This window comes from Schistocerca cancellata, chromosome 2, assembly GCF_023864275.1.
Source record: "Schistocerca cancellata isolate TAMUIC-IGC-003103 chromosome 2, iqSchCanc2.1, whole genome shotgun sequence".
NCBI classification, from domain to species: domain Eukaryota; kingdom Metazoa; phylum Arthropoda; class Insecta; order Orthoptera; family Acrididae; genus Schistocerca; species Schistocerca cancellata.
This window is the reverse complement of record NC_064627.1, coordinates 1,152,283,413-1,152,427,591: the sequence shown is the minus strand read 5'-3', so window position 1 is coordinate 1,152,427,591 and position 144,179 is coordinate 1,152,283,413. Positions and strand designations below refer to the sequence as shown.

General features: G+C 42.0%; 1 protein-coding gene across 1 annotated transcript; it reads right to left on the bottom strand.

The window, feature by feature from the left end:
* Window positions 1–55,954: 55,954 nt before the first annotated feature.
* On the bottom strand, window positions 55,955–122,634 carry LOC126163192 (cytochrome P450 9e2-like). The gene is made up of 8 exons (XM_049920144.1): window positions 122,593–122,634; window positions 104,619–105,006; window positions 94,910–95,047; window positions 72,412–72,620; window positions 72,121–72,313; window positions 71,174–71,395; window positions 60,047–60,310; window positions 55,955–56,732 (listed from the first exon to the last, which is right to left on the bottom strand). Exons 2-8 carry the CDS (start codon window positions 105,001–105,003, stop codon window positions 56,563–56,565), a joined length of 1,581 nt encoding a protein of 526 aa, XP_049776101.1. The 5' UTR covers window positions 105,004–105,006; window positions 122,593–122,634; the 3' UTR covers window positions 55,955–56,562.
* Window positions 122,635–144,179: the final 21,545 nt, after the last annotated feature.

The following is a 144,179-nucleotide window of genomic DNA, read 5'->3' as shown; positions in this document are numbered from 1 at the left end:
ACTGAAATTTGCAATTGTTAAATCGTTGACTGAACGTACTACTTTGGAGGACTGTTTAGTATTGCTGAATGGAGCTATGTCATATATTGTAACTAGCTGTGCACCATGATCAGAAAGACCATCCTCAACAGGCTGAGCATTTATCAGGTTAAACTTATCTTGGTCTATAAAGAAGTTATCTATCAGTGAGCTGCTATCCTTTACCACCCGAGTAGGAAAATCAATAACGGGTGTCAAATTGAAAGAACCGAGTAATACTTCAAGGTCATTTTTCCTATTACCCTCTTTCAGAGGATCTACATTGAAGTCCCCACAAATAATAATTTGCTTCCCCCTGTCTGACAGATAGCGCAACAAGGAGTCCAAATTTTTCAGAAATAGATGAAAATTTCCTGATGGGGACCTATATACAGTTACAATTATAAATTTGCCTTTATTTAATTTAAGCTCACAGGCACATGCTTCTATATGTTTCTCTACACAAAACTTTTTTGTGCCAGATGTCAGGGCACTTCTCATGACAACCACCACCTGCGCTCTTGGAAGGGTTGCCTTGTGTATCGAAAGGTGCTAAAGTCTTCCCACCCACCCAGGAAGAAACCTCGGTCGAATCGGCCGCCTTGATCCCTGCGAGGCCTCACCCGTTTCCCCATCGTCCAGGGTCGATCTGAGGTTCCTCCGATGGTGGATATTCTGACTCCAGCTGCAATAGCAATGCAGGAGCCCCCTTCAGTTCTGTCCCATAGGCCCACCTTTGCCTATGTGGCTCGGTCTCCTGCTCCTCGTCCGTCTCCTGTGGCGGCCGCTTGTAACCTCCCCCTCACTTATCGACCTTAATGACAGTGAAAAATTAAACCGCGTGTACCTAATGGAAATTTGGGAAAAGCAATCGTCACCGAAGTTAACCTGTCGGTAAAGAGGGAGGAAAGGGTTACATCTAAATGAAAGGAAAAATGCTAATGAAACAGATAGAAATTAATTTTGAAAAGGGGTAAAGTTAATAAAGAAAGTAAATGTGTGGCCGTTACGTTAACAATCAACTAGCGGTAATTAGATATTTGAGACTTGGGGGAAATTACGGTCGCCAGTCCTAAGGACAATTATTATAGTAACTGAAAAAGAAATGTTATTACACACATAATTAGCACTAGAAGTGTGGCAACTGAAGGTTGACACGTGCAGTGTGAAAACTGAAAGTTTGTCAGAAGTAATAAATTTCGCTACACCCTGACTTAATTTAGCAAAAGAATTAATAAAACCGGAAAATCGAAAGTTAATTTAGTGACTGAAGTTAATAGTGAGCTTTCTTTCTGAAGCACATCGAAATTCAGTAAAATACGGTTAGTCTTGGACTACCACAACAATCATTTCAAAAGCTACTTGAATCTACGCAATTTAGAAAGAAGAGATTTAACTTTGAACTTGAATTAAATGATTCTGAACAATTAACAATAGTAAAATTTAGTACGTACCAAGCTGAGCTGCAGTCACAGGTATGCTAAAATACGGTAACAAAACTCGCACTCTTAATTCATGCTTGTGTAATCTAAATATTGTAGCCAGCTATGAAAACTTTAACTGAACTTTGAAATTAAAGCAGTGAAATGATATATTATTATTTTAATGCTGGCGTTTGAATTTCAACGACACTCGGGTTCATTCCGGAAAAGGAAGGGACCCTGCTTGGTAATGCAATTGGGACAATGAGCAACAAATGTTCATGCTAAGTTGCTGTAATTATAGTTACGAAAATGGTATAGTTTGAAAAGCTGAGGTCTGCCATACAGTTCTAAAACTTTACATGCTTCCAGTCTTCCTTGTTGGTTGATTGGAGGTTTGAAGCCGTCGATCGAGGAGGTGGCGACAGTCACTCATTGCCGGCCGTCGCTGTTGCAGAAGCTGGATGTTGGCACGCCTTCTTCTTGACACGGTCAGCAGGCGAAACGGGCTCTTGATGTGCGCCAGCTAATGCTTCCCGTCCGTGACACCATGTCAGAAACTATCATCGCGAGTCGAGCGCAATTACATGCTGGCAAACCCCGAAAGCGCGGCAACTCCGGGAGCTTCACACAACACACCTGCTCCATTCGCTACTCCAGCCAGACTCTCCCTGCCCGCGCTCCACGCGGCAGAGTTAACACTACCAAAGATCCTACACACTTTGATTCTTCATACGACCTATCGATTTAATCGTTCGATAGCAGTTTTCCCTAGGCAAGACCCAGTGTAAAAATACAAATAATATTTACGAAACAAACCAATTATACATCGACATAAATGCATAAATATATATATACAAACAGTAAAACAATTGCAATATATAAAGAGACAGAAATGTCATATCTTGAGGTAACAAAGCGAGGAAAACAAATTTAAAGTACAATAGATGGAATTAGGAGGATATGCATTTCTGGCGTTACACGTGCCCCACATTGTCTGAGGATGTTCGTGTAACCTAAACAGACTCAGAAAATGTCCCAAAAAAGAAACAGCGGAAATACATATGCTCAAAACATCAACAAAATTTAGCATTCGCCTAATTAACCATAAACCAATATTTAGACAATAATAATTGAGTGGAGACACTCCTAATCTTATTCCACTCTGTCATCTTGATCAAAATAAAACAGGTTGACAACATATTAAAATTCATAGAAAACATTGAAAATGGTTTAGCTATTCTAAAAATCTAAATTCCTAGCAGTATCAAGAAATGGAATACTATTTACAAAATTAATCAGATTACATGGTCATAGAAAACAGGTATATCAAAATACGCAAATTAATAATTAATTACATAGAATACACATTTTATATAACCTTTTCATAATTAATACTCTCGCCAGGAGAATCCACAAGAGCTAAACAAGAAAATAATATACAGCAGATCGACTACAGGTCAGGTGACTACAGGGTTATAAACACAAAGTCAAATAGGGGTAATGCAGGAGTAGGTTTAATAATGAATAGGAAAATAGGAATGCGGGTAAGCTACTACAAACAGCATAGTGAACGCATTATTGTGGCCAAGATAGATACGAAGCCCACACCTACTACAGTAGTACAAGTTTATATGCCAACTAGCTCTGCAGATGACGAAGAAATTGAAGAAATGTATGATGAAATAAAAGAAATTATTCAGATAGTGAAGGGAGACGAAAATTTAATAGTCATGGGTGACTGGAATTCGAGTGTAGGAAAAGGGAGAGAAGGAAACGTAGTAGGTGAATATGGATTGGGGTTAAGAAATGAAAGAGGAAGCCGCCTGGTAGAATTTTGCACAGAGCACAACTTAATCATAGCTAACACTTGGTTTAAGAATCATGATAGAAGGTTGTATACATGGAAGAACCCTGGAGATACTACAAGGTATCAGATAGATTATATAATGGTAAGACAGAGATTTAGGAACCAGGTTTTAAATTGTAAGACATTTCCAGGGGCAGATGTGGACTCTGACCACAATCTATTGGTTATGACCTGTATATTAAAACTGAAGAAACTGCAAAAAGGTGGGAATTTAAGGAGATGGGACCTGGATAAACTGAAAGAAACAGAGGTTGTACAGGGTTTCAGGGAGAGTATGAGGGAACAATTGACAGGAATGGGGGAAAGAAATACAGTAGAAGAAGAATGGGTAGCTTTGAGGGCTGAAGTAGTGAAGGCAGCAGAGGATCAAGTAGGTAAAAAGAAGAGGGCTAGTAGAAATCCTTGGGTAACAGAAGAAATATTGAATTTAATTGATGAAAGGAGAAAATATAAAAATGCAGTAAGTGAAGCAGGCAAAAAGGAATACAAACGTCTCAAAAATGAGATCAACAGCAAGTGCAAAATGGCTAAGCAGGCATGGCTAGAGGACAAATGTAAGGATGTAGAGGCTTATCTCACTAGGGGTAAGATAGATACTGCATACAGGAAAATTAAAGAGACCTTTGGAGAAAAGAGAACCACTTGTATGAACATCAAGAGCTCAGATGGAAACCCAGTTCTAAGCAAAGAAGGGAAAGCAGAAAGGTGGAAGGAGTATATAGAGGGTCTATACAAGGGCGATGCACTTGAGGAGAATATTATGGAAATGGAAGAGGATGTAGATGAAGATGAAATGGGAGATACGATACTGCGTGAAGAGTTTGACAGAGCACTGAAAGACCTGAGTCGAAACAAGGCCCCCGGAGTAGACAACATTCCATTGGAACTACTGACGGCCTTGGGAGAGCCAGTCCTGACAAAACTCTACCATCTGGTGAGCAAGATGTATGAAACAGGCGAAATACCCTCAGACTTCAAGAAGAATATAATAATTCAAATCCCAAAGAAAGCAGGCGTGGACAAATGTGAAAATTACCGAACAATCAGTTTAATAAGCCACAGCTGCAAAATACTAACACGAATTCTTTACAGACGAATGGAAAAACTAGTAGAAGCCGACCTCGGGGAAGATCAGTTTGGATTCCGTAGAAATATTGGAACACGTGAGGCAATACTGACCTTACGACTTATCTTAGAAGAAAGATTAAGAAAAGGCAAACCTACGTTCCTAGCATTTGTAGACTTAGAGAAAGCTTTTGACAATGTTGACAGGAATACTCTCTTTCAAATTCTAAAGGTGGCAGGGGTAAAATACAGGGAGCGAAAGGCTATTTACAATTTGTACAGAAACCAGATGGCAGTTATAAGAGTCGAGGGGCATGAAAGAGAAGCAGTGGTTGGGAAGGGAGTAAGACAGGGTTGTAGCCTCTCCCCGATGTTATTCAATCTGTATATTGAGCAAGCAGTAAAGGAAACAAAAGAAAAATTCGGAGTAGGTATTAAAATCCATGGAGAAGAAATAAAAACGTTGAGGTTCGCCGATGACATTGTAATTCTGTCAGAGACAGCAAAGGACTTGGAAGAGCAGTTGAACGGAATGGATAGTGTCTTGAAGGGAGGATATAAGATGAACATCAACAAAAGCAAAACGAGGATAATGGAATGTAGTCGAAATAAGTCGGGTGATGTTGAGGGTATTAGATTAGGAAATGAGACACTTAAAGTAGTAAAGGACTTTTGCTATTTGGGGAGCAAAATAACTGATGATGGCCGAAGTAGAGAGGATATAAAATGTAGACTGGCAATGGCAAGGAAAGCGTTCCTGAAGAAGAGAAATTTGTTAACATCGAGTATAGATTTAAGTGTCAGGAAGTCATTTCTGAAAGTATTTGTATGGAGTGTAGCCATGTATGGAAGCGAAACATGGACGGTAAATAGTTTGGACAAGAAGAGAATAGAAGCTTTCGAAATGTGGTGCTACAGAAGAATGCTGAAGATTAGATGGGTAGATCACATAACTAATGAGGAAGTATTGAATAGGATTGGGGAGAAGAGAAGTTTGTGGCACAACTTGATCAGAAGAAGGGATCGGTTGGTAGGACATGTTCTGAGGCATCAAGGGATCACCAATTTAGTATTGGAGGGCAGCGTGAAGGGTAAAAATCGTAGGGGGAGACCAAGAGATGAATACACTAAGCAGATTCAGAAAGATGTAGGTTGCAGTAGGTACTGGGAGATGAAGAAGCTTGCACAGGATAGAGTAGCATGGAGAGCTGCATCAAACCAGTCTGAGGACTGAAGACCACAACAACAACAACAACAACAACATCGACAAAAACATAAATATTGACAGGAGAATTCTTTCACATCAGCTGTCTAGGAAGAAAAACAATTCCGCCTTCCGTACCCGCAAGTACAAAGAATGCCGACAGCGGCACAAGAGCCGACAGCGGCTTCGCCTCGCAAGTATTGTTGCGCCCGCCTGTGCGGCACGCTTGATCTCACTCGCCTGTGTAACGGCATTTCCAGAACGTCTGTTTCACTGAATTCTTTAGGAAAAACTCACTCCCGAGTAATCTCAAGGAGTCCCTCAATACTATTACAGTGGATAACTCAACACTGTCCATCATCACACGCATGTACTAGCCTGAAACTTAAAACAGCGTCTAAGTACATCGGCAATGACTAATAATACACACATTCATGAAATCTGACAGCTAGTTACAAAAGCATATTTACATTCCTTAATCTACTGTGACTCAGCTGAAAACTTAAACTTGCAGCTTGGATTTTCAGATGATTACTAATCAGTTACTCATAAATCATTTAGTCAAAATTAATTTTTCATTAATTACAACTTCTTTAATGTCCTCTTGGTCAGGCAAAGCATGGAAATCTAGCAAATCGTGAAATATTACAATCTATATTTACATACTGTACAAATTACCCTTTCGGTGGTATTAATCAATCCTTGGTTGGTACAATTTCAGGTCTACAATGTTCCGTATACCTAATAGTTTTCCAGAGCTTGGATACTCTAAGCAATAAGCATTTGTGTGAGGTATACCAATGACTTTATATGGTCCATTATAAACAAACTTAAATTTAGAGATTTCATGGTCTATCTCGCTCGATTTCTCATGAGCTTTTACAAGTACTAAGTCTCCGATTGCAAAATTAGCAAAACGCGCTTTAGCGTCATGACGACGTATGCGAGCATCGGCTTTTTGCTTCATTACTTCTCGCAAACGATCTTTTTTCACACCAATACTAATGTCAATCCGTGGAGGGAATTTGATTATCTTTTCCACTTCATTTTCTACACTTTTGTCAATGCCGAAATTCCTCACGTTACGGCAGTTCAAATTCATTCCTACGTCAATGTCATCCGGCCAGTTAATAATGTGTATAGGCTGGTATTGCCTATGCACACCGTCTCCTGCCTCGTCAAAACCAACTACCATTGTTTTATCTAGTGACATACGTGTCAAAGTTTTGCTTTCACAGTTAATCACTGCACGGTACTTTAATAGCCAATCTAACCCGATAATTACTTCCGTAGTTAAGTCTGGCACGACGACAAACTCTTGTTCAAATCGTGCCCCACATATCTCGAAGTGGACAAAAATCTGTTTTGTGACCGGTTTACTGGCCTTCCCAGTAGCACCGATAATTTTCACTCCTCTTACTGGCATAACTACGATGCCAGGTCTGTCTTTCAGTAACTGAAATATTTTTCCAGATACAGCACTCAATTCTGCACCGGTGTCAATCAACACGTTTAGTTGTAGGCCGTGCATATTAACAGACACTACTATCTGTCTACACTTGTCCTCGACTGTTTCTTTATTTTCCCACAGTAAATCCTCGTCTATATCCAGGTCATTCCAGAAAAAACCATCCGGCTTTGATCCTAAATCCGGCTTATCTGGCGGCCTTTTCAGCCTCTGTTCACATACAGTTTTAATTTCAACACGTTTGTCCTGAGGCTTAGTCTGTAGCTTCGCCTCCAATACCGAAACCTTTTCCTGTAACTCGTCACCTAGTGAGTGTTGCCCTGCTATTATTTCACTAATTGTCACCTTCGTTGATTCCTCTTTGGCCAGATTGATCTCATCCGCCAATCTACCTGGAGGAATGTGCCCAGTAGTTTCTGCAATTACTTCCGCTAGATCTGCGCAACCCACACTGCTATCGTCTGACCGTATAATGTCAGCTCTAACCTCATACACGCTGTAATCTATGTGCTTTTCTACCAATCGTGTCCGGCTATCACTAAAATTTTCGCAATCTTTCTCCTTAATACTCTCGCAATGTTTAAACTGGAGGTTTGCGTCGGATGGGTCGGCTACTTCTACCACTGAAACTTTCGGTAAGGTCTGCCGGTTAGGGCCAGAACTTTCCGTTACTACTTCAACATCCAACTCTTGCGGGTCGAAACACGACGAATCTTGCTCGTGCTCCCCATTAACATCAACTATTTCTAGTAAAGTCTGCCGGTTAGGGCCAGAACTTTCTATCACTTCACAAACACTATCTTCCTGCGGGACGAGACGCGGCAAATCCTGCACGCGCTCCCCATAAACACTTCTCCCATACAGGCCCCTATAATCTCTTAGTTCGTCGTATAAGCGACCGAACTGCCTTAACCAGACCTCATCCCTCTCTGCATCCCCTCGCTCGATGACGGACGTTTTATCCGACATCTGATCTTCTCTGAACACTTGTGAATCATTATTAAACTCAATCTCCAGTTCCGCTGTGGGTATTACAGCTGCCACTTTATAATCGATTTCCGGAACACTACTTAAATTGTTCTCACTGACAGTGAATGTATTTTCTACTGCCGTGTATACAGCTGATCTACTTCTTGTGGGCTCACTCCTTTCTCCTAACACTGGCACACTCTCCCGCCGTTGATTATTCCACACGGAATTTTCATAACGACGACACCTGGGTTTTCTCCTGTTATTGGGCCGCCAAAATTTCTCCACGCCCGGTCGGCCCCTCACCGGCGCGGCTAATGGTTTCCCTGTCTCGTCCCAGCAGATACGCTCCCCGGATGCTGCTGAGGCGGCTGATCACACTCTCTGGCGTTATTACTATTCTGTGAAGCCCGTATCACGTTAGTATGATACTGGTTTCCGTCATTCCTGTTATTATTTGCATTGTACCGATTGTTATTACGGCCCGAACCACTATTGTTATTGCTGCCAAGATTGCGGTATGCATTATTCCCATAGTTATCGTTGTTGTGGTACCTGTTGTTGTTACCACGGCCTCTACCAGTGTCGCGATTATTGCGCCAATTGTCCTCGTCCTCCACTCTTTCCAGGAAATCATTTATTGTCCTGTAATTGCTTCCTACGTAGCGTTTTGTATCATCTGGAAGCTTTTTGTAGAGTTCCCAGACTATTTCGGATTCCGTGCGGCGATCACGCAAATATTCCAACTTGCGGATCCAGCCCTCACAAAACTCCTTCATCGAACCGCACGAATTCGCATCGAAAGGCCTCGATACGAGAAATTCGCGCCAGACACTTTGCTGTTTTTGCTCTGACCAGTATTCAGCCAGAAACAAATTTTTAAACTCGTCAAAAGTTAGGTTCGTAATGTTGAGGTTTAAGCCCCAACGCTTGGCATCACCAGCCAGCACATCAATAACCGCATTAATTTTTCTCTCATTAGTCCATGATCTGGGTAAAACTCTTTCACAATTCTTAATGAAATCCGTCGCGTGTATACCGCCTTTTTTCAAGGGGTCGAACCGCTCCTCTTTCGTCAACAATTCCGAACTATGTGCACAGATTGGCACATAGCTCTGTTTTTCGTCAATTTTCTTTTCTAATTCCGACACTCTCGTAATTACTTGGCAAGTGGTTGTCGCAAGCGTTTCTACTTCCCTTTTTTTTTCTTCGCAGGTATTAGCCTGCTTCGTCACTTTGGTATCTACTTCGGATACTAAAGCCTTTAAAGTTTCCACCTTCTTTTGATCCTCTTTTTTCACTAATTGAATTTGTTCCGTCACCTTATTCTCGATGATCGGAACAACTGATTCTCCTACACTTTTCTCGATTCTGCTAATTTCGGAATAAAAACGAGTATTTATGCTCGCAATTTCCGTCTGAACGCCTATCATTTTCTGTTTAAGATTACGGATTTCGGTATTAATCACAACAATATCTTCTTTGATTTTATCAACGTTTGTGTTAACAACTCCAACATTGTTGTTAACAATGTTAATAGCTTTGTTCTGACTGTCTAGCTTTCGTTCAGTTTTTTCAGACTGAGCTTCTTGCTTGGCCGATTGACTCTTGATTTCGTTAATCAAAACATTCAATAAATCAGTTAAATTCCCGGAAACTACCGGTTTTACTTCCATAGCGGCTTCCTCTTTAATTGTCCCCCCGTATTCGTCATCGAGGGATTCACATTTGATTTTCACTTCCGATTCCGAAACATTTTCTAAAGTGTGGAATTCCATTTCTGCTCTTTGTTGCGTTTTGGCGGTCGCGTCTTTCATGCTAGCCGCCTGCCCCTGAATAATGGGTACCGCGGTGCGCGTTTCCCACTGTTGGACCGATGGTTCCTTATTCAAGCCTACCAAATTTTGGTAATTGTTGCCTTCACTCATTTTAATAATTTTCAATATAAATGCCGAATCTCAAATCTAATTAGGATTCCTCACACTAATATTCTGGCTTACGTATCGAACATTTCGTAACCAGTACTTTGTTACGAGATTTGCTCAATGCAAAATTCGTGTCCAGAACAACCTCAAATCCGAAGATTGTCCTGTCACGAGGTCGCCACGTGTAACCTCCCCCTCACTTATCGACCTTAATGACAGTGAAAAATTAAACCGCGTGTACCTAATGGAAATTTGGGAAAAGCAATCGTCACCGAAGTTAATCTGTCGGTAAAGAGGGAGGAAAGGGTTACATCTAAATGAAAGGAAAAATGCTAATGAAACAGATGGAAATTAATTTTGAAAAGGGGTTAAAGTTAATAAAGAAAGTAAATGTGCGGCCGTTACGTTAACAATTAGCTAGCGGTAATTAGATATTTGAGATTTGGGGAAATTACGGTCGCCAGTCCTAAGGACAGTTACTATAGTAACTGAAAAAGAAAGGTTATTACACATATAATTAGCACTATAAACGTGGCAACTGAAGGTTGACACGTGTAGTGTGAAAATTGAAAGTTTGTCAGAAGTAATAAATCTCGCTACACTCTGACTTAATTTAGCAACTGAATTAATAAAACAGGAAAATCGAAAGTTAATTTAGTGACTGAAGTTAATAGTGAGCTTTCTTTCTGAAGCACATCGAAATTCAGTAAAACACGGTTAGTCTTGGACTACCTCAACAATCATTTCAAAAGCTACTTGAATCTATGCAATTTAGAAAGAAGAGATTTAACTTTGAACTTGAATTAAATGATTCTGAACAATTAACAATAGTAAAATTTAGTACGTACCAAGCTGAGCTGCAGTCACAGGTATGCTAAAATACGGTAACAAAACTCGCACTCTTAATTCATGCTTGTGTAATCTAAATATTGTAGCCAGCTATGAAAACTTTAACTGAACTTTGAAATTAAAGCAGTGAAATGATATATTATTATTTTAATGCTGGCGTTTGAATTTCAACGACACTCGGGTTCATTCCGGAAAAGGAAGGGACCCTGCTTGGTAATGCAATTGGGACAATGAGCAACAAATGTTCATGCTAAGTTGCTGTAATTATAGTTACGAAAATGGTACAGTTTGAAAAGCTGAGGTCTGCCATACAGTTCTAAAACTTTACGTGCTTCCAGTCTTCCTTGTTGGTTGATTGAAGGTTTGAAGCCGTCGATCGAGGAGGTGGCGACAGTCACTCATTGCCGGCCGTCGCTGTTGCAGAAGCTGGATGTTGGCGCGCCTTCTTCTCGACACGGTCACCAGGCGAAACGGGCTCTTGATGTGCACCAGCTAATGCTTCCCGTCCGCGACACCATGTCAGAAACTATCATCGCGAGTCGAGCGCAATTACATGCTGCCAAAACCCGAAAGAGTGGCAACTCGCGGGAGCGTCACACAACACACCTGCTCCACTCGCTACTCCAGCCAGACTCTCTCCGCCCGCGCTCCACGCACCAGAGTTAACACTACCACAGATCCTACACACTTTGATTCTTCATACGACCTATCGATGTAATCGTTCAATAGCAGTTTTCCCTAGGCAAGTCCCAGCGCAAAAATACAAATAATATTTACGAAACAAATCAATTATACATCGACATAAATGCATATATATATATATATATATATATATATATATATATATATATACAAATAGTAAAACAATTACAGTATACAAAGACACAGAATTGTTATATATTCAGGTAACAAAAATAAGGAAAACAAATTTAAAGTACAATAGATGGAAATAAGAGGATATGCATTTCGGGCGTTACACACTGTTTAAGAAGGGAGATAAAGAAATAGCATCAAATTTCCGTCCTGTTTCACTTTTGCCAGCATTCTCAAAAATTTTAGAAAAAGTAATGTACAATCGGCTTTATAACAATCTTATCTCAAATAACATATTGTCAAAGTCACAGTTTCTAAAAGGTTCTGATATTGAAAAGGCTATCTACACTTACAGTGAATATGTGCTTAATTTATTAAATAAAAAATGGCAACTGGTATATTTTGTGATCTGTCAAAGATATTTGACTGTGTAAATCACAATATCCTTTTAAGTAAATTAGAATATTATAGTGTAACAGGAACTGCTGCAAAATGGTTCAAATCTTATATCTCTGGAAGGAAACAAAGGGTGTTATTAGGAAAGAGACATGTATCAAGCTATCAGGCATCATCCAACTGGGAACTAATTACATGTGGGGTCCTACAGGGTTCCATTTTAGGGCCCTCACTTTTCTTGTGTATATCAATGACCTTTCATCAGTAACATTACCAGATGCCAAGTTCGTTTTGTTTGCCAATGATACAAAACATTGCAATAAATAGCAAATCAAGTGAAGTCTTAGAAAGATCAGCTAATAAAATATTTCTGGACATTAATCAGTGGTTCCTAGCCAATTCCTTGTCACTAAACTTTGAAAAAACACACTACATGAAGTTCAGAACTTGTAAGGGGTGTCCCACAAGTATATGCCTAACATATGATGACAAGCAGATAGAAGAAGTGGACAGTGTTAAATTCTTGGGATTACAGCTTGATAATAAATTCAACTGGGAAAAGCACAGCACAGAACTGCTGAAGCATCTTAACAAATCTCTATTTGCAATGCGAATTGTGTCAGACGTAGGGGAAACAAAAATGAAAAAGCTGGAATACTACGCTTACTTTCATTCCATAATGTCATATGGGATTATTTTTTGGGGTAATTCATTAAGCCAAGCTAAAGTTTTCTGGACACAAAAACGTGCAGTAAGAGTTATATGTGGTGTGAACTCAAGAACATCCTGCAGGAGCCGGTTTAGGGAACTAGGGATACTAACTACTGCTTCCAAATATATTTATTCTTTAATGAAATTTGTCATTAAAATTATATCACTTTTTCAAACCAACAGCTCAGTTCATGGAATCAATACTAGACATAAGAATAATCTTCACAAGGATTTAAAGTCACTTAGTCTTGTACAAAAAGGTGTACCTTATTCAGGAACACACATTTTCAGTAACTTGCCAGCAACCATAAAAAGCTTAACAATCAATGAAATTCAGTTGAAGAGAAGTCTAAAGGATTTATTGGTGGCCAACTCCTTTTACTCTGCTGATGAATTTCTCAGTAGAACCATTTGTATATATATATATATATATATATATATATATATATATATATATATATATATACATATATATATATATATATATATGTATACACTATAACTTCTGCACAATTTCATTGTAAATAAGTATTGTAGTAGTTGTATTACACGTTTATTACCTTATAAATAAATAAAAACTTTATTTATTTTAAATTCAGTGCATTAGTATTTGTAAAATGATTCTTTCATATAGTGTTCATAAAAATGACGATCATTCCACTTGGGACCTGTTGAATGGTACATTAGCTTATTTGTTTGTTTTGTAAATATTTGTCATGTATTGTTGTTTTTCTGACATGTTCTACATCCTGGATGACCTCCTCACTTTGGATCAATTGGAAAGAAAGTAAATGTAACCTACTTGTTTCTTCATGAATGTGTTGTAGCTTGCCACTCGATTCATGGTTTTTGTCCACACTTGAGCTTATTTTAGAATCATTTTTAAAAACATATATACCTTCTAATACTACACAAACCCTTGGAGACAAGAAATTAAATCAAATATTTCGTAAATTACGTAGGGAATGGATGCAAAACAAACATTATGCTTATGACACATCTGATGTTCACCTCACTCGCCACTTGGAGGGCTAGTGTCGCTCCCTCTGTCAAACGGTAACAACTTTTATAGCCGTGAGTGTCGCGACTGTTATGCTAGACTGTGGCTGACAGTGCGATCGCGTAAAGTTACCGCAGATAGCAACTTCGGTGGAGGCCTGATAGCTTACTATTAACGTGATTAATTTTACTGGTAACGAGAAAGAGAGAGGTGTCGTAGTGACAACAGAGAAGACGACAGAAGGTGCGGGGAAATATTGACTGTTGTAATAAAATAATTCAATGTTGTGCAAATTGCTGAAGGAAGGATGGGATGTCGAGTGGGGGAAGGTTCAAGTATCTGACCTCAAGGCATAATAAGTAAAACGCACACAATAGTTCATTTATGATATGGATAATGTATTAATTACACAGACGTTTCTGCATTATCATGAACAATGCAAGGAAATATCATCTTTGCAAAAACTTAACAGGTTATGGCCCACAGAAATGGAACTTAAGAGTTAAATGAAAAAAGGACTGTTCCAACTGTGGGATTTTATTTCAAAAGGTACCAGAACGAAGAAGTAATTACAAAAGAATGAGAGAACATTCTAGCAAACAGAGCATATTACATCGGAATTTTTAATGAAAAAATGAAGCATTAGAATTGAATTAAAGCTGCCATTCCTTTATATAGGCGAACTGCGGATTAATACATTAATACACATTACGTTATGACAATATATTGCAAAGTGACGGTATGTGAAGGACATTGTCATCAGCAGTGCCAGGCAATGATTCACTGTTATGAAAACCATAGTTTCGTTTCATGTTTCCTTCCCCTCTATGATTACAATAGGAAAACAATGAACTGTACTGTAGAACCGGTCGAAATAAATTAAAAGTACCATCTGTAGAGACGGGAAAAACCAGAGTTTTCGCGTTTATTAAGGAGCCGTAGCCTTCTACCAGAACCTGCTCTAATGGCGGGCACCTTGACAATTGCCCGGGACGCCAGAATTTAGGAGCACCAATTTGGCCGTAAGTATGAGAAAAATACTGATGTGTTAAATACTGGTATTCAATAATAGAAAAATAGTAATGCACGCAAACATAAAATGCAATGTGTGGTTTCCGTCACGTCAATCGTCTACATTTGATGACGCCTCTCACTGTTGCTGCGCAGTCAAGGACGCCTGCCACCGCCTCTGCTCTGTGACCTGTTGTTATGTGGCTCGCGGTATAGTGAGCGGCAGCTGTACGCCATTTGCGGTAGGGAACCCTCAAAGTGTGAGGCCTACTCGCATCTGCCGGTTTGTTTAAAAGTAAGTATATCTATAATTAAGTTGTTGTTTAGTATGATAGATACTAGTTTATTGTCAATCGATTATAAATCGAAACAGTGAAAGCGTTTCGAAATGAAATAAACATTTAATTTAACTAAATGGCAGTTTATTGGATAAATGAAATATTGTACCAGATTTCAATGTGTTCTGTAGGTATAATTATATATAGCACTGTTTTATGAAAATAATTTCTGGATCAACAATAACGTAGCAAAAATGTGATTCATTCGAATAGCCAAGCATTTCAACTGATCGACGGTCGAATTCCGATGGTCTCGTGCCCACTGCAATTGTAATTGATGATGTCGTTACTCGTTGGATCAACATGTCAACACTTAGTGATGGTTTGCTGCAGAGCTCCACGTTCAACAATGTACAATGAACGGTATGCTCCGGAATACATGTGGGTGAACCAGCCTTGTACTCTTTCGGCAGAGATGCCACAGGTCACCATGTATCCTACTTTACAGAGCAGACAAGCCTCCGAACCCCACTTTATGTGAAGAGTCGTGGACGTCCAACCATTTAGCGCCCAGTGGTAATTTCACTGCCTTTCCACCTCTTTCCATAGATGTTCACGACAGTAGCATGTGATATTCGACCTGCTTGGCCGTTTTCGAGAAACCAGTCCATAGATTCTGCATGATAATAATCTGTCTTTTGACAAAGTCGCTTATGTCAATGGATTTCCTCATACGCAACGCTTGTCCTCGCTTGGGTGATCCCCTGTCCATGTTTGCTGTGCTTACGTACTTTTGTTATCACGTCACGTACCCGCAACGCCACCAGATGGCATCCAATTCCGCGGTGGGCAGTGGTCATAATGTTTTCGCTTGTCAGTGTTACCAGTGTATGGCAACTGGCAGTATGTGCACAAAATACATAAGAATGTAGTTTCACTAGCAACGTTTGTAACAACAACTATTATACTCGAGTAGGAAATGAATGGGCACTCTTACTGTCGAGTGAAGTGTTTATAACAGGGTGTTAGATTATATTTACAGGAAACAAAGCATCAGAAATGTTCTCTTAACGTATCTTTGAGTCGCAATTACTCATCTAAGAAAAGCCAAGTAACATGCTATTGTCAAAAATAGAGACACGTGATTAATAATTCAGATAAAACATGTGGCGAAATTATCCGTAATGTGACTTTCAAATGGGATAAGAGATACTTTAGAAAGGACTAGCAAACCAGACAATGTATTGAATCATATTATATTTCTTTCCTTTCTTATATATAAACTATATGTTAACTGAATGAGCTATAAATCAAAGGCAAATTAACGAGTTCTTTTGTGACAAGGATAATGTTCTGATACACCGTTAAATATCTGTATGAAACAGAGTAAGAAATACGCTCTTCAATTTATTATTTCACATATCTTCATCCATTTGTTTTGGGACATGGTAGCGTATGGACCTATGCTTAGATCCATCATACCAGCGTTGTTAAAAATGTGTATTTTAACCGTTCATTAAAAGTATTATAAAGTGTTATTAGAAAAGGAAAATGTATTCGCATGGTTACAAGTTCAAATGCTATCATTTCATTACTTCACTTGCCGCCAAGATCCTGCATCAAGAGGTTCGGTGCAGAAGAGTAATTCACACGGTATCTGGAGGAGCATTCCTGCATCAATGCTGTCACACTCAAGACTAAACACAATGGAATTAATGTGAAGGTAATGACTCAGACTTGATAGGCACCTATTGACCTTGGTTTACATATACTAAAAATATTGTGCTTTGTGTAACATATCGACAATTTCAATGGTTGCCATAATTATTTGGTATCACACACTACTGGAAGCAGCAGTATGTAATGAAAATTATGTTTATTGAGCTTTAATGTAATTATATTAAAGGTCTGTTGATGATTGTATCAGATAAAGTTCACCCAAGATAATGCACAGATTCATAAATTTCCATCATATTTCTTTTCAACTATTCTATCCAATCAATTTTTCCAATTATTCAAGCAATTATTAATTCATTTCCATTTCCACAACTCTGTTCAATGGCGACCGTTTAAAGGATTGCGCCGAGCGAAATATGAGCAGGCCTTTCAATTGTTGAGATAAAAATTTTTGAGATAAATGGTTCTTATTATTGATACAAGGAACTAATGAAACTTTCATTGTATTTGTTACATATCCACGAGATTGGGAACGATAAATCCACTAAAGGAGCAAATTAAAATTAAACTCTGTCTACAAACGAGATGAGCTGGGAATGCTGACTTCAGTAGTAAAGGTAGGATGCTACTATGCTGTATGCTTATATGGCCACATTGGCGCCGTCTCTCTGGCAGTAGATAATCTCTTTTCCCTCCAATTAATATCCTTTAAAAAAGTACATTTCTACATAAAAGACGAAAATTTGTTCAAAGTCATCATTAAGGTGCAAGATAGGTCATCTAAATTCTGCAAGACAGTGTTAGATAATAATCAGGTTCATTAATGAGTATGGAGCTAAAGTTACCTTTATTGAAAAGTACCGATACAGACAAAATTTCGTTTTTGAAAAATTTTATTCATAATTTTATTAAAAACTATTCACAATGGAGTCAAAGGAAATGGCCACTGTTGAAAATTCATTGCAAAATGCAGTATGCCAAGATGACGCAAATCCGAGCTTGGCAACAGTTGAAGGTAACGTGCCAACTTGTGAACTGGCGTCTGACTATCAATAAATGATGACAGTGGTAATACAACTAATCATGTCACTTTTATGATGCTCGGTGAGACAGTTTCCCAGTTCTCACCAGGAAACAATTTTTCAAATAGTTAAACTGAAGCGCACGACAGCGAAAATTCCTTTGATTAGTTGCTCACAGCATCGCGTATGCAAGAACAAGTAATTGTAAAAACAATTTAAATACTAGTGAAACACACAGTTGGACACAACTCATGCAACAAATAACACAACAGTTTACAAAACAACAGGAATTTCAGGAAAGTGTAACACAACAACTTAAGGGTATGACACAAAAGTTCACAAAACATCAGGAAAATATAGGACAACAGTTTACACAACAAAATCAGCCATTTAACGATTTCAAGAATGCCATTAGTTAACAGTTCAGTGAGGTGAGCAAAACTATATGCACTGAATTATCTGACAAACTATCTGAGAAGTTGACAGAGCTAGATAAACAACTAAAACAGGAAATAATTACCGATATATCCTACAATATAAATATGTTAATGGAAAGAATCATTTGTAGACGATAAACAGGAACAACTTGCAGGTGAGCTACAATAGCTTAGTAAAGCATATTCCCAAATTCAGGAGACTCAATCCCAAGTGGATCATCATCATCATCATCATCATCATTTAAGACTGATTATGCCTTTCAGTGTTCAGTCTGGAGCATAGACCCCCTTATACAGTTCCTCCATGATCCCCTATTCAGTGCTAACATTGGTGCCTCTTCTGATCTTAAACCTATTACTTCAAAATCATTCTTAACCGAATCCAGGGACCTTCTCCTTGGTCTGCCCCGGCTCCTCCTACCCTCTACTGCTGAACCCATGAGTCTCTTGGGTAACCATGCTTCTCCCATGCGTGTTACATGACCCCACCATCTAAGCCTGTTTGCCCTGACTGCTACATCTATAGAGTTCATTCCCAGCTTTTCTTTGATTTCCTCATTGTGGACACCCTCCTGCCATTGTTCCCATCTACTAGTACCTGCAATCACCTACTTTCATTTCCGTAACCTCAACCTTGTTGATAAGGTAACCTGAATCCACCCAGCTTTTGCTCCCATACAACAAAGTTGGTCGAAAGATTGAACGGTGCACAGATAATTTGGTCTTGGTACTGACTTCCTTCTTGCAGAAGAGAGTAGATCGTAGCTGAGCGCTCACTGCATTAGCTTTGCTACACCTCGCTTCCAGTTCTTTCACTATGTTGCCATCCTGTGAGAATATGCATCCTAACTACTTGAAACCGTCCACCTGTTCTAACTTTGTTCCTCCTATTTGGCACTCAATCAGTTTATATCTCTTTCCCACTGACATTACTTTTGTTTTGGAGATGCTAATCTTCATATCATAATCCTTACATTTCTGATCTAGCTCTGAAATATTACTTTGCAAACTTTCAATCGAATCTGCATCACAACTAAGTCATCCGCATATGCAAGACTGCTTATTTTGTGTTCACATATCTTAATCTCACCCAGCCAGTTTATTGTTTTCAACATATGATCCATAAATAATATGAACAACAGTGGAGACAGGTTTCAGCCTTGTCTTACCCCTGAAACTACTCTGAACCATGAACTCAATTTACCGTCATCTCTAACTGCTGCCTGACTATCCATGTAAAGACCTTTAATTGCTTGCAAAAGTTTGCCTCCTATTCCATAATCTCGTAGAACAGACAATAACTTCCTCCTAGGAACCCGGTCATATGCCTTTTCTAGATCTATAAAGCATAGATACAATTCCCTGTTCCACTCATAACACTTCTCCATTATTTGCCATAAGCTAAAGATCTGGTCCTGACAATCTCTAAGAGGCCTAAACCCGCACTGATTCTCATCCAATTGGTCCTCAACTAATACTCGCACTTTCCTTTCAACAATACCTGCGAAGATTTTACCCACAACGCTGATTAAAGAGATACCTCTGTAGTTGTTACAATCTTTTCTGTTTCCATGTTTAAAGATTGGTGTGATTACTGCTTTTGTCCAGTCTGATGGAACCTGTTCCGACTCCCAGGCCATTTCAATTATCCTGTGTAGCCATTTAAGACATGACATTCCACTGTATTTGATGAGTTCCGACTTAATTTCATCCACCCCAGCCGCTTTATTGCACTGCAATTTATTGACCATTTTTTCCACTTCCTCAAATGTGATCCTATTTCCATCATCATTCCTATCCCATTCTACCTCGAAATCTGAAACATTACTGATCGCATTTTCACCTACATTGAGCAACTCTTCAAAATATTCCCTCCATCTGCCCAAGGCATCCACAGGATTCACCAGCAGTTTTCCTGACCTGTCCAAAATACTTGTCATTTCCTTCTTACCTCCCTTTCGAAGACTGCTAATTACACTCCAGAATGGTTTTCCAGCAGCTTGACCCATAGTCTGCAACCTGTTTCCAAAGTCTTCCCACGATTTCTTCTTGGATGCTGCAATTATCTGTTTGGCTTTGTTTCTTTCTTCAACATAACTTTCTCTGTCTACCTGGGTTCTGGTATGTAGCCATTTTTGATACGCCTTCTTTTTCCTTTTACAGGCTGCCTTGACTGTCATTCCACCAAGCTGTTTGCTTCATCCTACTTTTACACACTATTGTTCCAAGACATTCTTTAGCCACTTCTAGTACTGTGTCCCTGTACCTTGTCCATTCCTTTTCCAATGACTGTAATTGACTGCATTCAACTAAGTGGTACCTTTCTGAGATCGCTGTTATGTACTTGTGCCTGATTTCCTTATCCTGCAGTTTCTCCACTCTTATCCTCCTACATATGGACCTGACCTCCTGGACTTTCGGCCTCACAATCCCAATTTCACTGCAGATTAAATAATGCTCAGTGTCATCAAAGAATCCCCTGAATACACGTGTGTCCCTCACAGCCTTCCTGAATTCCTGATCTGTTATTATATAGTCAGTAGTAGTAGTAGTAGTAGTGTTCGTAAACCACTTCTCTTGTGGATGAATTGTAGCTTCTTAAGATTCTTGCCATGAGTCTCAGACCAGCATTTTTTTCCCTACATACTGTTTTACGTAGTAACTCCACTTTTGGCCTCCTAGGATGCTTAGGCCTCGGTATTTTACAGTATTTCTGTGTCTAGCAATAAGGCAATAGAACGGTACTGTACTTTTTCTCATATGTATGCACAATATATTACGTTTATTTACAACTCGTCTCTGTACCAGTCTTATAGACTACCGCATCATTTATGACCAGAAGTTGCGTATTGTGATAAGCAAACCGCATCTGTTTTGTATGCATACAGTTACTCTGACCCAAAACACCTATTTCAGCAGTAAATTTAGCGGTATATGTGTGTTGAAATCGTACTTGTATTGTAGTTTGAGAGCCGTATTGCATCACTGTGCAGTAAAGTGATACATACTGCAAATTCTCACTCTATTTGCAACATTTTCGATGATTGTGATCCTGCACAGGTATCATTGATTGACTGTCGATGTGTACTGATGGCTTCTGGGAGAAGTATACCCCTACCCAATCCACATCTGCACTCCATATATTACACACGTCAAAACAAGTTTCGCATCTTCCCTGGTTCTCAGAACTCCTGAAGATAGACGTTGACTGTGGACTGTCCAGAGATGTCACTAAATCCGCACAAATATGTAAACAACCATGCATGAGCAGCGCCTATTAGATTGAGGGGATCCGACAGCTGATCAGTTCCAGTCATTCCACCAGGAAGGAGGTACATGGCTTGTGTTGTCTGTAATTCAACCATGCCTAGATGGTCAATACCGCGGTTCGATCACGTCCACATTGTTACTTTGTGCAAGGAAGGGCTCTCAACAAGGGAAGTGTCCAGACTTCTTGGAAAGAACCAAAGCGATGTTGTTCGGACATGTCGACTACATGCCTCCTCAGGCTACCCGAGGGCTACTACTGCAGTGGATATCCGCTACCTACCGTTTATGGCCCGGAGGAACCCTGACAGCAACGCCACCATGTTGAATAATGCATTTCGTGTAGCCACAGGACTAGTGTTACGACTCAAACTGTGCGCAATAGGCTGCATGATGCGCAACTTCACTCCCGACGTCCATGGCGAGGTCCATCTTTGCAACCACGACACCATGCAGTGCGGGACGGATGGGCCCAACATGCCGAATGGACCACTCAGGATTGGCATCACGTTCTCTTTACCAATGAGTGTCGCATATGCCTTCAACCAGACAATCGTCAGAGACGGGGTCGGAAGCAACTCGGTCAGGCTGATCACCTTAGACGCACTGTCCAGCGAGTGCAGCAGGCTGTAGGTTCCCTGCTGTTTTGGGTTGGCATAATGTGAGGCCGTGGTACGCCGCTGGTGGTCATGGAAGGCGCTGTAATGACTGTATGATACGTGAATGCCATCCTCCGACCTAAAGTGCAACCATATCGGCAGCATTTTGACGAGGCATTCGTCTTCATGGACGACAATTCACATCTTGTGAATGACTTACTTCATGATAGCAACGTCGCTCGACTAGAGTGGCAAGCATGTTCTCTAGACATGAACCGTATCAAACATGCGTGGGATAGTTTGAAAAGGGCTGTTTATATATGCCGCGCGGGATTAGCCGAGCTGTCTAGGGCGCTGCAGTCCTGGACTGAGCGGCTGGTCACGGCGGAGGTTCGAGTCCTCCCTCGGGCACGGGTGTGTGTGTTTGTCCTTAGGATAGTTTAGGTTGAGTAGTGTGTAAGCTTAGGGACTGATGACCTTAGCAGTTAAGTCCCATAAGATTTCACACACATTTGAACATTTTTTTTTGTTTACGTATGATGTGATCCACCAACCACTCTGAGGGATCTACGCCGAATTGCCAATGAGGAGTGGGACAGTCAGGACCAACAGTGCGTTGATGAAGTTATGGATAGTATGCCACGAGGAATACAGGCATGCATCAATGCAAAAGGATGTGCTACTGGGTATTAGAGCTACCGGCATGTACAGCAATCTGGACCACCACCTCAGAAGGTCTCTCTGTATTGTGGTACAACATGCAATGTGTGGTTTTCATGAGCAATAAGAAGGGCGGAAATGATTTTTATGTTGTTCTCTATTTCAATTTTCTGTACAGGTTCTGGGGGTGTTGGAGCCGAGGTGACGCAAAACTTTTTTTTGATTTGTGTATTTACAGTAGATAACATAGTGCGTGTGCTCCATAAAGCTCTTCGCAGGTGGTGCTAGTGTGAACTGTACCGAGAATGAGGTGCCACTGCACGGTGTGTGCTGGAGAGTACCCCCATCATACTTGCATATTACAATAAGCAACTTGCGTCTGCTCAGCTCCCCATCTTTCACGTGTGTGTAGCAACGTTTTCGTAACACCCATCGATGTGCACATATGAGGCTGTCACCACAATGCAAATCGAGAGCGAGTGCTGCTGAAGGCTGCGAGTATACCTCTACCACTAGCCCGACAGCTGCTTCTGCACCACATACCAGCTGATAAGCGCAATGTATTCGCATTGCAATGTGACCATTATCCTGCGAAGCTGTAAGACAGTTCTACATTAGTTCTGTGATGGCAGCATACAGATCAGATTGATTTGTAGCTATTAATAGCTTCCAGCTATAGTAGCTAGGAAGCGCTAGATAAGGATCAGAAGGACAAGTTTTTGATCCCACTTCAGTCGTAGGATTTGTATCTGTCACTTAAACGTTGCTTTGTGTGGGGCTAAACACTGTCATTATTAACTGTAGATTAACAATCTCTTCTCTTTCAGTCAGGGCAGTTGATAAATTTGGTATGTTGGCTAACGAACCGTAAATAGCGTTGGAGTCTGTGTAATCGGTTTCAATATAGTTGATATGTAAGTTAACCACTTTAACAAAACAAATGGTCGTTAAACATAACCATCACACACATTTTCAAAAAGCTCTATTGTTGAAATACAACAATCTTTTTTTTTCTACATCAAGCACACTTAGATCAACATTTAATATGAATACATTGTGATCTTACTACTCTCTTCGAAAAAACTGATGAACGTTAAGAAACCCTAATGTAGTTTGGTGCCGGCCAATGTGACCGAACGGATCTGTGCGCTTCAGTCTGGAACCGCGCGACCGCTACGGTCGCAGGTTCGAATCCTGCCTCGGGCATGGATGTGTGTGATGTCCTTATATTAGTTAGGTTTAAGTAGTTCTAAGTTCTAGGGGACTGATGACCTCAGATGTGTAAGTCCATAGTGCTCAGAGCCATTTGAACCATTTTTTTTGTAGTTTCGTGACTTCGAACTGTTGGACAAGAGTCTGCATAATACTACCGTTTGTCGATATAGAAATTCTTCTACAGGATTAGAAAACGCGATTTCATCCCTCCGGGATACTGTTGTTAACGCTGTGTCACAGAGTATCATCCATTAACAAGTGCTTTACAATGTTCTACAATATCAGAATCCAATTAAAGCATGCCAGAAAAGGCTGACCCACACATACAAAACGCAGTGTTCAGAGGACATGATAGAAATTTGCGACAGTATCTGTGAGGATTTAATGTAAGCACTAAATATAAGAGAGAGATGACACCACATATGTGAGCATTAATAGAGGAAAGGTGATACATCTTAGAGGCGCAGTGTCGAGATGAAACTACCGTATCTCCTACACATACTAGTCTACCTGTATTGCAAGACCTTTTTTTGTAATAGCAGGGTGGCTTTATTTAGGAATCCAACAATCATATTGTTCCTCACTCTTTGGCTACGAAAGCTCATTTTTGGACATAATCTCCGTTAAACGTGACAGCCTTCTAGGAGGGCTTGTGTGCCCGCACAGCACCGCTCTGCTGGCCGACGTCACAGCCAACGCCTCGCTGCGTCAGTAACCTCCCCGGCGTCCACATACCTACTGCTTCCTGTGGAGTGCGTCCCTCACTGGGGCAAATAGACGGAAGTCGGAAGGTCAGTTTCTTGAGGGTTTGCACAATCCACTAGAGAGTTGTCGTTGCACCACGAGGGAACACATCAAATCGAATTCCCCCCCCCCCCACTCCCCCCTCCCAGAAGACCCTCGCCATGGGTTTACCAGCTGAGGGCGCGGCTGTGAACTTTTTCGTCAGTGCCACCACTCCATCGAATGCTGTTTTGTTTGCAGTTCGAAGTGGTGAACCCATGTTTCATCACCTGCGACAATATTGAACAAAAGTTGCCACGATCAGCCTCTTAACATGCAAGCACCTCCACACAGATAGTCCTTCGTTGCTATTTATGGTCTTCTATGGCAGTAAGGAACACAGTGGGCTTACACCTTTGAATACCCCAACTGGTGGGCGAGGGTATCAGCATTACGAACAGAGACGTCCAGTGGTGCAGTGAGGTGTTTGACTGTGGTCTGTCGGTCACTTCAAATGAGACTGTCGGCACATTCCAACACTGCAGGAGAGACAGCTGTATGCGGCGGGCCGGCACACGGCAGATCGGACAGGTTCTGCACGACCTTGTCACGGTGATGATGACACACGCCTTGCCCAACGACTCGTCGTGCTTTTTTTTTGTCTCCCAGGTCTTCATAGACATCCCACAAGCGCTTCTGAATATTTACGTTGCTCTGGTTTTTCGCCAGAAGAAACTCAGCAACAGCTTTCTGCTTGAAATGCACGTCCATTACAGACGACTTTTTGGAGGTTACATATAATGCCGCCACGTATTGGAACTTCATGAAACTGTGGGGGCTGAAACGAGAATTTTCCACGTTATCTCTCAACAAATTTCGCATTTTTTCAACTGAAATTGGGCGAGAAAAAATGTGTTGCATTACTTATTGAACACTCCTCGTACAAGTAATACTCTGAGAGTAAGAGGCATACTGAAAAAAGTGTCATGGAAGCGCTGGAAACCATTTCGAGCAAATGCAAAAATTATATGGCTATACGGTCTAAACTGGACCTGGCGGATGTTAAAATGGATGTTCTAACTGTCCAAGTGCATGGACTATTGCAACAGCTTCGTGTAGACGACTGATACGTTGTGGGTGTGTCCGACATGTCTGAAAGAACAAACGCCATCCATCCACGTAATTTATTGGTGTCAGTGTGCAGTGAATCAACACCTTCAGTGTGGATGCTCGACTGCATCTGACCTCCTGTGGGAATCTCAGAGCAGCGAGCACGGAGGACGCGGGCGGGGACTGTGGGCAGGCGGCACTAGGTGGGAATGCGTGAGGCCGAGACGTCTGCGCAGCTGTCATAAACACTGCGTCCAGATGGAGCAGTGGTTAATGGAACTGCCTAGTAAGCAGGAGGTCCCGGTTTAAAATCCCGGGCCAGCACATATTTTCACATATCGCGGCTAATTCCGCATCAAGTCCTTTGATTTCCTTTCTCTTCCCTCCACCTTCAATTAACATAATATGTATCACAACTGTGGATTCCATGTGGTGTCTGTTCCTTCAGACGTGTCCGGAAGAACAGGCACCATGCACTCGATGGGCAATGAATCCGCCATTTTAAGTGCAGATGTACAGTTATGTGAAAGTAGCGAGCAAAGAGGACATGGACGGCAACTACGGACAGGCGGCGCTAGGCGGGCTGGCCGAGAGCCTTCCAGAAACAGTCCGCGCACCCACTGCGTCCGCGTGGCAACACTGCGTCCGGGTGACTTCCCTGCTTCGCGCGTAGGCCGAGTAGGTTCTGCCAACCGTTTACAAAGCAATATGTGATAAGAGATCTGCACCGTGAGATGCTGTGCTTAATTTGTGTGGATTTACCTTTATAAGCAACTCGAAATTCTGTGTTTATGTTGGCTAACGTACCCGGGAAACAAAACTTGTGTCCCATTTACTTTCAAAGTATAGTGATTGATTCGTCGAAATTACATCTCCGTTTAACTCTGAGATTTGATTTAATCGTTCGAAATGGTGTATAAGTGTTGTATTCCACGTTGCAGAGGAAATTACGAAAATGGGCCACGAGTAGCGGTGTTTTCTTTTCCAAAAAGCACTGAACTACAGCAGAAATGGATATCTGCAATACATCGTGAAAATTTCCAGGTTTCACAGAATTCGAAGGTAAGCTCAGGTTCTTTACAATTCAGTTACGTTGTCTCAGGGTGTGTGTTCTTTAATTTAGAGAGCGGGAGCAAGTAATCACATATTTAAGTAGCACGCTCTTTAGATGTTCATTAACAACGTGGATTCGATTGATTTGATGCCCTTCTATAGAAGATCAACTACATTACATACATTACTGAGTCACTGGAAAAGTGTGATTTACTTATGCAAGAATAGCTTTAGCCTTTTAACCTGAAATACCGAGTGAACAGTAATCGATTTGATCTGTAGATAACTGACACTAACCCCATGTGTTAGCATTAGCTCCCGTCGGGATTATTACATGTAGCTGATAAAAGATTTTCTCATTATTTCAAGGTCTGCGAGCTCCACTTCACTGAAGACCTCATTCTGAAACATAGAGAATATTTCGACAGTTCCACAGGGATGAAATATTCTGTGCCACTTCCAAAACCTCGCCTTAAAACAGGAGCCATACCATCCATTCTGCCTAACTGTCCGAAGTATCTTTCGTCAGCTTCTTGTTCGATGGAAAGTGGAGATGAGAGACGAAAGCGTCTAGAAAATAGAGACTTAGAAATAGCTATTGCAGCGAGTGCAGCAACTCATTCTCAGTATGAACAGGAAAGACATTTTGTGGACTTTAATGGTTTTGTTAAGTGTTTAGTGGGTATCAAATTGCCTAATGACTGGCATCTGATAAAGTCAGAAAGTTCCATAACTTTTGTTCTAATAGACGTCAAAGATATTCCTACACTTTTGTGTTCTGTTGTGGTGACTACTGACCTGAGTATGTCTTTATACGAAGGTGAAAGTGTAATCTCAAAACTTGGTACAAGGAAGTTCCCTTTAACTATAAACCATTTAAATTACTTAATTAGCACTATTGATAACTTGGAGAACTTTACTAGGAAAAACAATAGTAGCAATGGAAAAGACCACTTGCTATTCGTTACTGATTATTTCAAAGATATGGTAAAACATTTTGAAGAGAGTGAAAGTAACAAAATAAATTTTTTATGTGAGCAATTGAATCTAATGGGAGTCCACAAGAGCCATTACAGATACTCAACAGACTGTATTATATTTTGTAGTATTCTATTTTCAATATCACCACATGCTTATAAGTTTATAAGAAGTACACAGTATCTTGTGCTACCGCATTCTAATACTCTGCATCAAATCTGTTCACATTTTCAAACAAACCCAGGAGCTGAGCAGCTAGGTGGCAATTTTCTGATGTATATAAAACATAAATTCCAGTTTCTTTGTCAATCTGATCATGTTGTTTCACTAATGTTAGATGAAATACACTTGAAACCTTATTTAGACTTCACAGGAGGTAACATTTTGGGTGCTGCATTCAATTCTAAAAATGTGGCAACTAGTGCTCAGGTTTTTATGATACAGAGTTTGTTGTCTTCATATAAAGATGTAGTCCACATTCTTCCAGAAAAAATATAAATGGTGAAGGACTTTTCACTGTAATAAAGAAAACAATTTCCAGACTGCATGCAATAAGTTTTAAGGTAGTCTGTGTTGTTAGTGACAACAATTCAGTTAACAGAAGGGCAATGTCATTCTTTGCTTCCCCTCCTCAACTGTCAATTGTGTACAAACACCCCTGTGATGACACTGATCCTCTTTTTTATGCTTTAGATTCTGTTCACATTTTAAAATGTGTCAGAAACAATTGGATTAATAAAAAAGATCCTGATCAGACAATTATGTACCCCCAGTTTGAAACAGATTCAGAAAATACACAGCTGTGTATGGCCAGATTCTCTTCAGTTAAAAAACTTTGTGACATAGAGTGTACACAGATAGTAAAATTTGCCAATAAGCTTAATTTAAAGTCTCTTTTTCCAAGTAACGTGGAGCGACAAAATGTCAAACTTTTACTTAATGTTTTCAATGAGATGACTGTCTAAGGTTTGCTAGCCTTGGGGGGACATCATCGTATTGAAAGTTTTGAGAGCACTGCTAAATTCATTAATTTAATTTGTACATGGTGCAACATTGTTAATGTTAGCTCACCTGGTAAACATATCTCTTTCAAGGATGCAATGCTGAAACTACTCTCAAGCACAAGTAATGAAAATTTCAGATATTTAGAAAGATTTCTATCATGGCTGGATAAATTGAAACATATTTCTGATAGTACATTTGTATTATCCAGTCATACACATTTGGCCATATCACATACCACTCTTGCCCTTCTAGAACTGAGCAAGTATTGCACTGAGGAGCTGAATTTTAAATATCTTTTGCCAGGTAAGGTTCAGACAGATATTCTAGAAGCAAGATTTGAAAAATATCGAACAATGGCAGGATCTCAGTATTTGGTACCTTTGAGACAGGTATTTGAAATTGAATCCAAGCTAAGAATTCATACTCTGCTTTCCTTGAAAATTTCGTCCTCTGCTCTTGGTGAAGTTGGCATAGATTTAGATTCTTTTGAAAGTGATTGTGTAGATGATATTACCTTACCACCACCATCAAACGTTGAGAGCATAATGAATTTCAGTGAAGAACAAGTTCAGTCTGTCCAGGAATACTTGCCTGTTTTCACATACTTGTCAGGATACTGTGCCAGAGTTGTTCTTAAGAAGCAGAGTTGTGAAACATGTAAAACATACTTAGTGCTTGATAAAACATTATCAGTAATAGAAAGTGATGAAAGGTATGAACTTATAAGAAAGGTAGATAGAGGTGGATTGTATTGCCCTAATAATGAGGTCATTAATGGTGTTATTTTCACTTATTTGATTGTTAAAAACTTGGTGTCTGGAGAACAGAGCTCTCCTTCATGAGATGTACATCCCAGAGAAATCTAGTTATAAGATTAGCTGTTGATGTAATTAAAAGGGAAGACTTTTTCCTAAGGAAGTTTTCTTGTAGTCAGGTAGATCACACTGATGACAAAATTCTTCAGTCTGTAGTAAAAGTAGCGTGTAATATATTTCTCAATAATTATGTTAAAAAATGACAGCCATATTGGCAGGAAAATGAAAAAGAGAAAACTGTCAACTGTAAAGCAGTTTAGAATAAAACTTGTGACAGGTTAACAAACATTTACATTTGTCATTCTCTCCTAATTCCTACTTTTCTCTACTTGATGTGTGTAGCTGCATTGCTTAAAATGAATGTGCATAAAATTAGGCCTATATTCTATTTACAATGATGTCATATCATTATCAAGAATATTCTGTTACATATTTGAGAGTTGTGATGAGAGAGACAGACAAAGGTGTCAAACTTACAAAATCCTTGATTTTGCTTTATGGGTTAAAGGTTAGAGTAGATTCGGTTTTTGTACTGTAGACTCAAAAATGATATGAGTCTCATGGGTGGGGGACATGTCATAACGTATAAGATAATAGCATAGGACACTTTAATGTAATACTCACTTCCCTGATCATTTTGCGAGTAGATTGTCAAGATATCCAGATACTTTACAATAAACTGAAACTGCTAATATCTACAGAATGTACACAGTCAGAACGAAACATAATTATACACTTTTATGAAATATATCATACACAAATTACCTATTCTTGACTGTTGTGGCCAAGAGCTGTCAGAGCTTAAATCTAACAGACATTTTTACTTCAGCTGTTCTAACAGTCCGTGTTAAAAAAAAAAAATTCACACATACCAAGAAGCTTTTCAACCTGTGCTTTATCTTAAATCAAGTTTTTAATGGTTGCTGGTAATTTATTGAAAATGTGTATTCCTGAATATTGGACCAAGGTTAGTGATTTTAGGTCTCTATGTAGATTGTTCTTATTCCTAGTATTGGTACTATGTATTGAGCTATTGGTTGGAAGTAGAAACATATTGTTTGCAACAAATTGCATTAAGGAATAAATATACTTAGAAGCAGTGGTTAGAATACCCAGTTCTTTGAGTAGATTTATACATTATGTTCTTGAATTTACACCACAAATGAGTCTTATTTCACGCTTTTGCATTGGTTAAATGAGCGTTTGTAATTAAACTTTTCACTGTGACAATATCTCCAATATCTATGTGATCATTGATGAGCCGTTCATGCCGCAGTGAATTACATTTTTGTCCCAGTAATAAACTTATGATCACTACAATAATTACGTCATCCTGTCTGTTAACCGTTACGAAGTATCTCCGTTAGTGTCATTTACTGACTAATGGATCTATGTTTCTGTACCGACGTTTTTCTTAACAAGTAAGTCAGATTTTGCATACGATTTTAAACACAACAGAAGGAGATCACTCTGTGTTGTAATCAGTGTGCCACATTGCGCGCGATATCATACAAGGGCGGCACAATTTCTCTGTAAAGGGCAAATTTAACGATCAGTGGATTTGTTATGGTTTCACGAAAGAAATACTCGTTCATCGGCTCTAGCGCACAGGCTGTCCTGCAGCGGCACAAGGTGTTAGCCTAGCGCTGATGACGTCACAGTTCCGCCGCGAAGCCTGTGCATCAGAAGGTGCTGGTTCTGCCCGTCACCGCCGCTCTCTTAGCGCTGCGACAGCTCCCTTGTTCTCGCTCAGTGTCGTGCGTGCCCTTGGTACGTCGCATCGTTGTTTGTCTCTCAGCCTCTCGTGTTTGTGACTCAATTCGGACGTGGCGTTGTCTTGCGTCATGATGACGGCAGTGGCTCCCAGGAACATTCCACGTACAGGTACTGGCAGTTGTTTTATTTCTGAGAAATCCACACGGCATGTGCAGCCAAGTCCGTTAGAAATTCATGATTGGCTTGTAGACACGGTCAAGGCAACTTCAAAACAGGCTCACATGCTTATTTCGTATCTGAATCGTGTGTGTTTTACGTTAAATTTTTAGACCAACTTCAGGTTGACAGGCTCCTTTTGCAGCACGGCCAACACATTCATCGCGATGGATCCAAGAGTATGGCTATTCTGGCGAACGTGGAGGGGAATATACGAATGTTAAGGTGTTTAACCTTGTGCCCGAAGTTGATGACAGCTTCCTCAAGACTGCCCTGCCTCTGTTTGGGGACATACGGAATATGCGACGGGAATGCTGGTCCGCTCAACACAGTTTACAAATTTATAGTGGTGTTCGATCCGTGGACATGGTGCTCAAACGGAATATACCATCTCATTTGCAAGTATATGGATACTGGGTACATATAATTTATACACAACAAAAAAGGATCTGTTTTATATGTGATGAGAGTGGACACCACCACATAAATTACCCAGATCGTATCGTATTCTTAAAATACACTTACGATCAAAAGTCTGTGATACCATCTGTGACAACGGGTCTTACGAAGAATGTTAAGAAAGTATGAACATATTTTTGGTTGGCAAGTGACAAGATACGTCAGCATCAGATATTCGGTCATGGGGACGAACAAATGGCAAAAATTCAAAGGCATCGTGCAATATACCCTAGACAAGTATGTTCTGAGTAATGTCTTAAGGGATGGGAAAGACCCACCATGGTGTAATAGCCGTGTAAACAAAGAGAACTTCATTCCAGATTCAAGAGAATTAAAAACTTAGCTGACAAACAAATGCTGAACGAAGCGAAAATGAGCGTAAGTTGAGCAATGGGAGAAGCGTTCAATGACTTTGAAAATAAAACTTTGTCAACCGACTCGAGTAAAAACCCTAAGAGGTTTTGGTCGTAAGTAAAATCAATAACAGTGTCAAAATCATCTATTTATTCACTCATTGACCATGCTGGCACCGAAACGGAAGACAACAGAGTGAAGGCCGGAATACTGAATTCGGTTTTCCGAACAGTTTCACGTCGGAAGGTCGTAACACGGTCCGTCCCCCCAATCGTCGTACGGACGTCGGAATGGGAGATAAAGGGATAGCCGATTGCGGAACAGAAGTACAACTACAATCGCTTAGTGGTGGAAAGGAGTCAGGACCAGGTGAGATACTTATAAGATTCGACAAAGATTATGCTAAATAATTCACTCCCTTTCTGGCACTAATTTCTCGTACATCACCTGAACAAAGAAGGGTACCTAGCGACTGGAAGGTCCATAGGACTGGAAGGTCCGCAGGACAGATTCGCACAGTTGTTGACCTATATCGTAGCCTGTTGTAGAATTATGGAGCATGTTCTACGCTCAAGAATTATGACGTTTTTGGAGAATGAAAATCTCCTCTATAAACATCAACATGGATTCCGGAAACACTGATCCTACGAATCTCAGCTCAGCTCTTTTCCCCCATGAGATCCACAGCGCCGTACACGACGGAGCTCAAGCTGATGCCATGTTCCTTGACTTCAGGAAGGCGTATGATACCGCCCAAAACTGCCGTTTTGTGAAAAAAATACGAGCTTATCGAATATCAGAGCAGATTTGCGACTGGATTCAAGACATCGTTCCACAGAGAACTCAACACGTCGGACATAACGGAAGAAAATTGACAGATGTAAAGGTAATTTCCAGAGTACCCAAGAAAGTGTCACAGGGCCGTTATTATATATATATATATATATATATATATATATATATATATATATATATATATATATATACACTCCTGGAAATGGGAAAAAGAACACATTGACACCGGTGTGTCAGACCCACCATACTTGCTCCGGACACTGCGAGAGGGCTGTACAAGCAATGATCACACGCACGGCACAGCGGACACACCAGGAACCGCGGTGTTGGCCGTCGAATGGCGCTAGCTGCGCAGCACATGTGCACCGCCGCCGTCAGTGTCAGCCAGTTTGCCGTGGCATACGGAGCTCCATCGCAGTCTTTAACACTGGTAGCATGCCGCGACAGCGTGGACGTGAACCGTATGTGCAGTTGACGGACTTTGAGCGAGGGCGTATAGTGGGCATGCGGGAGGCCGGGTGGACGTACCGCCGAATTGCTCAACACGTGGGGCGTGAGGTCTCCACAGTACATCGATGTTGTCGCCAGTGGTCGGCGGAAGGTGCACGTGCCCGTCGACCTGGGACCTGACCGCAGCGACGCACGGATGCACGCCAAGACCGTAGGATCCTACGCAGTGCCGTAGGGGACCGCACCGCCACTTCCCAGCAAATTAGGGACACTGTTGCTCCTGGGGTATCGGTGAGGACCATTCGCAACCGTCTCCATGAAGCTGGGCTACGGTCCCGCACACTGTTAAGCCGTCTTCCGCTCACGCCCCAACATCGTGCAGCCCGCCTCCAGTGGTGTCGCGACAGGCGTGAATGGAGGGACGAATGGAGACGTGTCATCTTCAGCGATGAGAGTCGCTTCTGCCTTGGTGCCAATGATGGTCGTATGCGTGTTTGGCGCCGTGCAGGTGAGCGCCACAATCAGGACTGCATACGACCGAGGCACACAGGGCCAACACCCGGCATCATGGTGTGGGGAGCGATCTCCTACACTGGCCGTACACCACTGGTGATCGTCGAGGGGACACTGAATAGTGCACGGTACATCCAAACCGTCATCGAACCCATCGTTCTACCATTCCTAGACCGGCAAGGGAACTTACTGTTCCAACAGGACAATGCACGTCCGCATGTATCCCGTGCCACCCAACGTGCTCTAGAAGGTGTAAGTCAACTACCCTGGCATGGCAAGCCGTTCCACAGGACTACATGCAGCATCTCTACGATCGTCTCCATGGGAGAATAGCAGCCTGCATTGCTGCGAAAGCTGGATATACGCTGTACTAGTGCCGACATTGTGCATGCTCTGTTGCCTGTGTCTATGTGCCTGTGGTTCTGTCAGTGTGATCATGTGATGTATCTGACCCCAGGAATGTGTCAATAAAGTTTCCCCTTCCTGGGACAATGAATTCACGGTGTTCTTATTTCAATTTCCAGGAGTATATATATATATATATATATATATATATATATATATATATATATATATATATATATGATCTATTAGAAAGCATCAGATGCTCTTTAAGGGTGTTCGCAGATGATGCGACTGTCTATAACAAAATAGCAATGGCAGAAGATAGTAACGATTTGCGGAATGACCTCCAGAGAATTGATGAATGGTGCAAGCTCTGGCAGTTGACCCTGAACGTAAATAAATGTAACAAGAATCAATACGCAAAGAAGTGCGATACGGAAGTACTAAGGAATGACGAGATACGTTTGAAGTTCTCTAACGCTATAGATACAGCAATAAGGAATAGCGCAGTAGGCAGTACAGTTGAAGAGGAATGGACATCTCTAAAAAGGGCCATCACAGAAGTTGGGAAGGAAAATATAGGTACAAAGAAGGTAGCTGCGAAGAAACCATGGGTAACAGAAGAAATACTTCAGTTGATTGATGAAAGGAGGAAGTACAAACATGTTCCGGGAAAATCAAGAATACAGAAATACAAGTCGCTGAGAAATGAAATAAATAGGAAGTGCAGGGAAGTAAAGACGAAATGGCTGCAGGAAAAATGTGAAGATATCGAAAAAGATATGATTGTCGGAAGGACAGACTCAGCATACAGGAAAGTCAAAACAACCTTTGGTGACATTAAAAGCAACGGTGGTAACATTAAGAGTGCAACGGGAATTCCACTGTTAAATGCAGAGGAGAGAGCAGATAGGTGGAAAGAATACATTGAAAGCCTCTATCAGGGTGAAGATTTGTCTGATGTGATAGAAGAAGAAACAGGAGTCGATTTAGAAGAGATAGGGGATCCAGTATTAGAATCGGAATTTAAAAGAGCTTTGGAGGACTTACGGTCAAGTAAGGCAGAAGGAATTGATAACATTCCATCAGAATTTCTAAAATCATTTGGGGAAATGGCGACAAAACGACTATTCACGTTGGTGTGTAGAATATATGAGTCTGGCGATATACCATCTGACTTTCGGAAAAGCATCATCCACACAATTCCCAAGACGGCAAGAGCTGACAAGTGCGAGAATTATCGCACAATCAGCTTAACAGCTCATGCATCGAAGCTGCTTACAAGAATAATATACAGAAGAATGGAAAAGAAAATTGAGAATGCGCTAGGTGACGATCAGTTTGGCTTTAGGAAAAGTAAAGGGACGAGAGAGGCAATTCTGACGTTACGGCTAATAATGGAAGCAAGGCTAAAGAAAAATCAAGATACTTTCATAGGATTTGTCGACCTGGAAAAAGCGTTCGACAATATAAAATGGTGCAAGCTGTTCGAGATTCTGAAAAAAGTAGGGGTAAGCTATAGGGAGAGACGGGTCATATACAATACGTACAACAACCAAGAGGGAATAATAAGAGTGGACGATCAAGAACGAAGTGCTCGTATGAAGAAGGGTGTAAGACAAGGCTGTAGCCTTTCGCCCGTACTCTTCAATCTGTACATCGAGGAAGCAATGATGGAAATAAAAGAAAGGTTCAGGAGTGGAATTAAAATACAAGGTGAAAGGATATCAATGATACGATTCGCTGATGACATTGCTATCCTGAGTGAAAGTGAAGAAGAATTAAATGATCTGCTGAACGGAATGAACAGTCTAATGAGTACACAGTATGGTTCGAGAGTAAATCGGAGAAAGACGAAGGTAATGAGAAGTAGTAGAAGTGAGAACACCGAGAAACTTAACATCAGGATTGATGGTCAGGAAGTCAATGAAGTTAAGGAATTCTGCTACCTAGGCAGTAAAATAAGCAATGACGGACGGGGCAAGGAGGACATCAAAGGTAGACTCGCTATGGCAAAAAAGGCATTTCTGGCCAAGAGAAGTCTACTAATATCAAATACCGGCCTTAATTTGAGGAAGAAATTTCTGAGGATGTACGTCTGGAGTACAGCATTGTATGGTAGTGAAACATGGACTGTGGGAAAACCGGAACAGAAGAGAATCGAAGCATTTGAGATGTGGTGCTATAGACGAATGTTGACAATTAGGTGGACTGATAAGGTAAGGAATGAGGAGGTTCTACGCAGAATCGGAGAGGAAAGGAATATGTGGAAAACACTGATAAGGAGAAGAGACAGGATGATAGGACATCTGCTAAGAGATGAGGGAATGACTTCCATTGTACTAGAGGGAGCTGTAGAGGGCAAAAACTGTAGAGGAAGACAGAGATTGGAATAAGTCAAGCAAATAATTGAGGACGTAGGTTGCAAGTCAAGTGCTACTCTGAGATGAAGAGGTTAGCACAGGAAAGGAATTTGTGGCGGGCCGCTTCAAACCATTCAGTAGACTGATGACTAAAAAAAAAAATTGCGCGTACATACGGAAGAAACCTACTACTGTACAACTATACTATTGATGACAAACGGCTGGAATCAGTATCTGCCGTAACTATCCAGAGCGACCTTAAGTGGAATGACCACAGCCGGCCGGAGTGGCCGAGCGGTTCTAGGCGCTTCAGTCTGGAACCGCGCGACCGCTACGGTCGCAGGTTCGAATCTTGCCTCGGGCATGGATGTGTATGATGTCCTTAGGTTAGTTAGGTTTAAGTAGTTTTACGTTATAGAGGACTGATGACCTCAGATGTTAAGTCCCATAGTGCTCAGAGCCATTTGAACCTTTTTTTTTTTTTTTTTTTTTTGAATGACCACATAAAACAAATACCAGACTCAGATTCATCGGAAGAATCTTAAGGAAATGTAGCTTATCCACGAAGGAAGTGGCTTAAAAGACGCTTCTTCGACCGATTCTTGAGTATTGCTCTTCTGTGTGGGATCCCTACCAGAAAGGACGGATACACGAGGTGGACCAGATCCAGCGGAGAGCGGCGCGCCTCGCCACGGGGTCGTCAGGCCGGCGCGAGGGCGTCACGGCGGTGCCCGACAGACTCCGCCGGCAGACGTTACAAGAGAGGCGTCGTGCGTCACACACAGACACGTACTCTTGAAATTTCGAGAGAGCGCTTTGCGGGAAGCGTCCCACCACATATGTCTCGCGTATTGGCCACGAGAAGAAAATTCGAGAAATTAGAGCCAATGCAGAGGCTTACCGACAATCATTCTTCCCATGTGCTTTCGCGAATAGAACAGGGTAGGAGGGCCCATTAGTAATACAAAAAGTACTCTCCGCCACACACCATTAGGTGGCTTATGGTGTTTGATGTAGGTGTAGATGAACATCGTAAAAGGCTAACTTTAGTGGAGTGCCATTGTGCCTAACCAAGTTTCTGAGGGGCAACACGAGTCATCGCTCGACGGTCCCAGTGCATTTCTGCCGTTAACTTCGCGTAGCGACTTCGCCACTGTAGCTTCCGCGCCACCACCGTGTCCACTTAAAAACAAACGTAGACGGAGTCAGGTCGACGAGGAGTGAGACGATTCCTCTTCCCATCTCCGTTCTGCTGAAATTTTTTTTAATTTGTGGTAAGGTCTTATGGGACCAAACTGCTGAGGTCATCGGTCGCTAAGCTTACACACTTCTTAGTCTAACTTAGACTGACTTACGCTAAGGGTGACACACACACACCCATGCCCGAGCGAGGACTCGAAGCAGCGCGGACCGTGGCAAGGCGCCCCAGACCGCTTAAGCACCCCGCGCGGCGCTGGAAAAATTCCGTCGGAAGAGTCCTTTCTCCTCCGCGAGTTCACACCAGATGATAACATGTCAGCTGCTATTCGAGATTCGAAAGCGTCCAGCAACCACTCCGATGTGCCCCCGAGAACACCTCTTCAGAATCACATGAGGACAGACCACTTCCGTAGCTCTATACTATATCGACGGACTTACCGGACATCCCTGAGTCTGTAACGTGTTCCCACCCTTCTGCGAACCCAAGCTTCGGGTCCAAACCTCTCGAACGATAACCTCGAGTGAACATGTGTTCAACATCCAGAGGAGGCGATGCAGTTTTCCTTTAATGATGGTCAGCCTCATGTGCCACGATGTCCATATGGTTAATCCACGTTTCAGATCCGACGATGGCACCTTCAGAGTGCTGAAACCGGTCATCTAGTAAACGATATTGAAGAGATCGTGGCTTTTCAATTATTTTAAAAAGCAGAGTGATCGCCCCACGACACACCATGTGTTCACTGCAAAACAGTTTTACTGGTTGAGGCATGATCTAAGATTACAGCTACGGCACCGTCATCAGTGAAACAAGCGGGTATCACGTCTGTCGCTGACAGTTGTCCACATAAAAATTCGGAAAGATAAAAACGATCGAGTTTGCTGTTGGAAGTAGCTGTAAACTGCGTATATCCGACGAGAGTGGAATAGTGACAAATCCGTGCATAGCGTATTTGCGCAGAGCGCACCGAACCTTCTAGGTTCGCACTGAAATTAAAACTGGGGGTCTGATATATAGGACGCAAAACACTATTAAAATTTCCGCCTACCAGAAGTTTTGCGGAGTTTTGCGAAATAAATAAAGTATATCCTATTCAAAAAACGCGCGCGGTTTTTGGAACAGCCAGATCCTGAAGGGGGATAAAGAATAATTAACGTAAAGTCACAAAAGTCCAGCTTATCCCTCGTCCGTCATCCATAACTTCTAAATCAGTCCCTCTCTGTAAAATTACACAGTACCAATAGGTAGTTCAGCGGCCACATTAAGGAAAGTAGGAAAGACGGGGATATTCAAGGTAAGAAAGGTATAGGCCTGCATCTAGTTAGTACTAAAATAATTCAGCTGGTTACCTGCAAGTGACATTTAAAGTCGTGTATCACAGTCCATGCTAGAGTCAAAGGATGAATCTTGGTGTAAAGAGGCTGCTCCTTCACTTCACTGGTTGTTTCTTTTTTCGCCATGCCGCACGCTCTGGTTGTAAACACCGCTTGTTGCAGCTTTGTAGGAAGGCGACTGTCGCATGGGGCAACGTGGGGGGGGGGGGGGGGGGGAGAGTGGCAGAGGGGGGGGGGTGAAGTTCTGCGGAAATTCAGTATCAGGTGCAGAGGACACACCCCCCACTCTTTGACAGGTGGGCGGTGCGGCTCTGGAGAATCAACGGAATCCAAACTTGGCGGCGTGTCTTTTACCGTTGCCACGTGTTCTGCTGCCACGTTTGTGGCGATCTGGTACCGATACGCAACGGTCTGTGGCATACTTTCCCCATCTGTGGGCGTGAATCCAGCACCAAACGGATTGAACCATCGGGCTTTTCTGCTACCGCGAGGGGGTAGTTCTAAATGGAGGTGGTTGCTGGTTCAATAATGTCATCGCCTAGCATCCTCTTGATCGCTAAGAAAAGTTTACGACAGTAGGTCAGGTGGATCTGGTAAGGTAGCACGAAGAATTTTGTGCGCTCGTGCACTCGAATTGCATATTCAAAATTACGGACAGCTTCCGTTTTTGGCAGAAACACATCCGCGTTTTCAAGTAACATTTCTTTCAGGTCTTCCTTGTCACTCATTGGAATGTTTTCTAGACTCTCTAACACGTTATAAATCGTATTGCGTAACTCCCCACGAGTTTGTTCATGTTCTTGCACGGTGCGACAACGCTCATCACGCCACAGTCGATTACTGTCTTCCTCCCGTTTTGCAGTGTAATTTAGGTTGAGGCATTCAGCAGGAATTTGTGCCCGTATTGCAAGATCAACTAATGTAATTTTCTTGACAACATCTTTCTGCAGTCTGAGCCCTCCTCGACATCCAATACGGCCTGATGTTGGTTCAGGAGAACCATGCTGAATATTATTGCAATTGCCAGGAAAGTGACGACCAGAAAGTTCGTTTCCAAGGTGTGCCCTTGGCAGCTGAAATCAACCATGATTTTATCCGCGCTTCCGTGTGCCAGTCATTTCAGTTTCCTTCAGCGTGAGTGCTGGCCGTGATGTTCCGCAATACACCTCTTGTATGCAGAGTCCGATATCGCCGTAACGTGGCTACCATGGTCCACAGTTCCGGTCACATTATGTTGCCTACGGGAAATATTAAGATGTAGATCCGGTCGTGTCATGATTTCCTTCTCTTCATGCCATCCAATCCGTTGCAGAGAAAACGAATCACAAGTTTAAATAGAAACTGGTGCTCGGCTGCTGCAACACGGCTCCAAACAAAGCCGCAGGAACAGTCCGAAAGAGAACATCAACGTGCTAGAATATGAAGACGCAACATATTCTAGCACGTTGATGTTCTCTTTCGGACTGTTCCTGCGGCTTTGTTTGGAGCCGTGTTGCAGCAGCCGAGCACCAGTTTCTATTTAAACTTGTGATTCGTTTTCTCTGCAACGGATTGGATGGCCTAATCTGAATATTATGATCTTGTTAGTTTTCTTGCTGCTATCGACTGTTGCTCTCGCAGTTGTTTCTTTTCTGCTGTAGTTCTCCAGTACCCCGCTGGGACTGGTTGGGATATTGTTGTTCTCTCCAGTTTCCTTTTTGCCGTTCATTGTAATTGTCGTTGTAATGTCTCGTCTACCTTTGTTCTCCCACGGTGGTTGGTTATTCCCTCTATAGTTCACATTTTTGTTTTCCCGTGATCTATAATTTCCCCCCTTTCGTTTGCTGTCGTTCTGATGAGTCTTGCCAATTGCGGTCATTGTTTCTGTTCCTGTCTCTTGTGTTTTGCATGTTGTAGAAATAGTTTAATTCACCTAGCGCGCTCTTGATGCATTCAGTGGAACTGTTGCATCTTTCAGTGAGGAGTTGTTGGCAGTGCAGAGGTTGTGTGAAGCAACAGTGCCTCATAATTTTCTTGGGACTGTACGGCTGGTCCAAAGACCGATTCTTCTTAAACAAGCGACTCGGAGAACTTCACTGGACTAAGGAACCCTGACGCCTCTAGATGTTTGCCCAGCATAATCTTCCGCTTGATTCTTTCTTGCGTGTCCTGCGACTAACACGTGTTACGGAACGCAACCTCGAATTCTGCCTATGAGCGACAGCACTCAGCAACACTGCGCGTGTATTTCGCGATCGAACCCTCTACAAGCCCGCGGATAAATTCCATCTGGTATTTTGTGGTCACGATTCTGGTAACGCATTATCGTCCTAAGCTATCCAACTATTTTGGATGTAATGTATTGTTATTCTCTGTGTACACTTGGAAACCTTGTATGGAAAAGAAATGTTTGTGGCCGAATGATTCGACATTTCTCGCTAACGAATTTTACCTTGTTTCTGCAGCAAATGTCTCCATAGATCGGTGTCCAAACGATCCTTGTTCACTGTTAAGGCCTCTTCCTGTATCGTAAGATTCACGGGGCAATGATTGCCTTCGCCGAAGACGTACACAATTGTGTTCGGGTTCGTGTCTGCCATACTTGCGTCACCGACGGCGCGCGCTCTGTCGTGGGCCCTGCGATGGCCGGTGTGTTCTCCTCTGTGCCGGTGACGTAGCCTCGTGTTGCGCACGAAATGTCGAATACGTGCTCATCCCTCCTTCCCTGATCACGGGGGAGTGCTGGCGTACCAGACCGTGGTTCTAACTGCGCAACCCGCTGACCTGCTTGCTGGACACCTTTTGGTAGGTCGTTTTGCCGTGCGGTGATCCGAGTCTACTCTTGTTTGACCTCTGGTACTTCTGCCTGTTTGTTTTCCGTCTGCTCGATGCGCTTGACGTTCTCGATAACCGTTTCTTGCGTTTCCTGGACGCTCGTTCGTCCGCGTTTTTGGAGCGTGGCGAGAATCTTTTCGATTTTGCACATCTCGATTTTGGCATGCTTTAGTTGTTCTTTAGCTAACAAGGCGTTCTTGCGTGCACCTTGGGCTACTAATGTTGCCTCCAGGGCATCGCACTTTGCCTCGTTCGCGACCTCTTGCGCCTCCGTCGATGTTTTCTTGAAGCATTCTACCCGTTGTTTAACTCCCGCGTTTTCCTTCTTAATCTGCTCTATACTTCCGAGGAACTGTTTAACTACCATCTGATCTCCTTCGACTCCGTATTGACTAATTCCTCCATCTGCTTTGAGGTTACCTTTTCTCTGTCCTGCCTCTTCTCCACCGCTTTTTGTCTGTTCCGCTCCGCTTTGTGCATGAATCGTATGAGGGTCTCAAATTGAGAATTTCCGCTTATATCTCCAGGACTAGACGAACGCGACTCCATCGCCCTGTGACGCTTTGTTGGTGTACCTGCTACGCTACCCTCACTGACGCTACGCCTTGCCGTGCCAGCAGACTCTGTACGGCACTCTGCTACGATCTCACCTTCGTGCTCAATGTCCGACTGAGTTTCCTCGTCACAATAAGAGAATTCCGCGTTCGTCATATCCGCAAGGTCAGCTACTAAATTCGCCTGAGAATTCTCCGCAACTTTCTCCTGCTCAATGCTACTGGTCTGGGTAAGTATGCTTTGTTCTTGGAATTTTCATATTTTTTTTTTTTTTTTTTTTTTGCGCTGTGCATTGTTCTTGATTGTGTAATGACATGAGGAACAACTTTGTGGCAGTGTTTGTAGTGCACCCACAAGTCTTGATTACAGCTAGTCCTCTACACTAATTAAAGCTCTCTCTTGTTGCAGGTAGAAGGTACATCGAAGAGAGATGTTAACAATCTTTTCTATAGGCATGCATTACAGTTGCCACGGATCTGTTGTAAAGGAAACCGAAGTTTATAGTGTTGAAAGAATATTTTAAGGGAAGTGCCGAATTTCTCATCTCTCTCTTAGTAAACCTATTCCCACTGACCGACCACAAAGTTCTCCCTGATTAGTGTGACTGAGTCTGCGTGTATAATCGTATGAAACTATATTTTCCCCTTCTTAAGTAAGCCTGGCCCAGTCGTGATTTGTTGTTGGGGTCCGAGTGCCACTTCAGGGTCTCACAATTGATTCTTTAAAGCTTGGGTTAAAAAGCAGTTACATAGTTCAGTGATGAAACTCCTGCCAGCACTGTAAGACAGATAAAATTACAGAGCAAAATTTTAGAGTCCTTTGGGACAAAGACTGACTTCAGATCAAAATATGGACTTAATCCGCTTTTTTTCAATTGTATCTTAAGAAGTATCATTCGAGAATGGAGAAAATCGCTGAACGAAGAAGAAGGAAGCGCAATTCAGGTTGCGTTAGGCCCCAAACTCAGTGGACTCTGTGTTGCCCGTCTGGCTTTTGCGGATGAGTTGGCTACTTTAGCAATCAGGAAATAAATCATCTTACAGGAAAAACAGAGAGAGAAAAACTAGAAAAGTGAGAAGGTGAATTACATGATGAACTCACTGATGGGCCAAAATGGATGGTAACTGACTATGGGAAGATTGGAAGAATACCTGGGACAAGCAATCCAGCAGAATGCGAGTAGTATCCGTTTCTGGAAATTTAATCGGGTGTATCAACTGAATAAAAAAGTTTCTTACTCAAAGCACAAGTTTGTCGCCGGCGTAAATCATTTTTGCAAGGCAGAGTACATGTTGATGATGAACCTCACTCAGTGAAACCTTCATCTTCAAAAACCGACGAAATCGTCGGAGGTGTGCGTGCTCTCGTGAGATCAGGCCGACATTTAAGAATAAGGATGAGTGAGCTGTTAAACACTTTCACTGCATCTCAAATTTTGACCCAAGATTTGCACATGCGAATGGTTAAACCAAAATGGTGCCAAGAAACCTCACAGATGAGTAGAAAGACAATCAAACAAAGGTCTGCTTGATGTACGTGAGAGGATTGCCGATGACGACAAATGATTCAGTCGTGTAATTCTGGATTTTTTAGTAGATCCAAAGACCAAGCACACTGAGACATCTCCTTGACCAAAAAAAAGCTCGGATGAGCAAATTAGAGATCGAAACAATGCTGATTTACTGTTTCGGCAGCAGGTGTACCGCGCATAAAGAATTTGTTCCTCCAGGACAAACTGTCAACCAAGTGTTTTACAAAGATGCCCTTGAAAGGTGCATGAATCTAGTGAGGCTGGACATTGCAGACACGTGGATACTGCTTAAAGACAATCCCACATGCCACACAGCCACTTCCATCACGGAATTTTTGACCACAAAAGGCATTTATGTTGATCCACATACGTCCTGACCACCTGATCTGAGTCCCTGTGAGTTTTTTCTTTTCCTGAAAATGAAAAATGTCTTAAAAGGACGTCGTTCTGAGACTCCGAAGAACAGTCAAAAAATGTGAGCGACATGTTAAAGGCTCTTCCAGTTGATGCCTTTCAGCGCTGCTACCAAAACTAGGAACGACGACTCCGCCGGTACTACTTCGAAGTAGACAATATTGTTGTTTGAACAAAATAAAAAAGTTGTTAAATAGAAGATCTGTCTCATTATTTTTCTCACACACCACCTACATTTATTCATTAGTTTTTGCTCGATCACCGCTAATTTTTCAAAATTTCTGTGGTTACTGTGATGATGTTCACACAGCACGTGGCAACAGTCCATACAGACATTCCCACTTAATACCTCCCACGCTCGAATATGATTGTTGTCTTCTGTCCGAAGGCTGGTTTCATGGAGCTCTCCACACCACTCAATGCTGTGCAAGCCTCTTCATCTCTGAATAACTGCTGCAAGCCACATTCATTTGAACTTGCATACTGTTCTCGTCTCTTGGTCACCATCTATAACTTTTATCCCCCCCCTCCTCCCCCCCCCAATACTAAATCGACGATTCCTTGATGTCTTAGAATGTGTCCTACCAACTTATCTCTTCTTTTAGTCAAGCTATGCCACAAATCTATGTCTGTTCAGTACCTCCTCATTAGGTCCTTTATGTGATCTACCCGCTTAATCTCCAACATTCCCCTGTAGTACCGCAATTCAAAAGCTTCTGTTCTCTTCTCATTTTCCAAGATTCATTTCTGTACAGGACACATACCAGAAAAATTCCTTCAGAACAGAATTCCGAAACCTTAAATTTATATTCACTGTCAACATAATTGTATTCTTCAGAAACGCTTTTCTTGCCGTCGCCAGTCTACATTAAATATCCTTACTTTGCCGGTCATAATAAATTATTTTACTGCCAAAATAGCAAAACTCATCTATTACATTAGTATTACTCATTCCCGAACCTAATTCCCTCAGACTCGCCTACTATCCTCTTGTTTTGCTTCCCACCTTTCAAGATACACTACGTGATCAAAAATATCCGGTCACACCCAAAAACATACGTTTTTCATATTAGGTGCATCTTGCTGCCACCTACTGCCACGTTCTCCACATAAATGACCTCAGTAGTCATTAGACATTATGAGAGAGCCGAATGGGGCACTCCGCGGGACTCCGGACTTTGAACGTGGTCAGGTGATTGGGCGTCATTTGCGTCATACGTCTGTACGCGTGATCTCCTCACTCCTACACATCCCTATGTCCACTGTTTCTGATGTGGTAGTGAAGTGGAAACATGAAGGAACACGTACAGCACAAATGCATACAGGCCGACCTCGTCTATTTACTGACAGAGACAGCCGACAGTTGAAGAGGGTCGTAATGTGTGATAGGCAGACATCTATCCAGACCATCACACAGAAATTCCAAACTGCATCAGAATCCATTGAAAGTACTATGACAGTTAAGCGGGAGGTGAGAAAACTTGGATTTCATGGTCGAGCGGCTGCTCGTAAGCCACATATCACGCCGGTAAATGCCAAACGACGCCTCACTTGGCGTAAGGAGCGTAAACATTGGGCGTTTGAACAGTGGGAAAACGTTGTGTGAAGTGACTAATCACGGTACACAATGTGGCGATCCGATGGCAGGGTGTGGGTATGGCGAATACCCGATGAACGTCATCTGCCAGCGTGTGTAGTGCCAGCAGTAAAATTCGGAGGTGGTGGTGTTATAGTGTGATCGTGTTTTTCATGGAGGGGGCTTGCACCCCTTGTTGTTTTGCGTGGCACTAACACAGTACAGGCCTACACTGTTGTCTTAAGCACCTTCTTGCTTCCCACTGTTGAAAAGCAATTCGGGAATGGCGATTGCATGTTTCACCACGATCGAACACCTCTTCATAATGAACGGCCTGTGGCGGAGTGGTCACAGGACAGTATCATCCCTGTAATGGGCTGGCCTGCACAGAGTCCTGATCTGAATCCTACAGCACACCTCTGGGATGTTTTGAAATTCGGACTTCGTGCCAGGCCTCACTGACCGATATCGATACCTCTCCTCAGTGCAGCACTCCGTGAAGAATGGGATGCCATTCCCCAAGAAACCTTCCAGCACCTGACTGAACGTATGCCTGCGAGAGTTGAAGCTGTCATCAAGGCTGTCGGTGGGCCAACACCATACTCAATTCCGGCATTACCGGTGGAGGGCACCACGAACTTGTACGTTATTTTCAGCCAGATGTCCGCATACTTTTGATCACATAGTGAAGTACTGTCTATTCTGTTCAAGTGCACTTTCAGTTCCTTTGCTACCTATGATAGAATAACAGTTTCATTGGCAAACCTCAATTTTTTTGCTTATTCTCCCCGAACTTTAATTCCTTTTCCAAATTTTTCTTTGGTTGTCTTTACTGCTTGCTCTATGTAAACATTGAATAACATTAGGAATGTCTACAATCCTGTCTCATTTCCTTCTCAACAGCTCTTTCATTTTCACGCCCCTCAACTCTTATAACAGCCGTCTGGTTTCTTTAAAAGTTCTATAGACGACAACCTTTCGCTCCCTGTATTTTATCCCTGCTATCTTCAGAATTTCAAAGAGAATGTTCCGGTCAACATGGCCAAACCTTTCTGCAAGTCCACAAAAGCTACAAATGCAAGTTTGCCTTTCTTTAACCTGTCTTCCAACATAAGTCGTAGGATCAGTATTGTCTCACGTGGTCAACATTTCTCCAGAAAGGAAACCGATCTTCCACGAGGTCAACCTCCACCAGTTTTTCTATTCTTTTGTTAAGAGCTTGTGTTAGTATTTTGCAACCATGTATTATTGAACTGATAGTTCAGTAACATTCACACCTATCAGCACTTGCATTTTTAGAATTGGAATTATTGCACTCTTCTTGAAAACGCGTAGAATATTATAAATCTCGGAGACTCTTTTACCGGTCACAACGTTCCTTAAATTTTTTGTAGCAGTTTCGGAATCAGGACTGATTTCTTTCCTGTTTACCATTCTTCTCATAATATTCGTAGTTGAATCACCGAATGGAAGCCGCAGTATGTTTAGATCACTCCGTTCAACTAAGACGGAGGACGAGTACAAAGCGTGATTTTCAATATGCGGTGCTACAAGAAGTAAGTTAAGGAGAGTCAGGGAGAGTTTCAGACACGCAGACCTGGCTTCCGGCTCCTTGTGTAGTTGATGCCCCACAACTTTTATCGAAAACCATGTTTTACCACCATCAAATGTTATGGTAGCCTTTATTACTCGTATTACTGTCAGGTAACTAATCATCATCAGATACAAGAATTTTTTTTTTTGTTAATTACAATAGCGACGTGGAACGTGATGTTCCGGACTAATCTACATAACGTTAAAAACACGAACAGAACAACTGCAATCGTAGCAGCCGACGACGGTACAACATGAATCTCGACAAATATCTACAAGTTGTGGGGCAATATATACTGAAAATGTCTTTTCAGTTATTATGGGCACCACAAGATCTTGCTTAAACGGTGGAACAGCGGAAAACCGTGGGTTAATCTGTGGTTTTTATGGAGAATAGCATGAATGTTGTGGATTACATTGGCGTAATTTACGTCCAGCTGCATCTCTTTATAATTGATGTCAGTCGTCTCATCAGTCCGTGCCAAAAACCAGAATAATGCTACAGGCTTGGAGAAGCATAATGCCGAATTGGGAATGATGGCTTGCCTCCCAAATTGCTGCTTGTCAACCCATCTAAACATACCTGGGATGTAAGTGACTGCCGACTGTTTCATCACGAAACATATAACCGTAATAGGCAGAAACTGTGAGAAGTGTGTGCGTTAATGTCCGGCACTATCCACTTCTCTCCATAACAAGTAACAAACCCAGTCCGCACTGTTAACGCAGGTTCTTAAACTAATATTCCCACTGGAAAACACTACGCCGCATTCACCGAACGAACTGAATAGATTTAGGGCGATTTCCTTTCCTATATCCGTACAAAAGAGCAAATCTACCGTCTCTAAAGACTACGCCGTCGACACGATGTGAAATTCTCTGTTTTGACCCTCTTACACTGCTTTAGCTGTACTACGTCTTGTAAAAACTCTGTTACCGGGAAAGCGTCATGAGTCATACCGCACGTGATTTTATCGAATGTCGTAACCTCTTTGGGTCATCAGCAACAGTGAGATCAAATGCGCTCGTCATGTTTACAAATGAGATGCTGATAGGCTTTTCTTCGTTACCGGCGGTTGTTTACAGCCTCCGGCTTTAGGCGTCAAGCTTAGTGAATTTTCTGTCAACACAGTGTTGAGAAAATACATTTAAATTTTACTGTAAACAGAAAACAGCTTCTTCCAAGATCTTGAGATTTTCTGTATCAACATTTACTGCTCCAACGTCTGGGTTTTAGATTCAGTGATGTTGCTCATATCGCAGATATTAGCAGACGACTGTGATACTTCTGTCAGATATTAAGAGTACTGAGAGGAGAGCGGCATGTGAATTGTGTTACAGTGGGTGGTTTCTCCTTTGTTATGAGACGCTCATAGTAGATGTCGGCGCCCGTGTTTGAGCTTTAAGGGACGGGCATGGTAGAAGGGTTTGCAACTGATGTGAAACGTGTTAAGTTTCATTCTTTCTTTATCAAAACAACTGATTGCAGTAGTCACAGAAGCTATTCGTACAGTGCGCGTTGTCGCATCGTCATGTTTAATGATGCCAGATTTACGTGCAGCCCTTTAGTAAATGTCAACGATACAACGAATTTGTAGTTATTACTGAGGAAAATAATGCTACGTAGAGAGCTGAAACTCAAACAGCAGAGAAAGTATTCGTGCAGGAACTTCCTTATAAAGTACAGTGGAGTCAGGTACATACCGTTCCTGATGCCCAGAGATAACATTTTGTATGCATCCTTTTCATGCCAATTATTGATTTAAGACCTGTAACTGCTGACTGAGGAAATGTTTTGGTCTCATTTGACCTCACGTTTCTCGAGTCTATATAAAAATAATCGTGTGGAGTCCATTACTGTGAGAAGTTTTTGAGATTTGTATACAGTGCAAAAAATATGAAAAATTTAAGTAATTTGTTGCTCTCGTAAATACACTACATTAAAATAAGTTACTTCCGCCATAGGTGTAGCTGGGGCAACTTTGGGACATATAAATAAATACATTAAAATATTTACAATCATTAATGTCGAACAGCATGATGATATGAGACGTAGGCGCCAAAATATTTATTGAATGAAACAAAATATCTAATATTTTGTATGGGTTCTACACACCTGTAACAAGAGAAAATCTGTTTAAGAGTTAAGAGTACAGACACTTCCATCTCACAGTACATTTAATCTCTGTGAATAATCATCTTGAGGTTGAAGCTCTTCTGTTTGTATTTTTTTCCAAACAGATTTGCTTTTGTACAGGGCCTACTTCAGCAAAACCCAATTTTTATCTTTATCTTTATTTCCCAGACATGTTTCGCTGAAGTTTCAGTATCATCAGTGAGTTTTTTATTATCTTCGTCTAACACAGGAAACAAATACTCTTTACTACTTGTACACATACAAATTTAAGAGAGTACTTACATATTTGAGGAACCGACAAAGTTTTGTATATGTACCTTGTTACCACAGGCTGCAGTTTTCCTGGATTTTTACGTTTTCTTATTGCAGTTGCTTTGTTCAACAGTTTGGCATTTGCAGCCATATAACTTAATGTAGAATAGTTATTTACTTCGAAATTTTACGACTGGGAATGTTATGGTTGTGTCTACCATTAACTAATTCTATTTTGAAGATTGTGAGTGTGTTTGTGAATGTGTGTGTTTGCAACATGTTTCACTTACTTTTTCTGATTTCTCCACTATCTGCAATGCGAAGGCCTGCACTAAAAAATTTTTGTTGTCACTGTTTACAAACTGCAGAAACAAGATGACGGAAAGCTGAACAGTTGAATGTATTTTGGGTGGGAGTTTTGGATGTTTGTGAGCTGTATCTACCGTTTTGTGTGTGTATATATGTATGTAGATGAATGGGCGTGAGCTTCATTTACTTAATTACTACTTTTTATTTTTATTTATTTTTAACTTTTTTATTTTTATTGTGGTGTGTGTGTGTGTGTGTGTGTATAGAGGGAGATTTGGGGTATATATGGGTTGGTGTTGTTTGATGGTTCTTTGAGTGCAAAGGACAGAGTTACATTGCACAGAACAGTATATTAATTTACTGCTTTTTCCCTTCAATTATGATTTTTGTGTTTGATACTCTTCTCCAGTTATTACTTTTTGTGGGAGACCGTTGCTGCATTTCAGCATTTAGAAGTCATTGTTGATGTTTTTTGGGCTGTGTTTCATGTCCATAAGATATAGAATGACAGATGTTACTTTTTAATACTTTTCTGTGTTCTGTGTATCTGGTATTAAGTTTCTGCATGTGTATCGTATGTGAATTGATTTGCAATTCTGGCATGCGAACTGGCAAATACCAAATGTGTTGTGTTTGTCTGTGTTTTTAATGGTTGCCTTTAATTTTTTCTGTAGACAGTAGTGATCATGGTGTGGGTTCATGTAGTCATGTTCTAGTTCATGAACCATGGGCAACGTATGAGTGGCCAAGTAAGTGGTCCCGACAGTCGGGATACCAGTTACTTTGGAATAAGGCTGGGCATCTCGGACAGATTCTGAGTCGTGGTCACCTTTGTGCTCATATGGCAAAGACTACCAAATCCACCGGTTAGTCCCTCAACCGTTAGGGGTTAAAGTTTCTGCATGTGTATCGTATGTGAATTGATTTGCAATTCTGGCATGCGAACTGGCAAATACCAAATGTGTTGTGTTTGTCTGTGTTTTTAATGGTTGCCTTTAATTTTTTCTGTAGACAGTAGTGATCATGGTGTGGGTTCATGTAGTCATGTTCTAGTTCATGAACCATGGGCAACGTATGAGTGGCCAAGTAAGTGGTCCCGACAGTCGGGATACCAGTTACTTTGGAATAAGGCTGGGCATCTCGGACAGATTCTGAGTCGTGGTCACCTTTGTGCTCATATGGCAAAGACTACCAAATCCACCGGTTAGTCCCTCAACCGTTAGGGGTTAAACTCAATGGGACTTGGGGCAAGTAAGGCTAGCAACCTGCTTCCCTGGTACTTTAAATATGATGCTGGCAACAATCAGACCAAAATGCCTCGGACCTTTGGAGGTGACAGAGTCCCACTTCTAACTGACAAACCAGGGACTCCTAAGATACGACTTGGCAAACAAATGGTAATGAGATGGGGAGCTATTAATATCAGTGGGGGCTACTCTGGGAAGAAGGTAGAGCTGGCAGAGGCTGCAAGTAAGATGGGGCTGGACGTTTTAGCTGTTAGTGACATTCGGGTAAGGGGTGAGAAAGAAGAGGAAGTGGGAGAATACAAGGTCTACCTGTCAGGAGTCAAAGCAGGAATAGCACAATGGGGTGTAGGGCTTTACATCAGGAAAGAAATGGAACCCAGCGTAGTTGCAATAAGGTATGTAAACGAACGACTGATGTGGATAGATTTGACAGTGTCTAGCAAGAAAATTAGGATTGTGTCAGTATATTCGCATTGTGAAGGGACAGTTCAAGATAAGATGGATAGTTTTTATGAGGCACTCAGTGATGTAGTTGTTAGAGTAAAGGACAAGGACAGTGTTCTGCTCATGGGTGATTTTAATGCCAGGATTGGAAATCGAACAGAAGGGTATGAAAAGTTTATGGGTAAATTTGGAGAGGATATGGGGGCCAACAGGAACGGGAAACAACTCTTGGATTTCTGTGCCAGTATGGGCTTAGTAACCACAAACTCCTTTTTTAAACATAAGAACATTCACCGGTATACTTGGGAAGGCAGGGGAACCAGATCTGTCATTGACTATATAATAACAGATCAGGAATTCAGGAAGGCTGTGAGGGACACACGTGTATTCAGGGGAGTCTTTGATGACACTGATCATTATTTAATCTGCAGTGAAATTGGGATTGTTAGGCCGAAAGTGCAGGAGGTCAGGTCCATATGTAGGAGGATAAGAGTGGAGAAACTTCAGGATAAGGAAATCAGGCACAAGCACATAACAATGATCTCAGAAAGGTACCAGGTAGTTGAATGTAGTCAATTACAGTCATCGGAAAAGGAATGGACAAGGTACAGGGACACAGTACTAGAAGTGGCTAAATAATTTCTTTGAACAGTAGTGTGTAAGGGTAGGATGAAGTAAACAGCTTGGTGGAATGACAGTCAAGGCAGCCTGTAAAAGGAAAAAGAAGGCGTATCAAAAATGGCTACATACTAGAACTCAGGTAGACAGAGAAGGTTATGTTGAAGAAAGAAACAAAGCCAAACAGATAATTGCAGCATCCAAGAAGAAATCTCGGGAAGACATTGGAAACAGGTTGGAGACTTTGGGTCAAGCTGCTGGAAAACCATTCTGGGGTGTAATTAACAGTCTTCGAAAGGGAGGTAAGAAGCAAATGGCAAGTATTTTGGACAGGTCAGGAAAACTGCTGGTGAATCCTGTGGATTCCTTGGGCAGATGAAGGGAATATTTTAAAGAGTTGCTCAATGTAGGTGAAAATACGACCAGTAATGTTTCAGATTTCATGGTACAATGGGATAGGAATGATGATGGAAATAGGATCACATTTGAGGAAGTGGAAAAAATGGTCAATAGATTGCAGTGCAATAAAGCGGCTGGGGTGGATGAAATTAAGTCGGAACTCATCAAATACAGTGGAATGTCAGGTCTTAAATGGCTACACAGGATAATTGAAATGGCCTGGGAGTCGGGACAGGTTCCATCAGACTGGACGAAAGCAGTAATCACACCAATCTTTAGACACGGAAACAGAAAAGATTGTAACAACTACAGAGGTATCTCTTTAATCAGCGTTGTGGGTAAAATCTTCTCACGTATTGTTGAAAGGAAAGTGCGAGTATCAGTTGAGGACCAATTGGATGAAAATCAGTGTGGGTTTAGGCCTCTTAGAGGTTGTTAGGACCAGATCTTTAGCTTACGGCAAATAATTGAGAAGTGTTATGAGTGGAACAGGGAATTGTATCTATGCTTTATAGATCTAGAAAAGGCATATGACCGGGTTCCTAGGAGGAAGTTATTGTCTGTTCTACGAGATTATGGAATAGGAGGCAAAGTTTTGCAAGCAATTAAAGGTCTTTACATGGATAGTCAGGCAGCAGTTAGAGTTGACGGTAAATTGACTTCATTGTTCAGAGTAGTTTCAGGGGTAAGACAAGGCTGCAACCTGTCTCCACTGTTGTTCATATTATTTATGGATCATATGTTGAAAACAATAGTCTGGCTGGGTGAGATTAAGATATGTGAACACAAAATAAGCAGTCTTGCATATGCGGATGACTTAGTTGTGATGGCAGATTCGATTGAAAGTTTGCAAAGTAATATTTCAGAGCTAGATCAGAAATGTAAGGACTATGGTATGAAGATTAGCATCTCCAAAACGAAAGTAATGTCAGTGGGAAAGAGATATAAACGGATTGAGTGCCAAATAGGAGGAACAAAGTTAGAACAGGTGGACGGTTTCAAGTACTTAGGATGCATATTCTCACAGGATGGCAACGTAGTGAAAGAACTGGAAGCGAGGTGTCGCAAAGCTAATGCAGTGAGCGCTCAGCTACGATCTACTCTCTTTTGCAAGAATGAAGTCAGTACCAAGACTAAGCTATCTGTGCACCGGTTAATCTTTCGACCGACTTTGTTGTATGGGAGCGAAAGCTGGGTGGATTCAGGTTACCTTATCAACAAGGTTGAGGTTACGGATATGAAAGTAGCTAGGATGATTGCAGGTACTAGTAGATGGGAACAATGGCAGGAGGGTATCCACAATGAGGCAATCAAAGAAAAACTGGGAATGAACTCTATAGATGTAGCAGTCAGGGCGAACAGGCTTAGATGGTGGGGTCATGTTACACGCATGGGAGAAGCAAGGTTACCCAAGAGACTCATTGGTTCAGCAGTAGAGGGTAGGAGGAGTCGGGGCAGACCAAGGAGAAGGTATCTGGATTCGGTTAAGAATGATTTTGAAGTAATAGGCTTAACGTCAGAAGAGGCACCAATGTTAGCACTGAATAGGGGATCATGGAGGAATTTTATAAGGGGGACTACGCTCCAGACTGAACGCTGAAAGGCATAATGAGTCTTAAATGATGATGATGTAGAGAGTTGTCTGTCGTGTGGGCTACTTTATGTCTTATTTTTTTAGTATGTTTCCTATTCTATGGGCTGCTTTGTTGTTGTAAGCCACAGTGCGCTGTTTGCTTGTTGTTATGTGTGTTTCTTGTTCATGTGTGCCTGTGTGTATGTTCTGTGTGTTTATATTCTGTGCCTTTGTGATCTGTGTGTGTTTATGTCCTGTGTGTCTTGCGTTTGTAAGTTGACGACAGGTTTTTATTTTTATGTGCTAGGTGTCCCCTTTATTTTCGTTTTATTTCGTGATTTAGTTTCTCTATAATGTTTATATCGTATCCATTCTCTATAACAATTTGTCTGATTGTCTGTAATAGGTTTTTGTATTTGTCATCACAGTGTGGAGTTTTGTTCAGACTGTGTAGCATACATTGCAAAATGGATAGTTCGTGCATAAAGAGAGATTGTGTGTAGACGGTGGCCTTCCTGAATATGGAAAACTGGGTTTGCTTGTTTTGTCTGTTCTATGGCGAATTTTATTTTTGCGTGAACTGCGTTTATATCATTGTGGAGTTGTTGGATGTGACTGGGTATTTCATCTTGAACGCACATGATATCATCTACATAGCGATACCAACATACTATTCTTTTTGTTTGGGTCTTATTGTTGTCTCAAATATTTTGTTTTCAATGTGATTGAGAAATATGTTAGCTAGGAGTCCACTGACTGGTGAGCACACGGGAAACCCGTCCTGTTGTGAGTAGAGCTGGCGGAGTACAACAGGTTGTCAACGAAGAAGAAAAACTGTTTTGCTCAAGGGGGACGCTTTCCTAAACCAAATGAATCTATGTGAAATTAGTTCTTAACAATTCATTCAAAACTACTAGCAGGGAACCCTCTGTCTGTGACTTCGAAATGTGTGACGTACATAGGTGAAACCCTTAGATGATCTACCAACAGAAATAAAATGCTTGAAAGACGGCAGTGTTTACTTGGCAGTACATTCTGTACAGAAGATGAATACTTGTATATAAAAAAGTTGTCAGTTACCTATAAACAAACTGCATGTTTATGTAAATAGCACAACTTCTGTCTTGAGGATTATGTACAAATAGGTGTAATTAGTATAACTACAAATCAATAAAAGTACCACAACGATAATTTAAAAACTATTTATTGAATGTGACAACAATAAAGTTGAGAGTTTACATTATCATTGTCCAGGTGTTTCACTGAGATACACTCTAGCTGCAGTTTCACAACACTATTTTTTATTTTGTTTTCGATACGAATATCATGAGACAAGACGAGAACAAATGATTCGTTATACACTATACCTGCATCACAACATAGTTTAAATGCTGACTGTAACACTCGAAAAGGTATAACTCAATTCATATGTGATTGGTATCAGTTGATTGCGTCGTATCTCCTTCTCCAAAGCCTTTGCGAAGTATGGAACGAGTTCTGAGTCATCAAGTCATGTACTGGGAGTCATCTTAGTGTCTTAGTTTGAATAGCATCCAAAAACTACCGTTATGACAAAGTCCATTATTTGTTTTCAAAACTGTTCCACTTTACCCTTTTTGCATCCGAACCATAAAGTTTCCTGCACTCAAGTCAATAACTGGACGTACAATAGCGATTATCGCTTTTTCCATGTGAACAGGGACGATGTCGGTGTGGAGGCATCTCTTGGTGCTCTGAATTACCAGTTGAACAATACTGTGAGAACTCCTTCGTTCTGCTGAAAGTGATGTACGTGTTAGGATCTCTGTCGAATGCCAAGCCACGCACCACCCTTTATCGAGAGCGACACACTATTGCCTGGATCGAGTTTTAACGGAATTAGTGTCTTGGAAACAACTTCTATATTAAACTGGGACATGAGGTACAGCAGCACAGTCTTTGCCTCCATGATAGCGAATCTCTGGGCTGCAACAAGGAAACATTAACAACGTTATTCTCATATCACATACAAAGAAAGCAATATGATGGTAAATTTGTTCATACACCATAGATTTATGGTCTGTGGATTTCTTGCATTTTGAACTGCTAACGGTGAGAAACTACAATTTTTGTCGGTGTGAAGTTGAAGTATTTGTAAATATGAGTCACAAGAAAAAGCATAGGACTAGCCACTTCACGCTGAGCAGGACTCAATGTAAAGAGGCTAGTCCTATCCTGTTTGTTGTGACTTATGTTTACAACACAGTTTAACTTCACACCTACAAAGATCCATGCTGAAGCGAGTCTGAAACATTGGAACATAAATAAACCAGTACATGAAGCACGAATGATGACCAGAAATACACAAAACAGGAAAATGGTTCTGTTAGTGTATAACATTTTACGATACAGACTCAAATTTTCTCTGAATCTAATTACTGGTTTTTAGAAAAAGATAAGTAAATTTACTTCTGCGACGACACCAGCGTCAGTCCTTGGGTGAAGTGCACTTTAGTCGTTCAGACAGCTAAATGAATTTACGTTGCACTTTTTTTACCAACAGTTCAAAAACAGCCATGCACCAAATAAGATTGGCGGTGGCGTAACATTTCTGGTGTACAAAAGGTCATAATCAACTTTTTCTAGGAATAACTGCAAACAAACGTATCACCTTACGTACTCAAAGTAGGTACAATACAGAGTGGAGTAGTTGCGAATTAACGCGGCGCACAAGTGTGTTACAGGACGGATTTGAACTTCACTGATAAAGCTTCAGAAGTAGTTTAGAGCTGTTTTGCGACGTAGAACCGTAACACTTTACTTAATAAATTATTTCTTCTTACTGATCTGAATATGGCCAACTCTGGGCCTTGTAAAACAATATTTATAGTTCAAATTGCTCTGAGCACTATGGGACTCAACTTCGGAGGTCATCAGTCCCCTAGAACTTAGAACTACTTAAACCTAACTAACCTAAGGACATCACACACATCCATGCCCGAGGCAGGATTCGAACCTGCGACCGTAGCGGTCTCGTGGTTCCAGACTGTAGCGCCTAGGAACCACACGGCCACTCTGGCTGGCAATATTTATGTTTTAGTCTTTCGGTTGCTATTTATTTTCCTTTTTTCCAGTTTTTTTCATTCTTTCGCTGTCATGGCTGATTATTTGCATTTTTTTCTTCCTATTTTTTAAAATCCTGACTGTTTTTCATTATGCTCTTAATATTTCTCTGTTTTGAAACTCTTAACCCGGTAGAGACATTTCTTCTAACTTTGGTCTTTTCACGGTTATTGACCCACATTTTTTTTTTCTTTTTGTTACTGAAATAATTGTTTGCTTAATCAGTGTTATTCCGTTCCTTTTACGTAGACGAATTCGCGGAGAACTGTTTACTCTCCAACAAGATCGGTGGTGGTGGCTACTTTACTACCCCCATCTGTACTTCATAGACATCAACATCCTCTCTGATAATGAGTATAGTCTCCTCGGCCTTTACATAACGCATCTACAGTGATCTCTATACCACCTGAACGTTGAACTTCCACTGTCTGATCGTGCCAGCCATAGATGATTATATTTCGTTTCTTGCCGAACTACAACATGGCTGCTAGGAAATGTCACTAGAACACGAAAAGGAAATACTTTCAGATTCCGCTGTTATATCACAAATTGACATAAAGTTCAAAACAAGAAATCGGTCTGCAATTCTTTGTCACGCACAGGCCGATCGATATTTCTTGCCAAACTGCAACATGGCGGACGATGCAAAGCACATGAATTTGCATACTCGCTGCAGTTCTGTACTCAAGAGACCAGACTTCTACATCCAGGTTGTATAGAGATCTCTGTATTCGACCCATAGAATAGAAATATCTCTGGAGTGAGCATTCAGATGCGCATTCTATTATCAACATACTTTGCCACCATTGTCACGGGACGACGTAGATTTGTACGTAATGTATCCTATAAATTTCGAATAGCGTCATATCACTCGTATCAGTAGTACAAACAGATTATCTTCGTAGGTGCCATGGACTTGGTATAGGCGATTTGTAGCCACCATAGCAATATAAATTTGATGCCTGGAATAAGCTGTGCTCGTAGTTTTGAAGAGCAAAATGAACGGGAATCACGTCGCGGTATCGTCACATTAGTTCGCTTAGTCCAGTACCGAAAGACGTAAATATATTTATGAGCCAACATCTGTGATACAAAACGTCAAAGGAATTGAGGAACTAACAACTTCGAAGGTTATTAATGGTCTAAACAAAATTCATAACGTATGTTCTTGACAAGTTTTGTTCGGTAATGTGCTTAAAAGTGAAACAACATTCAAAAAGATCGACATTTAATTGCTAGAGGAAATATACACATACAAACACGTCCAGCAATAGCTATAAACGAAGAAATGGAGCCTGTTTACCTCATCCGTTATGTTTTTTCCTTACGTAACTAATAACGTCATAAACAACTACGTTTTCTCCTTCATTAGAGTTGACCTTTTCATTTAACATGTTAGGTAGTGGAAATTGCTTCGTTAACTTATGTTCTTATTTACATGCATGTAAAAACTGAATAATTTTTCGCTTTGAGACATCTGACATCGCTGGTGTAAGAACACTCAATATAAAAAATATCCAAGTCGTCACGGGACATTTGCAACTTTCCACGAATGCAGAACAATAAGAAAATAAATATTACGATATTACGACGACACAAAAACACAGCAGCGAAAATAGGTTAACTTGCGATGTTAGCACAAGACGACACCGTCACTTTCTTCGCGAGAAACTATGTGCCGTGATGTAACGGTCCCTTGACGAGCAATGTGAATGCGTCTATTTGAAATGCATTGTGGAATGTTTCCGCGTGACGAGACGTGACGCCCAATGAGAAATGGCCTTAAGAAAATAGCGTCGTCCCGAGAGATCACGTGACACTTCCAGCTTAATGCTGACAAGATGCTCTGAACGCAATGCTCATTCCAGAGATATTTCTACTCAACGATTCGACCGACCTTTACATACACAACGCTCCTGCAGCACGAATTACGACAGTCATTTTCCTTCGATGACGGAGGAAATCACGGAAAACTTGAGTTCTCATTTGAACTTCACACAAAAACCGAGGGAATTTCATCAATGATGTTGCACTACTCGCTTGCAAAATCTCGGTAGTGTCTCCTCATACTTTTTGTTTTCCATCGTGTGTTTAACGTGTCTTTAATGTAGTGATGCTGATCCTGCTTTTCTTTAAGAACTGACATAATTCAAAATAAAAAATAAAGTACAGCTTACCTATACAAACACGAGGTCCTGACCCGAATGGAGAGTATGTGAACGGTACGATGAGCTGCTTGTTCTCCGGAGTGAAGCGCTCAGGCCTGAAGCAATCAGGCTCTGCGAAGTATTTGGGATCGTTGTGGATTCCGTGAACGGGCACCCAGATCCCGTCTCCAGGTCGCAGTTCGACGCTCGGGCACGAATCCGTGGCTGGTAGGCGGTACGTGCGGACGCATTCTCGGTCCAAGAAAGGCGCAGGAGGGTACATGCGCAGAGTTTCTGGAATTTTCATTAAGAAAACCATTGGAAATTGCAGCTGTTCCACAAGCAGGTCTTTGCATTAATGTGAAGCAACGGTCCCACAGGATTTACACATAGTAAGTAATAATATACTAGCAATCAGATCAGTTTGTAATTCGTTGTGTTTTCCCTGTGTTGTATTTGACTTTACAAGTGTGCAGTGAAGTTACAGTGTCTTGCTGCCGTCTTTATTTTATTTCTTGGAAACTGCATAATCTACGTACTGTATAACCCGTTGCAGCAGTGGATCGTAACATTCTATAAAGTTGCTAAGGCTCTTGTTTTCCAAATACATCATTTTGTTACGAAAAATATTGCTTGACAGATATCCGAGAAGTGTTTAGAAAGACAAAGAGAAGCAGTACCACGTAGGGCTAAAAAGATGTAGAGACCGTCCACTACGTCAGCCATACCAAAATAAAACAAAAACGCAACAAAACATCATGTGACATTCCGGTGACGGATTACACTGCAATCATCATATGGCACGCGAAATATCATCTGATTACGAACATGACGTATGTCGCCGAGAAAGTGAGCCTACAAGAGACTACCGCCCGTTGCACACCGAGGAATGGTTCAAATAGCTCTCCCGGCGGGGTCAGGGATTTTCACCTGCCTCGAGATGACTGGGTGTTTGTGTTGTCCTCATCATTTCATCATCATCCAGGAAAGTGGCGAAATTGGACTGAGCAAAGACTGGGTAATTGTACGGGCGCTGATAACCACGCAGTTGAGCTCCCCACAAACCAAACATCATCATCATCATCATCATCAAATAGCTCTGAGCACTATGGGATTTAACATCTGAGGTCATCAGTCCCCTAGAACTTAGAACTTCTTAAACCTAACTAACCTAAGGACATCACACACATCCATGCCCGAGGCAGGATTCGAACCTGCGACCGTAGCGGTCGCGCGTTTTCAGACTGAAGCACCTAGAACCGCTCGGCCACATCGGCCGGCTACCGAGGAATCATTTGAACAAGTTCCTGATGTTACTTGATCGTCGCTAGAAGTAATTCTTGCTCTAGGATCTCGAACAATCGAATTTTGTAACAGTCTTACTCGGGCCTACACAGATCCACTTGACGTTTCGCATCAGGAATTAAGAAGTCAGAGTTCTTCACATTTAAGCGGCCTTGACTAGAAATACGTGTCGTTTAGCCAGATTCCTTCTTTTCACTCGGCAACGAACCAAATGTCATACTTCACGAATTATCTTCTCTGTTATACTTTGTGTTCTGTGATTGTAACTGGTTTAGATGTTGCTTTGCTACACTGAGGTGGCAGAGGTCATGCGATATCTCGTAAAATCGTGTCGAAGCTCCTTCTGTGCGGCGTTGCGCTGCAGCCCGGCGTGGTACGGACAAGTCGCTGGAAGTCCCTGCCGAAATATTGAGCCACGCTGCCTCTATAGCCGTCCACAATTGCGGAAGTATTGCCGGTGCAGGATTTTGTCCAAGAACTGACCTCCTTATTATGTTCCATGTATGTTCGATGTGGTTCATGTCGGGGTCTGGGTAGCCAGACCATTCGCTCGAATCGTCCAGAATGTTCTTCAAACCAACCGCCAACAATTGTGGAACGATGACATGGCGCATTGTCATCCATAAAAATTCCATCGTTGTCTAGGAATATAACGTCCATGGATGGCTGCAAATGGTCTCAACCGAACATCCAGAGGACCCAGTCGATGCCATGTAAACACAGCTCACATCGTAATGCGTCTAGGTCCAACTACCATTCCTCGTTCAAAGTCTATTAATTCCCATCATGCGTCCTTAATCACGTCGGAAACCTTTTCACACGAATCACCAGAGCACAAATGACAACTCCGCCATTGCACTGCCCTTTTTAATTTTGTGCACGCGATACGACCGCCATCTGTATATGTGCATATCGCTATCCCACGACTTTTGTCACTTCAATGTATAGCAGACGTTGAATTTATAAACTTGTTATTGGTCTATTGCTGAGGGATACTGTTATAAAGATATTTACGAGGTTCCTGAAGTCACTCATACTGCGGATACTGAACAGTTCTTTGAGACAATGTACGTCAACGCTGAGTAATCTTGTTAGTTTAGATTGGCTTTGGTCGATAGTAGCTGATACTGTCATAGTTTTGTGTAGACCATAAAAAAAAGTCATGTTTCTTGGTTTATCAAGTGTCGCAAGGGCTATGTTTATAACAGAAGCCTTACTTCAGAGCGCACAGATAGTCTTTGACTCTTCTACACTGCTTAGAATTATTGCTAAGGAACAGAGATATTGTTGGGCAGGAATAAACACAGGCAGTGAAAGACAGTACATTCGTAGTAGAGATGGGGTGGTAGGCTATATTTACAACGAAAAATGGCACAAATCTCATGCCACGGGAAAACAGGGTAACAGACATAAATATCGTTCATGTCTGACACAGACTCCCGACATAAAGGTATATATCGGACTCTCAGAAAGGAACAAGCCCTCCTGGGGCACTAACGAACATTAGGCACCCGTTGCTTCCAAACTGTTGAGGGGTTTCTGGAGGATACGGCCGCACACATCTCTCAAGGCGGTTATCAGTCCCTGCAAGGTTCTGGGAGGGGGTGTTAATCGAGAAACAGGTCTGTCAAGAGCACTGCAGACATGCACCGAGGAAATACGCAGGCCATTACGTACGTTCGGTATCTTCACATTCCAATGTGTCGGACACCTCAGCGGTCCTGTATGGGTGGATATTGTGGGCCATAAACACAAGAGTTGGGACCTACAGCAGCTCGAAGGAAACGGACGTGATCCAGAATAATCTCCCAGTAATACCGCTGTGGTGTAACGGCACCTCACGCAAAGATATGCAACGGTTTTCGCCCATCGTGCATAAAGCCTGGCCACACCATAACGCCTAAACTTCACACATCAAAAAAGGCTTTGCATCACCTCGGTTCCGAGACTACCGGAAACTGTACAGAAAATTGGAATAGTGATCAACATAAACATCATTTCTGCCCATTTTAATTGCTCATGAAAACCGCACATTGCGTGTTGTACTACCGTACAGCGAGACCTTCAGAGGTGGTGATCCAGATTGCTGTACACACCTACCTTTAATATCCAGTAGCACGTCCTCTTGTATTGATGTATGCCTGTATTCGTCGTGGCATACTACCCACAAGCTCATCAAGGCACTGTTGGTCCATATTGCCGCACTCGTCAACGGCGATGCGGCGTAGATCCCTCAGAGTGGCTGGTGTGTCGCGTCGTCCATATTAAAGCCCTTTCCAACCTATCCCAGGCATTATCGATAGGTTTCGTGTCTGGGGACATTCTCGCAACATTAGTCGAGCGATATCGTTATCCTGAATTAAGTCATTCACAATATGTGCACCATGGGGGCGTGAGTTGTCTTCCATAAAGACGAATGCCTCGCCAATATGCTGCCGATATGGTTGCACTATCGGTCGGAGGATGGCATTCACGTATCGTACAGCCGTTACGGCGCCTTCTATGACCACCAGCGGCGTACGCCGGCCCCACATAATGCCACCCCAAAACAGCAGGGAACCTCACCTTGCTGCACTCGCTGGACAGGGTGCCTACGGCGTTAAGCCTGACCGGGTTGCCTCCAAACACGTCTCCGATCTTTGTCTGTTTGAAGGCACATGCGACACTCATCGGTGAAGAGAACGTGATGCCATTCCTGAGCGGTTCATTCGGCATGTTGTTGGGACCATCTGAACCGCGCTGCATGGTGTTGTGGTTGCAAAGATGGACGTCGCCATGGACGTCGGGACTGAAGTTGCGCATCATGCAGCCTATTGCACACAGTTTGAGTCGTAACACTAGTCCTGTGGCTGCACGAAAAGCATTATTCAACATGGTGGCGTTGCTGTCAGGGTTCCTCCGGGCTATAATCCGTAGGTAGCGGTCATCCACTGCAGTAGTAGCGCTTGGCCGGCCTGAGCGAGGTATGTCATTTACAGTTCCTGTCTTTCTGTATCTTCTCCATGTCCGAACAACATCGCTTTAGTTCACTCCGAGACGCCTGGACACCTCTCTTGTTGAGAGCCCTTCCTAGCACAAAGTAACAATGCGGACGCGATCGAACCGCGGTATTGACCTCCAGCAATGACAATGCGACCCGGGTACCTCCTTCCTGGTGGGATCACTGGAACTGATCGGCTGTCGGACCCCCTCCATCTAATAGGCGCTGCTCATGCATGGTTGTTTACATCTTTGGGCGGATGCAGTGACGTCTCTGAACAGTCAAAGGGACTGTGTCTGTGATACAATATCCACAGTCAACGTCTATCTTCAGGAGTTCTGGGAACCGGGGCGGTGCAATACTTTTTTTGATGTGTGTATATCAGTGACGCCGATGAATATTCTGTGTTGTGTAAAGTGATCGTCCCTCTCTCTACACTGTCTGGTGGCCAGACTCACTTGCCACAGGTGAGGCGAGATTCGTCGCAGAACATCACTCTGGACCACTGTTGCTGACTCTAAGCCATATGCTCCCTAAACCGTCGAACTTTTTGCGACGACTGCACTGATGAAGTGGGCTCCTTTTACAGGCTTCCGAGCATGCAAACCAGTCTAATTTAATCGCCGTGAAATGGTTCTGGCAGAGATTCTTGCTCCCATTGAGCTCGTAAAGTATGTAGTGATATGCCTAGGAGTGTAGTGTCTATTCCTTTCCGCGACTAGAGCTACGTATCAATCCGCTTTTGATGTGGTGTTTCGTCTACGACCGCCGACATGCTTTCGCATAGCATTTCCACTTTCAGTGGCCTTTTTTATTGGCGAGATGACATTTTTGGACACACCCATTACTGAGGCCACGGTAGTGACACATTCACCAACTTCGAGCCGTCCAACTCCTCGTCCATGACCGTAAGCACTCAAATTATGTCTTGCTGTATCATTAATCGGTTCCACAATGATCTTCGTCAAACACGGTACTGCATGAATTGTCGAATGCATACAGAGTGTTCGTACACAGGCGTTGCTGTAGTTAACACGTGCCGCCCCCTGCATTTCCTTTTACTGTGGTTGGTCAGGTGTTCCGTACTAATTGTTGGTTGTTCCATGGCAATAAACAGTTGTTCCTTAGTAAGTGTCATCGTTCTTTACCAATTGTCAAGGATGTATATGCTGAATCTGTACTTCTGACAAACATTTCTTTTTGATTTCTTCACTTTTTCTTTCAATCATTTCCGTTTAGATGCCACCCACTTCCTATTAATTTCATTCCTAAGAGACTTATTCTGCTGTATTCCTTTCTTTTGATGAACATTTTTGTGCATCCTTCTTTCGTCGATCAATTACCCTGCTTGTGCCTCAATTGTTTCTCCGACTTACGCGTTGGTTCTTTTTAGGAATATCCATTCCTCATCAGCTTAATTGCCTAGTGTGGTTTCACTGTCGCAGCATCGGACCAGGGAGAACTTCAGTCGCACATCATCATTACCCAGTATTCAGGTGTACTGCTTCTTTCGAATAGATTCTTCTTAACGACAGTTTTAAACTTTCGCATACTCTTTGTCATTACTAAATTGTCGTCTGAGGTCGTCGCCGAAAACCGGACCCAGAATTTTCCCGTTAGCAGCCAGCGGTGTTGTCTACTGTAACACGCTGTCTACTGTAACACGGATGTCGTGGTATACGGCCGATAAAGTAACAACTTGAAATAAGGATTTCGATACGTGTGGTGTCTACAATCTGTATTCTGGACGTCTCATACAGACAGTAATTCCTCGTTTCTCTCACACTACCACCATTTACTGAGCGTTGAATAAAAGTCTTGCACTTGGTCAAAAACCCGTACCGTAATTTGGGATGTGCCCTGTCTGCCAAAAAAGATTTTATTTGTTGTCAGATAGGGCACTACGTATGAATCAGCAACTTGCTCAGATGTTTAAGGGCTGTGAATAGCACAGAGAAGTAGAGACAGTTACTTAGTTTACTGTAAATGCGGCATTGGCCTTATCGATCATGAGCCTATTTCTATTCCCTTCTGTCGAGTGCGTTGGTTGTCCATTCTGAACTGACGTTCATCGTTGCTGTGCCATCTCGAATACTGTTTCGCCATCTAAGTCTGGGTCTTCGTGATTCTCCCGTTTATCTATTCCCATCAAAAAAAGTTTTACATCACCCCAGTTCCCAGAACTCCTAAAGATAGACTTTGACTGTGGATACTGTATCACAGATACAGTCCCGTTGACTGTTCAGAGGTGTCACTAAATCCGCTCAAAGGTGAAACAACCATGCATGAGCAGCGCGAGGTCGTCTTTGCAACTACGACACCACGCAGCGCGGTTCAGATGGGCCCAACAACATGCCGAGTGCACCGCTCAGGATTGGCATCACGTTCTCTTCGCCGATGAGTATCGTGTATGCCTTTAACCAGACAATCGTCGGAGACGTGTCTGGAGGCAACCTGGTCAGGGTTAACGCCTTAGACACACTGTCCAGCGAGTGCAGCAAGGTGGAGGTTACCTGCTGTTTTGGGGTGGCATTATGTGGGGCCGACGTACGCCGCTGGTGGTCATGGAAGGCGCCGTAACGGCTGTACGATACGTGAATGCCATCCTATGGCCGATAGTGCAGCGCATTTTTTGAATGACTTACTCGAGGATAACGACATCGCTCGACTAGAATGGCCAGCATTTTCTCCAGACATGAACCCTCAGAAACATGCCTGGGATAGTTTGTAAAGGGCTGTTTATGGACAGCGAGACCCATCAACCACTCTGAGGTATTTACGCCGAATCGCTGTTGAGGAGCGGGACAATCTGGATCAACAGTGCCTTGATGAATTTGTGGATAGTATGCCACGACGAATACAGGCATGCATCAATGCAAGAGGACGTGCTACTGGGTATTAGAGGTATCGGTGTGTACAGCAATCTGGACGACCACATCTGAAGGTCTCGCTGTATGGTAGTACAACATGCAATGTGTGGTTTTCATGAGCAATAAAAAGGGCGGAAATGATGTTTATGTTGATGTCTATTCCAATTTTCTGTACAGTTTCCGGAACTCTCGGAACCGAGGTGATGCAAAACTTTTTTTGATGTTTGCATTTACCTAGAGAATGCTGCTGCTGATAGTCTGTTCTCTGACATTGCTGCTGTGTGATCAAACCAGGTCAACCTTCGCTTCTTTAGCACTTCTACGATATTACGGTGCTTGTTCAACTACCGCAGTTGTTCTTTCTATCTTATTCTCCGTCCTATGTTATTTTCGTCGAATACAAGCTGATTTTTTAAAAATGTTTTCGTTTTGGATATTAATAGTCTTTGTTCATCTCAGTTTCATTTTCTTCTTGTCTCAGTTTACAAGACGGGGCCTGTAGGAGATTTTTAAATATTTTTTTGTCTGACGTCAGTTATGATCAGTAGCCTTATAATTTCTCATGTAGCCTGGGGTAGCATCTTGCATGAAATGGGAATATGGCGACTTAGATGCGAGTCAGAAGCAGTTCCTTACTTTTTTTCTTGAAACCTATGGAATGTTCGCCGGCTGCTTTTAAACCTAGCCGGTGGGTACGAATTTCAACTGCAGAGGTGTAACTTCGCGCCTACTTAAAAATCAATCAAGCAATCAAAATCAAGCCTCCGAGAAAATTCTGTAAGTTTTTTCTGTTAAGAAAGGACTTTAGTACAGTTTCTGGCGTGCTCTTCCTGAACCGTGACTGGGCGAGCAACTGACGCTGTTGTGTGTTGGCCTCTAGCCCCCACCCCCCCACCCCGCCCCCCTCCATAACATGTACAAGCAGAACGTTGCGTCAGGGAAGAAACGAACAAGATATTCTGTGGTCACTCAGAGTATCTGGAGAGTACGGACATTATGTTGTAGGGAGGAGACGTAACTTTAAGTCGGGTTTTGTCTCTTGAGTCAGCTCTCAGTAAACCCTGTTGGTGTCAGCACCTTTAGCAATAGGTTGTGAATGACGATCGTTAATTTATATTTTGCCGTGTAAAATTTGCACCCACTCATTTGGACGCCCCTATCGTCTCTCGTAGTCAATCTTGTAATTAGTTAGCAGCTACTATCACCAGAGAGATTATACGCCCTCCACCTGTTTATCAATTTTATCGTCCGTATTCTACAAATCCTTCTAGAAACCGACGTGCCCGCCAGTCACAATTTTCTCTTATTATCTTTCACTGTGCAACTAGGCCTTCATAACGGATGCTTGAGTTGTAATCCTCCCGTACGTACATCTTGATCATCACCCAAATTGTCATTATCCTCTCACCACATGTGAAACCTCGCGACCTAGTCACCTACGTTTGGTGATAAGATTGCTGATTATAACTACGAAGGCCTTCGTGGCCAGTGTTATAATGATTAAGATTCTTCTGGGTGTTGTACCGCTTCGTCGAATAAAATACTTTAATTACAAACTTAAAACCGGCGTTTCGACTGCATTACAACGCCCTTCCTCAGGGCAAGACTGGTTTTTCTGGAGGAAAGGTGGCTCTGTTTATTGCAGGCGGTCGGTGTCAGTATGACTTGTATTTGAAACTTTAATGGGTCGAGTGTATAATAGGCTAGTCGTGACGGAAGGGGGAGCGTAGGAAAGAAGCTACTGACTGGCCAGCCTGCTTGTCAGTGATTGGCGACAGTCTGCAAATCAGTGCCTGGCTTCTGGCGAGCCCGTTTTCTTCATAGTGTGCGCGTAAATGCCCTGACAGTTCGCCTGTAGCTGTTTGTGTAGGCTGTCCCGATGCATGACTTCAGATTTTCCTATTTGTATCCAGATATTCTGTCTTCTCTCCATTAAAACGTAGTATAGTTTTTTCAGCCATTTTTTATTCTTTTGATTAATTATGTTTTGGAACTACTAATTAATGCTATAACATCTACATTGGCAAGTGTAATAATGCTTACATCCCGCAGTTGGGTCCATTAGGGTTACTTTCAATAGATTATCCATCAATCTTCTGTTAGACGAGGTTAATGTAAGTGAAATGGCGATCCCTTGTCTCAGCCCAGTGTAGACTTTGAAGAGCCTCAATAAATCTGAAGAAGGGCATGATTCCAACAAGCCTTTTTAAATTACTGTATTTGCACCACTAGTTTCAGACACTTTTCGTTTTCAAACGCATCTACATGTGCAGATACGGACACATCGTTATCAGTTCGTCAAAAACTCGCGCGTCATGCAGATCTGTTCTCAGCACGGTCGTCAACGACCATCTTATCAAATCACACTCTACGCACTTCTGTGTGTGATTTGTAGTAAAAATTACAAGAAGATGGCCGTTGACGACCGTGCTGTGCACAGATGTGCATGGCATGAGGTTTTGTTTAACGAACTGATAACGATGTGTCCATGTCTGTTACTGTAGATGCACCTGAAAATGGGGCAGTGTCGGAAACTAGCAGTTAAAGTAATTTAAAACACAGTCTGAAAGAATCATGCAGTTTTTCATCATCATCATCGTCATCGCCGTCGTCGTCGTCGTCGTCAGCATCATCTTCTTCATCTTATACTGCTACTTACTCGTCTTCCTCCTAAAGCCTATTTCCTTCGCTACTCCAGAGTCTACCCGAGCGGTTGTCCATCCATCTTTTCCTTGAGCGTCCAGTATTTCCTTTACCTATTAGTGATTTATTTCTTACCATTTTCACAATCTTCCGTTTATCCGTGCCATCTGTTCGTTCCATTCATGATTTCTGTTATGTACCCACTCATTAAAGGGGCCCAATTTACGTTCTTTTCTAATGCTTTCTCTTCTCTCTCTGTTTCTCAGAGCCTTCCCTGTAATCCTTCGAAGAATGTTCATTTCTGTGGTTTCCAAAAGTCTTTGTTGATGTTTCAGGTCTTGTCTCAGCTGTGTATGCCATAACTGTCTAACTATTGTTTTATTTATTCCTGCCTTTACATCTTTCCATATATGCTTACCTTTCCAATTTATATATTTAAGAGCCGGCCGAGCGGTTCTAGGCGCTTCAGTCCGGAACCGCGCTGCTGCTACGGTCGCAGATTCGAATCCTGCCTCGGGCATGGTTTTGTGTGATGTCTTTAGTTTGGATAGGTTTAAGTAGTTCTAAGTCCCTCTGATGACCTCAGATGTTAAGTCCCCTAGTGCTTAGAGCCATTTGAACCATTTTTATATATTTAAGCACTCTGGCACTATTTTTGCTTTTGTTACTTGTTCTCTAACTTCCTTCACGACATTTCCACTGTCGCTGGACAGTCTCTTTCTTCCATTAGCCTATTGTACCAGGCGGCAGCTTTGAAGGTCTGAGCTGACGAGAGAAAAAGAAAGACTCCCTCGGGCCCGAAAACCTAATGCCATTGTGGTCGAGAACATAAGAATTGACCAAGAGAGTCCGGCAGGAGAGGCAACAGGAGGGGCTTGACGCCAGTAATTTCAAGTACCGTCGTCAAACTCAGCTCACGGACCTACGGTCGCTGACGCGTGTATTCCCTTAGTTGTTTTTCACATTTTTTTGAAATTTTCAGTTTCCCCTACCGGTGTCTGTATATGACATAAAGTTTTCTCTCTACCAATTTCAACGAATCTGCTTAATTTTGAGGATATTTGAAATTTACAAATCGTGCTTAGGCGTGTCTGACGATGTATGCTATCACAGGCCTTTTGAAATCTAGAAACATAGGAACATCTGCATTGTAACTTTCCTCCCCGTGAATAAAAGATCCAGTGTGGATTTTTTTCTCTGGAAAACGTACTGTTAGTCATCAATTAGTTATTCAGTTAAGTGGAATAGCCTGTTTAACATACAAATAAAAGATCTAAAGATATCAGGAAACAAAAATAAGAAATAACGTTCAGAAACGACCGGCTGCAATTGCACGGCTTCGGTGTCATCCTGACTCACCGGAGATGACCATGTCGAGGTACTGGCAGCCCATGACCTGCTCGTAGCTGGGCTGCCCCCCACTCTTCTCCATCAGCTCGTCCACCTCCCTCTGCAGCCGCCTCTGGACGTCCTGGTGTGTGGCCAGCAGGTAGCTGCAGAAGGTCAGTGCAGTGGACACGGTGTCGAAGCCGGCGATGAAGAATATCATCGCCTGGGCCGCTATGTCCTCGTCCGTGAGATCTGCCGCAATGAGAGGAACACTGTGGGCCAAGTAAGGAAAAAAAATGCTCTAATAAAGATTCCGTTCTATATTTATAGCTCTCTCTGGTGACCACATTGCAAAAATAATGAAAGTGAGGTCCCCTCTTATCGTAGAATGCCATTCTTTTTATCATCTATACGTGTTTCGGGACTTATGGGACAAAAAATGATTCTTTATTTAAGTTTAAAAGAATACAAGTAAATTAGAAAAACAGAAGTTACGTCTTCGCGTTTGCTATTGTCGTCTTCTTATTCCGAGAAGATATTATGTGTTGTTCAAGCCCTGTTCAAGTTTACTCGGGCCTCAGAAAGTCTTTTGTTTATAATGGTGTTTTCGATTTAGTTAAACTGGTCTTTGCATGGTAAATAAATTCATGAAAGTACTGAGCCCCACGTCTGTACAACAGCCAGTCCCAACTCTAATCCACGTCAATCCGACACTAAATCTTTTAAGATTCTATGGAAAGACCACATCACGACAAAAGACTGTCTCGTTTTAAATTTTTGTGATGTGGACCCCCAGGCCGCAACCTACAAACCTGTGCATAAATCAGGCCCTGCACTGAATGCATGTAGAACTGTACTGTGACGTGCACGGCAGGGGGCGCACCTCGCCGTATACGGCTAATCAGTGTAAACTCGCAGAAAGTTTCTCCTGCCCAGTGCTGTTCTTAACGTAACGCTTCCTCCTGCCGGCTACTTACACCTGCGTTTGCCCTCGGCGGTGCCGTTCTTCTGCCCGTCCTCAGGTGCCAACTCGCCACGGCGCGCCTGCATGAGCAGGTGGATCATGTCGTGGCGGATGATTCCTTGCTTCTCTCGAGTCTGAATTGTCTCTACCACCAAAGACTTGAAGAAACTCACCGCCTTCTGACTGAAGAAGGGAATACCCAGCATCTGAAGTTCATAAAGTAAATGAAATCATTCTTTTGTTACACTATAACTAAAGTGCCTCTACATGCCTGCGTAGTTTACAAACGGTGCATATTACGAACCTCCATCATCCTTGCAGATATAAAATAGCCGAAACTGACGAATGGGCTGATATTGGACAGATCTCGGCCCGTGGTGAAGAACTCGTTGTCAGGTTCGGACAATGAGTCCACTTTGACACCAAACGCTGTAGTCGCAATCACGTCGTTAGTGACGCGTCTGAAGAAGTCCCTCAGCTCTAGTGTTAGGACCTTCTCCTTCTGGGAACAAACTGCACCAGAAAGAGTAATGATTACACAGAAATAATTCTTACGAGTTGAAATCATAAAAATTCTTGTCAATAGTAATAAAGAAACAAAAATAAAAAAAATCCAATCGCAAATGAATAATGTGTAAGTAGGCTGTTTAGGTTTCTATGTTGGTAACGCCATGTAGCGCTCTGCATTAAAATCACTGGCTGTGCTGTGTGCAGTCTGTGGCTGGTTGGCATTGTTGGAATGTTCGCCATTGTAGTGTTGGGCAGTTGGATGTTAACAGTGCGTAGCATTGCGAAGTTGGAGGTGAGCCGCCAGCAGTGGTGGATGTGGGGAGAGAAATGGCGGAATTTTGAGAGCGGATGATCTGGACGTGTATCCATCAGAGACAGTAAATTTATAAGACTGGACGTCATGAACTGCTTTTGAACACTATTAAGGTAAATACATTGTTTGTTCTCTATCAAAATCTTTCATTTGCTAACTATGCCTATCAGTAGTTAGTGCCTTCAGTAGTTTGAATCTTTCATTTAGCTGGCAGTAGTGGCGCTAGCTGTATTGCAGTAGTACGAGTAACGAAGATTTTTGTGAGGTAAGTGATTTGTGAAAGGTATAGGTTAATGTTAGTCAGGGCCATTCTTTTGTAGGGATTTTTGAAAGTCAGATTGCGTTGCGATAAAAACATTGTGTGTCAGTTTAGTGTTGATCAGAATAGGCAAAGAGTGAAATGTCTGAGTACATTCAGTTCTGCTCAGCTGTGTCAAAATCAAATAATGTAAGAGGTTTATCAGCACAGTACTTCACTAATTTTTCTAAGGGTATGTTTCATATGGCGACCTTACCAGGATACCTCACTGGAATCTTCTGATTTTTTCTTGTAGTTTCTTTAATTAGTGTAGCTATTGTTTATTGCTAGCGCATAAGTATAGAGAGAATTTCCGTTGTAGTTGTAGTTTTTCATTGTTGTACAGTAAAGCACTTGTGGCATGCATGTACATTTGCACCAAGTATTTCGCAGCTGCGCTTGCAATTAACGAGATATTATTTTCAATGCTATGTTAATGTGTTTTCTTATTTTGCTCTTCAAATTGTGCTTTTCTGTGTTGTCATGTGAAATATTGTGACAATAATGGCGTGTGAAAAACGTAATACTAGGCTCCAAAGTAAACTGAGAAATGACAGTGAAGACGAAAGCAGTGTGTTAGCGCCATCGTGTAATGAATTAACTAATGTTCAAAGTAGTAATTTGGAATTGTGCATAGGGAAATGGAGCGGGCTGCAAATAATAGTGTAGACAGTGAAACAATTAGTGAACAGGGAAGCATTATCGATCGATCGGTCGGCAACAGCTCGCCTCAGGAATCAGAAATGACAGGACACAATCTCGCAAATACTGTAGATTCAGTTTTTGGGTCCTCACCGTTTTCTCAAATAAGTCAAGACACATTTTCTGCTTGTCAAGATGTGAATGTTGCTGGTGCAAATTCACAGCTGAAAAGCACTGAGGAACATGTTTCATACACCAGTTCATTGTTATTATAATTAATACAACAAATGAGACAAAAGCTTCAAAAGTTAGTGATGATGGAACAAAATCAGAGACAAACATAGCAAAAGTTTCAAAAGTTAGACACAATGGAACAAAATCTTCGAAAGTTAGACACAATGGAACAAAATCTTCAAAAGTTAGACACAATGGAACAAAATCTTCAAAAGTTAGACACCACACTTGAACAAACACGTGAAGATTTAACTACTGAGTTACATAACATCGAATCGAAATGTCAAAAAGTCTGTAATGACGTAAAAACACAAATTTGTGAGCATTTTCAACCTATTTTCTCGTGGCATCAAAATGCATTACAGAATCACGAAGCAGCCATAAAAGAACTGCTAACTATTATTCACGAAAATCATGAGGTTAAGCTACTTGCAAAAACTCAGGAAAACTTAAAGGACACAGTAGATACTCTGAAAATTGGTTCAGAAAGACACATGGAGGAAATTAGTTCATTATCAGAGAAAGTAGTCGAACTTTCGGATCAGCTAAATAATTTATCTACGAAGGTAGATGATAATCTGAATGACACAAGACCGGTAGTCTTTGATGATACAGAAGAGTACGAACAAATTAGGAAATTCAAACAAAATCAGAATCAAATTAATACGCAACACCAAAGAGAAATCCGGGAAGTACAAGATCAGTTGACACAGGTAATACAAGAATTACATATTTCAGAGGACACTCGCGATCCAATACGGGAAGAGGGGCATAGAAATACGGAACTGCCACAAAATAATAACACAGGGCACTTCGGAAATTATGAAAGAAATTGGTAAGGTACACCGAATTTTGAGATGGAACCGCGGAAACGACGTAACAATGACCGACTTGCGACTCGCCAACATGATTGTAACTATAAGCTGTTTATTACTACACGTAAATTCAAAACATTTAAGAATTCCAGCAACGACATTCATCCACAAGCGAGGCTTCATTAATTCTCTCATTGTTTTCCTCCCAACTGGTCATTAGAGCACAGATTAGAATTGATATTTAGAGACCGAACCAGCTGTAAGAATGCGATCGGTCATTCATGATTGTCACAGTGAAGGAGAATTTTTATCATGCCTTCCTCTCAGCATATTGGTCTCAAGCTACACAAGACCGAGTAATACATAGCATCATAATGATGAAACATTTCGAACAATCTGAATTTTCCAGTCTTGTGAAATATTTTGAAGACATGTTGCACAAGAATCAGTACCTGTCAAATCCATACAGCCCCTCAGAACTCATCCGCATTTGCTTAATCAATTTGCCTGAACATTTACGACATATTATTTTGGCAGGACGTTGCAAAGACAACATTGAAGTTTTTCAGGGACTGTTACAAGAACTGGAAATTGACACTGACAATCGTGGGACACGAAAACAGGAACACAACAATTACAGGTCATATCCATCACAATTCCGCGATGAAAGAAATAATAACTGGACACGACAAGGCTATTCTTACAATGTAAATCGTGACCAAAAGAGACACAACCCGTATGACAACCATTGGCAGAGTAGTAATAATTACAGGGAAAGATCACCTCTCTGCGGTAATGACTATCACAGAGACAATCAGAGAAACAGACAATATGGGAACCAAAATAATTATTGTCAAGAGAGACAGAATAACGTCAGACGCAACAGTTATGGTTATGATTCCGGGAGAAATCCTTCACCACATGACCGACAAAAAAGAAACTATGTAAACTACTGACAAAACGACAGCCCTGAATTTCATCAGAACTGGCATGATTCAAACAGGGCAGGGCCCTCTTGACAAGGTGAATTTGTAGAAGTTAGATCTCCAAATCCCAATAACGACGCGTGTCAACAAAGAGACAATAGGCAATGCCTCACACCGCTGGCAGCCACAAAACGTACTTATGAAGCTGACGATGTAGCTGCCGTGGCTAGTAGTTACGTATAAATGGAAGACATTAGGGACATCTTACTCCAGGAACACGACGTAAACCATAACAACATTACATATCCTGTGATTCACATTACAGTACATGACGTAAAATTTGTGGCAGTACTTGACTCTGGCAGTCCCATTTCAGTAATTAGCGAAACAGCCTTTAGCAAATGCAACAAATCGAACGATTGCCCCACACTTCCGTTACGTAAGATTAAATTACAAGGTGCAATCGTTGGAAAAAGTGTAGATGTATGCCAACAAACCAACTTGAATTCTTTTGTCAAAGCCACAGATTCTCTATGAACTTTCTTATTGTTCCATTATTGTCGACGAAAATTATATTGGGAGTAGACTTTTTGAATGAATACAGAGTAATCTTAAACTTTCACGATGCTGAAATAAGTTTAGAGAAAGAAGGTAAGTCAAATTTGGAGATTGTCTCTCAAACCATGACGAGGAAAATAATCAGCTTTACCTTCTGTTAGACAACAGTTCGGAATTTTCGACGGAACTAGACACTAACAATCACTCTGCAAGTACTGACAGGGATGATATCGACGGCATATTTGATACTAATGAGTTAATTCAGTATAAAATTCAAAGAATTGAGAACTGTAATGACACTGATAGGCAGGACCTTTTTGAGATTTTACAAATACATTCCACAGTTTTTTCTCACAAAACAGGAACAATCAAGGGATTTCAATACCAATTTCGTGTTCGTGAGCATACTAAATTTTGTGTTAGACCATATGTAATTCCAGCACATTATAGGGACTGTGTTAGAACAGAAATACAATCTATGCTTGAGGATGGCATTATTGAGCCTGCAGTAGGCTCATACAACAATCCATTACAAGTCGTTGAGAAGAAAAATGGATCGATCAGGCTTGTCTTAGAATCGAGACAAATCAATACTATCATCATTCATGAAACAGACAGCCCGCAAACGATGGAAGAACTTCTTCAAAATTTTAATGGTGTAAAAGTGTTGTCTTCTATTGATCTCAGATCCGGCTTTTATCAGATCGAACTTCATCCAGAATGTAGAAAATACACAGCTTTTCTTTGTTTCGGCGTTTGTTATCAATTTCGGAAACTTCCTTTTGGTTTGAACATTTCTTCGGCAGTGTTCATACGCGGGCTAAATTCCATATTACCTGATTTCTTAAAACGTCACATCACCTTATATGTGGATGATATTCTAATAGCAGAAGCCTCATGGCAACAACATAATCGCATCCTCAACAGTTTGTTACGTATTTTTGCAGAATCTGGAATTACAGTTAACTTCGAAAATTCTGAATTGAGTAGGTCAATGGTGAGGTTTTTGAGACATATTATTTCTTCTGTAGGCATTCAGCCAGAGCCTGAACAGTTAGAAGCAATCAGAGCCATTCCAGTTCCATCCACAAAAAAACAAGTCCGCAGTGTTCTAGGTCTCGTAAATTTTTACCGTCGTTTTCTGAATATGCAAATTCTAGTTGCACCAAAACTTTGTTCTCTCACTGGAAAAAATACTATTTGGAACTGGAACGAACAAGCACAGTTGGAATTCCATTCTTTGAAAGAATCGCTACTTAACGTGCCAATACTAGCTCATCCAGATCTGTCACAAGATTTCTGCCTTAGCACGGATTCTTCTAAAGTCGGTCTTGGTGTCCATTTATTTCAAGAAGCCATATAAAATGACACTACTGTTCAGAAAACCATAGATTTTGCTAGCTGAGTGTTAACAAAATCTGAAAAAAATTATTCCGTTACTGAACTAGAAGCTTTAGCTATCGTTTGGGCATTTAACAAATTCCTTTTCTTTCTTTCTGGTAAGCACGTAAAATTATACAGTGATCATGATGCATTACAATTTCTTATGTCTTCAAAATTAAATCATGACAGATTAAAACGTTGGGCATTGTTTCTGCAAGAATTCCACTTCACAATAGTCTATATTCCCAGCAAGGAGGACATTGTTGCGGACGCACTGTCACGCGCACCGGCTGGGCTTGAGAAAAGTAACACAGAAGGCAACCTCGAGAAAAATTTCAGTATTCTTTACATTCAGAAAGTCGCCTTTGAAAACTTCATCACCACATCTTTAAAGGACATTGCCCATGAACAAGATAAAGATACGATTTGGAAAGACATCAAAAGTAAAAGGCATGAAAAGACACACACACAGATTCGGCATTATTATCTGGTTAGAAACAACATACTCTTCGAACGCTGCACTGTTGATGACAAGCTATGGGTACTCTGCATTCCAGACGATTTTGTTAATAAGCTCATTTGGTACATCCATTTCAGCTGCGCACATTTTGGTCCACAAAAATGTTATATTCTTTGAACGACTTGTTATTTTAACAATATGGAAAAGAGAATTCGAAGGGTCTTGTCTATTCGTAAACTTTGTCAAAAGGCGAAACCATCTACTACCTCACATCGTGCTCCGTTGTTTCCTATCATTCCTTCTAAATTAAAAGAATTTGCTGCTGTTGATCTCTTGGGGCTCCTTGTCAGAACATCGAATGGATTTTCGTACGTTCTAGACACTGTTGAACTTACTTCAAAATTTGTTTCTTTCACTCCGTTACGTAAAGCCACTGGACAGTCTGTATCCAATGCCTTTGTTAAAAATTTCTTATGTGAAGTTTGACACGTTAGTAAAGTCATTTCAGATAACAGACCACAATTCAAATCTGCTGTTTGGTCCCGCATGCTTCGGAACCATAAAATCAAACCTGTTTCTATTTCATTGTACTCACCACATTGTAACCCGTCTGAACGGATTATGAAAGAAATCAATAAGCTTTGCAGACTTTACTGTCACAGAAAGCAACAGCATTGGGACAGATATTTACACTTATTTCAAAACGTGCTGAATGAAATGCCTCATGACTCCACTGCTTTACCACCTACTCTTGTACTGAAGAATGAAGAACCACCGAACAGATTCAGAGAGCTTGTACCTTTCCCAAATACACGTAAACTTCGACACAAAGACATAATTGATTTGGCTATTAAAAATATAAAATCTGCAGCAGACAAAAGGAGAAAACTACACGGTAAAGCAATTGCAAAGAAATTATATGTTGGTCTGAGAGTTTTCATTAAAGCTCATTCATTGTCATATAAGAAGAAACACTTGAGTCACAAATTCTTTCTGATTTACAATGGACCTTACAGAATCCGATTTATACCACATGATAATTGCGTCGAAGTTGAAACTCTGCGTACTAGGAAGAGTAAAGGATTGCACCACATTTCACATGTAAAACCGTTTATTGGAAAATAATCTGCTTTTTAACTTAGTCTTTGCCATAAAATTTTTCACTTCACGCTACTAGTACGCTTTGTCACACTTAGAAACTGTTGTCATGCAACAATGTTTTGAAGTTAACTATCCAGTCAAGAACATAGGGAACATATTTGGACAGTTACTACCACTGCATTTTGATAGTGAACAGAGGACACAGTGTTACTGTGTGTGTGTATATTTTTGCTTGTTAGTTGCACGATTACGTAACGAATATAAGACTTACACACTTAGAACATATACTGCTAATGAGATTTTAATGCAACATTTTGGTCTACTTGAAAAGACATTCTTTATTTGAAGTACTTTCTGTGAGATTAAAGATGACTTAGTATTTGGTTTCTTTGACAGCTACATGATTATATCACGACAATACTAATGTGGGACACAATTTACATTGTTGCTTTTGTGCTGTATCTGCTTTATATCTGCACAGTTTTTCTGAATTCTTCTGGAAGGTAAAACATGTTTTAGTAGTAACTTTTGTGCTACAGCTACAATGAGACAACCTTTTTTGTAGCACAACAATACGTTACAGTGTAGTACTTTCTTGATCACGGTACTGTACGTAATAACTACAAAATCTATACGCATAACATTTCGCTTTTGTTTATTATGAGGTAAGTGCATTGACTTCCACAGAACTTTGCTTGCGGACAACGATAATTATGACACTTGGCACATTTTTTACCCTTAACTAATGACAGAGATTATGTTACAACAAGACGCACAATTTAGCGCTGCAGTACACGTATTTGAGTGATAAATTTTGTACTTAAAACATTTATTTTTAAAGATTTTTGAATTACAAAGAAAGTTTTCGGTGATACAATTCATTCCATTGCTGTAATCTGTAACACCTGAGGGTATAATTACATTAATTCTCAGGAGGTACACGCTTACTTTGTGTACCATGTGTGTAGCAAGCACAAGGAGCCCTAGCTAATATGGTATTGGCTTATACAACTTTACACATCGCTACCATATTTCTCTAACACATAAATTACACAGCTATCTGATCATTTAACTGAGAGAGACAAACATTTTCTTTACTACATCATTGACAGATGTTTACGTAATTACACAGTTGGAAAACTTCAGACTTATGAAATTGTATATAGTCTGTACTGTGTGAACTGTTCATATTTTTTCAGAACCATTGTGATACTATGAGAGCTTTGAATGATGTGTTTGGTATGGGATCATGATTTCAAAGTATGATTGAGGAAGGTGACACTATTGAAATGAGCAGAGAATTTTTTTAGATTTTGGAATTATTGCAGAAAGCTACGACGTTTTTGAGATTTGGCTGAGTTTTTATGATTTTATTATTATGATGACAATCTGTATTATTCTGTTGAGGTATGTTTATGATCAATAAGCTGATGCTATATGAGGAATTTGATTATACTATGTATTTATTATGATTAAATATTGAAATGTCTACTAATATGTATATGTGTAATAAAGTAAGGAATAATGAGTAGTGGTGAGGGACACTGGTTTGTGAAAAAGGGTGTTGGAAACCAAGAATCGTACTTTAAGAGTTATGAAAAGTGTGTATATGCGTGAATGTATCACAATGCTAGCGAAAAATTTTTGGACACTGTTAAATTTACAGGATTTTGTTTCTACACATTTGTAACGCAAATTCTCGACCTGTGAAATTTTTATATGAGGCTGTCACTGTAGCGGAAACTGCTGTCGTAAATATTTCGGTAAGAAAGGTAAGTGACCGTGACGTAATGCATTTTGCGCGCCCAGCTGAGAGATAGTCGCCTGAAAAAAGAAAGCCATTAGGTGGAGAAAAAAAGAGGCCATTATCCTCGCTATTGACATTTCTTTGTAGAAAGCATAGCAAATACGACACGCTCAGACTTGAAAACATATGATTACACTGTGGAGCTCTTAATTTATGATATTTACTAAAATGCCTAATGAAATGATGAGAAACATATTACATCTTTTGTCTTTCTAGTTGAGAGATTATTTTTTTGCCTTTGGAGACGTCATTTGCCTAGTGAAGACGTTTCATATGTTGCTTTATATATATATTTGTTCATTTCGTTTAATATCTAATTTCTAGCTGCACTGCAGCATTGGTTAAAATAAAATTTAATAGATGTACTAATATAGATATTTTATGCCTAAAGATCCAGTAAATAATAATTTAATGATCTCCTTCCAAAAAAAAAAAAAAAAAAACGAGGGAGCACAAAAAGACACTTCCCTTCATAGGAATTGCATACATAATTTTTGTCCATGACTCATGACTGGGTAACTTGTTTTGTAGAGTAACTTATCGTGATGCATCAGCCTAGTGTTAAGATGTGACATAGGTATTAGACATGGCCATATTTACTGTAATATTTTCTCTGCTTGAGCTTTGTCATGATTATATATAAGTTATTGCATTTGCTGCTGCTGTTTGCCAGGCATAGTGCTACTGAATTTCACTTTGTATTACTCTGTTAAGCCAGTTTCACTACTGATTTATTTATCTTGTTTGCTGCACATTGCCTTACATTAGTTGTAATATTGCATTTGCTTTGCTAATTTAGATTTACTGCTGCTAGCTTTGCCAATTTGCATTTTTTCATTGCTGTTTGTATAATTGTTTTGTGCTGCTGCATTGCCTCATCCCTTAGTTTATGCATCTGAGCTCAGTAGATTTAAGTTAGCTTAAGAGGGGGTAGACTATATAAGAGAATGAGTTGCAATGAATTGGAAGAAATGCATTGAGAAGTTATACGAAAAAAGTACAGAAAGCAGGTATAGATAGGACTTTTTGGAAATAATGAAGAACGAAGGGAGATCTCCAAGAAGTAAAGAAAGTTTTGTTTGCAAAATACTGCAGTAAAACAAACCCTGTCCTTTCCTTTTATGTTATTCCGCTATGTGTTTGTGTACCCTTGTGTATTTGTGTTCTTCCTGTCTTTATGTGTTTATCTCATGAGAGTTATGTTGTAGAATTTTTCCAATAATATGCCATTTTCTTTGTAAAGATGTTTCACATTATTAATTCTCTTCTGTTTCAATTCTTATGTGTGAAATTAATGTTTCAAAAACTATTCTCATTATTTTATTTATTTACTTATGTCATAATTCCTGTAACACTGATGTATATGTCTATTTCTATTCTTTTGAAAAGCCTGTATTAGTACAAATGTTATCTGTGTTGTTATGTACTTTAATGATGTATATTTTACCTTTGTAAATATATTCTTATGTTGTAAATTTATAATTATATAGACACCAGTTCTTCAAATTAAGTTTCCTTTCACTGTACACATTTCACATGTCATAGTATATGAACAATATGTGAAAAAAAGAGGACTGTTAGTGTTTGGACGTGTGTTAATAATTCAGCAAGGGACTGGGACTGATTAACAGCAATGCTGGTTCTAAGGACAATTACAAAAACTTTGTGAGAGCGCAAGTGGTGGTTTATGGACTTGCTATATTCTCCGCAAGACTCTTTGATGGTGATTGTGCACCTGCACAGTCGCAACAGATGGCTGCTGGCCGTCTATACAAGGACTACAGTGGGTCTGCACCTTTGATGACCCACCAATACCATTATTTCTACAAGGACTGCAGTGGGTCTACACCTCTGGTGGCCCACCAATACCGTAATCTCTAACAGGACTACAGTGGGTCTGCTCTGTGATTACCTGCCTAACAATATTCTTCAACTCTGACTGACTCTGCTGTGGATTTGCTCTGTTGTGGCCCATTACCTGTCTGCATGTCAAGAGTCAGCACTGTCTTTCTGTTGGAAGGACTACACTACTTCTTCAAGACTGCATGGAACCCACTACTTCCGTGTGCATTTTCTTTTACTACTCAGACTTTGAGAAAAACACTGCAATTTTACTGTGATGAATGATCAAGACTGTCTTTTTGGACTGTGAGAAAATTTTAGCTCTTGACCAACATTGTATCAATAAGTGTGTGCATTTGATTTCTTTGTTATTGTAATTATGAAAATTTTTTTCAAATTTGTATTGGCCACTGCCCAAAACAATTTGTAAAATTTTTTGTGGGGAGCATGGGGGCTATGTAAGTAGGCTGTTTAGGTTTTTATGTTGGTAACGCCATGTATCGCTCTGTATGAAAATCACTGGCTGTGCTGTGTGCAGTCTGTGGCTGGTTGGCATTGTAGTGTTGGGCAGCTCGATGTGAACAGCGCGTAGCATTGCGCAGTTGGAGGTGAGGCGCCAGCAGTGGTGGATGTGGGGAGAGAAATGGCAGAGTTTTGAGAGCAGATGATCTGGACGTGTGTCCATCAGAGACAGTAAATTTATGAGACTGGGTGTCATGAACTGCTATACAGGGTGTTACAAAATGGTACGGCCAAACTTTGAGGAAACATTCCTTACACACAAAGAAAGAAAATATGTTATGTGGACATCTGTCCGGAAACGCTTACTTTCCATGTTAGAGCTCATTTTATTACTTGTCTTCAAATCACATTAATCATGGAATGGAAACACACAGCAACAGAACGTGCCAGCGTGACTTCAAACACTTTGTCACAGGAAATGTTCAAAATGTCCTCCGTTAGCGAGGATACATGCATCCACCCTCTGTAGCATGGAATCCCTGATGCGCTGATGCAGCCCTGGAGAATGGCGTATTGTATCACAGCCGTCCACAATACGAGCACGACGAGTCTCTACATTTGGTAGCGGGGTTGCGTAGACAAGAGCTTTCAAATGCCCCCATAAATGAAAGTCAAGAGGGTTGAGGTCAGGAGAGCGTGGATGCCATGGAATTGGTCCGCCTCTACCAATCCATTGCTCACCGAATCTGTTGTTGAGAAGGGTACGAACACTTGGACGGAAATATGCAGGAGCTCCATCGTGCATGAACCACATGTTGCGTCGTACTTGTAAAGGCACATGTTCTAGCGGCACAGGTAGAGTATCCCGTATGAAATCATGATAACGTGCTCCATTGAGCGTAGGTGGAAGAACATGGGGCCCAATGAAGACATCACCAACAATGCCTGCCCAAACGTTCACAGGAAATCTGTGTTGATGACGTGATTGCACAATTGCGTGCGGATTCTCGTCAGCCCACGCATGTTGATTGTGAAAATTTACAATTTGATCACGTTGGAATGAAGCCTCATCTGTAAAGAGAACATTTGCACTGAAATGAGGATTGACACATTCTTGGATGAACCATTCGCAGAAGTGTACCCATGGAGGCCGATCAGCTGGTGATAGTGCCTGCATACGCTGTACATGGTACGGAAACAACTGGTTCTCCTGTAGCACTCTCCATACAGTGACGTGGTCAACGTTACCTAGTACAGCAGCAACTTCTATGATGCTGACATTAGGGTTATCGTCAACTGCACGAAGAATTGCCTCGTCCATTGCAGGTGTCCTCGTCGTTCTAGGTCTTCCCCGTCGCGAGTCATAGGCTGGAATGTTCCGTGCTCCCTAAGATGCCGATCAATTGCTTCGAACGTCTTCCTGTCGGGACACCTTCGTTCTGGAAACCTGTCTCGGTACAAGAGTACCGCGCCACGGCTATTACCCCGTGCTAATCCATATATCAAATGGGCATCTGCCAACTCCGCATTTGTAAACATTGCACTGACTGCAAAACCAGGTTCGTGACGAACACTAACCTGTTGATGCTACGTACTGTAGAGCAATGAGTCGCGTGTCAACACAAGCACCGAATTCAACATTACCTTCCTTCAATTGGGCCAACTGGCGGTGAATCAAGGAAATACAGTACATACTGACGAAACTAAAATGAGCTCTAGCATGGAAATTAAGCGTTTCTGTACACATGTCCACATAACATCTTTTCTTTATTTGTGTGTGAGGAATGTTTCCTGAAAGTTTGGCCGTACCTTTTTGTAACACCCTGTATATATTATGACTTTTGAACACTAATAAGGTAAATACATTGTTTGTTCTCTATCAAAATCTTTCATTTGCTAACTATGCCTATCTGTAGTTAGTGCCTTCAGTAGTTTGAATCTTCTACTCGCTGTATTGCAGTAGTACGAGTAACGAAAATTTTTGTGAGGTAAGTGATTTGTGAAAGGTGTAGGTTAATGTTAGTCAGGGCCATTCTTTTGTAGGGATTTTTGAAAGTCAGACTGCGTTGCGCTAAAAATATTGTGTGTCAGTTTAGTGTTGATCAGAATAGGCAAAGAGTGAAATGTCTGAGTACATTCAGTTCTGCTCAGCTGTGTGAAAATCAAATAATGTAAGAAGTTTATCAGCACAGTAATTCATTAATTTTTCTAAGGGGATGTTTCAAATGGCACAGTTTCAGAATCACCAATTTCAATACTGCAATGCCAGAGTTTGCTAGCTGAGACAGTATTGACATGAAAGCCTCGACGTTTCACTTCAGGCTCTGGAGAGTGCACCAAACAACGTAGTTAAGACAATGTACTCGTATTTTAGAGGAGGTAAGACCAAATAGGAGTCTGATAATCATGAGCAAGATTTCTGGCGGTTCCCGCAGATCGTTTGAGGGGACTGCTGGGATGCTTCATTCATCGAGGTTATGGCAGACTTCGTTCCCACCTACTGGGCAAGGTAGCGCGTGGTTATCAAACTGGTCTCGCATTCGGGAGAAGTGGGGTTCAAATACCTGTGTTGGCCATTCAGATTTAGCGTTTCCGTGCTTTCCCTAAATCGATGAAGACGGAAACCAGGAATTTTTTTTTAAAGCCGATGCCAATTTCTTCATCCAACCTTGTCGTACCAGAACAAGTGCTCCGTCTGTAATGACCTCATCGTTTACTTGACGTAAAGCTACGAGCTTCCTGAATTTTAAAATTTTCTCTGCGAAGGGAGCATTCGGAGAAATTTCTGGCTTACAGGCAGTCATCGTCACCTACACTCCATGATGTTTGAACTTGGCACCAGATAGTAATCCACACGTGAACCATCGAAGACTGACGAAAACGTCTCCTTCATTCCGCAATATACGACAGACTGTGAGTATTCCGCGCATGCGTCTGAATCACGTTGACAGACGGGCCGCAGCGCCCTCGCTCGTGGAGCCGCAGAACTCGCAGTCGGCTGTCCTTGAGTGGCCGCTCGCCCCGTCTTCTCTGTCGTCTTCAGTTTGAGCAAATTGTGGAGAGGAGGGGATTCCACCCATTAGCCAGCTGGTAGCCGCTGCCGCCGTTCATCAGATTTTCCGCTATGCGTATTTTCAGTAATGGGATCCCAAACAGACGTTGCCGTGGCCAAAAATTATTTTTTTATCATACTCCATCGAATCTATGTTAAATGCAACATTCTTCCAAAGTGCGTGCGGTCTGACCTCTGTAAACCGTACCACACTGGCAACGTATTTTGTAAACTCCAGTCTTCCACAATAACAAATGTCCGTGCTGAGGACACTGGTCGGCAAATGCTTACATTTTATACGAAACTCGGCCTGTTTTGCCAACACAATGCGGATCATCTGTCTAAATAGTTCGCACCGTTTAATTAACTTCGGTATTATATCACTTTTTAGAAAGGTCCCTCTCGCAAATTCTTTCTACTAATTGGTAATAAGTTTCAGGAGAACGTCCAGGCTTTGTTCTTGTATGATTTTCCTCGCTTTTGTTCTGTTTCCCTCAACTTTTGCTGTACGTCCAACCACGAACATTTTCATCAGACTGACGGCGACGCAATGGGTGGCCCTGTGTCTTCCCTGGCGTCCAACATTTGTGTGGAGATCATTGAGGAGAGAGAGCTTGAATCAGCAGATCTTAAACCAACTTTATTTTGTAGGTACACTGTTGTTGTTGTGGTCTTCAGTCCTGAGACTGGTTTGATGCAGCTCTCCATGCTACTCTATCCTGTGCAAGCTTCTTCATCTCCCAGTATCTACTGCAACCTACATCCTTCTGAATCTGCTTAGTGTATTCATCTCTTGGTCTCCCTCTACGATTTTTACCCTCCACACTGCCCTCCAATGCTAAATTTGTGATCCCTTGATGCCTCAAAACATGTCCTACCAACCGATCCCTTCTTCTTGTCAAGTTGTGCCACAAACTTCTCTTCTCCCCAATCCTATTCAATACCTCCTCATTAGTTACGTGATATACCCACCTTATCTTCAGCATTCTTCTGTAGCACCACATTTCGAAAGCTTCTATTCTCTTCTTGTCCAAACTAGTTATCGTCCATGTTTCACTTCCATACATGGCTACACTCCATACAAATACTTTCAGAAATGACTTCCTGACACTTAAATCTATACTCGATGTTAACAAATTCCTCTTCTTGAGAAACGCTTTCCTTGCCATTGCCAGTCTACATTTTATATCCTCTCTACGTGATCAAAAGTATCCGGACACCCACAAAAACAAACGTTTCTCATATTAGGTGCATTGTACTGCCACTTACTCCCAGGTACTCCATATCAGCAACCAAAGTAGTCATTAGACATCGCGAGAGAGCAGAATGGGGCGCTCCGCGAAACTCACGGACTTCGAACGTGGTCAGGTGATTGGGTGCCATTTGCGTCATACATCTGTACGCGTGATTTCCTTACTTCTACACATCCCTAGGTCCACTGTTTCCGATATGATAGTGAAGTGGAACGTGAAGGGACACGAACATCACAAAACCGTATAGGCCTATCTCGTCTCTTGACTGACAGACACCACCGACAGTTGAAGGGGATCGTAATGTGTAATAGGCAGACATCTATCCACACCATCACACAGGAATTCCAAATTGCACCAGGATGAACTGCAAGTACTATGACAGTTAGCCGGGAGGTGAGAAAACTTGGATTTCATGGTCGAGCGGCTGCTAGTAAGCCACATATCACGCCGGTAAATGCCAAACGACGCCTCGCTTAGTGTAAGGAGCGTAAACGTTGGACGATTGAACGATTCACGGCACACAATTGGGTGATCAGATGGCAGGGTGTGGGTATGGGGAATGCCCGGTGAACGTCATCTGCCAGCGTGTGTAGTGCTAATGGTAAAATTCGGAGGCGTTGGTGTTATGGTGTAGCCGTGTTTTTCATGGAGGGGTCTTGTACCTCTTGTTGTTTTGCGCGCCCGCCAATATCACAGCACAGGCCTACATTGATGCCGTAAGCACCTTCTTGCTTCCCACTATTGAAGAGCAGTTCGGGGATGGCGATTGCATCTTTCAACACGATCGAGTACGTCTTCATAATGCACGGCCTGTGGCGTAGTGGTTACACGACAATAACATTCGTGTAATGGACTGACCTGCACAGAGTCTTGACCTGAATCCTGTGGAACACCTTTGGGATGTTTTGGAACGCCGACTTCGTGCCAGGCCTCACCGAGCGACAGCGATACCTCTCCTCAGGGCAGCACTCCGTGAAGTTTGGGCTGTGATTCCCCTAGAAAACTTCCAGCACCTGACTGAACGTATGCCTGCGTGAGTGGAAGCTGTCATCAAGGCTAAGAGTGGGCCAACACCATACTGAACTCCAGCCTTACTGATGGAGAGCGCCACGAACTTCTTTTCAGCCAGGTGTCCGGATACGTTTGATCACATAGTGTATGTAGAAGATACTTTCATAGTGTGGCCTCATGCAGACCATATATTAATGGAGTTCTAACATGACCTCCTTTCATAAGAACATCTGGTTCGCTATGGCATTAGAGAAAGGTGGTTGTTTACCTTTCCTGGACTTTTTCGTTAAATAGAAGAATGATAGCTCTCTGTGGCATTCAGTTTATCATCGAGTTGTCATCATCCATCGCAAACTATGAGCGTTCTTGAAACATTGTACACAGAGCTCAAGCAGTCTCAGATGCACATAGTTTATTGAAAGTGCTCGCCCACCTAAAGACTGTTCAGGGGAGTTGGATATTCTACCCGGCAGATTAACAGGGCACTATCAATTAAAGCCAAGAACCAGGAAGTGGATAAAGAGGAGAGCGCACCTGAAAAATCTGAAATATTCTTCCCTTTGTTGGCAATATTTCGCGTAAAATAGCAAGAATCCTCCGTAATTTTGAGGGTAAATCGGTTTTCCCCCCACCAGTTAAGGTTGTCTCCCTGTTGCTACGAGGATAATTTGTCGTTGTGGAAAGTTAGAATATACAAAATACGTTGCCAGTGTCATACGGCGTGTGGAGGTCAGACCGTGTGCACGGTGAAAGAAAGTTGCACCAACGTTGCACTCGCCTTTTGCAACCGAGGACTCTGCTGTTGCTGAACATTGCATCTCAATCGGAAATTCAATGGCGTATGATAAAACACTAATTCTGGCCACAACAACATATTTTAGTGACCCATTATTTGAAATAGGCAAGGCGGAAAATCTGATAAACCATGACGGCAGCTAATAGCTGGATAAAGCGTGGAGTCCTGTAATCTCCTCGTTTTTCTCACAGGGGGAGGCCACAACGTAGTCATTAAGGATTTACTTCAAAGTTCGCACACCTTTTGTAATCCGACTCCGAGGAAATCGCAAAAAAAGTTTTTAGCCTCTATTATGTAACTGATATATCTATGTGAAAGAGCCGAACGTAGGAAGTCAGTGTGGTCGAGCAGTTAGCGTTCGCGCTTTGCGAGATGGTCGTGGGCGGGGCGACGGTTTGAATCTCTCTGACACTTATTTCTTATGATAATGATTTAATCTGAAGAAATGTATTAAAATTTATGCTACGGCCAGGTCTTGAAACAAGGTCTCTTTGCTTTTTAGATGGGAATGCTAAGGATTACACGAGCGCACAACAATAGGTAGCATTGTTGCACCGACTACCCAAATCCCTGTCCCTCTTTAACACAAACTTCATACGTTTAGCTAATTTTTCCCTTGATCGTCACTATCACCGAGGCCCTCTCGGATTGGAATAGCAGTCAACCGTTGGATGTAACGGGGAAATCCTGTAACACAAATGTAGGCGATCTCTAGTTCTTACGATTAGATTTGAGTCTCATCTTTATCGATGATAACGATGGAAACTAAAGATGTGCATTACAATTTCTGCCACAGCGGAGACTTGAACCCTAGTCTCACAAACACACTGGGCAGGAATGCCACCACAGCACTCTGCCGCGCGTTGCTGCACGCACTACCCATTAGACTTAGGTACCACGTGCATTTTTATGAAGTAGTGAATTTAGTATGTTATCAGACTATTTACTATTTGTAATTAAATTTTCAAGGACGCGGTACAGGCTTGGAAAGCCCAAGTCAAACCTCGATAAATGATGATACGAATGACGTCGTTAAAATCAGTAATATAGTAAGTCACAATGTGCCAGACCACAAAAGCAACATACAATTACTCGTGAGATGTGCTCTCGACATGACACGATGCTGGATGGTATTTGACATACAGACATGGGAAACATAAATTGAAAGTTGATGCAAATACACGTGATTTTTTTTCGTTAAATTACTTCTCGTATGTCATGAAACTTAAACAATATGACCAGTGATTAAAAAAATTGATTAGTAATTACTTTTGAGCGGGAGTCGAACCGTGGCGACGTATTCATTCATCTTACGAAGCTCGAACACTAATTACTTGACCAACAGGATCTCTAACGTCCGGCTTCTACACACAGAGAAATAGGCACAAAATAGACGCGTGAAACTTCGCTTGAGATTTTCTCGAAATTGCCGGAGTAGAGCACCTTCCTAATTGCACATTACTTTGTTTTAATGGCCTCCTAAAGGTGTACAAAGTTTGAAGTGAATCCCAACGCCGTGGCCTGCCTTTGTCAGATCGAAGACGACGGTGCAGCCGAGTTCCGCCGTTGAACGAGGCAGCGCGCTGCCACGGGGCAGTGGGGGGGGCGTGGTCTGTCTGTGTGCGCCTAATGCTACGCAATACCGGGGTGAGTCACTGACTGTTGCCACCAAGAATAACTCCGAAAGTGTGATAGGAGCTGAAAAGCTTGTGGGACGAAAGTTGCATGGGACAACGGGGGCCAGAATATGACGTTGGTGTTTTGTTGCTAGGTGGGGTCGCTTCAGGGATATGAAGATCAACTTTGTTTTTTTAAATGGGATGCTACTGTTTGGTACTTATTTTCTGATAGTGACTATCGAGACGAATCCAATGATGTGTAACAGTAAGGTCTTTGAACGTCAACGAAGGTCACAAAGGTGGCATGAACGTCCATTTACAGAAGGTGTTCGAAGTGCTGACCATTGGTATCACTTCTTATCACGGATTGAGTGGTATTCCTTATCACATCGGCACTTATCGAAGCACTTGCTCTGACAATTTTCTCTCGCATATCTTCTACACCTACATCTACATTTATATTCCGCAAGCCACCCAAGCGTGTGGGCGGAGGGCACTTTACGTGCCATTGTCATTACCTCCCTTTCATGTTCCAGTCGCGTATTGTTCGCGCGAAGATCGACTGCCGAAAAGCCTCCGTGCGCGCTCGAATCTCTCTGATTTTATATTCGTGATCTCCTCGGGAGGTATAAGTAGGGGGAAGCAATATATTCAATACCTCATCCAGAAACGCACCCTCTCGAAACCTGGACAGCAATCTACACCGCAATGCAGAGCGCCTCTCTTGAAGCTATCACGCTTACCAAATAACCCTGTGCCGAAAGGCGCCCCTCTTCTTTGCCGGAGCCAACATGGATTTTCAGTTGCCCAATAACATAAAATTTCCATGGTTCGTGAATGTAGCCTCGCCACTAACTAAAATCAAATTAATCTGAACTTGAGCACATCGGCAGAATTCAGTGCGACGCATGCAGTCCGTACCAGTTAATTCTTGGTGGAGACGATACAGTGAGGATGATATTTTTGGCGATGCGGAACACTAACAACACTACTCTGGCTCATGCCAGATTCCCTTGCAATCTCATCCGAACAAACACAAGGGTCTCAAACACGGTGGGAAGAGTACCAATTTCCGTTTCCTCTATTAACTTTCCTTCGCGGGATATGTTTCCGATGCGTTAAAGAACCAGTTGTTCTCAATTTGTCATACACATATTTAAATGTACGGCGTTCATGGTGAGTACGTTGAGGATATCTTTCAGTGCACAAGTCTCTAGCTCTCACTGAATTTCTTTGGCATTCTCTGTAAATGAGAAACATATAGACTTGTTCTTCGGTGGAATACGTCATTCACATTCGCTTGATTCGACGATACTAGTCTAGCGTTGTATTGAGAAACTGTCGAATGGTGTTTACATGTCAATGGCACGTTAGATGGATACGCCGTATTCGGCGAATATTTACTATTTGCACGATATACGAGAGAGAATTGTCAGAGCATGTGCTTCGATAAGTGCCCAAGTGATGAGGAATACCATGCAATCCATGATAAGAAGACTGCAGCACTGCATTGATACCAATGGTCATCACTTGGAAGACCTTCTGTAAATGGACGTTCATGACAACTTTTTGACCTTTGTTGACCTTCAAAGACCTTACTGTTACACATCATTGGGTATGTCTCAATAACCGTATGTCTGGATAACCGCTATCAGAAAATAAGTACCAAACTATAGCATCCCTTAAAAAAATGACCATATCTAGCAACAAGAAACCGGTGTCATATTATGACCCCCGTTGTCCCATGCAACATTTGTGCCACAAACTTTTCAGCTCCTGCCATACATCCGGAGTGGCAATAGTCAGTGGCTCTCCCTGTATATTGCGGAACGGAGGACGTCTTAGATGGCTTGCTTGACGGTGATTGGCAGGTGACCAGTTGAAATATTATGGAGTTTAGTTCACTACCACCGGTTGCAAACGTGAAATTTTTTCGAAAATTTCGAAAATAATCTTCCTTCCGTCCTTTAACCCATGTGTAACTCATTTAGCACTCTATAATCACACTGGCGCCCATGGCAAACTTATTGTCTTCAATAGGAGTGCGATCAGCGATATCAGTTTCATAAAGTGGAATTTTTAATCTCGTTACATGAAAATTAGCTCTCGTTTTATGCCACATACGGTCTTCGTTCATGGAAACATCACGAGGTCATTAGATAAACGACAAATTTTTAACTCTTGGAGTGATAAGGCAAATGAATGCAATTCTGCGCTCCACAGGTACACCAACAAAGAAGGGATTTTTAGGGTCCAGAGGGGGGGGGGGGGGGGAGGGTGGTAGAGGTCAAGAAATGAACCACACAGGCACCTTCATGCTCGAGGAGAGGAGTGTTCCTCAGAATCCTTACACGATGTGGGATCGTTGGTGTGGTGCAGCGGCTTGTTGAAGGTGAATGTCACCTGCAGAACTTTGTAAGCGAATAAACATACGTACACGATCGGGGCGGAGGTTCCTGCATCGTTCTCCCGCGAATATAGCAGAGGATTAGGGGCCCCCATACATTGCCATGTCAAACCCCACACACAAAAATATGTCCACCACCCGCCTGAACAATGAGCTCTTGGAATTAATTCCTTCTGTAATTTCTGAGACTCCGTATCCTGCAATGGATGTGGACTAACTTATACATCAACTTATTTGTCCGGACAAACTCGTCCAGTGGCAGTGTTCCTGCACTCCTGATAATCGCTGTGCTGTGTGACAGAGATAGAGGTGCGGAACGGTGGTGGCGTCGGTATCCCGTAACGGGTATGTTTCTGGATGATGCGGCAGCCTTTCAGTTGTTGATGCTCGAGTGCTCAAATGACCCGTGGCTAAAACGATGATAGACAGGCATACGTGTCTTCCTGTCGTCGTAGCGTAGCACAGCGAGAAGGGACGGGGCTTTTGGCTGCGTAAAACCCTTTGAGACCATTTGGGGAGTGGTGATCCTCATAAACTGTAGAAAGAGCGGAAGGCATATTTCCATTTATTGAATTAATTATAGAAAAATTATACAGCATATACTGAATAAGTTGTATTAGAGACTCTTATGTGTTATTTATTTGAATAATTTTCAGGGTGAAATCGGTGTAGAAACTCAGCTACATCCTTCTGTTAGTGAAATGTTGTTATTTGTATTCTGAGAATCAGTATTTGATATGGATCGTAAAATGTTGCACCGGCTTTCATCGTATAGGCATAAATTCTGTAAGGACCTAATTTTCACGCCTCCATATGTACGTGGAACCGAAAGGCTGGGGGATCAACAGTGGTGTAAATTACCCTCCTCCAAGTGTTGCACACAGTGCAGTTACTTCCAGAGCGCATATCTTGTTTTAGGTGTTGGAAGTGATAAACGATTAGTAACATCAAGTAAATCTGATTTATGTGTACGATCAAAAATACAGTGGCAAGTCTTTCGTAAGCTGACAGTTGGATCAAAGCAATGTGGTCTCTTAAATCCAATGCAGAACGATGTCTTCGTCAACGATCGTGTCTTCATTTGTTCAAAGTAAGCTTTAATTTTTTTAACGTTGAGAAAACAAATGTAGAACAATAAAGTGACGACAATAACATAAACACTGCACACTATTGCGACAGGATAACAGTCTTGTTTTGCTACTAAGGACAGTGTTGCTGTCTGACTTACTCAGCGACGCTGCACTAGTAACAGAAGAGTCAACAGTTTGTTATGACACATGCAATTACACTAAATACAACGTGTAGACACTCACTTCCCAGCTCTGCCATTTCTTTCGTTAGGTGCCGGACCATCTGCTGCCCAATCTCTGATATAAGTACGAACATATTTTTCATCTTCATAGAGGTGAAGGCTGGGCTCAGAGTAGTCCTCATGTCGTGCCACTCCTTCCCTGCAGAAACGTATTGTACATAGAACTTCATTTAAAAAATTGTTTACTTTAACATAGGTCGGAAGAACAGCTCAACATCGATTAAAAATAACGTATTTGATGACAGATTGAACGTACAGAGTGCTCCCTACTTCATACTAAACTTCTTACCGGCTTGAATCATATTCAGAAAAGATTTAGCATACTGTTGCAATAAATTTAGCTGCACAGTTACAATGACAATAAGGGACGCTAATGCTTTTATTTATTAAATGCTGTGCAGGATTAGCTTAAAACTGGATTGGGGGGGGGGGGGACGGAGCGGGTCCGGACCCCTTTGACGCCTCCTCCCGCTTTGACGACGACGCTACGTCCTTGTACTGCCGCCCACGTCCTAGCTGGCAACGTCACATTTCTTCGCAATATTCCGGATCTTCAGCCCACATTGCAACATGAGAAACTAAATGCTGTAAGTAACGGGTGTCAACCGCCGCAAGCGGACTTTCAGATTATTTTGTGCAAAGCATGGAATTTGTTCATGCCCCTTTCAACGATACAGCTCATGGTGCAGTATGAAGATTTGGAGCATTGGCTGAAATACGACTGTGGAGTTGTGAACCGAAAATTTTGCGAGTTTACACTGCGAGTTACTTCTGTGTTATTGTTGATCTGTTTTTTATTAAGGCGAAATAACGACACTGAGCAACTAGGAGCAGTGATTTCCGAAATACGTCCGGCACTGCACTACCTTGTCAATTTTTTAGACTAGTAGCTATGATCCAGAGTAGAAGTAGTTGTGACACCGCCATGTGGAGTATCTCCACAAATAAATGATTACCTCGAAAACTATTGACTAACAGAACCCAGAACATTATAATCTTGATCATCTTGTGCTACACAGATGATTCACGTTAATATTAAAAGAGAACCACAAAAATTTGTGGTAACTCTACGACGCTGTGACGGGACATCCTCCTCTAGCATTACTTTTCCGCAATAGTAGTTGTCGGTACCAGTATTATTTTTCAAACTTTGCAGAGCTCAGTATTATCTCAGTTGCTTTTCTGAAAACTTTCATACAATTTTATACACAGTATGTTATATTTCAAGCTAAGATTTATGAAAAGGAATTGCTTTATAAAATATTTTAGTTTCGCTTTTATAATCGATAAGTACTAGTTCTGAATGTACAGGTAATTTTTTTTAGAAACATTTGAAATTAAGAATTATTTGCACGCTTAAAATTTCTGTTATTAATTACACAATCCTCTACTGTTAACTATGTTTATTTCTGGATTTATTTATGAAATAATAATCGAAATTAATAATGTAACGAAAACTAGTTGGAATTCATTTGCTAAGAAAAATTGTAAACCTTTTGAAATATTGTTATTTCCGCAGGGTATGATGGGACGTATTTTTGTATAATAGGCGGGAACAATGAAATTCCGGCTTTGTTAATGTGAAAAATCAAAGTACTGTATGATATACTAAAATGTAAGAAAATCAATGGAAAATATATTTACGTAAAAAATTATGCAACGACAATCGTCCAATTTATTTAGTTCAACCAACCGTGAGGACCCGATGTTACATTTTCAGCTTCAAGAATCAGACCCCTAGACAAGAAGAAATGGAGCCATCTCGGCATGACAAACTAAGTAAACTTGAAAGTTTATTGTAATCTTCGCTCCTCCTGAATCTTCATAAAAGACTTTGCTGATTAATTAATCGGATTGGGCATTGTTTAATGCGTACAATAGATGGAAGAAGGGAGGAGGGAGGAGATTACAGCGCCCAGGCTTTTTTGTGTCTGTAACGGACGCCGAAGGGGCATTAAAATAATCTACTGATAAAAAATTATAACTTCCAAGAGGTTTATGTATTATAACTAAGGCAGTAACTTATTAATACAGTTAATAGATGTGCTAGGCGAGTCAATAAAAACTGGCAAGTTACAATAGAAAATACAAATGACTGTGCTGATATATTACACAAACTACTCCTCAGCTTCGTGACAGGAGACACACTTCACAATTCTTTCTGAATGTGTGTTACATACGTGATTATGACTCGGTCCACAATACTGTTTTGTTTTTCTTAGATGTTGTATGTCTTCTTTTTTGTTTTAGCTTGTTACGCACAAAAAGGGTACAGGCCTTTCCCTACAGGAGGCTGATCTGCAGGTGTTGTCGTTTCTTCGATTTTATTTTGTGGAATACTTTCCACTGACTGAACGATTTTTATAAAAAACTGCTTACATTGTCAAAATGAAACAATGGAAACTCCAGATTGGAAAATGAACCCTGTAAGGAAAAGACAGTTACTGTTTACCATAAAGGTGACACGACGAGTCGCAGACAGGCACAACGAAAAGACACTACATTAGCTTTCTGCCGAAGCCTTCTGAAGAAACCGAAACGCACACGCACACGCATATTCATTCATAGAAGCAAACACATCTCACGCTCACATGACCGCCACCTCTGGCTGCTCCGACCGGAATACTTCTTCCTGCTACCTGTTGATACACTAGTTCCAACCTAGAACGCTGAAGAAAAAGTTTCTGATTGCTGTGATTCTTCTCGTTCCAACTTGGATGTTGCTGGGTGAAATTTGTGGTTTGCACTGATAGCAAATATATCGATGAGAGAGTAAAACATTGACAGAGGCCATTTCATTGTTCCCCTCTTGCAGGCGTACACAAGAGCCATTTGATCAATGGTATCAGTATTTACGTAGGTTTTGTACCTCTTTCCTCCTTCAGTGCTTTAATCTTGGTGCATTGTTGATAATAGCAGCAATTTTTAACTTGGTTTTGTTTTTACTCTGTTGGATACTAAAATAACTGGTGGACTACCAGTTGTTAGGTCTTGAACAATAACATTGATGAATATAGCTCTCGATCTGATGCGTTCTTCATTATACCTGGAATATGCTTCCTGTCTGAGTGCAGAGTTGCTGCTGTAGTAAATTTGTAGTCTTGGTGTAGCTCTTCCGCCAAATCCACCGGTGTGTAGTATCGATCTGTACTAATATTTCGACCAGTGTTTTTCACAGACACTGCCAGACGTTTAACGACAGCTGCTGAAAATCGTTCCTTCTTGGACAAACTTTGTACTTTAACTGCATAGCGTTCCATATTAGTGACGTGTCTGTCTATTGCGTCTGACATCACGCGTACGGTGATGCCATACTTGCCCGGTTTCTCCTCGTTCTCTGAGGGATTGACGTCCTGTAAACAAGCCGAGCGTCTCGTCAATGCTGAGGTGCACTCCTGGTTTGTACTGTAGTGGAAACCTGTCGTTCACTTTGTTGGAAATGGTTTACTATGAACTTGTCTGCTTGCTTGCTTTGCTGGTGGGTAGTTTTGTCATCAAACCTAATGATTCTAATAAGTTTCTTTAAACGTTATCTTGGCATAATATCCTTTAAACAGGCCGACACATTGGGTTTGATCGGAGGTAGTGTAAAGTGACTGAATTGTCCTTATTTGCACCCTTTGTATCAGTATTCCTATAAACAAGTACAATTATTTCTCATTAGTAGAAGTGACATTCAACCTAACTACCTCTTCATTTGAATGTTTTAGTGTAACATTCAGCATGTTACGTGTAAACGCCAAGGCGTCTCCAAGAGAACGCCAAACAGTTACTTCAAACTCCTCCCTTGCCACATACATCAAAAAAAGTTTTGCATAACCCTGGTTCCCAGAACTCGTAAGGATAGACGTTGACCGTGGATATTGTATCACACAGTCCCTTTGACTGTTTAGAGATGTCATTAAACCTGCCCAAAGATATAAACAACCATGCATGAGCAGCGCCTGTTAGACGGAGGGGGTTCGACAGACGATCATTTCCAGTCATTCCACCAGGAAGGGGGTACCACGTCTCGTGTTGTCTGTAGTTAAATTAAGCCTAAAGGGTCAATACCGCGGTTCGATCGCGTCCGTATTGTTACTTTATGCCAGGATGGGGTCTCAACAAAGGGTTATTACTGCAGTAGATGATCGCTACCTACGGATTATGGCTCGAAGGAACCCTGACAGCAACGCCACCATAATGAATAATGCTTTTCGTGCAGTTACAGGACGTCGTGTTAACGACTCAAACTGTGCGCAATACGCTGCATGACGCACAACTTCACTCTCGACGTTCCTGGCGTGGTCCATCTTTGCAACCACAACACCGTGCAGGGCGGTACAGATGGGCCCAACAACAAGCCGAATGGACCGCTCGGGAATGGCATCACGCTCTCTTTACCGATGAGTGTCGCATATGCCTTCAACCAGACAATCGTCGGAGACGTGTCTGGAGGCAACCCGGTCAGGCTTAACGCCTTAGACACACTGTCCAGTGAGTGCAGCAAGGTGGGGGTTCCCTGCTGTTTCGGAATGGCATTATGTGGGGCCGACGTACGCCGCTGGTGATCATGGAAGACGCCGTAACGGCTGTACGATACATGAATGCCATCCTCCGACCGATAGTGCAACCACATCGGCAGCATATTGGCGAGGCATTCGTCTTCATGGACGACAATTCGCGCCCCCATCGTGCACATCTTGAGAATCACTTCCTTCAGGATAATGACACCGTTCGACTAATGAAGCGAGCATGTTCTCCAGACATGAGCCCTATCGAACAAGCCTTGGATAGATTGAAAAGAGCTGTTTATGGACGACGTGACCCACCAACCAATCTGAGGGATCTACGCCGAATCGCCTTTGAGGAGTGGGACAATATGGACCAACAGTGCCTTGATAAACTTGTGGATAGTATGCCACGACGAATACAGGCATGCATCAATGCAAGAGGACGCGCTACTGGGTATTAGAGGTAGCGGTGTGTACAGCAGTCTGGAGCAACACCTCTGAAAGTCTCGTTGTATGGTGGTACAACATGCAATGTGCGGTTTTAATGAGCAATAAAAAGGGCGGAAATGATGTTTATGTTGATCACTATTCCAAATTTCTGTACAGCTTCCGGAACTCTCGGAACCGAGGAGATGCAAAACTTTTTTTTATTTGTGTATATTAGCAAGAGACTTCCTAGGTATTCTGGACTGTGTAATTATACACTTTATTCTGGGCTGTGTGATTACATACCTTCTTTCAAACTTGGTCACAGTTACATGCCGATGGTCACTACTTTACGCTGCATTATCTTAATCGTCTTCATCATCTCTAATGTTCACATTACTTTCCCGATCGTACTCCATAACACCATCTTTCACTTTCACTCCCTGAGTTAGAATTTTCATTTAAAATGCCGTTCAAAAATCTTTCCAAAGATGGTTTACGTATTCTTTTAAACATTTCTGAGTTTCGATGTGAACAGTAGTGAATTGGAGCAACTTACTGGAAATATACAAGATAAATACAGCCGAATGTCATCAACAAACGCTTCCTCTGAAAATAAACTGATTACGGAAATTATCAAGAATTCCAGCCAACAAGAAACATAGACTTGCATCGTTTCAGACATTGGAAACAAAAAATCTTACACAGAAAATTTTTCTGTATCATGGAAACCTAATTGGTGGGGGAGAGTGCGGGTTGTTGAACGCATATTAAAAGTTTCATTTTTCTTCTTTCAAAGGACGACATTCCTGCAAAATTAGCCGGCAGGAGTGGCCGTGCGGTTCTAGGCACTACAGTCTGGAGCCGAGCGACCGCTACGGTCGCAGGTTCGAATCCTGCCTCGGGCATGGATGTGTGCCATGTCCTTAGGTTAGTTAGGTTTAAGAAGTTCTAAGTTCTAGGGAACTGACGACCTCAGAAGTTAAGTCCCATAGTGCTCAGAGCCATTTGAACCATTTTTGAACCTGCAGAATTGATGACCAATTAACGTTTCGTACAATATTCAATAACTCAAAGGGAAAACTTTCTATGACTAACCCTGGCAAACATAAGCAGTAAGGAATATTCCCCCTCCAGCGTCCTAGGGTGAGGTACGTTTATGGTCGAGACAAGTTTCATTCAGTGAACATCAGGTGACACTGCCAACAGTGAGAATCTGTTATGAAGGCTGTTGGTAGTATCATACCATGATGTTCACTTAGCGGCGTATCCTCTCCTAGCGACGTGATCGTGGTCTGTCGAGAGTGCGGTTTATCGTTCAGTGATACTGATGGTCTCGTTGATCGGGACCTCACCACTGTCACGTGAGCAGGGAATCGATGGGTCCAGGGGGATCGTACTCAGCCCCATGCTGGTTCTCGAAAGCTCCACACGTCCAGTGCTTGGGTTGACAGATATATTGATCGCTTGGACATGCAGGATCGCACAGCCTCGTCACGTTTCCTTGGTCACGAAATGGGCTTGGCTGTAGCTAGTCTGGAGCACCATGGAGTATCAGCGTGGCGGTCACTGTTGAGAGGAGAGAGAGAGGAGCGTCTACAGTGGTGCGACCAGCAACAACTCTGGACACCAAAGTGGCCCTGCGTCGTCTTTAGAAAAGTCCCAATTCTGCGTGCAGCGTCACGACGGTCATGTCTGTGTGTGTATGCTCCCAAGAAAACGAACATTGTCATGTTTCTGTCGACATCGTCATTTCGGCTCAATACGTTGGCATGATGACACAGTATACAATGTGGTCACCTCTGGTTCACGCAAACAGTAATTTGGAGAGCATGTGATACATTTTCGACTTTTGAGGCCGATGACATGAGTCCTACTATTGAGATCTCCGTGACATTATCTTGCAATGAGATATTGTTGTTCTGACCTACATTGCTACAGAGGGTTTTCGGCTGTTGCCCTGGGCACAGCTTTCTCTAGATCTTTCAGCCACTAGCCGAGAGACTGGCATGTCACCATTCACCAGCCTCTACAACTGATGAACTCTGGCATCGAGATGAAGCAGCATGGAATCTATTATCTGAACAGTCCGGCTCGAACCTAGCTGGATTTGAGCCCTTTTTTGCTGCCGGAGGCTGCTCTGTGATATTTTGCTTCCTATGTTCTTTCAGATCACCTACAAATTTAATCATCACATGCACCAGACAGGGAGACCCTTCAAAGTTAGATATTAAAAGGACCTGCTAAGTAACGGTGGGGCAAATGTGCACAGTCCCACATGTGCTGAACCCATCCGCTACTTTTCCAATGCACATCATGGTGACTAGAAGATTTAGAACTTTTGTATAAAAGAAAGTAGAGGTCACAGGCTTGACCTGTTAGAAGAACGGGGAATTATTAAATATTTTGTTCACAAAGACGGGCCACTTTCAAATGAATAGGTGTAATTGAACGACAGGAATTTTGTGGATAGTTTCAGAGTCCTGATCTCATTAACATACCAGAGAGATTGCTCGATATTCCGGATGACTATGTATATGTACTTTTCCTCATCTTTTAATGCTGGTGTTCTAATTATTCTTTCTTACGCTGGTAATGTATTCCTTGGAGTTTTGATGTTCAGATATGTATATTTTTATTTATATACTGTTTTATCATCTTCGTTCCCCCTTCCCACTCTTTGCAGCCTCCTTTTTCTCCCACTGGTTTTTGCTGCCTACCCCTTTGATTTGTCCCCCCCCCCCTTTTCCCCTTCCTCCTTTCCTCCCTTCCCCTTCATCTTCTTATTGTATTGTTTATTATTTATGATAACTTACAGTTTATATTCTTAGATTTTACCACAATAACTTTCCTTGATGGTAACTTATTAATTATTTGTCATGTTGTAAATTTTATGTAAGTACATAGCCAAACATAATCTGGTCTCAAATGCCATAATTTTAATTTTTAATGTTTTAAACTAGTTTAGTGTAATAAAGGTCATCCACTAGTGCAAACTCTCCTCGCCTGTAATGTCATACGAGGTGCATTCAAGTTCTAAGGCCTCCGATTTTTTTTCTCCGAACTGGAAAGAGATAGAAAGATGCGCATTGTTTTAAAATGAGGCTGCGTTCATTGTCAATACGTCCCAGAGATGGTGGCACCGTACGGCAGATGAAATCTTACCGCCAGCGGCGAGAATGAGAACTGTTTTAAATACTTAAAATGGCGACGTTTTCCTTACTTGAACAGCGTGCAATCATTCGTTTTCTGAATTTGCGTGGTGTAAAACCAATTGAAATTCATCGACAGTTGAAGGAGACATGTGGTGATGGAGTTATGGATGTGTCGAAAGTGCGTTCGTGGGCGCGACAGTTTAATGAAGGCAGAACATCGTGTGACAACAAATCGAAACAACCTCGGGCTCGCACAAGCCGGTCTGACGACATGATCGAGAAAGTGGAGAGAATTGTTTTGGGGGATCGCCGAATGACTGTTGAACAGATCGCCTCCAGAGTTGGCATTTCTGTGGCTGCCCGTGTGGCATGTTGCCAAGCAATGTTGACGCGCAACAACAGCATGAACGGGACTTTCTTTTCGTCGTTTGTGACAATGGATGAGACGTGGATGCAATTTTTCAATCCAGAAACAAAGCGCCAGTCAGGTCGATGGAAGCACACACATTCACCGCCACGAAAAAAATTTCGGGTAACCGCCAGTGCTGAAAAAATGATGGTGTCCATGTTCTGCGACAGTGAGGGCGTAATCCTTACCCATTGCGTTCCAAAGGGCACTACGGTAACAGGTGCATCCTACTAAAATGTTTTGAAGAACAAATTCCTTCCTGCACTGCAACAAAAACGTCCGGGAAGGGCTGCGCGTGTGCTGTTTCACCAAGACAACGCACCCGCACATCGAGCTAACGTTACGCAACAGTTTCTTCGTGATAACAACTTTGAAGTGATTCCTCATGCTCCCTACTCACCTGAACTGGCTCCTAGTGACTTTTGGCTTTTTCCAACAATGAAAGACAATCTCCGTGGCCGCACATTCACCAGCCGTGCTGCTATTGCCTCAGCGATTTTCCAGTGGTCAAAACGGACTCCTAAAGAAGCCTTCGCCGCTGCCATGGAATCATGGCGTCAGCGTTATGAAAAATGTGTACGTCTGCAGGGCGATTACGTCGAGAAGTAACGCCAGTTTCATCGATTTCGGGTGAGTAGTTAATTAGAAAAAAAATCGGAGGCCTTATAACTTGAATGGACGTCGTAGTGCCGTTTCTAGCCAGAAGCTTTCGTTAGCTCAAGCGTTACGTAAATGAGGCTAGTGTACGTTGGTGAAGTACTGTTCAATGGCGAGCACCATGTTGTGCAAGTTTTTAATATTGTGGAGGTGAATTTTATATTTTACTGACACCGTTCAGCTATACAACGCACCTCCTCTACAACATCCAACACAATAAGGCTGAATAACATTTGTATTCGCAACGATTCATTAGTGTAGTATGTATAACTTACCATGTATTCAGTGTTAACCGGTTTAGTCACTCTTTTTCTCCTGAAGAAGATATTTCATAAACTTTGAAACCATAGTGAAGGGATTTAAATAAAACTTTTCACCTGACAGGCTGTTTATTATTTCTTCACGAATATTTTATCCTACGGCTGCTGCATCAACCATGTGCAAAATTTTAAAATTTAATCATCTATTGTTCCTACTGTATGGTAAACATACAACAAGGAAAGTTTTATTATTTGCTACCATTTTTGGTATTGCAATTTTAATGGTTAATAGTGTATGTGAGCGTATTACCTTTCAAAGCGAAAAGCATTCTCGTTAGCAGTGGATTGGACTTGTCAGTCGTAAAGAAGTCCATGTGGTCGGTGAAGTGGTCGAAATCCTTGACGGTGACAGATCGGATCAGTTCGGGGTCTCTGACCATGACTGCCGGCATCGTGAAGGAGAAGACGCCACCGTACGGAAACGGGTCGAGCTCCTGGTACAGGTGTAGGACGATCTCGGTGAAGGACTTCCTGTAGAGCAGCACGTCCAGCATGTTGCCCACGAGGGGCAGCGGCGGCACGGAGGGCACCCCGAGGCGGGCGAAGTGCCGGCTGTGGCGGCGCCACCACAGGAAGAGCACCAGCGCGCCGGCGGCGGCCAGGGCCGCACACAGCGCGGGCCAGTGGGCCGTCATGGCCTGCAGGGATCGCCGGCAGCTGATCGTTTAGGCAAAAATTAAAATGCGCATTCATTATAAATCAAGTGATGATTTTAAAAGGATGTATTTCCGTCAATACTTAATATAAAAACACGACACTACCACCGTTACAAAGAGGGAAGTTTGTCCCGATGCTGCCTTTCGACTGTGTACGTGGTGTTCTCATCAGCTCACTTTCTATAATCGAATATCAGCAGCAAGAACGCAGTCTCCAGGGTTAAGACAGCCAGAACATTGTGACCACCAACTTAGTACCCGGTATGCCCACCTTTGGCACGGACAACAGCGGCGACACACCGTGGCTCTGGAAGCAATGTGGCGTCGGTAGGTCGCCGGAGGAAACTGACACCACACCTGCACACACGAGTGACCTAGCGACGACGAGCCGTCACACCACGTTAAATCGCATCCCGGGTGTGTCCAGTCGGGTCCAGATCTGGCGAGTTGGGGTCCTACACCAGCGGGAACTCGCCACTGAGCCGCCGGCTCGCCTCCGCCTCGTGGTACAGCAGCCGAGGAGCCGCCGTCCTGCAAGACGACAGATTCGCGCCCTTCCACGGCAAGATGAAGAAGGTATCGGGAGTCATCAGACTATGCAACGCTCTACCACTGCGCCAGCATCCAGTGAGGATGCTGTCGTGTGCATTTCAGTAGTAGCTGCCGATGTTGTAGTGTTGACACTGGCACACGCGTGGCTTGTCTGCTGCAGAGTCCCATCGTTAGGAGTGTTCGGTGCACTGTGTGTTTGAACACACTCGTATTATGCGCAGCAGAGTCTGGTGTTAGTTCCGCTGCAGTTCGCCCCCTGTCCTGTTTTACCATCAGAGTTCACATATTCGCTAAGGAAATTCGTTATAAATAATCCATCTCAATTCGCGAAGAACAGTGATGCTCACACGTAAAACACTAGAGGAAAAAATGACCTTTCCTATCCGTTATTGAAGCTGTCAGTTGCTCAAAAAGGAGTACATTATTCAGTAACAAAAATCTTTCATCATTTGCCCAACAACATAAAGTGTCTGGCAGGTAGCAGATCCAGTTTTAAATCTAGCTTAAAATCATTTCTTTTGCACAACTACTTCTATTCCATGGACGAGTTTCTCTTTCAGAACTGGTTAAAAAAAAAAAAAGAATTTGTACCGCTAAATGTAGTTGCATGTGTAGAAGTAAAAATTTCAGTAACGTTATTAGCACTATTCATGTGTGTGTATATGTATCTTCTAATCTGACTCGTTCCCCAGTCTGGCCAGCCTGCGACGTCCGACGTCTGTAATGAGCGGTGGCCGCCCAGCCTCACGCCATCTGGATGCGTTTCCACCCCGGGTTTCCACAGGTGCTGAACATACTCACCTCAGCACTCCTCGAACACCCGACAAGTCGTTCAGCTTCCAAAATGCTCGTGCTAAGCCTACGGGCCATCACAGTCTCTTCTCGGTCAAACTCAGATACATCGCACGTCTTCCCCGTTCTACAAGCGGACAGCACGCTTATGTTATACTAAATGCGATGTATTTGTGTCTGACTGGCAGTCATTCCTCGCCAGATGATGCTGCTGTCGCCTGGACAGGTTTATATCGATAGCAGGTCGTTGGTCATAATGTTCCGGCTGAACAGTGTATGATAATAGGAACAAGTTGTTCCAGTAAATATGGGCCCGCAAACAAGCTCTATGCTATCTAGAATATATGAATATATAGCGCTTTAGTAAGTTAGGTGACTAAGGATAGTGTACTGAACATTATTTAATTTACTAGCACACTGATAATTGTAGCTATTAAGAGTAATATGTTTTCAGATTAATTAGTATCTCCAAGTACATGTGGAAAAAATAAAACATAGTTGCTTATCTTCCCATAGGCAGCAGGTGGGGTATTGAAGTGTGCAGGTGTAGACGCAAAATGGTTAGTCTATACTGACAGGCGTAGTCCAATTACAAGGGACACCATTGACCTCGAACGCTCGAGGCCGTACGAAACCATGCCTAGAATAACACTCGATCATGAAAAAACAGTGGTATGTGTCATTTCCAAGCAAAAGGTTGCTTTCCGCCACAAGTGCCATTTTAACATAGAGAAAAAAAGGAAAAAGATATTAATACCATGGGAGGGAAACTATACGTAATTCAATGACGTCAGTACATCATTACATTTTCATTCAACAGTGCCAAAAACCCTCTGCTTAAAATAATTATAATAGCGCAAAACACACATATCCTACGCAACTGTCAGTGCTTATATTAATCCTCATAGAGCAGTTTCGTGTTTCCGATGAAGTGGTTAAAATAAAGTGGAAGAGAACACAGTGCACCTCTCGTTAAAGCCACTGTTTTACATTCAAAATCACTTTCGCATTAAGCAGTCCAATATCAAAAGCCACACTAATTACATTTTCAAATGATGCATGGGTATGTCAATGTCATAACCTGTCTTTCATCAAGTAGGATTCGTTATCAGTAGGAAGGTTTTAGAGAGCGTTACTGTGAACATTTTAGTGATAGCGTTGTTCTCATCAGAAGTGACAGCAACCTAACAGAACATAGACGTATACTTCGGTCCACAAAATTGTTTGTAAATCACAGAGTGAAGTCTGATGATGAAATAACAATCACGTATCTTCACTTGCGGTGTGGCACATTGTAGCCTTACAGAATTAGCAGTCCTGATACAGAGCTTATATTACCGGAAGAAGTAAACATCGAGAAGTAGGCAACATTTTGTGGTTTTCGATGGCAATGTCTTCGGCATAACATCTTTATTTGCAAAACTTTTGCGTTTAGAAGGGTACGATCTGTGTGACCTGACCAGGAATCACACAGCAAGAGTCTCTTTTCCACTTGTTCTCCAAGGACTGCAGTTAGAAAACGTTTCTTGCGTTCTTTAATCATTTTTCCATTTTTGCTTGCCTCCACGTGAGCGTTCCGTGGGCAGATTGTTTCAAGTTTGTTTAAAATATTTGGGCGGAAAGTGTCTTGTGCCTGTTGAAAACAGATGTACAACCTGTTTGCTAGTCGACCTGTCATTGATGAAGCCGCATCAGTTGTGTAGCTGTGGATAGAACTATGTACAGACTTCAGCACACTAGCTGTAGTTTTCTCTCTTCTGTGATGCAGTGTTGGTGATGAAGACATTGAATTAACTCTGGTCGCTGTTACACACACTCTTTATCGCCACACCCAGCTTTATCAAAACCAGTTCACTTTCTCCACAAACCGTTGTGCGTGCTGACATATACTAGTCTCGTCTTCTACGTCCTTATGAGTGACAAATGTAGTAATATGTCTGTACGAAATGCCGTATTCAGCCTTAACACTGTCGATAAAAGAAACTGAAGTTTTGAAATTGCCTACGTCAACCATTTTAGACGCTTCTAGTGTTCGTATTTGCAGATACCAATACTGAATTGTAGATATGTACGACCTTGCACAATCGAACTGCGATAATCGAATTAAGAAAAGTTTACAACTGAGACGGAACAATAAATGAGAATTATCTAAAATGCATACTCCTATGCAGCTACTAAATTCACTCGAGACTATTATATCGGCTGTTGTGAAGACACATTCGTAACGTAGCTATATCATTCACGCAACTCGAGCATTTGTTAGTGCAGCTACGACATACGCTGTGATGGTGCTAGCAGGGAAGTGCGAAGTTTTGTATGGAAGTCACACAGACCACTGTAGTTTTTACGATCGAGTGTTAGTCTAAGCATGGTTTCTTGCGGTTCCGAACTTTCGAGCTCCAGCGTGTCCCTTGTTAGTGGTGCTGTTACGATGGTGCAGAAAACACCAAGTAGTAAATTATTATCGTGATATCAACAGCAACAGAGAGTGGTATAACGAGAGTAGGATTCGTTATCAGTAGGAAGGTTTTAGAGAGCGTTGCTGTGAACAGTTCAGTGATAGGGTTGTTGTCATCGGAAGCGACAGCAGCCTAACACCGACAACAATAGTGCAGGTATACTTGCCGACGTCGCAAGCAGAAGGTGAAGGAGATAGAGAAAATATATGAGGATATTGATCGGGTAATTCAGAACGTAAAGGGAGACGAAAATCTAATAATCATGGAGGATGAGAATGCGGCTATACGGGAAGGGGTAGAACAAAGGGTTGTGGGAGAATGTGGGCGTGGGACAAGGAATGAGGGAGGTAGAACAAAGGGTTGTGGGAGAATGTGGGCGTGGGACAAGGAATGAGGGAGGTAGAACAAAGGGTTGCGGGAGAATGTGGGCCTGGGACAGTGAATGAGGGAGGTAGAACAAAGGGTTGCAGGAGAATATGGGCCTGGGACAAGGAATGAGGGAGGGGTTGTTGTTCCCTGTGGAGCGGTGTGGCGGTGCGTGGCGTGTGGGACACGCAGCTGGACGGGCGAGCCTGACTACTTGGCGTTCAGCAAGTTAACACCGTTCACCACTGGGCTGTGGGGACCCGAGTTTTCCTGCAGCGTTGACGGTTGCTACCGGCGGCTTCAGTGGACAAGGAGTGGCTCTCGTCGCGTGCAACCTGCTTGCGACGTGCACCAGTCTACCGTGGAGTGCTAAACACGCCGAGATGTAGTGAACAACCTGTTAGCAGCCACGAGCAGCAGCGCAGTATTATCCAGTGCCTACCTACCTGCAGTTCTGAAGCTATTGGCCTCCTTGATATTTGTTTGAAATTATCTAGGAGACTGTTTAGTAAGTAATGTACTTAAAGATAGTTAATTCTGCCCCGTGTGAGGTGGCCAGGAATCCAGTTTCTTATGCCTTTCGCTGACCCCTTTGGCACCGTGTGTCTCAATATGGAGGTTTATGTATGTGCCAAACTAGTATTTTGTAATGTTACCTTGTATTTGAAATCATGGTTTGTTATTATTGAGTCTTTAATAATACTGATTGTAATTTCTGTCTGTTGTAGACCTCATGGCCCTTCCTGGGGTGAGTTATAGGATTTGGCCTGTAACTGAAGTTGTGTGTGCTTAGCGTAAAGGTACGTATTTATGGGTCATGTGCATGTGCGTGCTTGTATTTGCACACTCTCTTGCTCCGTGTTGTGAATCCCTTCGGGTTATAGGTGTAACCGGCCGTCTGCCATTTGGTGCCTATACCAATTACAGCGTCTGGTAGCCCCTGAGAGGCCCCAGTAAAGGTATACCCTGATTTTTTAAATCTTGTTTGAGTTATTATGTAATTATTCTTTTAAATGACCTCGTGCATTGCTTCTCGTTATGGCTGGCGAGGTAAACTTGCAATGTTATGAGCGGGTCGCCCCCATACTGAAGTTTTAATAGTTGAACTATCGATTGCCCGTTTCAGTATTACTGTGCACGTTAATTTTCATCAGACTTGTTTTGCTGTTTGTTGTTCGGTATATGTCGGCAGCAGTTGACGCGTTTCTGCCTCGCTGCTCCGGGGCAGGGACGCACTTTCCTCCTGCTTCGGCGGCTTCCCCGTCGTCGCAAGAGGTCTGAGTACTGGAAGGTCACACTCGATTCTGCGGTTCTCCAGTTCCAGCCCCAAGTTGAGTGGTTTGTTGTTATTCTTTTGGTATCGTGCCACGGCGGGGGTATCACCGGATATGCAGGTAATTGACTCAGTAATTCTGTTATTGTAAGGCCCCTGTGAGAGTCTGTGAAAGTCTTTGTGCAAACTGAACACTGAGTTTCTTGATTTCTTAAAAAAAAACCAAAAACTGAGGGTTTAATGTTAATTCTCATTTTAATTGCGTTTGAGGGGACCAGTAGTTTAATTAAGTACTTAACGTGATTTATGTGGAACAGGCTTGTGCCCAATCAGTGAAGCACTACTGTTGCTTCGGTTTTACATAAGGGTAGCCTTGAGCAGCTTGGCTGTATCTTGTCCATATGAGAGCAGAATAACCAGTGGACATGTATGCATCTTAATGGTTTTTATGTTCGAGTCCTGTTTTGGTATTGTCTCACAGCTGTGATCTAGTTGCGGGGACAGAGTGCCGCCGCAGGTCTGTTTATTTAACTGTTTGTAGTTTGGCCGCCATTGTGTTGCACAGTTGACATTTTTTGAGTGCTATTTGTAATGTTATGCATAATGTAAAGGGACTTATACATTGTGAATTTAATTTAAGAATCGTAAGTATTTGTATGTATCTCCCAAGAATCTTGGTAACCGTCAGTTGACTCATGATTGAATTGTTATTAAATAAAAATATTTGTTTGGGAATGACATTATGACGCATCGAGTTGGGCCACCCTTCCACGTGTTTTCCTTAAATTAATGGTTCAAATCGCTCTGAGCACTATGGGACTTAACATCTATGGTCATCAGTCCCCTAGAACTTAGAACTACTTAAACCTAACTAACCTAAGGACAGCACACAACACCCAGCCATCACGAGGCAGAGAAAATACCTGACCCCGCCGGGAATCGAACCCGGGAACCCGGGCGTGGGAAGCGAGAACGTTACCGCACGACCACGAGATGCGGGCCTTAAATTAATCCCGGACCTTGTTCAGGATATCAGGATCGGTTAAAAAAGTTTACTGAAGACCTCTATGAGGAGGAGGAATTCTGATTACGTGCAAGAAGAAGAAAGAGGAGTCGATGGGGGAGAGACAGGGGACCCAGTACCAGAATTAGATTTTAAAAGACTTTTGGAAGACTTAAGATCAAATAACGCAGAACCGAAACATCACATTCCATTGGAATTTCTAAAACCATTTAGGAACTGACAACAAAACGATTACACACGATGGTGTATAGAATGTATCAGACTTTCGATGGATCATCAGACATTCGGAAGAACATGATTAACACAATTCGAAAGTATTTTTTTCTGCTTTCCGTCTTTCCCTTAGTTGCTTTAAATTCTTCTCTCTCCCTCTCCTCCCAACCCCCCTCTCTCCACCCCCTCCGCCCCACACACACACACACATGAACACATATTTATATATATATTACTACAAAAATAAATAAATAAAATAAAATAAAAAACACTTATACACAGCAAAATACACAGACACACACACATACACACAACAAATGGAAAAAATAATCAAACCACAACACAAACAAAAGAAAGAAAAACACACAACAACAGTTGGCAACGCTACACTCCGAAAACACATATATCTTGATCACAAAATGGAAAGTGCAAGTGATATATGCGATGTGACAAATGTCTGTGAAAGGACACTAGAAATCGGCCATCTGGAGTATGGAAACTAACGAATATATCTCCAGGACCACACACATGAGTTAACTGCGCTGGAAATCATAACACACCTCAGCAGAAAGCGCTGTTGCCGCTCGCACATAGACACGACGTTTGGGACGGACAGTGGAGGTTGCTATCGGACAGGTGAAAAAGAGAGCCCGCAATCTGTCGAAAAATGTGGGACGTCGCTGAATGCGCAGGACCTACACAAAACATCGGTTTAAGGACATAAGAACGATGGACGTTGTATATGAAACTTTCCTCAGAGTGACTGAGAGCACGGCAGTCATGAAAGGAAGCACCCCTATTGGCTGAGGAAAGAGACAGAAACAGCGGGGGACGATGTTTTTGTCAGAAGACTGTTAGGAAGAATTTCACTGGTTAATTTTGAAAATTTTTTCGTTACTGTGTCTCTTAAACTTCTTTGGCTGAAGAGTGGAGTATTTTTCCACAGGCAGCTCACACTTGCCCTTCTGGGATGAGGCAATGGTATGATAACAAGGGAACGAAAAAAATGTCTACGGCTGCAGGTCCTCGGGTCCTGTTCATGTCTGAGATATCTTTCCTTTTACAGTTAACGAGTAAATTAAATACTTGGTTCAGTTTATATATACCTGTTTTGTCATCACTTTGAACCAACACCAGACATTACCACTGACACTGCATCAAATATTGGGTGGCGCGGAGAAATGGGAATATTTGAAGCCGATGCTGGCGGCAGCGTAGATTTCAATAAATGAGATGAAAATGTCAAACTGCCGAATAATAATGGATATTTAGTTGCAGTCGGGTACTGGAGCGGCGCGGACCGTGCCATTGTCTTGAGTGACAGTGTGACAGCTGCAAAAAGCGTGTTTCGTCGCCACTATAAGATCTCGGCCTGTGGTCAAGTTCCTTCTGCACACACGATCAAAACGCGGGTTCGTAACTTGGCAGAGAATCTTTGTATATCCATCTTTTCAGAGATGGTTGCGGGACTCGACTTTTAGATACAGGATGTCAAATTAAACCTTCCAGCCGTCTAGTTTCCAAACTACCAGTTTCAGCGATTTACTACGCCATCTTCAGGCCCCTGACCAACGTAGGAAGATTCCACCTCGGTTGTGATCAAAACAGGGGGCCACCAATACAGGTGTTACTAGATTTCTGCTCGCTACAGCGGCTGTTCAGGCGGCACGCAGATGATGGTTGCAGGTATCGCTATAGCAAGCAGACATCTGCTAATAGCGGGACTGCTGGTCCCTGTTTTGATCAGAATCGAGGTGGAATCTTCGTACACGTCGGTCACGGGCCTGAAGATGGCGTAGTAAATCGGTAAAACTGGTAGCCAAATAAAATAAGTTTGGAAACTAGACGGCTGAAATATGTTTAATTTGACATCCCTCTTTGAAAAGAATGGATCGGCTCTGAAAAATAAAGCCTAGAAGATTCTTATTTTCCGTTCGTAGCCCCGAACTCATTGATGCTGCGCAGGATGCAATGGTAAGGAGTCGTCTTTCGGTGTGAAAATTGCCTCGTCATCGGGGCTCTGACGCCGGAGAGTGCAAAGCATACTCCACAATCTTCAAATTCATCCTAATGAGCATTTGTTGCACGTACAATTTTGTGGAATTCTCTTGGTTAAAATAATTGAGGATGCTAACTTTACCGAAAGTTTTTGCATGTCAAATGAAGCCGTTTTCACCTAACTACATCAGCGAAAAAAAAAAGAACATGCGTTACTGGAACAAAACTGCGCTTCACAAGCTTCGGTTAAGCGGTGCTAAAGTTAATGTACGGTCTGGAGTGTCGTGTCGTGGGGTGATGCTCCTTGACTTCTTTGACGGTGAAGAAGGTCCCACTGTCAGTGTAACGTGTCCATGTTATCTGAATATCAGAGAGAAATTTTTGGCCCAAGGCTCCATTCTCTCCCAGATATTGATATTCAGCACACATGGTCTGAACTGGATAGAGCCACATCACACAGTGGCAGACTGTTCACGTACTAAGTGAAACTTTGTTTGGGGATCGCAAAATTTCAGGAAATGCTAACATCGGTTGGCCGCCATGATTTCCAGACCTCTCTGTGTGTGATAGCTTTTTATGGGCGAAAAAACCTTACTTCGCTCAACACTCACATTGAGGAAAACACCGCCAACATCGCAGAGAATCCATTGCGTCGCATTGTTTGAAAGCTCCAGAACCGACTTCTGAATGCTTATGGTGAAATGAGCAGCACTTAATGACGTAATTTTGAAACGTGTTACATAATAAAATTTCCACTCTTGTGCAAAATACATTTCAGCATCAAATACAGTTTTGTTTGCTAATTATTTAAAATTATCCAGTTTCTCTGCGCCAGTCTATATAAGCAAGGCTGAAACAAGTGCTATCAGTTTAAGAGTTGTCTTACGCAACTATTCTAGTTACATACACCGCACACATCGTGTTTCAATATATGCATATTGACTCTGGCTGAGGCAGGTTATTTTGCAGCTGTGGCTCATCACGTCACAGTTCGTGCTTTATAGAGGCTGTACATAACAACAACATGAGAAATCCGTCAGCTAATACTTACTACATCATTATCTTATGCTAAGGCTAATTTGCTATCTAATTTAGTGATTAATAGTAGAAAAGAGTGGTCCTCATATACAGTGACATTTCTTTATTCATGGAAGTAATTGTCCAAGATAGCGCAAATGTATCATAAACGAAAATTTTTCGATTTCATCCCCACCTGATCAGAATCAAATTTCACTACTAACCCATCTTTGGGGAATGTGATACATGCACGGTGGCGCACCGCACATTTCGCTGCTGTTCTAACATTCCTGTTGGTATAATTGCAGAACTGGAGGCAGCGAGCTGTACAGTCTCGCCAAGATTCACGAGATGATCCTGAGGCACTCAATGGAGATACAAGAGCAGCATCGCACACAAATGTGAGGACGACATGTAGAACTCCTCCTCCGTCAGCTACGGGTGTACAGTAAACTGTGACATGTGACGCACTGAAGCAGTACTGTATTCCTTGTTAAGATACAGCATGATTGGAATTTGAACCCGCTTAGATGGGGACTTCATCAGAAAGTTTACATTCAAAATACTGACTGAAGCAACATTTTATACTGAAGCCAATGGTGGTTCGTAAGAGCACAGGGTGTGAGGAGTATAAGTGCAGATATTGTCATCACTGGCACCTCGATACATACCTGCTTCACTGGGTTAGTTGTTCTTCCTCTGCCCCCTGTCAGTCTTCCCGAAAACACGTCACATAATTTACTTTATTTTCCAAGTCATCAGTCTTGTGATTGGTCCTGTGCCGACCTTTTCATCTCATAGTAGCAGATGTAACCTACGACCTTAGTCAACTATCTGCTGGATGTACTCCAGTCTCTGTCTTCCTCTACAATTTTTGCGCTCTACAGCTCCCTCTAGCTCCATGGAATTCTTAACAGATGTCCCTTTTTATGAATGTTTTCCACACATTACTTTCCTCGTCGATTGCACTAAGAACCACCTCATTCCGTACCATATCAGCCCACCCAATTTTCAACATTCTCCTGTAGAACCACATCTCATATGCTTCAGTTCCCTTCTGTTCCGTTTTTTGTAGGTCGTTTGAAAATGAATGGCATTGTATTAATAATTATTATTTATTCACAACTGTGACAAAAAGTTTATTTCTCAATAATATTTCATAAAGGCATCCTATGGTAACATCTCGATAAGGCGACCTGTGTGAACGCAAATCTGTTAATCCGACGTGGCGGTCGGGGAGGAAACTGAAAATAAAATACGTAAGTACTGAGTGGTCGTCATGTAATGAGTTGCTAAAGGACAGAACTGCTGAAGGTAACACGCAGCATCATGGGAGAAAGTGCCTCTCACTCGTTGTGGAATTTGGAAGCAAACTCTAAGATGTAACTGTTTGACTTTCCTTACTGTCACGCTTCAGTGGCTCGGCCTCACCATACTGTATCTGTTGGTGGCAGAAATGCTGCAACCTCACCTTCTAAGTAGGCGTCATAAGGGGCGACCAGGCGGACAGAAGAGTCAGATGAGAGCTGTGTGTACCGTACGACGGACTCCGTCAATAAATCCTCGCTTTACCGCATTTTTCGTTACGAGCTAGCCCAGATTGGCTGGATTCTATTTCTTGCGACCCCCGACCACTAAAATAGGGTGTCTAACAGGCAAGTCTCCATTCGTGGACAATGTTTTATTTGGTTAACCAGTGAAGTGGTTCAAATGGCTCTGAGCACTATGGGACTTAACTTCTGAGTTCATCAATCCCCTAGAACTTAGAACTAATTAAATCTAACTAACCTAAGGACATCACACACATCCATGCCCGAGGCAGGATTCGAACCTGCGACCGTAGCGGTCGCGCGGTTCCAGACTCTAACGCCTAGAACCGCTCGGCCACTATGGCCGGCTATGATTAGATTAGATTAAATTAATACTAGTTCGATGGATCATGAATACGATATTTCGTAATGATGTGGAACGAATCAAATTTTCCAATACATGACATAATTAAGTTAATTTAACAACATACTTAAGTTAATGTAACAACTTTTTTATTTTTTGTGTTGTTTTTATTTTTTATTTTTATTTAATTTTTTAAAATTTTTTTTCTTAATTTATATCTAAAAATTCCTCTATGGAGTGGAAGGAGTTGTCATTCAGAAATTCTTTTAATTTCTTCTTAAATACTTGTTGGTTATCTGTCAGACTTTTGATACTATTTGGTAAGTGACCAAAGACTTTAGTGCCAGTATAATTCACCCCTTTCTGTGCCAAAGTTAGATTTAATCTTGAATAGTGATGATCATCCTTTCTCCTAGTATTGTAGTTATGCACACTGCTATTACTATTGAATTGGGTTTGGTTGTTAATAACAAATTTCATAAGAGAGTATATATACTGGGAAGCTACTGTGAATATCCCTAGATCCTTAAATAAATGTCTGCAGGATGATCTTGGGTGGACTCCAGCTATTATTCTGATTACACGCTTTTGTGCAATAAATACTTTATTCCTCAGTGATGAATTGCCCCAAACTATGATGCCATATGCAAGCAATGAGTGAAAATAGGCGTAGTAAGCTAATTTACTAAGATGTTTATCACCAAAATTTGCAATGACCCTTATTGCATAAGTAGCTGAACTCAAACGTTTCAGCAGATCATCAATGTGTTTCTTCCAATTTAATCTCTCATCAATGGCCACACCTAAAAATTTTGAATATTCTACCTTAGCTATATGCTTCTGATTAAGGTCTATATTTATTAATGGCGTCATACCATTCACTGTACGGAACTGTATGTACTGTGTCTTTTCAAAATTCAGTGAGAGTCCGTTTACAAGGAACCACTTAGTAATTTTCTGAAAGACAGTATTGACAATTTCATCAGTTAATTCTTGTTTGTCAGGTGTGATTACTGTACTTGTATCATCAGCAAAGAGAACTAACTTTGCCTGTTCATGAATATAGAATGGCAAGTCATTAATATATATTAAGAACAACAAAGGACCCAAGACTGACCCTTGTGGAACCCCATTCTTGATAGTTCCCCAGTTTGAGGAATGTGCTGATCTTTGCATATTAGGAGAACTACTTATTTCAACTTTTTGCACTCTTCCAGTTACGTACGAATTAAACCGTTTGTGCACTGTCCCACTCATGCCACAATACTTGAGCTTGTCCTGCAGAATTTCATGATTTACACAATCAAAAGCCTTTGAGAGATCACAAAAAATCTCAATGGGTGGTGTTCGGTTATTCAGATCATTCAAAACTTGATTGGTGAAAGCATATATGGCATTTTCTGTTGAAAAACCTTTCTCGAAACCAAACTGACATTTTGTTAGTACTTCATTGTTACAGATATGTGAAGCTACTCTTGAATACATTACTTTCTAAAAAATTTGGGATTAAGCTGTTAGAAGGGAGATTGGACGGTAATTGTTGACATCAGATCTATCCCCCTTTTTTTGCAAAGGTATAACAATAGCATATTTCAGTCTGTCAGGGAAAATGCCCTGTTCCAGAGAGCTATTACACAGGTGGCTGAGAATCTTACTTATCTGTTGAGAACAAGCTTTTAGTATTTTGCTGGAAATGCCATCAATTCCATGTGAGTTTTTGCTTTTAAGCAAGTTTATTATTTTCCTAATTTCAGAGGGAGAAGTGGGTGAGATTTCAATTGTATCAAATTGCATAGGTATGGCCTCTTCCATTAACAGCCTAGCATCTTCTAATGAACACCTGGATCCTACTATATCCACAACATTTAGAAAATGATTATTAAAAATATTTTCAACTTCTGACTTTTTGTTCGTAAAGTTTTCATTCAATTTGATGGTAATACTGTCTTCCTGTGCTCTTGGTTGATCTGTTTGCAGATCACGTTCACTCCTTCATGACGATCATGTTTCCCTGCGGCAGTGGCATTTTTCAGCATAATAATGCCCCATGACACAAGGCCAGGAGTGCAATGAAGTGGTCTGATGAACACAGTGGTGAGTTCTAGTTGATTTGCTGCCCCCCCCCCCAACTCGCCAGATCTGAACCCGATCGAACATATGTGGGATGTGATTGAACGTGGCGTCGGAGGTCAGCGTCCCCTCCTCGGAATTTACGGAAAGTAGGTAACTTGTGTGTGCATATGTGGTGCCAACTCCCTCCAGCGAACTACCAAGGCTTCGTTGCTTGCAAGCCACTACGCGTCGCCGCAGTTATCCGTGCCAAAGGTGGAAAAAGCGGCTATTATGTAGGCGGTCATGATGTTCTGCCTGGTCAGTGTATCTGCTACAATGTGTGAGTGTAATTGCCTCTGCAACAATGAGACACGTTGTTGACGTAATTTGTCTAGAAGAAAAAGGCAGGAAGTATCAAATGAAGTCTTATAAGACCATGCATCACTAATTTCAATTAGTTATCGGATGAGATTAAAGTAGCGCTCTCAAATCTTTTCACGTTTTTTCACACTGCATCATTCCCATTACGAGAGAGTAGTGATGTGACGGTGATAAATGTAAAATATTGTTGATGTTTATTTTTTACCATACTCGTGTGTGACCTACAGGCAGTGCGATTTTTTTAAGCGACTGGTGTCGTGAAAAGGCAATTTGTAGTTTACATCAGGAAATTCGCTTTAAGAAGCGTTATAAACGACTATTACTAAAGACAGTACTTAATAAGAACAGTGAAAAGGGTGCATTACAGAAATCGAATTTTCTCTGAAATGCCCTATTTTTTAATGGACTGCAACGTTAGTGTCAATATTACACATGTAGTAAAGTTGACTAACTTGAATGCTTTAGACAGGGACTAGTGGTTGGAAAGGAGTATTTTTTTTAAACAAGTAACTTACACTTTGTAATAGGTAGTTCAGCTCATAGCAAATGATAAAGGTAACGGTTGCCAGTCTCGAAGAACCCATTACTATATAATATGTTTACAGAACTGAGTTATTGGTTCCAAATAATCTGGCCCAACCACGCGTTGTTTGTGACATGGGCGTAACGATGCTCCGCAAGTGTTCTACATACTGTTCTCGTCGAAGAGTACACTTCACGGGAAAGCTGATGGATACTGTTTAATCTTTTTGTTTTCTTTTCGCTGCTTATTCATCCGGGTTTCCGGAAAATGCATGCAGCCGCATCGTACAATAAATGAAAGTAAGCAAATTCGAGTAACGAGTAATATATCATCTTCAACAATCAGTCAGGACCAGTAAATAGTGATAAATTCTGTTATGGGCGTGTTACAGACGATTGTGGATTGTTTTTCAAGTCAGCGCCATTAACGTTAATGAGAGATACAGCTGTTTATTGTGAAACCTGTCTGGAAAGAGGCGCTTCGCATGTACCACTTATTCAGGATCTCGTTCGGCCTGAAACTCATACAGGGGTTGGACAAATATGTGGAAACACAAAAAACACATCGCGTTGCCATACCTAATACAGCGGAGAAAACCTGTTTGCTTTCGAAACAGCTTCCAGTCGCCCAGGACTGGATAGACGTAAGTCTGGTATGGTTTTGAAGAGGACCGTGCGCCTGCCGTTCTCCCTACAAAATGGTCGCAGGTTGAGGTCACGACGGTGGAGGTGGACGGCCTCTCGACAGCAGACCTCAGGGCCTCAGCGATGTTGAGGTCTGGTGGCAGCGGTGGCCAGGGGGACGCGGCAGTTCGTCCTCGTGCCCACTAAGGGCAGGCAGGTTTTGTGGCTTCGACACAGCGTTTCCCTGTTACGGCCATTTCGATAACTGAAGTGTGGGTTTGGAATTGCAGCCCGCCCTGAACTTCCCAGCTTACGGAGCTCCCTTGGTGTCGTTTTACTCGGGGGATGCGAGAGTGAGACATTCAGTCCTGCAGTGACTTTTGCAATTCTCTTCAAAGACCGTCTTTTACGATCACTCAGCAAACACCTTCTTCCATGTTGTTACTTAGGGGATGATGTTTTTACACTTTCCCAGCATGCGGTATAAATCTTCCATACTGAGCCTCTTGTATCACTAAACACCTTCGGCTCCCTGGTAACGGAAGTGGCCACCAAACGAGCACCAGTAAGTTGCCCGTGTTTGAATTCACTCAGCTGCGACATGGTGCGCTCACAACTACACAGAAGACGGCTGACACGTGAAACACACTGAGGACACTGCACAGCCGCCGCTCGTGCTCCAGTAGAACGGCGAAACCTGTGGGCTCGGCTAGCATCTGCATTTATGTTCGAGCATGCATTTCTCGAGGTGTTCCCACATTTTTGTTCAAATCCTGTAATTTAACCATTGGATCCTTACCTCAAAACTTTCAGTTTACAATCTGTCTTCTGCATAATTTACACACTATAAAGATTTATAACCCTATGTAACGTAAATTTATGCTTCTGCGGTTCTGCCTTTCGCTAGTGTTATAGTGAAACTTGGCTTAAAAACCAGTGGCAACATAAAGCTTTACTGCAACAAATGAATGACAATGGCCTGGGTTGACAGCTTATCTGCATTACCGTTGACTGAAAAAAAACCTCATCGATGTTATTGGAAATCCCCTTTCGATCATCAACTTTTGGATGTTGCAGCTTTTGTTACTTTTACGGTTTGCAAATGGAAATAGGAGAATTTCTATCCAGTTTTCCTATGGTTAACTATGATACAAAGCAATGATATAGCAGTACTACCTTAAAATTCATGCTATTAGGGCATGGGCTGTGATTGAGTCTGCCTCATTTTGTAATTTTCTTACTCGCTCGGATTTCTGTGATTTCGAACTCTCTCCGTTTATTTCTTATTTTTACCATGTGATATAAGTACACGTCGCGTTCCGGGTAAACAGGTGTGTAAGTTGATAGTGTAGCTTAGACGGAACAGATTGATTGTGTTCGCCGATAAAAGCTGTATCATAGAACCTGATGTCTACCTGGCCTCTCTGTAAATCCTCTACCACCAGGAAATTGCTATCGTAGATCGAAGGGTACAGAAAACGGCACAAATATATACGGTAAGAACCAAGAACACCGGCTCAGCTCTCAATATTACAATTTTTGTGTCAATCATTTTGGCTACTCCAAACATAACATCTTCAGATCAGAATTCATGCCACTTGGGAAGAAGCATATAATTCACAGCTTCAGCTCACCGCACTGTCCACAGCTGAATTAAGTACTAATTGACTTAAAAACTATAAACTGACTTGTCCCATGCCTTTATGATATATCGCACGGGTTAATTAGCTTATCACATTTGCGAAGACAGACGTATAAAAATCGTTGCCGATCGTTCATTTGCATAACGTTTTTGTTAGATCTGTGCATTTAGTCATTTATGAAACGCTTTTTTCTTGTACAATATGTTCGAGATGAAAGGATTTTCAGCGTTGTATCAAGCTCGAAGACAATACCAGGTTACGCATTCTGTGCGAAATATGCACTGCCCCTGTGCAGCTACCAAGGGCAAGAATTATTCAGCCTTGAAATTACTTCACGGAGCGATCAGATATATGCCTAGCTGTTGGTGGAGATTATGTGAAATAGTGAAAAAGCTAATCGTTATTGAATAATAATTTTCTGCTGCCTTTCTACTGAACGTGTCTTGTAGCATAACCGTACACTTACAATACAGTTTTGCGAATCTTGGTACTACAGGTGTTGGAATACGGCCACTTAATACGACACTCATTGCTGACTCAGCCGGCATAAAGCGTATTGCCATATCTCAAAGGTTCTGCTTTAACAAGTTCATCGTTGTACGAATAACGTGTTGTTACGGACTTTCAGATCCGGTATTGTCAAGGATTTAGATGTTTAACGCTTCATTGTACAACTGTACTTTACTACACCGACGATCAAGAAATGATTCGTTGCGAACAGTATCGGTGATAGCAGAAGCTTACGAGGTTAGCACTCACCAGCGTAGGTGTAGCAACAGCAGAGGGCTGCCAGCGCTTTCCTGAGAGGCAGTTCTGCCAACAGTGAGCGCAGAGACTGGCTGTTACATGAAGCGATGCTCTAGGGTTGGGGGAGGGGGGGAGGGAAGGGGAGTAATGGCCTGAGGAAAGTCCGTGGAAGGGGGGGAGGGGCGGCCACCAGAGCACTAAACGGTGTTCAGGGTCGACCTCATACGCTCCCATAAAAAGCGACGCACTATCTCCTCTGATAAGCGGCGTAGCCTACAAAAACAACTTGTTCGAATGAAATGAGACAGCAGTAAACTGTAGTCCCTGTGTTTGCAAAGAGCAGGATTTGGTCCCTCGTCATGTGATGTAACATCTACCTTACATGTTTTCGGAAATTCGTGTTTGGAGAACGCTTTTCAGTCCAGTGACAGAACAGTCCTTATAGCAGCGTTCCAGCGAGTTTCCTGCTCGTTATCTTATCAACAAATCTTTTGGTTTCATGCGACAGTGCAATGATTTTTCCTAAACGAACACATTTTCTGAGAAACGGCCATCACAGCAAGCTTTGTGCGCTTAAGACACAGCGTACGTTCATGTTTCACCTGGAAGAATCCCATTTTGAAATGATACCTCGATAATGTCACTGCGGCACGGCTATTCATATTACTTCGTTCGTTAGACCGAGGGCGGTGCTACAACAACAGTTTCCTAAAATGCTGAACAAAATAGAATCCTGGTGGTTTTGGTGGTTGCTGAAAAATCGAAGTGTATACTGTGTCGAAGGAAGCATGGACATCGGGGAGGGAGACGCGTGGAGCGTGGGAGGAGGGCGACAGGTGCGTCTACCTACCGCTCCCCCCTCCCCTGCCCCCTCACCCTCTGAATTGCGGATTACAGAGTTATTGTTCATTACAGAATTCTCAAACACTTCAACTGTCTGGGACGAAATAAGCTTTTTTGTGTTACCTATGAAATTTAGTTCTTGTGGGATGACACGTCTCGTGGCTGAGCAACTTTATATGCAGGACGTCCTAGGAGGAGTGGGCAGTATTCAGGGCTATGACAGGAACCATCATTCGAGGCAAAAATGTGTCGTAAACATGAGCACTAAACTGCGTACCTTGAAAGATATCAGCACTTCCTCATCTTTCAAGTTGTGAAACAAATGTCTTCTGCTGCAAGTTCTTTACATTCCGTATTTTGAAAAGGCGTAGTTTGAACTAAAAGAAAAGGTCCAGTAAACATGGACTCTAAGATGCATATCTTAATGGGTATGTGTGCTTGGTACTTGTTCACCTTCGCCACTGTGAAACACATCTCGTCTACCGAACTAGTGCTCATAGTTCTTAAGGGATGCATTTTAGAGCCTATGTGCGCTAGACAGTTTTCCTTGTTTCGTTCATACTCCCTCCTCCCAAAATATGGAAAGCAAAGATTTGCAGTAGAAGACTTTTGTTTCATAGTGTCGAAGGTGAACAAGTACCAAGCACCCATACCCCTTAAGATATGCATGTATAAAATAAGCTACACTACTGGCCATTAAAATTGCTACACCAAGAAGAAATGCAGATGATAAACGGGTATTCATTGGACAAATATATTATACTAGAACCTACATGTGATTATATTTTCACACAATTTGGGTGCATAGATCCTGAGAAATAAGTATCCAGAACAACCACCTCACGCCGTAATAACGGCCTTGATACGCCTGGGCATTGAGTCAAACAGAGCTTGGATGGCGTGTACAGGTACAGCTGCCCATGCAGCTTCAACACGATACCACGGTTCATCAAGAATAGTGACTGGCGTATTGTGACGAGCCAGTTGCTCGGCCACCATTGACCAGACGTTTTCAGTTGGTGAGAGATCTGGAGAATGTGCTAGCCAGGGTAGCAGTCGAACATTTTCTGTATCCAGAAAGGCCCGTATAGGACCGGCAACATGCGGTCGTGCATTATCCTGCTGAAATGTAGGGTTTTGCAGGGATCGAATAAAGGGTAGAGCAACGGATCGTAACACATGTGAAATGTAACGTCCACTGTTCAAAGTGCTGTCAATGCGAACAAGAGGTGACCGAGACGTGTAACCAATGGCACCCCATACCATCACGCCGGGTGATACGCCAGTATGGCGATGACGAATACAATGTGCGTTCACCGCGATGTCGCCGAACACGGATGCGACCATCACGATACTGTAAACAGAACCTGGATTCATCCGAAAAAATTACGTTTTTCCATTCGTGCACCCACGTTCGTCACTGAGTACACCATGGCAGGCGCTCCTGTCTGTGATGCAGCGTCAAGGGTAACCGCAGCCATGGTCTCCGAGCTGATAGTCCATGCTGCTGCAAACGTCGTCGAACTGTTCGGGCAGATGGTTGATGTCTTGCAAACGTCCCCATCTGTTGACTCAGGGATCGAGACGTGGCTGCACGATCCGTTACAGCCATGCGGATAAGATGCCTGTCATCTCGACTGCTAGTGATGCGAGGCCGTTGGGATCCGGCACGGCGTTCCGTATTACCCTCCTGAACCCACCGATTCCATATTCTGCTAACAGTCATTGGATCTCGACCAACGCGAGCAGCAATGTCGCGATACGATAAACCGCAATCGCGATAGGCTACAATCCGACCTTTATCAAAGTCGGAAACGTGGTGGTACGCATTTCTGCTCCTTATACGAGGCATAACAACAACGTTTCACCAGGCAACGCCGGTCAACTGCTGTTTGCGTATGAGAAATCGGTTGGAAACTTTCCTCGTGTCAGCACGTTGTAGGTGTCGCCACCGGCGCCAACCTTGTGTGAATGCTCTGAAAAGCTGATCATTTGCATATCACTGCATCTTCTTCCTGTCGGTTAAATTTCGCGTCTGTAGCACGTCATCTTCGTGGTGTAGTAATTTTAATGGCCAGTAGTGTACACACTGATTAACTGTTACTAGCTTTTTTGTAATGTGTGTCCTAAACACGTTGACTCGCATCACTTCAGTTGCGCTACTCATCGATTGGGACTCATGGGGGTAACATATCTTTCAAATCTCCCAATAGCCTCTTTAGTGAGGTCGCCGTGTTGAGAACACACGTGAGAGACGGGCGCCGGAAAGGCAGCAGACAACGTCAGCAACTGAGGGCGCATGTTCATTAGAAATACTTTTCTTTGGGTACTGCTTGACGGGGCTGTAGCGCTCCCGTAGCTGCACAACGTACTGCTGTCCCTATCTCTGTCGTCCACAGTTCGTTCTTTCCTTCGTTGACGAGAACAATGGCACAACATAATAACGATGTCTATGACAACTTGACATTAGCGAAATACACGTTCTAAATATTTCCTTACTCGAATATTGTAGAACGTTTCTCTCATCATTTCTATAGGAAATATCGCAGTGTAGTGAGTATCAATGAAGTAAGTGCTCAAACACGCTTATTGCGGTATTTGAAATCTATGAAGGCAACAGAAAGTTCTTGCCGGATCGAAATTCCAACCCAGGTCTCCTACATGTGGCGAGCAGCCGCGCTAGCCGATCAGATCAGGGCGGCACTCGCTGGGCTTGTCGCCTGTTGTCGTGCTGCTGACGCGGCTTGTGCAGCCGGAAGTTGTTGTACCGTCGCCGACAAGGTACCAGTTGTTTGAAATTTTTCTTTTTAAAATTCAGTCTTGATCGCACCACGTATGCTACAAGAACATAGGTGACCGTTTTCGGTCATATCACATGACCATCATCAGACCCACGGCATCCGTCGAAGATGGCAGGTGGAGCACTCTTCTCAGCTGACTTCACAGCAGCTGAGAAGAGTGCTCCACCAAACAAAACACAAAATTTTACGTCGTTACCCTGTATTACACGAAATATTATTTTATTACTGTGAAGCTATGAAACTTCTGAAATAGATAGGAAAAAGTGATAACCATGTGTTTCATATTGACGCAGTCAAAGGATAATTAATGAGGGATCGAGTTTTTTATGCCAATATTTATGTTTAGATCATCATATATGTCGTCAACTGCACAGGGGTTTAGGAGAGGATAAGGCCCCAGAGTCGTAGTCCGAAACTGTCCCCTAACTTGTTTTATAATTTGATATGTAGATCCGAATAGTCAGCCAAGTCAGATTATTAATGCTGCATGGCAACTGCATACTGTATTCACTGCTGACAATGACTGCATTGCAAATTATTCCTTTTTCTCCTTTGCTCATGATATGGTAAGGCGGTCTGGTATTTCGGCAGCCTTACGTGCTTTTAGCTAGCTCGTGAAAGGGAAGTTGACTTAGGTGTACAGAAGAGTCGTAAAGTTGAAGTTCAAATCCGTCCTCCACACAGGAAAAGAGCAGGCGAAGACAGCTGGCGTGTCCGCCCTGCAGGGGCTTCGAGGAGACCGAGCAGCGTGCAATAAAAACTGCACTGTGCGAGAAGCAAAAAGGAATCCTTTTTAACTAAGATAAGAATGTGAAGGACAGGTCAAAACACAAGCCTTAATTGCATGGGAACATACGTGAAGTCCTTGCGAGGTCTGCTGGAATGTTTGTTCCAATTAAGAGGTTATCTGGTTGGCTCATAGTAATTATTTCGGCAGAAGAGGCAAGTTCATGGGCATGCTGCGATAGTACCTAACGGTTGCTGCTACTGAGTGTAGTTTCGATTCCAAAACAGCAGTCCATATGAGCAAACTAGTTGCGTCTTTACCTTTAGGTACGGGCTATGCTCTGTTTAACAAGAATAGCTCGATGTAGTCGTAGGGTCGAGTGACGCACGGCTGCTTTCACGCCCCGCAGCTAATTCGCTGCAGATAATTACCAGTAACTGTGTTCCTTCAATCAAATAGTCTATGCATTGGTTAGAGTTGTGGATTGATAAAATACACAGAGATATAAAATAAAAGTTAAATGAATAATTAATAACAAGCGTTCTATTGTAACGTCTGCAATAGATGTAGACCACACGCAATTATACTGAATAATGTTTATTGAAGAATGGACCTATAAAATAAACGGGAAGTTGTCCTACCACAGGCAGTCAAAATACAGGCATAAAATATCCTTATGAACTGCGGTAAAGTTGCGTTGAGAGTGTTACAAGAATAATAGCAAAATTCCCAAACTAAACAGTCATCAAAAACACGTGAAAACTATGTACATTTTGTGTTTACAATACAGGAAATATTGACCAAGTCAAAACAGTTCAGAGTTCAACATGAGGATTCACAAGTGAACACATACTCTGTCTATTCTCCCTATCGTAAATCAAGCGTCAAAGGTTTAGTCTAACTCTGGCACATTCAGACTCTCGAAATATAAAGTCCTTTCAGAAGCTAGAGTACGGTAGCGGCCGTTCACCGCCGAGAATCGATCCCCTCTACCACTGAATCACGCGCTTTACCATAGGCAGGTCTGCGCTTCATCTGGTTTGGCGGCAATCCATCGGCGGAGACGCAGTGTGAGTGTCACACCGGCAGCCGTATTTTGCAGGCAGCAGATCATGTGAAAGTGACACAGCTCCATGCCAGATTGTTAACTTGGGAAGTTTCCGAAAACCATCGAGCAGGTAGGTGACTTGTTCCAGCTCTGGCTCTGCTCTCTGTGAGAGAGAGAGTCTGTACCTGTGATCTAATGTGTTTAGTTACTGCTCCAAAAGGCAGGTAGGTATTGGTTGTATGATAGTCGAGCATTTTATGATTGAGTTCCAGTAAACCAACTCCAATAGACACACACAGTTAACGTCCATTCTATTTGTGCTGAGTTGTATTTGTATTTGTTAATGATGACTGTGTAAAAATAAATGTTATCGTTAAACATGCCTATGGTCTAGGGGTAGCGTATTTGATTACTGATCAATTGCCCTCAGTCCCAGGTCCTCATTCTGCCAACTACCTTGTCAAAGAAGACAGTGGAGCGCCCAGGGGTTGCCATTGGGGTGGGAAACTGCCTTTAAAGGCAGAGGAAACAGAAATGATCAACGGCATGTGGACGCAGAGGGTACTGGAAAACACTGAATTAAAGGCACATACTGTATATCCACAGAACATGTGGGCTGTAATGAAAAAGTGTCGTGATGAACTCTCCTTGGCAAAAGATGCCGGAACAGTCTCTGAGAGGGGATTGCCAAGAGGGAGTTAACCATGAGAGAAAAAGACTGAATATCCAAAGAAAGGATAAAGTTTTACGAGTCGGGGCGTGGAATGTCAGAAGTTTGAACGTGAACGGAAAACTAGAAAATCTGAAAGGAAATGCTAAGGCTCAGTCTAGATATAGAGTGGGTCACCGAAATGGAAAGAAGATAAGGATTTCTGGTCAGACGAGAGTAGGGTATTACCAACAGCAGCAGAAAATGGTATAACGGGAGTAGGATCCGTTATGAATAGGAACGTAAGACAGAAAATGAGTTACTGTGTACAGTACGCCCTCCAACCAGGAATGAAGTCGCACATGCCATGAGCGATCTGAAGAATAATAAGGCAACTGGAGAAGATGGTATAGCAGCCGAGGCGATAAAGTGGGGAGGCAACAAAGCAATAGACAACATGACCAACATAATTCACCAGATTTGGAGAACAAAGAAGTTACCAGAAGGATGGAAGAATGCAGTTATAGTACCAATACACAAGAAGAGGGACAAGAGAGATGCAAACAACTACAGAGGAATATCGCTACTAGAGGTCGGATACAAGGTGCTGTCAAAACTATTGCTCAAGAGAGTAGAAGAACAGGTTGAAAGCACAGTTGGTGACTACCAAGCGGGATTCAGGAAGGGAAGAGGTTGTGTAGAACAGATATTTATCTTGAAGCAACTGATAGAACATAGGGCCTTAAAAAACAAAAAGACAGTAATAACCTTCATGGACTTCACAAAGGCATATGACTCCATCGACAGACAGACTCTTGTTAGGATCCTGAAGAACAGAGGACTTGATGGAACTACACAAGAACTCATAAAAGAAATTCCGACAGACACAAAAGCAAGGGTGAGATTCAGAGGAGCACTGTCAGAAGAATTTGAGATCAAGACTGATGTTAAACAGGGAGATGGATTGTCACCATTGTTGTTCAATATAGCACTGGACGAAGTGATCAGACAGTGGAGAGCAATAAACGAGGAAATGGGAATACCAAAGACCCATGTCGGGGACAAAAAGGACAATAGGGCTCAAGTGGACTGCCTAGCCTTTGCAGATGACATAGCAACAGTAAGTGAGACGGAAGAAGACGCAAAGACACAACTCGACAACTTAAGTAAGGTAGCTAGAAAGGTGGGACTGAGGATCGCCTATAACAAGACAAAGACATTAAACACCACTGCAAACTGGGAAACACCGGAAGGCACTGTGCAAATGGTGGACAAATTTAAATACCTGGGAGAAATTATAACAGGAAGGAACAGGAGCAAGGAGGGAATAACAGAGAGGATAAAGAAGGTGAGGTCAGCCTTCTGCATGACGAGAGAGGTATACAATAAAAAGAATATATCCAGAGAGGCAAAGATAAGCCACTACAAGGCAACAGTGAGGAATGCATTATTATATGCTGCTGAGACGATGACACTAGGAAGAAATGGGGCAGAGCAACTAGAGAAAGAAGAGAGGAAAATACTGAGAAAAATACTAGGTCTCAAAAGATGTGGAGAGAGGTGGATGCGAAGGCCTAGGGAAGAACTGTACCGGAACATGAGAACAATATCCGGGGAAATAAGACTCAAAAGGGCAAGGTTTGCTGGGCATGTAGTTAGGATGAGTATGGACAGAATGACGAAGAGAGTGTGGGAAACAGCAGGGAGGACAAGGGGAAAGACAGGAACCAAGTGGGTTGTTGAACTTCGGAAGGACTGGTTGGAATTGGGGATCAAGGTCGAAGGAAAGGAAAATTGGAGGAACAAATATACATCGACAAATATGCCGGAGATCAATGACAGAGAAGAATACAGGAAAAGTTTAGAATGTCACCAGTGGAGCCGCCAGGAGAAACGGAAACTGAAGATGTCGGAAGAAGAGTGGGAGAGGAGAACAGAAAGAATGAAGAGGTTCTGGGAGAAGAAGAGGGAATGCAGTCCAGAAAGGGGCTACCCGTGGTCCTACAGAGGCCGGAACGCAAGAAGAAGAAGAAGAAGAAGAAGAAGAAGAAGTACAGCGATAGGGTCGTTCTCAACAGAATCGGCAAGAAACCCTCACCGACAACAGTAGTCCATGCATATGTGCCGACGTCGCAAGCCGAAGATGAAGAGATAGAGAAAGTATATGAGAATATTGAACAGGTAATTCGATACGTAAAGGGAGATGAAAATCTCATAGTCAAGGGGGATTGGAATGCGGTTGTAGGGGAAGGAGCAGAAGTTCTGCACTAAATTTCAGCAAGTAGTAGCGAATACTCTATTCAAGAATCAGAAGAGGAGGCGGTATACTTGGAAAAGGCAGGGAGACATAAGAAGATTTAAATTAGATCACATTATGCTTAGGCAGTGATTCCGAATTGAAATACTGGATTGTAAGGTGCATACAGAAGCATCTGTAGATACAGATCACAATGTAGTAGGGATGAAGAGTACGGTGATGTTTGAGAGATTAGTCAGGAAAAATCAGTGCGCAAAGAAGTGGGATGTGGAAGTACCAAGGAAGCAGGAGATACGCTTGAATTTCTCTGAGGCTATAGAAACTGCGATAAAGAATACGAGTAGCTCAGTAGGCAGTTCAATTGAAGAGGAATAGATATCATTAAAAGGGAAATCATGGAAGTTGAACAGGAAAACCATTGGTAACACAAGAAATGCTTCAGGTGATCGATGAAAGAAGGAAGTATAAAAATGTTCAGGGAAATTCAGGAATACAGAAATACAAGTCACTTAGAAATGAAATAAATAGGAAGTGCACAGAAGCTGAGGCGAAATGGCTACAGGAAAAATGTGAATAAATCGAAAACAAATGATTGTGGAATGGATTGACTCAGCACACAGTAAAGTCAAAACAACTTTCATTGAAATTAAAAGCAAGGATGGTAACATTAAGAGCGGAATGGGAATTTCACTGCTAAGTGCAGAGGAGAGAGAGAGAGAGAGAGAGAGAGAGAGAGAGAGAGAGAGAGAGAGAGAGAGAGCAGATAGGTGGAAGAGGTACACCGAAGACCTTTATGAAGGGCAGGACTTGTCTGATGACATGGGAGGAGAAGCAACAGTAGTCCATACACAAGATGTAGAGGATCCAGTATTAGAGTTGGAATTTGAAGGAGCTTTGGAAGACTTATGATCGAATAAGGCAGAAGGATAGACAAGAGTCCAACAGAATTTCTAAAATCAGAGAGGGAAATTGCAACAAAACGACTGTTCACGTCGGTGTGGAGAATGTACGAGTCTGGCGATATACCACATGAGGTTTGGAGAAAACATCATCCACACAATTTCGAAGACTGCAAGAGCCGACAAGTGTGAGAGATATCTTACAGTCAGCTTAACAGCTCATACAGCCAAGTTGCTGACCATAATAATATGCGGAAGAATGGAAAAGAAAACTGCGGCTGTGTTAGATGACGATCAGTTCGGGCTCAGGAGAGATAAAGGTACCAGAGGGATAATTCTGACGTTGTCGTTGAGAATGAAAGCAAGACTGAAGAAAAATCAAGACACGCTTGTATGATCTGTCGACCTGGAAAAAGCGTTGGACAATGTAAAATGATGAAAGATGTTCGAAATTCTGAGAAAAATGGGCGTAAGTTATAGGGAGAGACGGGTAATATACAATGTGTACAAGAGCCGAGAGGGAATAATAAGAGTAGACGACCAGAACGAAGTGCTCAGATTAAAAAGGCTGTTAAGACAGAGATGTAGTCTTTCACCACTAATGTTCAGTCTGTACATCAAAGAAACAGTGATGCAAATAAAGGAAAGGTTTCGATGTGGAATTAAGATTCGTGGTGAAAGGATAATGATGCTATTCACTGATAACATCGCTATCCTGAGAGAAAGTCAAGAAGAATTACATGATCTGCTGAATGGAATGAACAGTCTAATGAGTATAGAGTATGGACTGAGAGTAAATCGGAGAAAGACAAAAATAATGAGAAGTAGCACAAATAAGAAGAGCGACGAACTTAAAGTCAAGATTGGTGATCACTATGTAGATGAAATTAAGGGATTCTGCTACCTAGGCAGGAGAGTAGCTTATGACGGTCGGAGCAAGGAGGATACCAAAAGCGGACTGGCACTGGAAAAAAGGGCATTCCTGGCCAAGAGAAGTCCACCAGTATCAGACACAGGTTTTCCTTTGAAGAAGAAAATTCTGAGAATGTACGTGTGGAGCACGGCATTGTATGGTAATGAAACATGGACTGTGAGAAAACCAGAAAAGAAAATCGAAGCACGTCCTGTTACAGAAGAATGTTGAAGATTAGGTGGACTGTTAAGGTAAGGAATGAGGAGGTTCTCCAGAGAATCGGCGAGGAGGGAGATATTTGAAAAATACCGACAAGAAGCAGGGACAGGATCGTATGGTTAGTGGTCATAGCAGGAGACACATTAAATGCCATTTAGCGTCACCCGTGACTTTTTGCACACAGAATAAATCAGGGTTCATTTAATACTTAGAAGAATAATTATTTTTGAGACATTGTGGATATTTTTAACAACTTTGACCGTGTAAGGAGAGTAGACAGTTTACTTTTTACCATTTGTAGGTGATCTTGGTAGAAGAAGAAATAACTACTAGAGTACAAGTAACTGGCAAAGCAAGTGCTCATTAACATCGTCAGTATCTTTATTTAACCGTGATTCTTGAAATTTAAATTCACATCTCTGTAGTAATCCAGTAACCTCCACTGAAGTTATTTCCAACATTGCTCACACGCAATTTACGTCATCCAAGATTTATCGCAGGAAGTTGTACTAGACTCCGAGCCACGGAAACGTTCGAAGTTCGCCAAATGCCGGTAAGTTACAGAATGAAAATCCCAGTAAGAGTGCAGCCCTGAAGAACCATCCAGCCAATCCCAAGAAAAGCTGAAATTTTTGATGCAATCGGTAAATGAGGCCCAAACAATTCCTTTGAAACGAAATACAACTATCGACGAGTGTAATTGATCTGAGGTTAGGTTTGGTGTTGAATTAATAAATCTATTTCGATATGTGTTGACTTCCACTTACCTTTTATTTGATGACCAGTACTACGAGTAGACAGGTGGAGTTGTGGTGGGAAACCCATTGTCATCTGTTATTGCCAATTTGCTTATGGAGGGCTTCGAGGAATGTGCATCGCATTCATGTGCGTAGACGATACTTTTGTAGCTTGACCTCATGACAGTGAGAGTTTGAACGACTTTTTAGACCACCTGAATTCGCTCCACCAGAGTACAAGATGACTGCCTTCCCTTCCTTGGCGTGTTGGTCAGAAGGAAGGTTGATAGTACATTGGGACATGCCCTTTATAGGAAGCCTGCTCACACGGACTTCTGCGGGGTAAGAGTTGTCACCATATGGCTCAACATGAAGGTGTCATCTCGGACCCTGAGCGATTGTCAGCTGAGTCAGCTCTTCTGGAGGTCACCTTTCGTCAGAACGGTTGTAATGAATGATTGATTGATTTTTATTGTTGTAGAGACCTCAGAGATCATCTGAGGCATTAAGAAAGTCAGTATTACACAGTATAAATGTTACACAAATAATTACAAAAACAAGAAAAATATTACACAGTATAAATATTACACAAATAATTATAGTACCTTCACACAAATGCAAAACACAGAAATTTCTGGTGCAACTGATACTGCATAGTAAATTTAGCCAAATACAGACTTACTCAGATATAGAAGCATATAGAAATTAATCACATAAAGTGTAGTGATACCAAATTCTTTGCTCTCTTAAAAATTCACCAGTTTCATAAATGCTGAGCTCAAGAAGATATTCTTTTACTTTTTTTTGAATTATTGAATTGGAAGACCCCTGATATGTTGGGGTATGACATTAAAAAATTTTATGAACTTATGTAGGAAGCACTTTTGAGTTTTTTTTTAAATAGTTACATTGGAAAGGAACTATGTCCTGCATCCATTCGAACATCCAGTTCAGTGTCGAGATGGAGAAGGAAGGGAGACTGCCTTTCTTAGACGTTTTAGTACAACGACAGACGGACGGGCGTCTTGGCCACTCTGTATACCGCAAGCCGACGCATACCGATTTATACCTGAACGCACAGAGTTTCCATCACCCTGCTCAGAAGAGAGCCGTTTTGAACACGTTGGTATATAGAGCCAAAACTGTTTCTGACGAGGACCACTTAAGGTCCGAGATTAATCACCTGAAGAACGTGTTCCGAAAGAACGGCTATGGTGCACGCGATATAAAGGCAGCGTTCTCCAAAAGAAGGAAACGTGATAATGCTGCAACCTCACAGGATGAAACACCGATTGCGGTTCTTCCTTTTTGTGGCGCAGTTTCCAGCAAAATAGGAAGAGTCCTGCGTAGACGTGGTATAAGACCGATTTTTCGTCCTCCTAAGAAAATTAAGGAGATGATGCGCCCTGTTAAGGACAATCTCGGCCTCAGGGTCCCTGGAGTTTATAATGTACCCTGTGAGTGTGGAAGCAATTATATAGGTCAGACTATTCGTACCGTTTCCGACCGCTGTGCAAAACACCAACGCCATATTAAAAATAGAGAGCTGGAGAAATCGGCAATTGCGAAGCACAGCCTCACGAACAAACACAAAATATTGTTCGATGAAACTAAAATTCTGTCCCATGCCTCCACGTACTGGGATTCTGTTATTAAGGAGGCTGTTGAAATAAGAATGAGCCAAAAGCACTTTAACCGCGATAGCGGATACCATTTGAGCTGTGCGTGGAAACGAGCGCTCGATGCAGAGAAGCAGCAGAGACGTTCCTTCCAAGGTTTACGTTCAAACGGAAGCGGTGGCGCCACCGGCGCACACAGTGACACCGTCTGAGACAGCAGCACGTAATCGCCGACCAATCAGAAGCCGTCTTCGGGCTATATAGAGGCTACCATAGCAGCAGTGGAGACAGTCAGCTCCTGACGATGACGATGGAGGTAATCGTCGAAAGCTCGAGATTTTATCTAGAACTGACGCGGCAAGAATACCGAGAATGTTTTATACATAAGTGCCGCCGCGAAAAACTTCGTTCCCATATGTCCTGCTTGTTTCTAGTGTTATAATTATGTTGCATGTCATGCTGTTGATAACTGGAATAGTTTCCCTTAATAAGCATTATACATTGTAGTATAAATATTGATGGTCGGGTCATAATCTGTAATTTTTTAAAGCTTGGCCTAGAGGGAGCTCTGGGTGCCAAGCTACACATCAGTCTTACTGCCTTCTCTTGTAGTGTGAAGACATTAACTGCCTTGCTTTGATGTCCCCACAGTATTGTGCCATAGAAAATGTGACTGTGTATTAAAGCAAAGTAAACCACTTTAACTACTAGCACATTTAGACAAAGACGAAGCTTCCTTAGAGCAAATATTCCTATGCCAATGTTGCTTCCCACCTTTTCTATATGGCTACCCCAGGATAATTTTGAATGAATTGAGATTCCAAGGATATTAATAACATTTGAGCTCTGCTCAAATTCAGAGTTATTATTCCATGATACATACAGGTCTTGTACTTTTTTCGGTTGACACAAAGGGAATTAGCTTTACAACAATTTTCAACTTCGACATTCCACTGGTCTGCTTCATATTTCACCTGCTGTGCTGTTTCTGCAGCTATACGGACTGCAAGATCATCTGCAAATAAGTAAGCCCTAGTTGATGGCCCAACTATGTTACATGGTAAGTCACTTGGACCAAGTACAGAACCTTGTGGGACACCCCAGCCTACAGGTGAGTAATCTGATTGTGCACCATTAAAAGCCACCTTCTGCACTCTATCACTTACATTCGATTTTATCAGTTCCAAAGCACTTCCTGTGAAGCCATAGAATTGCAGTTTGTTCAATAAGATTTCATAAGATGACACAGTGTCGAAAGCTTTTGATAAATCAGAGAGTTTATTCTGAACCACTAGCTTGCTTTCTAGTTGCTTCACATACTGAAAGACAGATCAGACGTACGTTGTGCTATCGATCAACTGTGTGAAATATGTTTTTTGACCAGTGTGGTGTCACCGACAGACACCACACTTGCTAGGTGGTAGCCTTTAAATCGGCCGCGATCCGTTAGTATACGTCGGACCCGCGTGTCGCCACTATCAGTGATTGCAGACCGAGCGCCCCCACACACCAGGTCTAGAGAGACTTCCTAGCACTCGCCCCAGTTGTACAACCGACTTTGCTAGCGATGGTTCACTGACAAAATACGCTCTCATTTGCCGAGACGATAGTTAGCATAGCCTTCAGCTACGTCATTTGCTACGACCTAGCAAGGCGCCATTATCAGTTGCTATTGATCTTGTGATGCTCATGTACCGTCAGACCGACGTTCACCATTTATGGATTAAAGTTAAGTATTCCACCAGCTACTTCCGTTTTTCTAAATTCTAATTTCCTTGTCCTGTTCCAGACCTCACGCCAGCCTGCGTGAGCTAAAACGCGTGCCTTTCGGCTTCCTCTAGTATTCCTGGGTTGACTCTCCTGCCAATCCACAACAACCAGCATCTAAAATCTTGGCCCTTTTAGGTTCCATAAATGATGATCTTGATTTGCGTAAGGTGGATGTCTAGCGTTTTTTTGCAGTTGTGTCATGTCATATATTGGTCACTTTTTCAGGACTGAGTAGGACCAGTAACAACGTTTAATATAGTTGGTGGGCTTTGTTTAAAATCTGCATGGAATCCTGGTCTCCCCTTGTCAAAAATCAGAGGGACAGAGTTAATGCTACCTCACCTGCTGATTATTAATTTCACTATCGATAACTTCTGACGCCGGTCATCTTTGGTGCTAGCGTTTACTTAATGTCCGTGTCCGTGTTTGTGTGTGTGTGTGTGTGTGTGTGTTATCTTTCCAGAATTTCTCCGCAAACCGAGATTTTAAATTCCCTTGCACAGTGATTATTTTCTGCATTTGTGTCGTGAAAAGGGCAGTGTGTGCTCCAGTCGAAATATCGGCGGTTGTCCACGTCGTCGCCCGCCAGTATTTTTGTAAGCTACTGGAAATCAAAAATTGTTCCACTGCTCTTCCCCTGTTCTGACAGCAGGCTTCACTTGGCTGTACGCAAATGTCGTAAGTGCAAACGTCATCCCAAATAGTCTCAACTGGGATTCCCTGTGCCCTATTACCAACTCGCCTGCTATTTGGCTGAGAAGTTCCTGAAGAAAATGGGTCAGAATGCGAACACACCATTCCGCACAGAGGCATAGTACATAAAAAGTAGTGAAAGAGTAAGAGTCAATGCCTCATAATGCATTTGTAAAGAAAACTCAAAATAATCCAAATTCCGCAACGTTGTAATTTTTTTATGTTAAAATGTCGGTGTACTAGTAAACGTTAAATTACACATTTTAACATTACGTGGTCATTTATTGCTAAAAATCCATACTTTGAAGTTCTTTGTGAATAATCTCTTATGAATAAAGTTTGTTAAGAGACCGACTTCAACACTGTAGAGAGAAGCAACAAACCATTAATATTTAGGTCGTGCAAGTCAAATTCCGACGAAGTTTTCTTTGATCATCAAAAGTGCACTATGAAATGCCACATAAAACAATTAAATGTAAAGTAAATTATTTTACACATGTATAATATTGCAGACTGTTTTTATCAGTCAAGTCGAGAAAATCTGAAAGATCGCAAACCACAATAACAATTGATGCACCGGAGATTCAAGAGCTTTCTTTGCAGGAATTGTGTTATTTCCTCACTGACTTCAATAATATTCTGGGTCATTAGGATGTATTTGTTCTTTGGCAGAGGAATCCGTATCTGACTAACTTCAAGTGATTCTTGAACAAACAGAGAAAAATTCGGAAAGAAACCAACACATCTGTCAGGAAATAACACTATAGATCAAGAAAAACTACTTTAACACAGGGAAGACATTAAATTGAACAACATGGTGCAGCATTTCAGGATGTAAGGTTACACAGACTGTGTGGAAAGGGGTAGTTATTTAACAGTGATACATACTGTAGATACACAGTGAAAGAAGTTGCAGGTGAAAAGAAATCAAAGGGAAAGGAAATTCCAAATGGAAGAAGGCTGCTGTTAATGAGAACGTGAGTACTTCAGGTAGACAACTGCAGGAACATTACGCATTCAGCAGAATTGAACAATACTATTCAAAAATTTCGTCAAGAAGAAGTGAGAAACACAACAAAAATGGTAAGAGAATCGACTAAACTAACAAGAACATGAGGAATTCAACATAGAAATCACTGTTGGATAGAGACCACATTTCATCAGTTAAGATGGCAAATGGCACAGTAATTAACAACAGAAAGGAATTTATACAAACAGTCCAAGATTTTTAAATGTTTGTGTAGTTCAAGAGATGAATCACAAATAGTTAATACTGAAGATAAAGACATATTTAAGAAATGTCAGATGAGACATTTAGAGTCATTCAAGGTCTAAAGAATACCTTAGGAAGAAAATAATTCTCCTAAACTGAAGAAATATAATAACTGTTCTCACTTCACAAAAATGGCCAGACAAGACAAAAACCACTATAGACTTTTAGACGTATCAACCTTCTCTTCGTGCTCCGTAAGATATTCATCAAAATTATCATTTACCGTAATGAATAATCATTTGGTTTTGATAAATCACGAGGAAAGATGGATTACAAGTCGATAGAACACGACGGATCGTCTGCAAATCGTTATCGAATTTATAGAACCGAGCAAAGAGTGTAATTACTTTGTGATTCATAGATTTTGAGAAAGATGTTCACTCAGTTTTAGCACAGCAGTAAAGAATAAAAGCTGTAAACAAGCAGGTTATTGATTCAACCTGTGTTAGTTTCCGTTAGACCTCAACATGATACGACGAACAGCCATAAATTTTTAGTTATCACCTCGAAAAAAATCAAGCTACGACAAGGAAACTAAGCAGTCGCATTAGTTCTTCTCTGGTTACTCATCCTTCAATGCAACACATTTTTCCCAACGACTGATGACATGGCAGAGAAAGGTTGTAGAAATCTGCATTTAGGCTTGTGAGGAAATATTCCACCCCGAATATCACATGTTTTTAATTATGGAAAATCCTGCATCGCTGTGGTTTCGTCATCCGAGGAAAGAAGAAAAATTCATTGGGTGCCGTGTTAGGAGAATACGGGGCGTAAGGCAGTATTTGACAGCGCAAAGCGGCAGCATGTATAACTGCTGTGCAAAATGAGTTAGGGCGTTGTGGTGTAGAAGCATCCCACTAGACATATTCATGCGACGAGCTGATTCTGTATCTGTTTGACCCTTACGAGCAAAATCTGTTAGAACCACACCATGGCGGTCCCAAAAAACACTGTGTACCCTGTTGCCCTGTAACGGTTCGGTCTTCGCCATTTTCGGCGGTGGCAACTGTATGTTTCCACTATTTGTCATGGTCCTTTGTCTCGGACTGATAGGGACCCACTCAGCGCTCATCCAGAGAGACCAAGTGGCTGAACAAATTATATGGAGTGTCCTGAGACAGCCGCAACATTTTCAGTGTTGCCTTCGTACAGCGGACTTCTTAAATGAGTGTGGGCCATCACGGAACCCAGCGGGAGGGGACTTTTGCCATGTTCAAAATGGTGCGCAAGTCCAATCTCCACTTTTCCCTATCGCCTCGCGTGTGATACGCTGATCTTCAAGGCCTACGTCCTTCACAGGAAGATGGCCTACCATTCCGTTCTTTGTTATACGGACTTGTTCGACCACAATGGAAGTGTCTGTGCCACTTACGACTGTGACATATTACTTTACCTTCGGTGTGCGGGACAGAACATCTGCACTCTCTTCTTCCAAAACTTTGCAGCTTTAATCCCTTGTCACTGCATGAAAGCAGGTTTTCCGCTGTGGAACCGAACTCGATCCTCGGCACATGAGTGAATGTTCAATAGGCTGTGTTTCTCCGCATTCACTGATCATCTACAGAGTAGCCACACTTAACGATTTTATTTTGCATTTTGCGACTCGTGTCCTTAATCTGTTCAGTGCTCTCCATGTACTATACTGTAGTTGCTGCCCTTGTGTGATTTCCGCTTTGGGGTGCAGATTTTCATTTTGCAGAGAGTCCTACTGTAATGATACGCGACGGATCTTAGGTCGGTGTTGAAGCGGTACTATCCGTTGGATAAAGTTCTTCCTTGACTACATTGTAACCTCTTAACAAAAAAAAATATAAATATATATAGCATTCACATTCAGCGTAACCTCCCAATAAAAAATTCTGTAAACTACCAATAATACAATGTGACTAATCTCTCAATAAAATTGTGGCTCATTTATAACCTTTCAATAATTAACTGACTATGAATATAAAATGGTGAATTTGGACGTCAGCAGTGCTGCGTCATGGCGCTGAAAGATCATGCTGAATAAATTGAAAAATCTTACCTCAACATGGTCGCCGGATAACGTGTATATATCTGCTCCTACAAGAAATATTTCTGGCACAGCCTAGTGCAATGCTGGCCGATAGATTTGTCATGTATAAAAAGAAACAACTGAATTTTCTTTACAATAATCGGCATGACCGTGGACTGGAGGAATTAGCAAATTCTTTAAATTGAGATGAATGATTGTCAAAATTAATATTTTAATTAAAGATTATTATTAAGAGATTTTTTAAAAAACGTTTGCCTGGGACTTGATATAACAATAGTACATATGCGCGAGGCTGCTTTTACCTTATACTACAATGCTGAGGCACCGCCATCGCTCCCCCACGACCGGCCCAGCCAACTCCACACACACGACTGCTAGCTACTACTTACTCATAGTGCTACTGACACTGCTCTTACTGCATACAACACTGCTCTCTGGTCTGAGATTCTCTTATAGCTTACATATCGCAGGCAGCGCGTGAGCAATCCATAGAAATTACATCTGCTCGAGTGCGCTAGCAACAAATTCCTTAATCGTGGACCTCTTACAACGTGTTGCAACTGATTGGTGGTTATACATCAAAAGCCGTTGCCTATTAGCTGCTTTTTCGTTTGCTAATTTGCATCCGGTATTTAGTGGTACTGTGGCCGCAAGTGGGTAAACTTCGTGGAGAGGTGTAGGCCTCAGGCGTCTGGTGACAATCCAGACAGTCTCATTTAAGGCGACATCTACTTCTTTGTTGTGGCCAGACGCCTCCCATACTGGTTCCGAACATTCTCCGACCTGAAAAGACTCCCAGTGCCGATCGAAAAAGTTCTCGCTGCGCTTCCCTCTTTGAACTAGTTGGTTTACGTATAATATTTTTCCTTACATAAATTTACCTTTTTAGATTAGTGCAGTGTTCCTTAATACCGCCTCCTTCCTTAAAAAAAGTTGTACACATATGCTCTTTCGGGTGTTAATGAACCTATGTTATATTTAAAGGGCATGGTTATTGTAAATTGTTAAAATTATTATTTTAAATGTAGGTTTATTTGTTACAATATAAACAAGCCAACATTTCAATAATTATGTAATTTCTTGCCCTCAGTGAACAGTTACGCAACAGTGTTTTACTAAGCGTACAAACTTCAATCACAGCAAAAATTAAAATAGTTTTACTTTGAATTTCACAATTGGGACAGTGATACCTAACGTGAGCATTACAAAAATGTTTATTACAATCTGAACACTTCATTTGTGTCTCGTCGTCACAATTCAAGGACAGAATTTGCTTTTGCAACGTTTGCAGTTTTGGTTGCCACTGCTTAGCTTGGTGTTGTGGAACTTCCTGTTTGTATATTTCTAACAATGGCCGCTGACAGCTCATTTTGTGGCAGCGTTTTTCTAACTTCAATGTAAGGAGTGACTAGGAGACTTCGCAATAGTTAAAGAAATATTCTTCTCTTGTAATGACCTTTTTTTTTTCGTCCTGGATTTGTTTCGCTCCGCAGCACAAAAGAATTGTAGACAGAAGCATCAATAATATTGTAGAAGATAATTATTGACCAGTGGTTGCTTTTCCTCTTGCATGTGTAACTGTCATTAAGCTGATCCAATGTGCCAACTGTTCCCTTACTTGCCCTGTAGTCCAATATCATTTTTGGTTTCTTATCTTCTCTGTTGTTTATTTCCTCACTGTTGTGCTCTGTGCTCATTAGGACAACCTGTTTGTTCTTGCTTGGAATGGAAAGTACGACTGTGGTGTCCTTAGTAAAAAAGAACTCTGAGTCTGAACATCTTCTTTGCTTGATATATATGATTAGAGGTTTTGGGCTTATTTTTTTCTTACTGTCATCAGCATTGTAAGATGTCTTTTGATAAGTCCTTGGCCTAATGCATATGATGTGAAGAAGTTGTCACATGTGACACTTTGTCCTCTTAGTTCATGTGTCAGATCCACGATAAACTTCATATTGTGATTTTTTTCGGTTGCTTGTCCAGATAATTTTGCTGTATAGACCTGTGTCTTCAAAACATAAGTAGTAGCACTACCACACAATGTCCATTCTTTACCCAATATTGAGGGTTTGCTCGGCACAACGTCCTCAGAAAGCCACCAGTTGTTCATGCACGATTGCTTACGCCAGGATTATAAGGGACTGAAAGCATTTCCACCCACTTATCCGACAGAACTCTTACAGGTATCAATTCGTCACTTACTCTTCGTGCTCTTCGATCATACTTGTCATCAACACGTGACACACATGAGATGCAATAGGGCCGTTTCAGCAACATTACGGCAGGAAAGAAGGCTCTACCTTGAAAGTTGAATACGTCATCAAAAAATTGTAGTTATTAGTATTAGCGAGGTGAAAGACGTACGGGAATGTGTAAAGCTCCATCTCTGACAGTACACTTTTTCTCTAAAAAACCTGCAAGGCCATCTAATGAAACTTTACTACCGTTATCACACAGTCTGATATGTAGCCGTACAACTTGTATTGTGAAAACCCTTTTTCCGACATGTCAATATTCTGTTAGATAACGAATCAAAAATTAATTACTCTTTCTACACACCGAGAAAAATCAGTTCTCTAGTATCTGACTGTGACTTTGCGAATATTCTCTAACATCTCCAAACAGTTATACTGCTATATTGCTGCAAGCAGCAGACAACGTACCTTACCCTGCCGCTGCAACTGCATAAAAATATCGGAGCCAGCAACGTGCTAAAATAATTCAAAAGAAATACTACAATCCATGCACAGTGAAATGCTGGACACAACTACTGATGACACTTCCTTTGTTTTAGTTTTATAGAAGTTAAATGATCGGAGGCGTTTAGTCAACAAGCCTTAAGCAGTGTAAAGAAATGAATGAAATCAATAGAAACTTTTAACTTGCTATATTCGGAAAATTAGCAAAAACTTTAATTATTCCACAATGTCTATGATCAATAAGCACGTACCTGGTCGCATGATTACTTTCAGTGTATGCGTACACAAATCTGACAAAGTCCCTCCATTGCGCAAGCTAGCAACAACTACGCACAGCAGAAAGGCAAAGTACCAAAAAAATTCTCAATTAATACCGAAATCTCCTGTGGCGCCGCTAGCAGGCTGCGACGTTTCCTGGAGCGCGGCTTTTCTCCA

Coding starts and splice junctions, on each gene's coding strand:
- LOC126163192 (XM_049920144.1), bottom strand. CDS start 105,003: ATGACGGCCCACTGGCCCGCGCTGTGTGCGGCCCTGGCCGCCGCCGGC. Junction 72,314..72,411: donor TATCTGCAAGGATGATGGAG/GTTCGTAATATG, acceptor TATGAACTTCAG/ATGCTGGGTATTCCCTTCTT. Junction 71,396..72,120: donor CGCCGAGGGCAAACGCAGGT/GTAAGTAGCCGG, acceptor TCATTGCGGCAG/ATCTCACGGACGAGGACATA.